General features: G+C 44.3%; 1 protein-coding gene across 2 annotated transcripts; it reads right to left on the bottom strand.

The window, feature by feature from the left end:
- Window positions 1-52215: 52215 nt before the first annotated feature.
- On the bottom strand, window positions 52216-125410 carry PALM (paralemmin). Of its 2 annotated transcripts, XM_083182022.1 has the most exons (9): window positions 125273-125410; window positions 71659-71704; window positions 70387-70467; window positions 69407-69537; window positions 66510-66630; window positions 59339-59360; window positions 59155-59199; window positions 57313-57444; window positions 52216-54675 (listed from the first exon to the last, which is right to left on the bottom strand). In XM_083182022.1, the coding sequence occupies exons 1-9, from the start codon at window positions 125275-125277 to the stop codon at window positions 54158-54160; spliced, it is 1101 nt and encodes a 366-aa protein (XP_083038148.1). In that variant the 5' UTR covers window positions 125278-125410; the 3' UTR covers window positions 52216-54157. The 2 variants fall into 2 exon arrangements, with proteins under 2 accessions (XP_083038148.1, XP_083038157.1); XM_083182031.1 differs by lacking the exon at window positions 57313-57444.
- Between the last annotated feature and the right edge of the window lie 18769 nt (window positions 125411-144179).

Genomic DNA, 144179 nt, shown 5'->3' with positions numbered 1-144179 from the left:
ACCTTGAATATGCTTTATGCGCTATTTGTGTTATTGCTATAACACATCCCTATGTGAGTTTTTATATTCTTTAAAAGTAAAACTGCTTTTTTATCAAGCTTACTACACTATTGTGCACCTCCAACTTCTTTAAACAGAAATCTTGAGGCCCTGTACAATGATATTTCTGGGGCCTCCCACCTAATCCCAAATCCACACAATGCTCTTTTGCATGAGCCTCATTTAACCTTTCGCTGCTCCAGATCCTGCTTTCAGGTGCGGACTTCTCTTGTTCTCAGTCCTGCTGGTTCGGCTCCTGGCTGCTGCTTCCTGCTGGCACCGGCTGCTGCTGGCCTGTCACTTTCACAAAAGAATGCTGAGCACTACGTGCAGGCAGGGCAGGTCTTTTGCAGAGTGCGGATATATAGTCACTGACGGTGCCAGTGACTAAGGCGACAGCACCAGCGGTGGGTAAGGCTGGGACGCAAGGGTCACTGACAGGTCAGCTAGTACAGATCTCTGGGGCCCGTCACACTTGTCCCCCTTGACCCCCCCTGTCGCCTGCCCTGCCCCCGTGCTCCACCTCTCTCTGGAAATCTCCTCCTGCAAACCTTACATTACCTTACTAGAGTCCCAAGTTGGCAACCATAGCAAGACCCACCGTCAAACTCACGTGCAGGGTCCTCTCTCCTCATGTGCCTTTCTTAGAATATATATTTCTCTGCCACCCTGATAATTGCATCAGTGTCCTGTCCAATGATGCAATTCTCTTTACTTAATATGTACTTGTCCTAAATTGACTTGTACTGAATTTTTTTTATGCATATTTGTGTATTGTTAGGTGCTGCAGAACCCTTGTGATGCCATATTAATAAATAATAATAATAAAATGGCTGCCATTCATGCACAGTACTGATTACTCACTGTAACATGGTGGGCTCCAAAGGCATTATCTACTATGGCACAGAGCAGAGCAGACTGCCTAGAGCAGGGGTGGCCAAACCTGTCCTCATGATCTACCAACAGTTAATGTATCTCAGGTAACCTGTGGATCTATAGTAGGAATGAATGCAGCAGGTTTGAATATATATAGGGGGGGGGGGGGGTAGTTCTTTTGAAAAGAGAATATTATTTGTCAGAAGCATATAGACAATTATTGCATAAAATCTTTTATATGGTGTTGACAAAAGATCCAACAAAATACTTTTTATGTGAACTCAATAAATTATTGAAAGGAGCCCTGGTCTCGGGGGTTACGTCAAAGGACGAATACAGATTTCTTTCACCCACACATCTGATCACACCCACTTTTTATTTTCTCCTTAACCCCTTCCCGACATTTGACGTATATATACGTCATGGCCGGGATGTACTTCCCGACACATGACGTATATATACGTCATGACTTCAAAGTGCCACTGCGTCTCGAGACGCAGTGACAGAGGGACGATGTCTGCTGTCCCTGACAGCAGACATGTCCCTGCATGCCCAGGGGGGGCGGCGATGCCGCCCCCCCGTCGGCGATCGCTGTGATTGGCTGTTCAATGTGAACAGCCATTCGCAGCGTTTTCCTGTGTTACCGGCGAATCAGACGCTCGGTAACACAGGTGTCAATCACCGCCGGGTGTGGTGGGGCATGAGGGGGTCATCGGTGACGACGACACCTCACCCCACCTGCCCCCAAGGCTGTGATTGGTCCGTCGGACCGACGGACCAATCACAGCCAAGGCGCGCCATTTAAACTAACGGTGACTGCGCTGCAGACGCCATTCCGGTCTGGAATTGCGTGCAGAGCGGTCACCGGCCACTCTCTCGTGATATACATACCTGAACCTTGCCTGATACTTACCTGATCACCGCTAATCACCGCTGGTAGCGTGCTGCCAGCAGTTGGATGCTTCCTGGATCTTGTGACTTCCTGTGTCCTGCTGCTGCAGTGTCATAGAGTCACAGATCGTGAGAGATAGTGACAGAGAGTGATAGAGAGTGATAGAGAGTGATAGAGAGTGATAGAGTGCTATATTTTGTGTCTGCTGCACCCCTTTTGTGCTGATCAGTATATCTGTGCTGATCAGCAACTTTTTTTTTTTTTTATATATATACCTGTCAGTTGCACCAAAGGTTGTGCTGCCTGTGCAACTGACTGCTGCCCCCCCTTTTGTGCTGATCAGTTTAAATTAATTAACTGATCAGCAACTTTTTGGGGGTCCAGGTTTTTTTTTTTTATATATACCCTAGCAGGTTGCACCCACAGTTGTCTGTCTGCTGCCCCTCACTGCTAATCAGTGTCGCATCACTGCATCACTGATCTGCAGTTTTTTTTGGGGGGGGGGGGATTGCAGTGGGGTTTTGTTTTTACACCCACGTTGCTTTTGTGGGTGCTTTTGTGGGTGTCCTGTGGCCGCTGATCAGTGACATACATCACTGAACAACATTTTTGGCACAGGGTTGATATTTTTTTTCTGCAGTTTTTTTAAATTGTTTTTATTTTGGAGAGTGCTGTGGTATTTTTTTTTTTAAATTGTTTTTACACCTGTTGCCTTTGAGCGCTGTTCAGTGACGGACGTTACTGACCAACATCTGTGCTCAATTTTTGGCGCAGGACCTTTTTTTTTTTTTTTTTTTTTAACCCCTTCAATTTTTATTTTTTTTATTGGGATCAAATTCCTGTATAAAGTATTTTTTTTTCTGCACTACATACACACTACACACTACATACCCCCCGTGTTGAAATAAAGTTTGTACCCCCCCAACACTATACACGTGTTGAAACATTACACTTACAGAAACACAAAAATAAAAATGGCATCCCAAATGTCATCCCAAATGTCATCCCAGTCATCCAGAAGAATGTATTCAGCGGAGGAGGCATATGCCATGCTTGCCTCTGACTCTGACACAGCCAGTGATGCAAGCGGGGAATTTGAAGGATTCGTCTTAAGCTCCTCTTCCTCCTCTAGTGATGAGGGACCCCCTCAAAGACGCCCCCGTAGAGCAGCTGAGACCCCCCCCCAAATGATTGATCCCGTATGGACCCCACCACCAGACAATTTTGAGCCCCAGGTTCCTGAGTTTTTGGCCATCCCAGGAATCCAATTTGATTCAACAGGTCTCAGAGAAATTGACTTTTTCAAATTATTTTTCTCTGATGATTTTATAAATTTAATGGTGGACCAAAGTAATTTATATGCCCAGCAGTTTATTGCTCAAAACCCCACGTCATCATTTGCTAGGTGGACCCCTGTAGATGCAGTAGAGATGATGACGTTTTGGGGTCTGGTGTTACATATGGGCATAGTAAAAAAGCCAGAAATTAGGCAATATTGGAGTACAGATGTTCTGTACAACACCCCACTTTACCGTATGGCCATGACTCGGACTCGTTTTGAGATAATCCTTAAATTTTTACATTACACCGATAATGCACAGTGCCCACCCAGAGATGATCCCACCTTTGACCGGCTATTCAAAGTCAGGCCGGTCATTGATCATTTCAGTGCCAAATTTGCAGAGATGTACATCCCTGAAAAATTTATTTCTATCGACGAGTCCCTTATACATTTTAAAGGAAGGGTTAAATTCCGCCAGTACCTTCCCAGTCAAGGTATGGCATAAAAATGTATAAACTGTGTGAAAGCACCTCAGGGTACACCCACAGGTTTAGGGTATATGAAGGGAAGGATTCAAGAATTGAACCGCCAGAATGCCCCCCCCTCCCTCGTAGGTGTTAGTGGAAAAATTGTCTGGGATTTAGTGCACCCCTTCCTGGATAAAGGTTATCACCTCTATGTGGATAACTTTTACACTAGCATCCCCCTGTTTAAGGCCCTTGGTTCAAGAGGTACAGCAGCTTGCGGTACTGTGCGCAAGAACCAAAGAGGCCTCCCAAAAACGCACGTTGCCCAATTACTGAGAAGGGGTGAAAGCAGGGGAATATGCACCGAAAATATGTTGTTGGTCAAATATAAGGACAAGAGGGATGTCCTTATACTGACAACAATTCATGGAGACAGTACCACCTCCATCCCTGTACGAGGTACCAGTACCCACACCTCAAAACCTAATTGTATCCTAGATTACAATAAGTACATGGGCGGAGTGGATCTTTCAGATCAGGTACTGAAGCCGTACAGTCCCCTGTGGAAAACAAAAATCTGGTACAAGAAGCTGGCCGTGTATATCATCCAGATGGCACTGTATAACGCTTACGTGCTATTCCATTCTACCAGCCAGAGGGGGACATTTATGCACTGAGGGGTGTAGTTTGCAAAATGGGGTCACTTGTGGGGGGGTTCCACTGTATTGGTGCTTTGGGGGTCTTGCTAATGCGACATAGCACCCACCAACATTCCACCAGAATCGATGCTGCAAAATCCAAATATCACTCCTTCCCTTCTGAGTCCTGCCATTTTTTGGTCACACATGAGGCATTGCCGTACTCGGGAGAAATTGGGGCACAGATTTTGGGGTGCTTTGTCTCCTTCATTCCTTGTGAAAATGAAAAATTTTGAGCCAGAACTGTATTTTTGTGTAAAAAATTAAATTTTTCATTTGCACAGCCCAGTTGTATCAAAATTGGTGAAACCCCTGGGGGTTTGAAATGTACACTATACCCCTAGATGAATTCTCTGAGGGGTGTAGTTTGCAAAATGGGGTCACTTGTGGGGGGGTTCCACTGTATTGGTGCTTCGGGGGTCTTGCTAATGCGACATAGCACCCACCAACATTCCACCAGAATCTGAGCTGCAAAATCCAAAAATCACTCCTTCCCTTCTGAGTCCTGCGATGCACCCAAATGGTATTTTTTGGTCACACATGAGGCATTGCCGTACTCGGGAGAAATTGGGGCACAGATTTTGGGGTGCTTTGTCTCCTTCATTCCTTGTGAAAATGAAAAATTTTGAGCCAGAACTGCATTTTTGTGTAAAAAATTTAATTTTTCATTTTCACTGCCCAGTTGTACCACAATTGGTGAAACCCCTGGGGGTTTGAAATGTACACTATACCCCTAGATGAATTCCCTGAGGGGTGTAGTTTGCAAAATGGGGTCACTTGTGGGGGGGTTCCACTGTATTGGTGCTTCGGGGGTCTTGCTAATGCGACATAGCACCCACCAACATTCCACCAGAATCTGAGCTGCAAAATCCAAAAATCACTCCTTCCCTTCTGAGTCCTGCCATGCACCCAAATGGTATTTTTTGGTCACATGTGAGGCATTGCCGTACTCGGGAGAAATTGGGGCACAGATTTTGGGGTGCTTTGTCTCCTTCATTCCTTGTGAAAATGAAAAATTTTGAGCCAGAACTGCATTTTTGTGTAAAAAATTTAATTTTTCATTTGCACAGCCCAGTTGTATCAAAATTGGTGAAACCCCTGGGGGTTTGAAATGTACACTATACCCCTAGATGAATTCCCTGAGGGGTGTAGTTTGCAAAATGGGGTCACTTGTGGGGGGGTTCCACTGTATTGGTGCTTCGGGGGTCTTGCTAATGCGACATAGCACCCACCAACATTCCACCAGAATCTGAGCTGCAAAATCCAAAAATCACTCCTTCCCTTCTGAGTCCTGCGATGCACCCAAATGGTATTTTTTGGTCACATGTGAGGCATTGCCGTACTCGGGAGAAATTGGGGCACAGATTTTGGGGTGCTTTGTCTCCTTCATTCCTTGTGAAAATGAAAAATTTTGAGCCAGAACTGCATTTTTGTGTAAAAAATGTAATTTTTCATTTGCACAGCCCAGTTGTATCAAAATTGGTGAAACCCCTGGGGGTTTGAAATGTACACTATACCCCTAGATGAATTCCCTGAGGGGTGTAGTTTGCAAAATGGGGTCACTTGTGGGGGGGTTCCACTGTATTGGTGCTTCGGGGGTCTTGCTAATGCGACATAGCACCCACCAACATTCCACCAGAATCTGAGCTGCAAAATCCAAAAATCACTCCTTCCCTTCTGATTCCTGCCATGCACCCAAATGGTATTTTTTGGTCACATGTGAGGCATTGCCGTACTCGGGAGAAATTGGGGCACAGATTTTGGGGTGCTTTGTCTCCTTCATTCCTTGTGAAAATGACAAATTTGGAGCCAGAACTGCATTTTTGTGTAAAAAATGTAATTTTTCATTTGCACAGCCCAGTTGTATCAAAATTGGTGAAACCCCTGGGGGTTTGAAATGTACACTATACCCCTAGATGAATTCCCTGAGGGGTGTAGTTTGCAAAATGGGGTCACTTGTGGGGGGGTTCCACTGTATTGGTGCTTCGGGGGTCTTGCTAATGCGACATAGCACCCACCAACATTCCACCAGAATCTGAGCTGCAAAATCCAAAAATCACTCCTTCCCTTCTGAGTCCTGCGATGCACCCAAATGGTATTTTTTGGTCACATGTGAGGCATTGCCGTACTCGGGAGAAATTGGGGCACAGATTTTGGGGTGCTTTGTCTCCTTCATTCCTTGTGAAAATGACAAATTTGGAGCCAGAACTGCATTTTTGTGTAAAAAAATTAATTTTTCATTTTCACTGCCCAGTTGTACCACAATTGGTGAAACCCCTGGGGGTTTGAAATGTACACTATACCCCTAGATGAATTCCCTGAGGGGTGTAGTTTGCAAAATGGGGTCACTTGTGGGGGGGTTCCTAACTTTTAGCATCTTATGGTGCCTAGAAACCTACATGGTGCCTAAAAAATAATCTCATAAAAAGGAGGCTCCAAAATCAAGTAGGTGCTCCTTCTATTATGAAGCCTGTGGTTTGGTCAACGTGCACACTAGGGCCACATATAGGATATTTATGAAAACAAAAGAATTGGGGGAATCAATTTTTAGTCACATTTCTCTAGTAAAATCTACTGTGTTCCTTAGAAAAATGTATTAAAATTGCAAATCTGCAAAAAAAATGAAATTTTGAAATTTCACCTACACTTTGTTTTAATTCCTGTGAAACACCTAAAGGGTTAACAAACTTCCAAAATGCTGTTTTGAATACTGTGAGGGGTGCAGTTTTTGAAATGGCATCATTTATGGGGGTGTCTCACATAGAAGTCCCTCAAAGTCACATCAGAACTGAACTGGTCCCTAAAAAAATCAGTGTTTGAAATTTTCTTGAAAATTTGAGAATTTGCTATTCATATTTTAAGCCTCCTAGTGTCCAAAAAAATTAAAAGGATGTTGAAATAATGATGGAAACATAAAGTAGACATATGGTCTATGTTAGTTATTAACTATTTTGAGTGGTATGATTATTTGTCTCACAAGCAGAAAATTTAACATTTTGAAAATTGATAAATTTTCCATTTTTTTACGACATTTTGGTATTTTTCACAAAAAAACACAGACTGTATCGACCCAAATTTACCACTAACTTGAAGTACAATGTGTCACGAGAAAACAATCTCAAAATCACTGGGATAAGTAAAAGACAAAAAAAGTTATCCCCACTTAAGTGATACCTGTCAGATTTGAAAAAAAGGGCTCTGTCAGGAAGGCAAAAACAGGCTGCGGCGGGAAGGGGTTAAAATCCACAAGTCACTTATAGCACCTCCTGGGCCTCCAATAGTATTCGGCATCAGTTCCCTTTACAGCCAATTTATCACAATATGTTGATTTTTATTTGCAACCCTATGTTCCGCTCCTTAAGTCCTATATAAAGGACACTACAGATTTATTAAATAAAATTCAAGCTGTTGTTTGGAAAGAAAATTACGCTTTCCTTACTTTGGATGTAAACTCCCTGTATACACACATTCCACATCAGTTGGAGTGTGATGTGATACAGAGGAGACTCCTTTTAGATGATCAGTTGGAACCGGAACATAGGGACTTTATATTAAATAGTATATCATTCATTCTCACTCACAATTATTTTATTTTTCACGGTGAATTTTATTTACAAGTGATGGGGACGGCCATGGGGACCAGATTCGCACTCAGTTATGCAAACCTATACATGGGGAGGTGGAGGAGACCCATGTGTGGGGGAGCAGCTGGGGGGCGAGTCTGGTCTTCTATGGCCGTTATATAGATGACCTTATTATTATTTGGGATGGGGACCTCACTTCAGCTTCACTATTTGTTCAGAGTTTAAATTATAATGGTTATAATTTATCATTCACTCACACATATAGCCCTACCTCTGTAGACTTTCTGGACGTGACCCTCGAGATCAGAGAGAACAAAATAATATCCTCTAATTATGTGAAACCTGTCAACACCAATCCATATATTCATTTTAGGAGCGCACACCATACCGCTTGGAAGACTAATATTTCTAAGGGCCAATTAATGCGGCTCCGTAGAAATTGTAGCGATACAAACCAATTTTTGGAACAAGCACAAACCATGATTGATTCATTTCGAGAAAGAGAATATCCTGAAGTGCTACTTCAGGATGCGCTCTCTGAAGTCCTGCTGATGGATAGAGAACTATTACTTAAAAACAAAACAAAAAAAGAGATATAACACAAGAAACAAATAGAGAAATTTCATTTATCAGTAAATATAATAGTCGCACCTCAGATATCAAGAATATTGTAACACGCAACTATAGAGTTTTACACCAGGATAAGATTCTATCTAGTATCATCCCAAAAAACCCACAATTATATATTAAAAAAACAGAACCCTAAAAACTATATTAGCTCCCAGCCATTTACAAATAAAGAATTCAAATGAACTACCCCAGAAAGTTGAGACTCATCTAACTTGGCTTCCGGCCAAACCCAAAGGTTTTTTTAAATGTGGAAAAAACAAATGTACCACATGCTTACATATTCCTAAAAACAATACCTTACTCTTGACAACCCCGTCTGATCCGCCATATCAAATCAAATCATTTATCAATTGTGATTCCACTTACATTATTTATCTGTTAAAATGTAGTTGCAATCTCCCATATATTGGGAGAACAACCAGACCACTTTGCACCCGTTTTATGGAACACAGGAGAAATATCCTGAAAGGTTTTGTAAAACACAGTGTCTCGCGACACTACAAATTAAAACATGAATCAAACCCATCATGTTTAAAAATAATAGGTTTGGAACATGTGACAGGTACCTCACGTGGAGGTGACAGATATAATTTACTATGTAAAAGAGAGATATTTTGGACCCTTAAGTTCAATTCCCTTCACCCCGATGGGTTGAACGAGACAATTGAACGGAATACAGTCTTATAATTATATTAAACATCATATGGAACCTTTTTGTCCCTATGGGGTAATGGTGTTATAGATTGTATAATAGAAATACTATCTTTATTTTGATTACAGTTCAACTACAGGAAGCTTTTGGAGATTATACCCATTGCTTTTGCAATACATCTTGAATTTTTTCCTCTCCTGTCCATTAGAATATTTCTGAATTTCGGGGACCTTTTATGTTATAATATTCTAGATACTGTATTGCCAACTTGATTGATTATTAATTATTTATATATATATAAAAAATATAGAATATATGTCTTTTGAATTCTGTCACTTATAATATTTATAACATCGATAATAGTACGATATGTCCAATTACTGAATACTCTGTCTGATTATCTACAATATGTTATATAAAATACTGATTCTTACTATGAAATATATACATTCTGTACATAATATAAATTGGTTGCCCAGGTATCCTTGTTGGGATTATCCGCCGAGTGGTATATCATATACCACAGGGGACGCTGTCTAGGTTGCCTAGTAACACTGGGGGCGTGTACTGCATGCACTATGCGTCTGCTCCGCAGAGACGTGTCCCCCTGTGGGGCTGGGCGCCGGACCGACGCCCCCTCCATCTGCTGTATGGTGCCGCCACACGTGACCTGGGGCCTTATTCTGGTTGGAGCGGCCGGGCCGTACGCGGACGTCCCGGGATTTTTAATGATCTGCGCATGCGTACATTCGCTAATGCGCAGGCGCGAACACTCCACAACGCTTACGGACGGGTCTATACGTGCGAAAAAACCTATACGCGAGTGTACGGGCATTGGGGGCGGCATAGGGGCGTGATGAGGGGAGCGGCCGAAATAATGAGGGAAAATGGGCGTAAATATGGGCGTACACGGGGGTGTGCACCAAAAATGAGCGGTGCTACTACCGCACGATCGACTACAGCACCGTTCATTTCGGACACAAAACAGGCGTCCGCCAACCGCCATCTCAAACCACCCCTACAGATACCGCATGCCAGCGTGCGCCTGGGTTTGCTAATTTACGCTGCTTACTACCAAACACATACACCTGAATGTAATAACCAATGCTGCAGTCTATTAAGTCCAAACCATGATTTCACTACCTGCAAGCCACACACATCACTCAAACACATTGGAAGCTTATCTTTCTATACTTCTCTACATTTAAAGGTTTGTTTAATTTAAGGTAAGAATCTTTTTAAGATCTGCTTATATATGCTAAGGTAGGTATTTGTTAAACAGTTATACACATTCACTACGTGCTTTCATAGACTTTACACAGTAGCACACTCAATCTACACAAGTCGACATGTGTCAACGTGTTCACTCTAATACAAACATAGGTTTTGTATTTAGGATACAATAACATAAACCACATCTAACACCTACAAAGGATGTTTCAGCAATGTTTTAAGCCCATGGCCACTATTTTGCACATTAATTAATTCAATCAATTAATTAATTTTCATAATTATAGTTGAAAGGCAAGATTTGCAGGTCCATATATGTGAAGGGTATGTCAGCGTACACGGACGTACGCTCAGTCTCACGAGCGGTGACATAAGCTGACTTTTCTATTGAAAACAATAGGGACCCGTCCGTGCAAGCTGGCGTACGCTCAGATAGCCGCAAGAAGTCGGTGGGAAGACGGACGAGAGACGTCCGTAAACGGTGGTGTACGCTCAATTGTACGCCAGTTGTCGGAGTGTAAGGGCTGGCCCGTCCATGTACGTTGGCGTACGCACATTTGTACGCCACTCCCCTTCGACGTTGTTTCTGGCCGTACGTATGCGGCTGAGTTGTGGGTGGACTTAACCCCAACGGCCGCGTACGGATAGCGTACGTTGTTTTGGAACGTACGCACGTTTGGCCGCACCGATCAGAATAAGGCCCCTGGTGTCACTGTGCGCCCGTCAGCTAGCAACGCGGCGGACGCGGTGCAGGGTACTCGTGGGGATCCCCTCGCTCTGACTGCCTATACCGGCAATCGGCGGCGGGCGGGGGCTCCCTCGGGTGCCCTAAGCTGCACTGAGGTAACTGTTCTATTTTCATGTAAAAGATCTTTGACCTAACAAATGTATACGCTATGTCATCCATTTACTTCAGGGTCATGTGACCTAACTATACGATGCAATATACATACTCTGTTTCCTATTATTATTATTTCTTCATTGTGCAAGTAATATTCTGCCAGTCCAAACTGCCTCCTGGACTGACAGATTTTGGATTTTAGTAATACTCAACGGTTCTTGATTTTTAAATAGTTGTTTGTATGTAACAGGTCCAGTCCATTCTCCCGATGACGAACCACCTCTCCTAATATCTGGACATTCCAATTTGAGATACCTGCTTTATTCCTAACCTAGCACAAAGGAGATTACTCGCCAAATAGGGAGGCTTGAGCCCTTGGAATTATAGGGCAAAGGACACTTGGGGTCACCTTCCCTGGACTAATCATCAATTCCAGGTGACAAAAGGATGGTAATATTCAAAATTCTTTCATCACTATCTTGATGGAGTCCTAGACCATTGTACACCTACTTGAAATCTTCTCAAAATTCCTGCAGCACCTAATTAATTTTATTTTATATGTGTTTATATGTTTTTTTTAAATATCTATGAACGATATAATGTGTTAATACATTTTTTATATTAGAACCATTGTGTATACCTTATTGAAACAGCTAGCGCTGGCACATTATTGTTCATATTTCCATATATCTTTTTAGGCCTGACAACCCAGTACCGGCTGCTATTGATAGCGCACCACTCAAACTCCTTTTTTCTATGTTTGAATATGTGACAGTTAGTAATGACTACAGCTGTGCACCAGTTAGGTGATCTGGAAAACGTGGACCGTTTTAGATCTCGAAGACCGGTTTGGCCACCCCTGGCCTAGAGTCTACTCCTTTGTTAAAATCTCCCTGCCCCAGCAGCCATTAGTTGCTTCAGTATGCTAATCAAAAATGGCAATTGTAACTTTGCAAGTGTCACACTCATTAACTGTTAAGACCTAGCCAGATCCAACAGCCATCAAGTAGCAACAGTGTTGCCCATAGAGTGACAGCACCAGTCACATGCCCTGGTTAACCACCTGGTTCACAGACATATTTTTCCCGTAAAACAGCTCAGAAAATGTAGTGGTTTTTTTTGTTTCATTTACTAAAGTTTAGAAAGTATTCTAATTAATTATATGCACTGCTCCAAAAAATAAAGGGAAGACTTAAAGCAGGAGACAGGCCAGTACATCAGGAGACATAGAGGAGGCCAACAACCCAGCAGCAGGACCGCTACCTCCGCCTTTGTGCAAGGAGGAACAGGAGGAGCACTGCCAGAGCCCTGCAAAATGACCTCCAGCAGGCCACATATGTACAGGTGTCTACTCAAAGTCTCAAACAGTCAGAAACAGACTCCATGAGGGTGGTATGAGGGCCCGACGTCTACAGGTGGGTGTTGTGCAACAGTCCAACACTGTGAAGGATGTTTGGCATTTTGCCAGAGAACACCAAGATTGGGAAATTCGCTACTGGCTCCATGTGCTCTTCACAGATGAAAGTAGGTTCACACAGAGCACGTGACAGACGTGACAGAGTCTGGAGACACCAAGGAGAATGTTCTGCTGCTTGCAACATCTTCTAGCATGACCGGTTTGGCAGTGGGTCAGTAATGGTGTGGGGGGGCATTTCTTTGGGGGGCGGCACAGCCCTCCATATGCTCGCCAGAGGTAGCCTGACTGCCATAAGGTACCGAGATGAGATCCTCAGATCCCTTGTGAGACAATATGCTGGTGCGGTTGGCCCTGGGTTCCTCCTAATGCTAGACCTCATGTGGCTGGAGTGTGTCAGCAGTTCCTGCAAGACTAAGGCATTGATGCTATGGACTGCCTCGCCCATTCCCCAGACCTGAATCCAATTGAGCACATCTGGGACATCATGTCTCTCTCCATCCACCAACGCCGCGTTAAACGACTTACTTCCAGGAGTTGGCGGCAATGTTCCCTCTAATTTTACGAAGGCTGTGTGCGGCAAAAGATTTTGGCTGTGCAACTTTGGTAGGAAATTTTTATTTTGTTCGTCACTTCTATATATAACTGGAAAACGACGTTCAGCATTTGTGTTAACTTTTCTTCAAAATTATATTAAACATTCAAAACAAAGCACATGATGTAGTTAATGGGTGAAACATACATTAATTCAGTCCACAACTGCAAAAAGGGGACCACTGCTGCTTTGTGCGCTCTGTTGTAATGTCTGTGCGCATGCTCGGCGAGTTGTGTGCGCATGCACACGCACACAGCTTAGAGGGAACACTGGTTGGCGGATGCTTTAGTAAAGGTGTGGGAGGAAATCCCTCAGGAGACCATCCGCCACCTCATCAGGAGCATGCCCAGGCATTGTAAGGGAGGTCATACAGGCACGTGGAGGCCACACACACTACTGAGCCTCATTTTGACTTGTTTTAAGGACATTACATCAAAGTTGGATCAGCCTGTAGTGTGTTTTTCAACTTTAATTTTGAGTGTGATTCCAAATTCAGACCTCCATGGGTTAATAAATTTGATTTCCATTGATAATTTTTGTGTGATTTTGTTGTCAGCACATTCGACTATGTAAAGAACAAAGTATTTAATAAGAATATTTCATTCATTCAGATCTAGGATGTTATGTTAGTGTTCCCTTTTTGAGCAGTGTGTATATATATATACAGTGCTATTTTTGTAGGAAAATAGGTTCAGGAACTGTGGGCGGGGGCAGAAAGTGGGTGGTGATGTGGGAGGAGCTACAAAAGGGGTGGGGCATTACATAAAAATAGAATAGAAAAAGAAAATCATAATTCCTCACTCCGTCACGCTTATTATACATATGCCACACAGAGATTTGCATTATACATATGCCCCACACCGTGATGCCCATTATACATATGCCCACACCCTGATGCCCATTATACATATGCCCCACACTGTAATGCTTATTATAAATATGCCGCACACAGAGATGCCCGTTATACATAAGGCCCACACAGATGCCCCTTATACATATGCCACTCACAGATATGCCCGTTATACATATGCCACTGACAGAGATGCCCATTATACATATGCCACTCACAGAGATGCCCATTATACATATGCCTCACACCGTCATGCCCATTATACATAAGCCCCACACCGTCATGCCCATTATACATAAGCCCCACACCGTCATGCCCATTATACATATGCCCCACTCCGTAACAGTTATTATACATATGCCACACATAGAGATGACCATTATATATAAGGCCCACACCAAGATGCCCGTTATTCATATGGCCCACACCGTGATGCCCATTATACATATGCCGCACACAGAGATGCCTGTTATACATATGCCCCACACAGAGATGCCCGTTATACATAAGCTTGCTTGCTCTCTTGTATGACTATCCTGAGTGTCAGGATGGTAACTACATCCCATTCAGTGTATATTTTTTGGTCTTGGATAAAGAACCCATAGAACATACATCTAACACCCAATACAGTTTAGACCTACAAGCCACACAGTATCAGAGCATCCAGTGATACAATCCTGTATAAATGGCTGTACAGTTTTCCACTATTAAAGTTATGATTTTGTGACTATTTCAGGGGTGCACGGATTCAGCTGTGAATCCCCATTATGGCTCTTACAATTTCTTACTTATCTTGGGATACATACATGCAGGGACAGATTGGGATACATACATGCAGGGACAGATTGGGATACATACATGCAGGGACAGATTGGGATACATACATACAGCAACATTTTGGGATACACACATGCGGCGACAGATTGGGATACACACATGCAGGGACAGATTGGGATACACACATGCAGGGACAGATTGGGATACGCACATGCAGGGACAGATTGGGATACAGACATGCAGGGACAGATTGGGATACACACATGCAGGGACAGATTGGGATACACACATGTAGGGACAGATTGGGATACACACATGCAGAGACAGATTGGGATACACACATGCAGGGACAGATTGGGATACACACATGCAGGGGCAGATTGGTATGCTGGGCAGGTCACCAACTGACCTGTCTCCTTAGTGGCTGCATAACCCCTCCAATAGGCCAGTCTACAGTGATTGGGGCAGCATTAGACCAGTAAGTCACCACTTACCACACCACCTCCAGCCCATCAGTCACCTGCGCCCTCATGCAGGCAGGCGGAGGGAGAGTGACTCCTCAGGGCGCTCCAGACAGGTGGGAGAGAGCAGCAAGAGAGGCGGGCCAGCGCCGGGCGGGACACCATGGATGCGCACTGACACCAGGCGCATCCATGGAGTAGGAGGTCAAGGGGCGGTCGCAGGAAGTACATCTTCCTTGCCGCCGCGGAAACAGAGATTGCAGACAATCTCTGTGCTGCAGCCTGCGCCCAGCTTTGAACTTCCGGAACGCCGTTCCTGGTGAGGTCATTTTTCAACTGAACTTCAGGAACGGCGTTCCGGACCGTTCCGCCACAAATATAGCCCTGTATATATATATATATATATATATATATATATATATGGAGAGGGAAATAAGCAGCACTCGGAGACTGGATAACGGTGAATCAGAAAGGATATTTAATCCTGCACATGGATTAAATATCCTTTCTGCTTCACCATTATCCAGTCTCCGAGTGCCGCTTATTTCCCTCTCCATATATTGCTGAGGCCTCACCCCCTCGTGCTAGAGGGCACCGGAGCAAGTATGCAGTGGCCTTCACCTGCAAAGACCTGAGTGCCGGTCTCGTGGAATATATATATATATATATATACACACACACACATGTTGCAACATTATTCTCATCCCCCCTTTTGAGAAAGGCGTGAGTAACGCCGAAACGGCCCGTTAAGGGATCCTCTCTGAGGCCAGTGAAGCCGGATACGTAATGTATACCTGAGAGCGCTTTCTCTAACTGTTATTGCCATGTGATGTTGGGACTTTGGCTTTTGAAAATGGATCTTTTTCATGGATTATAAAATATTTTACTTGCAAAACGTTTACTGGTGTTGGTTTGTCTGAGGACTTGTGAAGACATTACTCGGATATGGAGCTATATATATATATATGTAAAAAAAAAAAAATATATATATATATATATATATATAAATACAATATTACAATATGGCCTTCGTCTTGCGCTAAAGAGTTTTTGTAAGCTGCTACTCCGATAAGGCTCTCCTGTTAGTGAGAGTCTAACAACAAAGATACACAAAAAGATGGATTTATCGGAGAGAGCTGGACTTAGTACCACCTAGTCAATTATACAGTAATCACTGAATGATACATCAATCACACTTCATATGACAATTCTTTGTCCCCTTCCAGAATGACATGTGAGATCCGTTCAGGATAAAAGTTCTTTATTGAAACCCAACGCGTTTCGTCAGAACGAATTCATCAGGGGTGTGACTAAAAGTGGTACAGAAAAACAGGGGGCGTACTTTAAGTATTATAGTACACAGTGTACATTGCAATACAAAGACGTACAGAAGATTCACATAATATACATACCAAAAGAGTTTATTATTAGGCCTGTGTGGCAACTAATGTTTCTTTCGGACAAGATAAAATCTAAAAATATTAAAAATCCAAATATTATAATGATGAATAAATGAGAAAGAGAGCAAGCAAGAAGATGCAGTGACTGGAAGGTAACGGAATTACATACCAATAAGATGATAGATTTAGGGGAAGTCATTCTGGAAGGGGACAAGGAATTGTCATATGAAGTGTGATTGATGTATCATTCAGTGATTACTATATAATCGACTAGGTGATACTAAGTCCAGCGCTCTCCGATAAATCCATCTTTTTGTGTATATATATATATATATTGTAAGACAGTGGCAGGGAAAGTCATAGACGGCAGGTACCTTTCCCCTAGAATCCTGTCTTATGGCATATAGACTGCAGGCTATTTCAATCTGTGTGGTAAGCTCCAGCTTACAAAGGGTGTTCTGTCCTGGGCTGGTAATCAGGAGAGCACCTGATTCTTTTAAAAAGGAGTCAGCCCTTTCCATAGTGCTCTCTCTCTCCCTGGGTGTTGGAGGCAGTAAGCTGCTGCTAGAGAGAGACAAGGCTGTAAGTACTGCATTACTGGATCTATATCTGCTGTATGTGTCCAGTGTCACATAGTGTGGCCCTGGTATAGAGAGGGACGTTTATTCTGTTTAGTTAGAGCTCAGACGAGCAGGTTTTGTTTTCTGTTTTGCCTGAAGTGTAAAGGCTGTGGTTAGTTTCTTGCTCTGAGTGCTGCAATAAAACTCAGGCAAGCCCTGTTTTGGACCCAAGCCGTGATGTCACTGTCTAAGTCTGTGCCAAATCCTCACCTGTGCCTACCCGTTTGATGCTAAAACCCCACATATGGTGGAGAATGCGAGCAGGCATCTCACTTAAAGAGACATACATCGAACTATAGGACTTTTTGCTACAGCAAGCTGGAAGTTGTTGCTAAAGGCAACCAGCCACAAGTGAGTGTCTGGAGTGCACTGATACTTGCATGTCCTGGCTAAAGGCTGCTGTAACACTGCAACAGGAGACTGTTAAAATGGAGGACCTTTTAAAACACTTGGTGCAGGCAAACGCATGTCAGCAAAAGGTGCATGAGGAGGCCATGCGGGCCCAGGCTGAAACCAATGTTTTGCTGCTTGAATCCAACAGACTAGCCTTAAAGGAACAGCAGCAAATTAATCTGCAATTACAAGAGCAAATACAGAATGTGGCTAAGAGTGTGGCGCAGACTGTGCAAACACCCCAACCCTTGCTTCCAACCACACGGGCTGCAGTACAGAAATCTCTGCAAAAGATGACTCTCACGGATGATGTAGAGGCCTTTCTTGCGGTGTTTGAACGTGTAGCAGAGCGTGAACAGTTACCCGTGGATCAATGGGCAGGTGTGGTAGCACCTTTTCTAACTGGAGAACCACAAAAGGCGTATTTTGATCTGAGTGAGCAGGATGCTAACGACTACGCGAAACTCAAGGGAGAGATCCTTGCTCGCTTAGGCGTAAACATGAGTGTGCGTGCCCGGAAGGTGCATAACTGGACTTTTTCTGAACAGTTACCTGCGCGGTCCCAAATGTATGACCTGGTCCACCTGGTAAGGAAATGGCTACAGCCAGAGGAGTCTACACCAGCGCAGATCGTGGAGAGAGTCGTGCTGGACAAGTATCGATGTTCCTTACCTCCAAAGGTTCAGCGCTGGGTCGGTCAGGGCGACCCTAATGATGCCGAGGGGCTTGTCAACTTGGTTGAGAGGTACAGAGCTACTGAAAATCTACTCCAAGAAGTGCCTCCTGGACATTCCACCCTCAAGAACAGCAAAGCGGCCGGATCATCTGGTAAGACTGTTCCGTTTACTAGAGGGGTGAATAATGTTGTAAAGGGAGGTGGCCTAGATGGGGAACAAACAGTGGAGAGGCGTTCCCAAGGGACAGTGGGGTCCAAACCTGGGTCACAAAAAGACTGGGGCCGCATACAGTGTTGGCGTTGTCATGGACCTGGGCATATTGCTGCCAATTGCCCCCTTACTTCTGAGCCAATGGAGTGTGATACAGCCTGGCGAAGCTCTTTATATGCACGTTCTGTTTTCTCTGCTGAGACTGTGTCAGAAACTGGACAGCAAATATGTCATATAAAGGTGGATGGTTATCCCGGGAGGGCTCTTCTGGACTCTGGGAGTTTAGTTACTCTCATCCATGCCAGCTTGGTAGACCCTGGGACACTCACAGGACGTTACATAGGGGTCTTGTGCATACATGGGGACACCAAGGAGTATCCCACAGCTTTAGTCCAGCTAAAGAGTACTTGTGGAACTGTGTCCCATGAAGTGGGCGTGGTAGAGACCCTGATGCATAGTGTGATCCTGGGAAGAGACTTCCCATTGTTCTGGGACTTGTGGAAAAAGAATGTACACTGCACTAGAAATGATGTTAATAATGAGAATGTGTGCCCTGTGATTAGTCCTGAGCCTTTTGATCAGGATACTGAGGTTCAAACGGTAGGGGTGACCACTATTGAATCTGACAGTTTTCCCCTAGCTGTTCTTGCAGGTGAAGCTGAGGAGCAGGAAGAAGCGTGTGATATGCCTGAACTAGAGATGTCACGTGATAATTTTGGGACTGCTCAACTTAGAGATCCCACCTTATTAAGAGCTAGGGAAAATCCTAAAGTCATAAATGGTGAGCCCCAATACCCCAATGCTGACAAAGAGTTCCCATATATGGCCATTAACCAGGATCTACTGTATCGGGTAGATAAAATCTGTGGGGAGATAGTTGAGCAGCTGGCGGTGCCCCGGCCATACCGTAGAATGGTCTTAGACCTTGCTCACAAACACGCGATGGGAAGGACTGGGACTGTCTTCTGCCTTATTTGATGTTTGCGGTTCGTGAGGTGCCCCAATCATCCACAGGTTTTTCCCCTTTTGAGCTAGTATATGGCAGACATCCTCGTGGACTGCTTGATATAGCAAAGGAAACTTGGGAACAGGAGACTACACCCTACAAGAGTGTCATTGAGCATATTTCTCTTATGCAAGACAGAATTGCTGCGGTCATGCCTATAGTCAGGGAACACTTAGAGCAGTCCCAAGAAGCACAAAGTCGAGTGTATAACAGGTCAGCCAGGGTAAGAAGCTTTAACCCAGGTGATCGCGTGTTGGTATTAGTGCCCACCGTAGAAAGCAAATTTCTTGCTAAGTGGCAAGGGCCTTATGAGATCATCGAAAAAGTGGGAAGTGTAAATTATAAAGTGTATCAACCAGGTAAACGGAAGCAAGAACAGTTGTACCATGTGAACTTAATTAAACCCTGGAAAGACAGAGAGGCTCTGACAGCTGTAAGTGCCCCCTCTAGTGATAGCCCAGAGGTGCGTGTGTCAGAGACCCTGTCCAAATCCCAGAAGCAGGAAACTAAAGAGTTAGTACAAAGGAATTATGATGTGTTCTCAGAACTTCCAGGGCGCACCACAGCCATAAAACATGACATTGTCACCGAACCTGGAGTTCGGGTACGCTTAAAACCCTATAGAGTACCAGAAGCGCGTAGACAGGCCATATCTGGGGAGGTCCAGAAAATGTTAGACCTAGGGGTTATCGAGGAGTCTAAAAGTGAGTGGTCAAGCCCGATTGTATTAATTCCAAAACCAGATGGCTCTTTGCGCTTCTGTAATGACTTCCGGAAGCTGAACGAGGTATCAAAATTTGATGCCTACCCAATGCCAAGAGTTGATGAGTTAATTGAAAGACTTGGTCATGCTAGATATTTCTCTACCCTCGACTTAACTAAAGGTTACTGGCAAGTACCTCTTACCGATAGTGCCAAAGAGAAAACAGCGTTTGTCACCCCCGATGGTCTGTTTCAATATCTCTGTTTGCCTTTTGGGTTGCATGGGGCTCCAGCAACTTTTCAAAGGTTAATGGACATTGTTCTTAAACCCCATCGTCAGTATGCCTCGGCATATCTAGACGACATCATAATTTTTAGTGATGACTGGAAGAGTCATTTACCCAAAGTCCAGGCGGTCCTAAATTCCCTCAGAGAGGCGGGGTTGACAGCGAACCCACAAAAGTGTACTTTAGGCCTCGAGGAGGCACGTTACCTGGGGTATGTTATCGGGAGAGGTATAATAAAGCCTCAAATAAATAAAGTGGAGGCTATCCAAAACTGGCCTCGTCCTTCGACAAAAAAACAAGTCAGGGCTTTTTTGGGAATTCTGGGGTATTACCGTAGGTTCATTCCCCAGTTTGCAACCATGGCAGCGCCCCTAACCGATCTTACCAAAGGAGGTAAGGCAGTTATGGTCAGCTGGAACCCAGAGGCTGAAAGGGCATTCCAAGAATTAAAAGTGGCCCTTTGTAATCAACCAGTCCTGATCACTCCAGATTTTAAAAAAGAGTTTGTCGTACAGACTGATGCTTCTGATGTGGGACTAGGTGCTGTCCTCTCCCAAGAAGTTGGTGGAGAGGAACACCCGGTAACATATTTGAGCAGGAAGCTCACACCTGCGGAGAGAAACTACAGTATAGTTGAGCGGGAGTGCTTAGCAATCAAGTGGGCCCTTGAATCCCTAAAGTACTATCTCTTAGGACGCTCCTTTAGATTAATCACTGACCACTCCCCACTTATATGGATGTACCAAGCCAAAGAGAGAAATGCAAGGGTCACAAGATGGTTTCTCAATTTGCAAAATTTCAAATTTACAGTGGAACACAGAGCAGGAAGGCTTCAGGGTAATGCCGATGCCCTATCCCGAACATACTGCCAGTTGGCAGACAGTGTCCGACCCCACAGGTTCGAACAGAGGGGGAGGGTATGTAAGACAGTGGCAGGGAAAGTCATAGACGGCAGGTACCTTTCCCCTAGAATCCTGTCTTATGGCATATAGACTGCAGGCTATTTCAATCTGTGTGGTAAGCTCCAGCTTACAAAGGGTGTTCTGTCCTGGGCTGGTAATCAGGAGAGCACCTGATTCTTTTAAAAAGGAGTCAGCCCTTTCCATAGTGCTCTCTCTCTCCCTGGGTGTTGGAGGCAGTAAGCTGCTGCTAGAGAGAGACAAGGCTGTAAGTACTGCATTACTGGATCTATATCTGCTGTATGTGTCCAGTGTCACATAGTGTGGCCCTGGTATAGAGAGGGACGTTTATTCTGTTTAGTTAGAGCTCAGACGAGCAGGTTTTGTTTTCTGTTTTGCCTGAAGTGTAAAGGCTGTGGTTAGTTTCTTGCTCTGAGTGCTGCAATAAAACTCAGGCAAGCCCTGTTTTGGACCCAAGCCGTGATGTCACTGTCTAAGTCTGTGCCAAATCCTCACCTGTGCCTACCCGTTTGATGCTAAAACCCCACATAATATATATATATATATATATATATATATGTATGTAAAAAAAAAACTATTTCAACATTTATATGCTAGATTTTAGATTTAAGTAAAATTTACAATGGTTAATGTAAATATACAGTATATACATAATGCTAAATATTGTATGATATCCTTTGTACTGGCCCCTCCTGGATGGAGATTTCAGTCTGTCACTTTTGACCTTGCGCTTCCCAGTATCGATCATTTGTAGACTTGGCAAGCAGCCACTGAAAAATACTACTTTCACTTCCTCAATCACAGTGTCCTATCTCCTCTCTGTTGGAGCATTGTACCAACTTGGCAGTCTTTACTTTAGAGCCCTTTAATCTAGTTTTTCTCTACATGTAATGTAATGTTCAGTGTTCTGCACTTCCACCACCACAACCGAACTGATTACTATATGATCGTTCTATTCTGGTTAATCTTTTACATTCTGCTGTCATATTGTGATCACAGGCACACAGACAGTTCTGCTGGGCCTGTTAAAATCAAGGGTTTGTCCAATAGGGGAGGCATGGCCAGAGCTCCTCCTTCAAAAATAAAAAAGACTATGCAGTTGATGCAGCCGATAACAGTTGCCCCCCCTGCACCCTCTATAGTTATGCCACTGATTGGCTGGTTGTTTATCGCTCTTTATCACTTTTTGAAGCTTGATACATCTTGCCTTAAATCCTTATTTAAAGCATGCTTTCAATGACATAGTCAGGCTGTGTTAACAGACTACATCATTAAAGAAGGATCTTTTCAGACCCCCCTGTGTGTATGCAGTTTCTCCTCAGCTACCCCTCACACCTGAGAGCAGAGTAAGGTGTCTCACGCCACCGTGCGCCGACACGGCGGGCACAGTACACACCCGTCCGTGTCCACTGCCGGCTGGTATGTGTCTGGTGTAGTCCTCGGTCGGCTGGCGGCAGCAGGTCATGGCAGCTCAGGATGCTGGCTCTGAAAGGCTTGTTGGAGGCGAGGCACCACCATCTTGGAAAAGGGCAAAACAGTGATTGGCCAGGTCTGGGTCTTTCCCTCCTCCTCTGTCCAGTTGGCCAATGGCTGCAACCCCCTTGCCATAAAGGGGATCTGCCTAGGCTATCCTGAGTCCGTGCAAAGAGTGTCTTTAGCAGTACACAGCTCTGGGAAGATACTGACTCCTGCTAGTGCCTCTGCTCACTGTGTCCTGCCAGTCAGTAGTCCCTGCTGGCCTCTGACCTCTTCTCAGCCTCTTCCTGGTATCCGGTCCATTGATCCACAATCACGGTACCTACCTCCTGATCCGGATTCCATCTCCAATCTTCAATTATCCAATCGTCCAATCTTCAATCATCCAATCGTCTAATCTTCAATCATTCAATCGTCCAATCTTTAATCATCCTATCATCCAATCATTCAATCATCCAATTTATCTTCAAAAACCAATTCCCATATTTATGCAAAGACTTGTTTCTCAGTTCTTTCCAAGGTTATTGCAATGACTTATTATTTATGTTTTGTGACTTCTTATCAAAGAAGTATTTGATTCAGGTTCATGTCATTTATATATGAGTTCTTTCATTAAACCTGCTCATTTTAAACTTATGGGCCTCATACATCAGCAATCACAATTAATGGTTTTTCAGATCCAGTGATTTTTTCCCCAGATAAATGGTTTCTACAATCTATTTGACTTGCCCACACATTACAGATTTATTTCAGTGATCGGCAGATTTTTCCCATCTAAAGATTGCATCTTCATATCTGGAAATTGCCCATACATCACCTCAATCGATTGTCATTTCAGATGTTACGTTGTTTCATAATTTAAATAGAAGAAGAAGATGAAACGGGTATGCCCACACATATAAAAAACAACCGCAGATAATACCAGATGATTAAACATGTTTAAAAATATGATTCAGCAATCGATTGGCCATCCCGATCAATTTTTGATTGGGATCGCCAAAAGGGGGAGCCCACACATTAAAGATTAATTGTGACAATCAGATCTGAGGATTGTCACAATTAATTGCTGATGTATGGGGCCCATTACATCTTCTGGTCAATCATCCATTCCTGTGCACCACACAATACCATCTAATCGACCACCTGTGATAGTTAGGGGAGTGCATTGGACCGCCCACATTTTAAACTGTTAGTGTTTTATTTTATCCTATTGGAAAAATGGGAATAGTACAAAAGTCACATATGTGTCAGTGTGTAAGGTGACATCAAATGATAATTCATAAATAGTCAGTAAAAAAAAAATATATCCAAACAGATCAGCTGGTGTCCATTCTGGGAGAGGAATGGGCGGATGTGAGCAATGTTGCTTAGCTGGAAGCGACAGGATTGACCTAGAAATCTAATTTAATAATTATAATATAATATACAAGGTTTTGGCATAAAATGTATCAATATTGACGATCTGTGGGTAGGCAGATAATATTGGCTAGTTTTATGCCAAAAACTTTGTATATGATGTATAATTATTACCTTTATTAAAACTGTAATGGCCATATGGTGCACCTGCTCTCTTGTTTCTATGTAGGAGAAGAAGGAGGCAAGTCAGTGGCAGTGAGGAAGGATAGATGGGGAGGAGGGCTGAAGGAGAGTATTGAAAGTAGACTAGAGTACTCAGGGACTAGAGTACTGAGACGAGACTTGAACAGGGATTGTTTGTCCAACAGAGAGTGACATCGTACAAAAGACATTGGGTGACATTTAGGGGGAAATTTACTAAGATAAATTCGTGAAAAAAAATCGTATTTTCATACGAAAATACGATTTTTTGGGGGGCGTATACTTATTTTTGGCATTTACTATGCCAAAAATATGAATTTTCATATTTTTATTGATGGGACATTCCTATTTGTATTTACAAATACGAATGAATACACCATTGAATAATTATGACAGAAATCACCATTCAAAAGAATGGTGATTCCTGATAAACTAAGTGGCCGTATTGAAAATACGGCCACTAATTGGCGTTATACGCCCGCGAATACACTTTATTTTCCTGTCGAATTTGGCAGAAGCCTGCACGGATCAGTCAGATCCGTGCAGGCTTCAGTGTGTAAAAAATAGAAAAATAACTAAATAAATAAAAAAAACGGCGTGGGGTCCCCCCCACAGCCGTAACCAGCACCAAAGAAAAGAGAGTCAGTGGGCGCCTTCTGTACACTAAAAAGATTTAATCGATATACACATAGATACAATACACAAAACACAGATTACATATGACGAATAGTATGCATGCATGCAAACAGAATAAAAATGTATATTCCGTATAGAGATATTCTAAAAATTGAAAAAATAATAAAAATGATAAAAATGAAAAAATGGATATAAAAACTGAACTGCAGCAAATATTTACCAAGTCCTGATTGGATGGTGTAGGGGCCAATATTTATAGTCCCATCACGGGTTCAGACCTCTCCAGAGTTATAGTGCAGTATTCAATGCCGGTGCGAGCGGCCGGCGAGGGGGTTAAACTGCGAGGATCACAGAAAACCAGTGATCCTCGCAGTTTAACCCCCGCGCCGGCCGCTCACACTATGCAACGTTCCGGGGGAATCCTCGCAGTCACAGAACGGCGAGGATTCCCCTAAACTGCGAGAGCCGCGGCTAGTGCAGCAAACTCGCTGTAATTAGCCTCGATTCTCGCAGTTTTTGGAGGCACATTCGCAAATTCCCCCTCGCTCAAAAAACGGAGCAAGGGGGAATTTGCGAATGAGGGGGGGTCAGTTGAATACTGACAGGGTGAGTGGTGACTGCGAGCAAAAAGTCCTGCTCGCAGCCCCCTGCTCGCCCACGGCATTGAATATATGCCATTATAGGAAGAGCTGTATAATAATGTGCAGAACGAGACGGGTTAATCACCTCTTGCCGCTCACTATTTGGATGCCTGATAGTTGTTAGTGGCACCTGTGTTGTAAATAGCACTTATTCACGCAAGAGTGACACTTCAAATCTTGTGTTAGACAGGGCTGAATAGTTGTCACTACAGCATCCCCTGGTTTTACCTTCCCACTGGAAATAGGCTTGCGCCTCAGTTGTAAACCACCGGCGTCTGCCGTACCACCTCTGTTGCCGGCGTCTGCCGCGCCGCCTCTGTTGTTTGCGGTCGGCTGGGGTGATGTGTATCACAGTGAATGAAGGTACCCACTTGCGGGGATCAGGTCCTTGTAGGGCAGCGTGATTAGAGACCCGGAAACAGGCTTGCGCCTCAGTTGGTAAATTACCGGCGTCTCTCTTGCCGCTTCTATTGTCTGCGTCTGCCGCACCGCTTCTGATGTCTGCGGACGGCTGCAGTGGTCAGTGTCACAGTAGTGGAAGATACCCTCTTGCGAGGATCAGGTCCTTTATAAGTGAACGTGACTTGGAGGCCGTAGAAAGGTGAAAAAGCCACCTGAGCGCGGCGAAACTAGTTTTCTTGAGGAGTCACTTACTGAACACTGCAGCCTAGGACCCGACGGGTACATCACTGCCGCTGTGCTTTTTGACCGACACTAACCTACGGCCTCCAAGTCACGTTCACTTATAAAGGACATGATCCTCGCAAGAGGGTATCTTCCACTACTGTGACACTGACCACTGCAGCCGTCCGCAGACATTAGAAGCGGTGCGGCAGACGCCGACGATAGAAGCGGCACGATAGACGCCGGTAATTTACCAACTGAGGCGCAAGCCTGTTTCCGGGTCTCTAATCACGCTGCCCTACAAGGACCTGATCCCCGCAAGTGGGTACCTTCATCCACTGTGATACACATCACCCCAGCCGACCGCAAACAACAGAGGCGGCGCGGCAGATGCCGGCAACAGAGGTGGTACGGCAGACGCCGGTGGATTACAACTGAGGCGCAAGCCTATTTCCAGTGGGAAGGTAAAACCAGGGGATGCTGTAGTGACAACTATTCAGCCCTGTCTAACACAAGATTTGAAGTGTCACTCTTGCGTGAATAAGTGCTATTTACAACACAGGTGCTACTAACAACTATCAGGCATCCAAATAGTGAGCGGCAAGAGGTGATTAACCCGTCTCGTTCTGCACATTATTATACAGCTCTTCCTATTATAACTCTGGAGAGGTCTGAACCCGTGATGGGACTATAAATATTGGCCCCTACACCATCCAATCAGGACTTGGTAAATATTTGCTGCAGTTCAGTTTTTATATCCATTTTTTCATTTTTATTATTTTTTCAATTTTTAGAATATCTCTATACGGAATATACATTTTTATTCTGTTTGCATGCATGCATACTATTCGTCATATGTAATCTGTGTTTTGTGTATTGTATCTATGTGTATATCGATTAAATCTTTTTAGTGTACAGAAGGCGCCCACTGGCTCTCTTTTCTTTGTAAGCACTCTTGTTAGGGCGGCATCCCTATACCAGAGGGCAGCATTCTGTACCACACAGCACACGTGCCCCTAGCGCTCAAGAAAACCCCAATTGCTTTTTGTAACCAGCACCAGGCTGAAAGAGCCGGGGCTGGTATTAAAAAATCAGGAAACCAACCAAATAGGGGTTCCCCGATTTTTTAAAACCAGCCCCAGGCTCCAAGGCCTGGGCTGGTTCCCAAAATACGGGGGACAAAATGACTAGGGGTCCCCTGTATTTTAAGAACCAGCCCCAGGCCCAACCAGCCAGCAGGGTAGTGCCACAGCCGGGGGACACTTATTATATAAGGTCCCGCGGCCAAAGCATTAACCCTACCGACCAGTCAGCCTGGCCAGGGGCCCTGGGAGAGGGGGGACCCCCCCAATAAAGGGGCCCCCCCTCCAGGACTTACCTCACCAGGCTGAAGCCTGGTGCTGTCCCCAGTGACCCTGGAGCGGTGGTCACCGGGCTGATTAAGTGTAAAAAAATAAATTAAACTATTGTTTAATACTGTGGAACTATGATTCCCAGCAAGCCTCCCCCGCATGCTGGGACTTGGAGGACCACAGCCTCCCCAGCATGCGGGGCATTAAAGGGCCCACTGGCACTTGTAGTTCCACAGTAGTAAAAATAGTCAAATAAACACACTGACACACAAGAAAAATAAAGCTTTATTACATCCAAAGCCCATACATTCTGATACTTACCTATCTTGAGCCCGTAGGCAGCCTTCCGGTGCCGGTGTCCTGGTCCGTGACGACGTCCGGGTCCATGTCAGCGTCCGTGTCGGCGTCCGGGGTCCAAAGTAATCCATAGGGGACCTGTGGAAGGAAATTATACTTACAAGCATCCTATGGCGAAGATCACGTCCTCTACAATCAAGCAGTAGTCCAGGGGTCTTGGCAAAAAAATTAACCGAGTACGCAAACCAAGCCGGACTGAGCAGAGCTGCACGGTGTCTTAGTTTACATTGTGCGGCTCCGCCCCCTGAATACCGCTATTGGCCAGCTTGCAGCACCTAGCGGCCAATCAGGAGCCGCTAGGCCGCAAGCCGGCCAATAGGGGTATTCGGGGGTGGAGCCACATGATGTAAACAAACACGCGTGCGGCTCTGCTCAGTCCGGCTTGGTTCGCGTACTCGGTTAATTTTTTTGCCAAGACCCCTGGACTACTGCTTGATTGAAGAGGTGCCGACGGGGTCCCGACAGTCGGGATCCCGACATTCATTAACCCAACGTCGGGATCCCGACTGTTAAAACACCGACGGCCGGGTTCCCGACGGCCGTCGGCTATTTTCCCTCGTGGGGGTCCACCACCCCCACAGAGGGAGAATAGAATAGGTGGCTCGCTCGTGCCCGCAGCGTGGCGAGCGCAGTGAGCCCACAAGGGGCTTTGTTGCGCTGTCCACGCTGTCTGATTCCGGGCAGTCCGGATCCCGACGTCGGGATAATGACTGTCGGGATCCCGACTGTCGGAGAAACATACCACACCAGATTGAAGAGGATAGATTTTCGCCATAGGATGCTTGTAAGTATAATTTCCTTCCACAGGTCCCCTATGGATTACTTCGGACCCCGGACCCGGATGCCGACATGGATGCCGACATGGACCCGGACGCCGACACAAACCAGGACCAGGACACCGGACCAAGACCGACTGCTACCTATGGGCTCAAGATAGTAAGTATCAGTATGTATGGGCTTTGGATGTAATAAAGCTTTAAACAAGAAAAATAAAACTTTATTACATCCAAAGATGTAATAAAGCTCCGAGTACAGCACCAGGTTTTAGCTTGGTCAAGTAAGTCCTGGAGGGGGGACCCCTTTGTTGGGGGGTCCCCACTCCCCCAGGGCCACTAGCCAGGCTGACTGGTCGGTAGGGTGAATGCTTTGGCCGGGGGGACTTGTATAAAAAGTCTACCCCCGGCTGTTGCAGTACCCTGCTGGCTGGTTGGGCCTGGGGCTGGTTCTCAAAATACGGGGGGACCCCTAGTCATTTTGTCCCTCGTATTTTGGGAACCAGCCCTGACTGATCCGTGCAGACTGCCTATACGAATTCGTATAAGCGGCGGTATATACGGCATCTAATAAGAATAGTTACACCATCGGAGGGTTACAAAGCAGTCGTATTTGACTGCTTTGTAAATTCCCCTCCGGAACACGACTTTGCATACGGCTGAAACAGCCATATGCAGTCGTATTCATTCGTATTAAGAATGTGAATACGATCCCTGCAGCCCTGTCACACGGTGCTCTCCACTTCACACACACACCCAGGCCTGGTGACAGCAGAGGAGGTGGGGTTGGAATATTACTATCCCAATCCTTCACATACAAAGTTATACCACAGGTTCCATCACTCACATTCACATCATTTGAAGTACATTCCATCAGAACTTACACTCCTTTCTCGCTGCGTGTTGCAGCTACAGTATTTATCGCCCACCTGGGCAGCCAACACGATTTCTGGAAGATATTTCTGCATGGCTACCTCACTTCCTTTCCGCTGACATCTCAACCATCATCATGGGTGACTTCAACATTGCTATTGATAGCCCAAAATCTGCTGCTCATGCCTCCAAACTACTCTCTCTAACCTCCTCTCTCGGCCTCTCCCAATGGACTGACTCATCTACTCATCGGAATGGCCACTGTCTTGATCTGATATTCACTAAGCTGTGCTCAGTGTCGGAATTCACCAATTCTCCTTTCCCTCTCTCAGATCACAACCTTATCACCTGCATGCTGTCCTCTAGTACTTCTAACTCAAAAACACAGAAATCCTTTAATCCACCTCAAGCCTGCAGAAATATTAATGATATTAATTTTCAAGTACTCTCCTCCTCACTGCAACAACAGCTTGCTCTTATTTCTGCATTTACAACTCCTGAGATGGCGGTAACACACCTAAACCTAACCCTCAAAACAGCCCTGGATGAAGTGGCTCCAGTTACCCACCACACTCCACGTAGGCCTAGACGCCAACCGTGGCACTCTAAATTAACGAGACACCTACAAAATATCTCACGCAAAGCTGAGCGTAAATGGCGTAAATCTCACAGTCCAATGGATTTCTTTACATATAAGAATATCTACCAGTACTATAGTTACATTGTATGTATTATTTTAACCACACCTTCACCTTCTTACATAGCACTTATGTGCTTCTTATTTAACACCTACTAACTTTCATTTGTGTGCTGCCCTGGAGTAGTCAGCCTGTGCCGGCATATTGGGGGCCCACACCCCAGACCCATACCCAGTGTTAGGGACCCCCAGTGACAGAGATGCCTTGACGTACGGCCTGGGGGCTTAACCCTATATCTGCAGATATATGCAACCAAGATCTCTGTATTATCTGATTATTATATGTATATTTCTCATTCAGTGTGCAATAGGGATACAAACTGTTTTTTTTCCTAACCAGATTTACCCCTCCCTGTTGGCACCTGAATGACAGACCTCTGATTGAGCAGCTTGCCAATAAAAGTGTTGTGCAGTTGAGAGAGGCACAGATGGGTCAGCATTAGGAGGGATTGCTGACACCTGAGTGCCATTGGAGAAGCCAGGGGTATCTCCAGGTAAGCTGGCTCTCAGATGTTGTAAGCCATTATCATGTGGCCTTACACTGGGCTATTAGACCCATAAATTTGTTATTGTGCATGGGATGGGTTTGGGAGTGTGATTCCCTCTTTGTTGGTATGGCTGGTCTGCTCCAGGTTGACACACCCTAACACTTTATTAACATTTATGTTTTTCCCTATCACATTGTATGTATTATTTTAACCACACCTTCACCTCCTTACATAGCACTTATGTGCTTCTTATTTAACACCTACTAACTTTAATTTGTGTGCTGCCCTGGAAAAGTCAGCCTGTGCCGGCATATTGGGGGCCCACACCCCAGACCCATACCCAGTGTTAGGGACCCCCAGTGACAGAGATGCCTTGACGTACGGCCTGGGGGCTTAACCCTATATCTGCAGATATATGCAACCAAGATCTCTGTATTATCTGATTATTATATGTATATTTCTCATTCAGTGTGCAATAGGGATACAAACTGTTTTTTTTCCTAACCAGATTTACCCCTCCCTGTTGGCACCTGAATGACAGACCTCTGATTGAGCAGCTTGCCAATAAAAGTGTTGTGAAGTGGCTCGAGTTACCCACCACACTCCACGTAGGCCTAGACGCCAACCGTGGCACTCTAAATTAACGAGACACCTACAAAATATCTCACGCAAAGCTGAGCGTAAATGGCGTAAATCTCACAGTCCAAAGGATTTCTTTACATATAAGAATATCTACCAGTACTATAGTTATGCCCTGGAAACTGCCAAACAAACATATTTCCAAACTCTCATTTCTGCTCAAGCTTCTAACCCAAAACGTCTTTTTAATACATTTAAATCCCTTCTCAACCCTCCCTCTCCCAAGCCACCAACCACTATCCATGCACAAGATCTTGCTTCCTACTTCAGGGATAAGATTGACAAGATCAGAGATGATTAGGATGCTCCAATTCAGTTGGTGATATGCTCAATTCCATACCTGAGCCCTCTGAAGCATTTGCTTCATTTGATCTCACAAATGAAGATGAAGTATCTGCACTTTTCTCTGCCTCCCACTCTACTACCTCTCCTTTTGACCCTATACCCTCGCAAATAAGTAAATCTCTGTCTCCTGTGCTCATCCCAATCTTAACTAAAATCTGTAACCTCTCTTTCTCTACTGGTGTCTTTCCTTCATTGTTCAAACAAGCAGTTATTACTCCGATTCTAAAAAAACTGAATTCTGATCCAAGCTCTCTCTCAAACTACCGTCCCATTTCTCAACTTCCATGCACCTCCAAACTACTTGAAAGACTTGCTTATACTCGCCTCACACACTTTCTTAACTCGCACAACTTAATGGACCCGCATCAGTCAGGCTTTCGTGCCCAACACTCCACAGAGACAGCACTGACTAAAGTTGTGAATGATCTGGTCACTGCTAAGTCTAAAGGCCACTACTCACTACTAATTCTTCTAGATCTCTCCTGCTGCTTTTGACACTGTTGACCACACACTTCTCATACAAACACTACAATCTATAGGTCTTAAAGACACAGTCCTCTCTTGGTTCTCATCCTACCTCTCTAACCGCTCCTTTAGTGTTCGTTTCTCTGATTCTACCTCCTCTTCGCTACCTCTTTTAGTTGGAGTACCTCAGGGTTCAGTTTTAGGCCCCCTGCGTTTCTCAATCTATACCTCATCTTTTGGCAAACTAATCAGCTCCTTTGGATTTCAGTATCATCTGTATGCGGATGATACTCAGCTCTACCTATCCTCCCCGGACCTGTCCCCATCTGTATTGAGCCGTGTCTCTGAATGCCTTTCTGCTGTTTCATCCTGGATGTCATCTCGCCACCTCAAACTTAATATCTCAAAAACAGAATTAATTATATTTCCGCCAATAAATAGTAGTTACCAACCTGATATCTCTATCGCTGTTGAGAAGATGACAATCACTCCTACTTCTCAATCTCGCTGCCTAGGTGTTATCCTTGACTCAGAACTTTCCTTTGTACCCCACATTCAATCTGTCTCAAAATCATGCCACATGCACCTAAAAAACATATTTAAAATTTGCCCTTACCTTACACAAGACACTGCAAAAACTCTAATCCATGCTCTCATCATCTCACGCATTGATTAGTGCAGTAGTCTCCTTATTGGCCTTCCCCAATACAGACTCTCACCACTACAGTCCATTATGAATGCAGCTGCAAGGCTAATCTTCCTAGCCAGACGTTCATCGTCTGCAAAGCTACTCTGTCAGTCACTTCATTGGTTACCTGTATTCTACCATATTCAATACAAAATCATACCTCCCAACTCCTCCCCGAAAAGGGGGTGTGGCCTCAAGAAAAGGGGGCGTGGCCTCACGGGGTGACGCGAAATCCGGCCACGCCCCCGTTTTTGCCGCTCGTCGTAATTTGGGCAGATGTATGAAGGGTCGTTATGGGGGAGAAGGGGTATCAGCGCACGTTATGTGCACTGATACCGCTTCTCCCCCATGTATGAAGGAGGTGAGATGCGGTAAAGGACAGGGGCGCTATGCGCCCCTGTCCATATCGGCGCTGCTATCAAAATGATAGCAGGCCGAATGTATGAACGGTTAGGTCTGGGCTGCGCTGGGGATCTCACGTGAACAGCGAGATCCCGCGCATGCCCAGTGCGGCTGGCCGGGGGACAGGAGATAGCGCATCAGTATTAACTGGTATTAAATGGGTGAAATATTAACTGGTATTAAATGGGTGAAATAGCCCTTTTTCCAAAATTTGCATATTTGATGAGATGCGGAAAACGTCAGAAAACGCAGAATTTGCTGCGAAATCGCACATTCTGAAAGTGCAATTTTTAGTTGTGCCAGAACTTGCATCCAGATGATTTCCCATTGAAAAGTATACAATTCGCATATTTAATGAGATGCGAATTCGAGATGGACCTGGTTCCAAAAATACAGGGGACAAAAAGCATAGGGGTCCCCCGTATTTCTGAAACCAGCCCCGGACTCTTGGACCTGTCCTGGTTCTAAAAATACAGGGGACAAAAACCAGCACCGGGCTCCAACAGCCTGCGGTGTCATGCCACAACCAGGGGACACTAGGTATATAAGGTCCCCCGGCCGAAACATGAGCACCCTGGCTGGTCAGCCTTAGACAGGGTACCTGGAGGAGTGGGGACCCCCCAATAAAGGAGTCCCCCCCCCCCCCCCAGGCTTCACCCGTCCAGGGCTGAAGCCCGGAGCTGTCACCAGCGTCCGTGGCCAGTGGACGCCGGCCTGATAGGGTTAAATCTCACATACCTAACATTGCTTTATGCAGGAGAACTACAATTGTGAGCAGACCTCCCCCGCATGCTGGGACTTGGAGAACCACAAGTCCCAGCATGCGGGACATTACTGGGACCGCTGGGACTTGTAGTCCACCTTAATGTAGTGATGGGTTCAATATCCACCATGGCCCTAACTGTGCGGAGTTTGTATATTCTCCCCGTGCTTGCATGGGTTTCCTCCGGGTACTCTGGTTTCCTCCCACAATCCAAAAATTTACTGTTAGGTTATTTGGCTCCTAACAAAATTAACCCTAGAATGCCTGTGTGTGTGCGTGTACATGTGGTAGGGAAAATAGATTGTAAGCTCCACTGGGACAGGGACTGATGTGAATATTCAGCTATACTCTGTAAAGTGCTGAGGAATATGAATGCTCTATATAAGAAAGTGTAAATAAATAAATAAATAAATAAATAAGAACTCCAGAACATATTCTGGCTAATTATTTTAGGGTACAAGTACCAAACCTCCCCCAGAGATTATGTAAAGAAATATTCCTTAGCATCCAATCAGCTTATTGCTATCATTTATCTTGCACAGTCTATGAAATGACAAAAGCAGAGTGGCTGCTATGGGTGACTTCTCCACTTAATCTCTCGAAGATACATTGGGCCAGATGGAACCAGAGTGACAAACCGCCAGCCAATCAGCTGCCATGTTACAGGCTGGGTTTGAAAAATGACAGGTAGGAGCTGATTGGCTGGTTGTTTATCACTCTTCACTTCATCACTTTTTGAAGCTTGATGCATCTGGCCCATTGTCCCATGTTCCTGACATTACAATAAACCAATGGTTCTCAACATCAACCCTCAAGTATCCCAGCAGGTTATTAACAATTATAATCAAATATAATAATATAATATACAGTATAATGATATAACGAATTATACTTCTGTGAACTTACCAATAGAACCAAGCTAGAAAAATGAAATTCCACCAAAAATATAAAAAAGGATTACAAAGTTGTTGACTCAAATACTGTCAGAGTTTGGAGTTTCTTACCTGCACCTGTACATTCTGCAGCTCATTCATCATCTTCTCCTTTCTGCCCATTCGCAGTATGTGGTTCAGGACATGGGGTACTGCAGATACAATACTGGCTGCGGGCACACAGGACTGAAACAGGACAATAGTCAGGGGATGCTGACAGAGGGAATGCATACCCAGGAATGTTGCTGATCACAGAGCTGCTTTGATTAGTCAGACACCAAACATGAGCTTGTGAGCAGAGTTTGTGTCAGGAAACTTCAGGATAGCAGGAGTGGATGGTAGGGGTCAGGCATAGCTTATTATAACAGCCCTAAATAAGGGATTTCAAAAAGTGGGATGGTATACCTAATTTGAATCCAAATGACATATTACAAATATACATTTTCAGTTAATTTATCCATAACTGTTATGCTTCCTAGATGCAGGCAAATCCAATCTCTAATTCATCAACTGTCCAAAGCCAGAGAGTCCTCTCTCCAAAAAATTCACCTATTCAAAGCTCCCGGTTCGCCAAAAATGGCTTGGTCATCGCCGTTGTTCGGCGATGCTTTCTTATGGAAATTTTTTTGTACCTTGACGTTTGTGTATTCAATGCAAAAATGGAGAATGCTGCTCACCTTTTTTTTTTTGGTATGTTATCCATGAATGTAACAGGGTCTTCCTACCATAAAATAAGTGGTTTTTTTTATTGTATTTTTGGTGTCTACAAGTCTATTTTTTTATTATTTGATGGATCTATATTATTTTCTTTCTTTCTTCTATTTTTTTTTTTGTGGTATTTTTTTCTCACTGATTTTTCTACCCATGATTCACCTCAGTTATTACCCATGTTTTACCTCTTCTCCCTCACTCCTTTGTTTGGACTTTGAGTAGATACACAGCTTTTTACACATCAGCTGCTTTGGAATCGTCTTTTTAGGCTAATTTGCAGTTTTCTGTATATCTCTGCAATATTTGAACACTGCCTACAAATGGAGCCATTAACTCCTCGTATGCCGCATTGGTCAATGCTCGCCATCAGGGGCGGTGAGCAGCTGACACGTTGAATAGGGGTGAGCAAGAGGCATGGCACGGACATTTTTCCCAGACTACTTCTTTTCTAGTTTCCCACTGGCCATCTTGGATTCAAAACAAAGCTGCCTCTGATCCAGAGTCTGAGGCAGAAGCAGTGGTGACTAGGGGCCTATAGAGCAGGAAAGATTTCTGGGTTTTTTTTGGGGAGCAATGTATCAAATCTTGGGGTCAGGGGTACAACAATATCTTTGTGTGCCCCATAGCAACATTCTGAAGGCATCCCATTTAGAGATACACCTCTTACCACAGTAGTTGCGCCACAGTAGTTAAGTTTATGCCCATTGTAGAATCCTAGTTTACACTATGCCCACACAGAGCCCCCAGTTCATATTGTATCTCACTATAGTTCTCCAAGTTAACAATATATTACATTGTACTGCTGCCTGTACACATTCAAAACAATGTGCTCAGTTCACATTATTAGTGGTTATTTATGGGAACCTAGTCGACAATTTAATAACCTGGGTGTCATGGTTTTAATGGTGTCAGTGTTAGTTATACCTATGGCTTCATTAACCCAGGCTGGTAATTTCCAGTTTTAGTTGCATTAAAATCACATTTTATTGGTTATTTAAACAACACCCATATTCCTGTCTGCAGGATTTTGTCACATCCACATTTCTGTCAGTTAGCTGGTATAAAGGAAGGGCCACATGCTTGTGAGGCACCTGGACTGAAAGCACATGCCAATCATTGGCGGGCTGCACCAGACCATCTGGTTTTCACAGAAACAGCACTCCTTAATCATCTCTCTAGTGCTGGAGACCAAGATGCGTTGGTGCAGTGATGCCAACCTGTCCCCTAGTGCAGTGCAGGAGTATCACACCGTTACTCATTTTGTTGCTGGTCACATAATTAAACACCCTGTTACCTCCTATGTCTTTGTATAATTGAAAAAATATTGTGTTAGATACATTTTAAATATATGTTTTTAACAGTGATGTGTGCCTCGACTTGCACATTTGCTGACTTCCCCAATGGCACTCACCAATGGCACATCTGGGATAATAATGATTCCTTATTGCAGGTAATTGTTGCAATAAGGAATCTATATTGGGGATCTGGCTGCAAATGATAATTAATGGGGGTTTAAATACAAATACAGCTTGAAGAGAGAAAAAATATTGATAAAGTACCACCCAATAAGCATCTGCCTTACAAATTGCAAGCTGTGTTTAAAAAATGACAATTAGGAGCTGATTGGTTGGTTCATTATCTCTCTCCAAGCTTTGATAACCCCCCAAAAAGTTTTATTATAATAATTAGTAGATTTCCTTAAAGCAACTTCTGCTCTCCTTTCTTTAAGACATAACAGCAGAGCAGTAGCTCATTATATAAACACTTTGATTTGTTCTCTCACGTTCCAAGACTCTTCCATTTAAGTAGGCTAAAAAGGGGGGATTGTGAAGGGTATCGTATAAGTCCCCGACAGTCAGGACGCTCACTGTTGTTTCTATGACATCAGAATCCCGACTGTCAGGAGCCTGAACGGGGGGGTGAGCCCATTCAAGCCGCTTGCAGGCTCACTGTGCTCGCCCCGCTGTGGGCTCAGTGGCAAGCTGCGCTCACCATCTATTCTATTCTCCCTCTATGGGGTCGTGGACTCCCACGAGGGAAAATAGCCCATGTAAGGCAGGATTCTTACGGTTGAGCTCCTGGCTATTGGTCACTCATCTGGCACCCATTGTGAGTCAGCAGTGACTATAACCCCTTTGACAGCTGGAGCCCGGCAGCCACTTCCGTCAATGCCTCTGGGAGTTATACCACTGGTTCTTAACCTATTTCAATCATAATTAAACAATAATAAAACATAATAATGATTAAGTGATTGGCTACATTTCTTGCTTCAAAATCAACCAATTATACAACTAATGGCAGCCATCTGTAAAACAGATTTTCAATTAAAGTATGTCTAATCAAATCTGTTATGCTATGTAAGTACATAATGTAGCACGAAGAATGTTTTATGACATCAAGCACCTTTTCTTGCATGAATGTATATGGAAAAGTGCACATCTTTAGTCAAGATAGCAATGTCTGGTTGGAAAGTTATTTATTTGCACACAATGTTTTCAGTCAGTGGCAGATTCAGGGAGGAGGGGCACCCAGGCACGTGCCCCCCCCCCCCCCCCCCCGTCATTTCTGACATAGCTCATTTTGTAGCTGAGGACCGGGGCTTTCCAACAAGCCTGGCCCCACATCGCTAGCCCCGGGAACCAGATATAAGGCCGGGCAAAGCTGGAACGTTTTCCCCATAGGATAACATTGGACCCGCTAATTCCAACCCCCACCCGGTTCCGACGGCTGCCAGTTCCCTCCCCCGACATCACAGAAACTCATGGTTGATCTTATTCGAACCCAAATCGCCTTCAATATGATACCAGGCCAGTCCATATGCAGGGGCGTAGGTAGGGTGGAGCCGGTGGAGCACAAGCTCTGGGCGCCGAGACAACTGGCGCCGGAGCCGTGCAGCCAGCTCCCCCCCAGCCCACTCCCTCACCCCCCAATCCCGCTCCTCTGCCCGGCTGTATGGGGAGCTCCTTCCATACTGCACCGACAGTGGCTTGCGGGGTCTGCAGGGAGCGCCAACAATTAACAAGGCACTGCTGCAGGGAAGGAGACCTGTGCTACTCTCCTGCTCGTCATGTGCCCACAGTGTCTGAGTAACAGTGTGATGTGATCAGGTTGCTGCGGGCTGTACTAATTCTGGAGCCCATCCCCTCTTCTCCCCCTCCTCTATTGACGCTGCTGCTGGGTGCGACGTCACAAACTAGTGACTGCCCCAGCGCATAGAAGAGGACTTTGCAGCCTGTTCGCTTACCCGCTGCTGCAGAAGGTGATGATGAAGTCGCCTTCTACTGCCAAATCTTCCAGCACGGGAACACTGCTTAGCTTAGAGGACCTGCGGCTAGATTAAGGTACTTCACAAAGCACAACTATATCATGAAAGCGGCAGGGGAGGAACAGTCTTATCTGCTCTCCTTTTTTCTCTCTTCTCCCTCGCACTGCTATACTTTTCTTTTATTCTCTCTCCCCCTCATCCCTCTCTTTATACCCCCCTTTCTCTGTATGTCTCTTCTCCCATTCTCCTTTCATTCCCCCATTCTCTCACCTTTTCTTTCTCTCATTTTCTCTCTCATCTGTATCTTTTCTCCCTCTTCACTCTCCTTTTCTTTCATTCTTTCTCCCCCTCATTCCCCCTTTGCCCCCCTTCTCTGTATCTCTCCCCTCATTCACTCTCCTTTCTTTCTCTCTATCAATTTCTTGTCTATTCCCTCTGTTTACTCTTTGCCCACCCTTTCTGTCTTTCCCCCTCCCATGATCACTCCTTTACTCTCCCCTTTCCCACTTTCCTTTTCTCTCATTAAGGGGCAGATTTATTAAGCTTGGAGAAGAGATAAACTAGAGATAAAGCGGAGAAAAGGTAAAAGGAGATAAAGCACCGGCCAATCAGCTGTGTTTCAAAAAGACAGTTGGGAGCTGATTGGCTGTGCTTTATCTCCTTTTACCTTTTCTCCGCTTTATCTCCAGTTTATCTCTTCTCCAAGCTTAATAAATCTGCCCCTAATTCTCTTTATTATTCTGTCACTCTTCTTATTTCTTTCTTTCTCTTCTTTATTTCTGCTATTTGATGGGAATCATCCGACCATAGGTAAGGTCATTACTGAGTGTGGTGTAATGAGTTTGGGGTATTACAAGGTGTGGTGGTGCCACAAACTATTTTTTTCTGGGGGGGGAGCACATTTTATAGTTACGCCACTGTGCACTGGGTACTCTGCGCTGCTGTGCAGGGATTCACCAGGCAGAAACTGCAATGTGTGCTTTGGTGGGAGGTCATATGCAAAGTGACAGGACAGCAGCAACCTATAGGAGAGCCATATAGTACAGTGGGAGTGGTGGTGCTTCTATAGCCATCCGCTGACACGTTTCCCAAAACTCCATCGCCTGTTGTGTGTTATTGCAGCAGCACATGTGCGCACAGCGCAGGCTACTAGTACACAGCAGCTGGGGACCTGCTCCTGGCACTTGGAACTTGCAGGACCGGCTCACTGACCGGTGCCCAGTGCTGGAAGGCAAGGCTAGCCACTGACAGCAGCCATGACCTCTCTGATATGGGCTTGTGTTTTGGATCACTAAAGGGACTGGCAACCTGGCACACTGTCACCTTGGCCTGATTACTGTCTCCCCGGGTTGTGCCATGCTATGCCACTGAGTGCTGACCTTTTGCTCATGCTATAATGTTTAGGCAATTTTGTGCATCCCAGGTTGCAGACTCATCTTGAATGATGCAGCAGCAGGGCGCACCATATTTAACAAACCCGGAAGCACACTCAAAAGTTCTTACATATGATAGTAAATGGGTCAGTTGGTTCCGAAGCTATAGATGGTTAAGCAATATAGCTGGTAAAAAAAAAAGGGGGGGGGGGGGGGTTCTCTCCCCCTCACACCAGAAAATGCAGGGACTAGGCTGGTGTAAAAGGGGTCAACCCGGGAATATCCCTGCATGATTCTGGGACCATATTCCTGGATAAATCCCTGCATTATCTGGTGTGAAAGGGGCATTCTTTCAAATAGCTGGGACCTGCAGTGCTCTGAATACAGCCGGGCAGCCCCCTGCTCTCCACGTGGCTGTCAATGGCTGTCACTTCTGCCCAGCGGTGGCTCTCACCCAGTTACCACGAGCATGTATTCCCCTTGGCAATGAGCATGTAATCCCACATGGCAATGAGCAAGGAAACCCCTGGCAATGAGAATGGAACCCCTGGCAGTGAGCACGTAGGTAAGCAGCACTTATGTAGCATCATTTTTAATAGGCTTTATGGTGTTTGGCATAATACTTAATGGACATTATGGTGTGTGGCTTAACATGTAATGGGCATTATGGTGCAAATTCTTAATGTGCGCCTTTGACGCGCAATGTCTGTTTATGAAGCATATCTTGAATTTTTGGCTCAATTCGTGTAGCTTTGTTACTTTTGGCTCAATTCGTGTGGCATTATGTGAATTTTGGCTTAATTCGTGTGGCATTATGTGAATTTTGGCTCAATACATGTGGCATTATGTGGATTTTGGCTCATTCCATTTGGCATCATGTGTAAGGGGCAAGTATAATGGGGTCTAGTATTTTGTTGCATAATGTGTAGAAGTGGTATATGGTGTGGTACACTACACCATATACCATGCCCCCTTTTGAGTGGCCCCACCCCTTTTTCCAGAGCATGAACAACTGCATCCTACACTTTTGAAGCCAAGGGTGGGCCTGTGTGCTTTAAACAACAGGGCCTATTTGTAATCTCATTCCCACCATCTCTCTGCTCTCCTCTCTCTCTCTCGCCGCTCTCTTACCATGTACACTGGCACCACTAACACCTCCCCATCCCAAACCCTCTCCTATCATGGTGCCCCCCTTCATTTCTCCTGGATCCGCCCCTGCTGACAGTGGCTTCATTTTATACTTACATGCACATTTCTGTAGATCTGTTACATATACAGTATCTTGCACTAAAGCTAGGTACGCTGTAGCCTATGATAATGTGAGCGACCTGTTTTTAGGTGTAGTATGTAGTCATGACTGTTTTGTCCAAATGCAGTCAAAAATGCTTGGTTTCAATTATTGAAGGGATCAGACAGATATCGTCCAAAATAAACAAGAACATGCAGTGTGTGGGCATCCTTGATAATCTGCCTTTATTGCCTACGATTTATCCTGAGAACCTCATCTTATATGTAAATTCAGTGTGGTGTGGCGGAAAATCAGGAAGTAAAACATTTATAATTGTGTGCTGCACGGATATTGGGACCTTCTCCTGACAGACAAACTTGGGATTTTATCAATCCAATCAAAAAATCCCTTGCTGGCTTGGTATCTTTAGCCAACCACTTGGCTGTACTTAAAGGTGCCCATACACTAGTACGATATGGTCCTTTTTTGCATGATTTCCACCAATCGGGTGCCATATCGTATGTGTAAGGATCGGATGCAGAGATCTTCATGGTCACCACAAGAATTTGTTGTATTCTGCAGCCATGACTAGGATCACATACGAAACATTGGATGCAAAGGAACGCAGTTGTGGCAGTTGCAACGCTCCACACGATACTTCAGTATAGTGTATGGGTGGCCATTTGTGAAGATCAACCTTGGTAAAAAGGTGGTCTTACACATGCAAGATAAATAACAATGAATACAAGTATTTTGCAAACGGAACAAGGCTAACAGAGCATGATGGCAACAGACAGTCAGTAATTGACAGTGTGATGCTGATTGTGGGCGATGACGTCCACCATGTCTTAAAATGGAGGCATTTGAGGGAAGAGGCCAGGATTTTATAAGACGATGCAGATTTAATGGCCTCTGTGTACAAAATGCGGCTGCCCAATTGTCGACCCCCATGGGTCATGAAGCTGAAAGATGATGTCGGATATGATTAGATACTGCAGGGGTGGCCAACCGGTCAGAGGTAAAGAGACGAAACATATCGGTAGTCAAGCTAAAGAACCGAAATCATGCACGCGCCGAAGGCGCATGCGCCAAAAAAGGGGCATAGTCTATTTTGACCCCTTGGGTGGGTGTGATACAAATATGCCTCCAATAGTGCAGTGCCATATATACATATGCCCTCAATAGTGCCAGATACACATATGCCCCCCACACGGTGCCAGGTATGCCCCCACAGTGCCAAAAAGCTGGTATGCCCCCAAAGTGCCACTAACTGCTATGCCCCCACAGTGCCACAAACTGCTATGCCCCCACAGTGCAAATTTCCCAGCAGTAGCACTCACCGTTGTTGCTGCTGCTGCCGGGCGGGGAGAGGACAGTCTGGCGTCCCCCTGCAGTCCTGTGATGTCACTGAGTGGAGGAGAGCACAGCACACACTGCGTCTCCTTCTCCCTCACTTCCCTGTGACTGGGCCGTCCACCAATCAAAGCTCGCTGGCCGGCTCCTGATTGGCTGCTGGCCCGCAAGCTCTAATTGGCAGACGGCCCAGTCACAAGGATGCACAGTAAGGGGTAGGAGAGATGCGCAATGCGCACTCTCCTCCCCTCAGAAGGAGAATGAATTCAGGGAACCGTCAGCAGGGGGGACTGGGACGGACGGTGGGCGGCGGGCAGCAGTGGGAGCAGGAGCCTCACTTTACAAGGGGGAGAGCCGCATGAGGCTCAAGAGCCACGGGTTGGCCACCACTGAGATACTGCATCCTAGGATGCAACTCAGATCAGTAAAGCATGCAGAAGGTGCGACACCTCCTGCTGCAATACCATATCAGATCACTGCTGCTTCTATGTAAGCAGCAGAGGTAGCAGCTCCATCCACATCTGAATAAAGGCCAATGTGTGCTGGGTTATCTTCAGTAAATAACTATATTATATAGATTTATGATTTTACAATCTCAATTCATAGAGTATGTTCTGTTTCTATCACACTACACTTCAAAGTACAAATTAGTTTATCATTTAGACTTTGCAGCAGTCTTTTCTTCTTACATCACACCCATCATCAGCTTTATTGCATGTGTTTATACTCATTCACTCTGGACCATCAATATTGGAGTGTGTCTGTCAAATTCTGTCTGTAATTCAAGATACATGTAGGATTCAAATTGGCGAACACTGGATTACAGCCGTGAGGACTTTTGGGATTATTCTAATTTAATCTGTCCCCCATGCTTTTGCAAGGGGGACCGATTTTTTGGATCTGCGCATGTGCGGGTGCATTTCTACACATGTGCAGCATTGTGTGTGGACCAGAATAAGTTCCTTTGTGCAATCAGCAGCAAAATGAATTAGCAAAGAGGCCAGTTCAGAACCATTCGGTCGGGTCCGAGTTCAGCCCCGTTTATGATGGTGGGGGGGTCTGCTCATGCACGAATATGCGCATGTGTATACCCACTGTTCTGATGCCTTCGGTGATTATCACACTCGCCAAGGTGTTCGCCCTGGCAGGGGAGGGGAGTGGGCAAAGGAACACCCAGTGTTTTAAGGAAACACTGGCGTGGCGATGACTGCATAGGGTGGGTGGCTGACATCACATGACAATAGCGGCCGCCCCAAATTTAGCCATCTCTGGCCAGGATAAAAGTCAGTTCTGACTGACTTTTAACTGCGAACAGAGAAAAAATGTATTATATGGTCATCGGCTATCGAATGATTTTTCTCCCGGGCGGCCGCATGCTGAGTGTGTGCAGCCTAGCAAACAGGTCTGAATCAGGCACAAAGTAGTTGCATCTTTTCACTGAGTCTAACAAATTTGCATCAGTAAAGGAGTAAAAATATCTGCTACCCTCCTGGATCCTGTGGAAGCCAAACAGTTTTTCAGGTAGTGCCGCACCACTACAAGAGGGGACACCCCTCCAGCTAATGTGGACTCTGTGATCTGGCAGAGGGGGTGGGTGATGATGCAAACACCGTCCAACTTAGTTATATTCCTTGTGAGGGGGCAGGACCTAATGATGCAATTAGCCCAGCCCCCATCGCTGCCCACCTGATATTCCTCTCCAGGCATCTCCTGCAAAGCATTAAAGTAGGAAAGCACCTGCAGCTTACTACTTTAGGGTCATCGCTATATAATCCACTTTCTCCACACAACCAAGTATGCGTTTATTGCAGTGCGTCTTAAAGCAGACTTGACATAAGTAGTACCTCAGTCAATTTGATTTAGCCCTCTGTACCATACTTACTGACTTACCCATGGCCAGGACCCTAGGTTTTTAAGTATTTCGGGCCCCAGTCTTTCACCCCACAGCACGTGTGCTTATGCCATTATTTATACTTTCCATGTTCACACCACAGACACCAGTATCCAATTGAAATAAAGTCTGCTGACCTGTTTTATTTTTTTTTAAATAGTGCTCATGTGATATTGGTCTGCTGTATTCCCTTGTATCAATACAAATCTACCATATACCATCCCATCAGCTCCTAACTGTCATGTTACAGGCGGGTTTGAAAAAATACAGATAGAAGCTGATTGGCTGGTTATTAATCACTTGATTTTATCACTTTTTGAAGCCTGATACATCTGGCCCTAGGGGTGTACCTTGCTGTGGAAAGAGTGCACCTTTAACCATTTGAGTCCTAAGGCACAGGTAACAGTGCTCAAATGAATTGATAGGGAACTAGTACCTACAGGGCCCCTAGGCATCAGCCCAGTCAGCCTTATATGCCCCTAATCACAGGGCGCGACATTATCAACCAGGTCAGCTGAACAAGGTGAACGAAGAGGCTGTCCAGCTTCATGAAACTATGCAAGCATGGATAACATCCATGCAGAATCGCCCCCCCCCCCCCCTGTTGTATTTCGGTGGACTTATTATTATATTACTAATCAAGATGATATTTGTATCGTTAGAAGACAATTTTCTATTTATGTTGTGGTTTTCAAAAAGGACATCAGGACGCTGATAACTGATACTTTTGTTTTATAACATTGCCACTATATCACGTTCATTGATAGGGGCCTCCACCATTTTATTGCATAGGGGCCCCCACAGAACTAATCCGGCCTTGTTTGGGCCCCATTAATTTACGCCATCCTAAGATTACTTTTACAGGTTGAGTATCCCTTATACAAAATGCTAGAGGAATTCTGGATAGCGGGTTATTCTGCAGTTTCAATTATGTATCTTGAGGTATCTTGCATTTATGTTGTACAAATACATCAAACACATGAAATACACACAAATATATTTTATTTCTGCATAAAACAAGGTTTCAAAACATGAACCAAAGTTTGTGTACTATCTCAGGCACTGAATTTACATGCCAAGCAATCCTTGTCTTTTTATTTGGTACGATTTAGTACTAGTTACATATCATGTCCTCAATAGTGCTGTTATAGATGTCCCCAGTAGTGCTGTTATAGATGTCCCCAGTAGTGCTGTTATAGATGTCCCCAGTAGTGCTGTTATAGATGTCCCCAGTAGTGCTTTTAGCAAAAAAATAGATATTTTTTTCACTTTCTGGAATGTATGGTTTTTGGAATAATTTGTATAAGGGATACTCAACCTATATGGCTCGAAGCCTATGGATGCTTTACTCACAGGAGATGGATCTTCTGATCCAATTCCGGTTACCTCTAGGCCGCTCCGGAAACTGGCGCAGTGCACATGCAGCGTCAGATTCACCACGGGTTAGTAGATGGCAGGAAGGACGGATATCACTAATTATTAATGTGTAGACAAGATTAAATACCATTTATGGAGCTCTGAACAAGCATCAATTGTTCTCAAATTTTATTAGCCTAGACATTTCCTCTACACCAATCACATGCAAAATTCTTAAATTCCTCTTGTACTGAATACCATGCTTAGGATACCTATCCATGTTTGTGGTTTGGTCCCTCATTCCCAGCAGAAAGGACTGGTGTATGAATGTGTTTGTGTGTGGCAGATGCTGGCCATACACTAGACCAACTTACCTCCAACCAGACAACCAACCAACTGTACATTAGGTTTTTGTACTCTCCAGGACCATTTAATGCTGTGAAGTGCATTCAAGGCTCAACAGAACATTACAATTATATAATAAATACATTTGATGTACAATAGTAACATGTACAACTAACAGTGTTCATCTACACTCACTATAAGTGAGGAAAATGAACAATAATGATCTGTAATATTATTAATTGTATAGTAGAAAATTATGTAATAAATACATGAAGCTAAACTGAGCATTTTATCAAGAGGCAAATAGAAAAGCTTAAACTAAAGTAGGTGGTGGTCCCATGAACCTGCCATTGGGACCACCACCTGGAAATCTGGCATGTGGGTCTGCACCTTTCTATGCACAAAGCAGAAAAGGAATTGGATTTTAGGAACTGATTCAGAACTGCTTATATTTGCAGCCTATTGAACAGGTAAACACTGGTCCGCCGATCTCGCCAAAGCAGTTAGCTCCCTGGGTTTGCACGTGTGCATATTCGCACATGCACAAACCATGACAATCGGGGACGAATTAGTGACAAAGGGCCTGATTCAGACCCAGCTGCAGTTTTACTAAACTTTTGAAAACTACAACTGGCAGCGAGGGAGCCATCCAGCCCAGGGCAAAGCCGCCCCGCCTGCCAGGTCCTGCCCCATGAGTGCGCATACTAGGGAGCATTTATAAAAAGTGGTGCAAAGTAAAAAAAAAGATGGTGCCAACAAAACCAACCAGATACATGCTTTCAATTTGTAAACTGCATAATAAAAGGACAAACCCTCTGGCTGTTGTCATTAATTCACGCCCACCATTTTTAATGTTCCTTTATATATTGGCACTGCAGCCCATGTGGTGCTGTGGAGGTGCAAGGTCTCTACAGATTCCAATGGATCTAGCCATCCGTATAGAACCTGCTGCCTTGTAGGAGACATATGCCAGCTCCTGGATAGGTGGATAGGTGGTGGAGGTCCCACCAGGTAGTGAATATCATTACATGGAATTTACCGTTTTTGGGTTTTCCGTGGTCACAGCTGATTTTTACCGTGTTGATGTAAAAGGTAGCAGGCTCACTGGTAGCATGTACAGAGTATGAATGGCGGGGTCCCAATATTGACATCCGTTTCTTTGCCTGCCATATACTCGGTGGCTATCACATCAACACGGTACAAATCAGCTTTGACTGTGGGGAGTCAAATATACCGGCAGGAGAACTCACCAGCAGGCCTGTGCAAACTATATATAGCTGAAGCAGCAGCAGCAGGGGGAATCCAGAGGACTGATTTGGATACAAATTATTTTAAGTTACAACTTATATCAAGGACGGACACATTTGAACATTGTTTTAATTACAGGATATTTCTCTACTCCTAGGAGTACTTTCATCCTATACTCAGGAACTGTTTTTTAATGTTTTTCTTTTTTTTATGTATTATTATTATTATTATTTTTTTCAAGCCTATATAACTCTCCGTGGCTCATCAGAAACAGGGACCTATTTAGGTTTCAAAACTCATGTGATCACAGTGTATTTTATATGTTTTATGCGCCTGAAATACTGTAATGGGTACTTGTGGAATATCTCGGCTCCCACGATGGCCATCGTACATGAAAAAATCGCATCGCATCGCATGCGATTTTTAACAGAAAAGCATCCAAATGTATTGAAATTAGTATGAAACATGTTCAATGGCCCCCAAATGGCATTTTTGAGGCTGTACCACCCCCACTATCAACGCGAACCCGAAGCATGGCGTGGGGCGGCGGTACGCGTCCTACGACCTTTTCATACCCCCACTATCCACGTCGGCATGGAATTGAGAATAGAAAGTGTGGCGAGCGCAGCGAGCCACCGAGCCCGAAGCGTGGCGAGCGCAGCGAGCCCCGCGAGGGGACGCGGATACCTTCACAGGTATCCGCGTCCCCTCGCGGGCTTCACAGGTGTCCGCGTCCACTCGCCACGCTTCGGGCTCGGTGGCTCGCTGCGCTCGCCACACTTTCTAATCTCAACTCCACGCCGACGTGGATAGTGGGGGTATGAAAAGGTCGTAGGACGCGTACCGATGCCCCTCGCGGGCTCACTGCGCTCGCCACGCTTCGGTTTCGCGTTGATAGTGGGGGTGGTACAGCCTCAAAAATGCCATTTGGGGGCCATTTAACATGTTTCATACTAATTTCAATACTTTTGGATGCTTTTCTGTTAAAAATCGCATGCGATGCGATTGCATGCGATTTTTGAAAAATGCCTTAAAACGGCAAAAATCGTATCAAATCGCATGCCATCGCATGCCACTACATTTGGCATGCGATGGCATGCGATGGGAGCCGTGATAATCCACAAGTACCCTGTAATGTTTTTCATGACCATATAATAAACTGTTCATGAAAGTCAATGCTTGTAGTCATTTAAAAATGCCTAGCAGAGACAGGGGATGGATCCCTCTCTGCACCAATAAGAAGGAGCGGGACTACAGCGGGCATCAGTTCCCAGAATAAAAACTGTCTGCTTTCGGAGCTTGGTGAATCGCCAGCGGTCACATCGGTACTCCAAAGATGAATGTGAACGGGTCCACTACATATAAGAAAGATGGTAATGTGCATGCATATTGTCTTTTTTGCAATGTTACAGCAACTGCATTCTATTTTGTGAACTTAGAATCAGCCATAAGTGTGCTTAGTAAATAAGCTTCACACGATTATCAAAAGTCTACTTAAACAACCCTGAAAAATAATATCATTAAAAGATGACAGAAAAGGAGCAGTCTGGGGGAAAGCGAGCGTTCAGTGTATTATAGGGATGCTTTAGAAATAATAAATGATATCCAGAAAGAAATCAAATCCAAATATTTCAGATAATAGATGTAGTACCTGTATTTTGAAAACTATATTTAAAGACAAAGCCACTTAAGAATACATTATATTTGGCATTTATCATATTGTCAGAACCATAATACCCAAACAACTGATGGGCAGATGTATGACGCAGTGATAATGGAGGAGAAGTGATAAAGTGCCTGGTGCTTTATCACCGGCCAATCAGCTCCTGCCTGTTAAGTTACAATCAGGATCTGATTGGCCGGTGATAAAGCACCAGGCACTTTATCACTTCTCCTCCCTTATCACTGCTTCATACATCTACCCCCTGAGTCTGTATTGCAAAGTTATGTGATTACACTGTACATTTCAGATAACAAAGCCTGTTGATGAGGAAGTGTAGTATTCTCGATGAATCATCAACTTTAATGCTGGATACATACTAGATAACATGCAAACTATGGTGCCGATTCAGACCTGTCTCCGATGGTGGGGGTGTGCATATGTGCATAGTTTCTCATGTGCATGTGCAAACCCCCTTATTAAACTCGCCGTGGTGTTTGCAAATACGTTCAAGCTTACTTTTACATATAAAGAGACATGCAATCATTTGCTGGTGAATGAAATCCATCAAACGATTTCTCCTGCACATGCAGACACATGTGTGTGGTTGTGTAAGCATACACATCCGCTCGCATTGTAACGTGGGGATTCGGGTGGCGCGGGGGGGCATGCATTTGGTGGGGTGGAGTTTGCCTGCTTGCTAGGCAGAAAATGTATGCAGTCTAGCGAGCATGTCTGAATTACCCCCTATAAGATGTTGCTCACAATTTCCCTCGAACTCCCTGAAACTGCCAGACAAATTATATTGTGCGTACACACTGAGTGATTTTACAAACAATTCAATTATATACTCGCATTGCTCAACACTACCAAATTATTGGATTTCTGCCTAATTTAAATACAGGAAGACATATAGGGGGTTATTTTGGTTCACTCCATCTGGCAAATTCCTTCTTAGATGGACAAAACCATGTGCACTGCAGGGGGCAGATGTAAAATGTGCAGAGAGAATTAGATTTGGGTGAGTTATTTTGTTTCTGTGCAGGGAAAATACTGACTGCTTTATTTTTACACTGCACTTGAAGTAAAACCCCACCCAAATCTAATTCTCTCTGCACATGTTACATCTGCCCCACCTGCAGTGCATATTGTTTTGTCCATTTGAGAAGGAATTTGCCTAGAAGGAGTGAACCAGAATAACCCCCATTGTTTGTGGTTGATAGCGTAATGCCCCGTACACATGGGGGGAGATATATTGCTCAGCAATATATTGCTAGCAATATATTGCTGAGTGTCTCTCCTGTTCATCAGCGACCAGAGATGGTCGCTGATAATCAGGAGACTCTGCCGGGGGAAGAGGCAGGGAAATAGCTGATCGCAGGAGCAAGCTCCTGCGACCAGCGACCATCAGGGGCTGCACACGGGAGCGCGCACCCGGCGATTCATCGCCGACAGCACACACAAATCACTGGCAATATGGTCGCTCAGCGACCATATTCCCAGCGATATGTGCTGAAATTGCACCCGTGTGTACGCACCATAATAGTTAAAAAAGTGCTTAATAGTGATATACAGTAGTGCATACACACTGAGAAATTAATAGAAATGATCATAACGTATGATCGTTAACACAATTTAATTCAAAAATAGTGTGTTCCCAGCTTACGTGTTTAAGCGGTACTTGTTTCCTAGCACGGCGCCCATCGCATACCATCGCATACCTTAATTAGTGGTATGCCATGGAACCCGATTTTCAGGTCCTAAGAGCCGCACTGTACAATTTTAATATCGCATCGCATGCCATTACATTGACATGCGATTTCTAATTGTACAGGCACCCTGATGGACGATTACTATGTTAAATGCACCCCCATTGTTAACGCCACCCCCACTATCAACACCAACCCGAAGTGTGGCGAACGCAGCGAGCCCACAAGGGGCGGCGGTATGCGTCCTCCGACCTTTTCATACCCCCACTATCCATGTCGGCGTGGAGTTGATTTTATATAGTGTGGCGAGCCCGAAGCGTGGTGAGCATACTCGGAATACATGTGAAGTTATCCGTGTCCCCTCGCGGGGCTCTCTGCGCTCGCCACGCTCGCCACATTATATAACGTCAACTCCACGCCAACGTGGATAGTGGGGGTATGAAAAAGTCGGAGGACGCGTACCAGCGCCCCTCGCGGGCTCGCTACGCTTCGGGTTGGCGTTCATAGTGGTGGTGGCGTTAACAATGGGGGTGCATATAACATAGTAATCACCCATCAGGGTGCATGCACAATTAAATCATCTTTTTGATCGCATCGATCGCATGTGATCTGGTCGCATGCGATGCGATCAAAATGATGGCATAAGATTAAGATCGTGGACGTCGTGCTAGGAAACAAGTACCGTTTAAGCATTACCAGTAACAAATGGTCATATTGCTGACTCTGATAGCTGGCATCAATGTCATTGAGCAGATATGAGTTTGTCATTGTGCGTATATATACATATATATATATATATATATGTAAAGATTTCTTCAGTGTGTCACAATCACACAGTCATTCATACATAAACCAATTTGCAGGCTAGAGATTAAATGACACAATTTATTTACTTACTGAGATTTTATTCTTCTTACAATGACTTGACCTGAAATTTGGGTGAGGAAGGGAAGTTAAATGTCAGTATCAGGCAGGCAGAGCAAGAGACAGAGGCACCAATAACAATGCCCAGATTGGGGCCCACAGCCTCAGCAGCTCCCAGGTTCATGTCCTGCACTAAGGACACACAATCAGCTGGAGATGAAGGATTCACAGTCAACATACAAGGGTAATAGGCAAAAGGGTAGAAGATCGGGACTGGGTAACTTCAGCAGGACCTGCAGCAACTCTCCATGCATTATAATGCCTTGCAGAACATTACATCCTATACATCAGCTAAGTTATACAACTTAAAAGTTAAAAAGATACCTGCCCATCAGGCTTACTGAACACTTGAAATGAATGAAATCCATTTTAAATGGCTATAGCAATAACAAGGATTATTTCATTCACTGGAGCATTACAGCATTCCGTATGGCATGTGAGCTCATTATTATATGGGATAATAATATACTGCTAATGCAGGATGCACACACAAGGATATCAAATATCAGTATCTGTTGGAACTATCCAGTTTTTCACACAACCTGTAGTTATATTACAATTCGGAAATGGCTACAGTGTGGAACTACTTTAGACTTTTTTCTTCTACACAGGTTAGGACTGGCCTGACGGGGAACCGGGGTATTCCACGGTAGGCCCAGTGATTTATGACACCGCCTACTTTTTTTTAGGTGGGTGGGGCCTGATGCAAACCTTTAATTCCACCCTTGGCAGCCAGTAGCAGATGATCTTGTTATCGCCGCCGGGCAGTCATTAGCTATTCACTAACCCAGTGGTGGCTGCAGGCTGGAAACGAGAATAGGAGCCATGCAAACAGGTGGCCGGTCAGGCTGACGTTCGCTGCGTCATGACTTTACACACCGAACCTGCCCGCACATCATAATGTCACACACCAGACCCGCCCCTGTGCCTTGACATCATGCGTTGGACCTCTCGGTGGGCCATTACCCTCCCAGTCCGACACTGCTACATAAAATTGTTTCATAAAGGTGATCATGATAAATTCCTAACATAAATACGTTCTTCTGCAGGAATGGAAATTACCATAAAAATGCCATTATCCTGAAATTCATAATTACATATAGTTGGCTACAGAAGTGTGAATCATGTCATTGGTTCCTCAGCTCCAGAGGAAAGATGTCTTATAATCACTTCACACAGATTTTATCTGTAGAATCCCCTGGCCTACAAAGCATTCAATTTACCCATTTGGCTATGAGTTTTCAAGCGATAGTTTAAATGTTTGGAATTCCTCTCCGACAGTCCAGGCCCGGGTAATAACATTGAGCTTTAAAATGAAAAGTGGACCGGATAAGGGAGATTTGGGGGTCTCTTGCGGATTGTTACTGAACATCTTCACTTTTTACAAAATGGCAGTATCTTCCTTAGTAGACAGAGAGAGCTGCAGATACTTAAAATGGGAAAACAATGAGAGGTAACAGGAGAAGGGACAACACTTCTGCTCAGACGGTATGGTTAGCTGAGAAAGAATACCAGGACAGCTACTGTCATATAACTGGGGTGAGATGGATGGAAGCCTCCTTCCCAGTCTGAAAAAAACTTGTACCTCAGGATAGTGTGAGATATCTCCCATATTATTTGGGGATTAATAAATGACTGTCCTCCCAGGATTTCTAAGGAGCAATGTATGTGGTAGAAAGGAGCCCACCTTTAAAGTTTTTGGGATTATGGAGGGGACTCCCTGAAAGGCTGCGGTGAATAGAGATAGAACCTCTTCTGAAACTGAAAAGCTAAGTGGTAGTAGCTCCCCATCCAGGATTAATGGTAAAGTACAAGCTCCGATTTCTCATTTTAAGGTGTAATTGGGTGGAGGAAAGGCACACCTCATCCCTACCTTCACCTGTTTACATCACACTGCAGCACTTGCACCTCTGTTTCTTCATAGTCAGATCCTTTTCTCCATTCTTGGTCGCTGCTGTGTCATTGCTCTCTAGTTTCTCATTCTTGTTTTGAGGATCTACAGGAGCACCATTAGGGGGATGCTTTGCCTTCTCCGGTAGATCTCCATCTGCTGCTGGCTGGGGATCCCCGTCGCTAATGACGACCAGTTCAGCAGTGATGGCCTCTTCCATACCCAGAACTTTCTTGGTCTCATTCTCATCCTCCACATTTTGGTAGCCCATGAAAATCATGGTTACTGGTGGTTCAGGGCTTTGTGATGTCTGAGGAGGTCGAGCCTGCACACCAGGGATCTCTTTGCGGGGAGATGCTCTCTGGATTGGGGGTTTGTCATCTGAAGTCAGAGAGACATCACTGAGATTTGCCTCTTCTGCCTTGTGGATCAATTCCTCCACCTCGGTGGAACTGAGCTGGTGTACTGTGTCATTGGGAATGGCGACATCAGACCTCACCGCATGTACAACTGTAGGGGAATGAGAGAGATTATGAGAGGAATATACAGAAGACTTACAGAGTAAGACCAGATGACGGAGATCAAGCTAAAATAAGATTTTGAGGAGAAGAAAAAAAAGTAAAGTGTGATTTCTCTACATAATGACCACTTCAGTTTGTAAACAGCCACCCATAATATACAAAAAAAAAAGTTTAAACTGTTGCAAGGAAAGCCTTTGGGAGATATTCAATCCCGGGTCATAACTGTCATGCTGGCCTTACAGCTGTGACCCTGTCCCGTCCTCGGCCGGCTCGACTAAGAATCGACATGCAGGATTCAATGTCACACATGCCAAATGCCAAAAAGGGGGTGTGGCTGCGAGATACAGCTGTGGATCATCAAGCTATGGCTGGGAGCTCGACAATCCATGAGCGTTCTCGGCAAAACGGCCCGCCTGCTTCTAAAGTCAGGTCCGTTCTGCCGAAATCCCTGTTCAATGCTGTCGGGAAATACAGCATTAAATAGGCACCCACCGCTATTTCACCCATCGGAAATAGTGGCGGGGGAATGAATACCCCCCCTAAGTCTGAAAATGTAATTGAAGCAATATGGATAGATACTTTGAAGTATGATAGTAGAAAATTGATATGACAAATTGGCAAAAAATAAAATGACGAAGGTAGTTGGGAAATGGAATATATATAAGATACATTTACAGGACAATGCATGGCCCCATCCATTTTTGAAAACTATAGGCAAATATAGGGACCGATTCAGACCCTTTCTGATGTTTGGAGTTTATGCGGGGCCATTCGCTCCAGGAGGTGCGGGCAGGGGGCAGAAGCAGGCATGCCCATAAAAACACTGGTCGTACCCCTGCTTGGGGCGACCAGCTGTTATCACATGATATCAGCGCCCACCACGATTTCCATGCACTGGTTCCATCAAGACTGACTTTTATTAGTGAACGGGTGAAAAATAATTTGATGGGGACACATACAAGGGGATGTGTTGGAGTGCACATATGTACATATGTTTGCAGCCTAGCGAACAGGTAAATGCTGCACACTGCCTGACCGAAAGCATGGCGGGGGGCCATGCGAACCTCCACATTTGCATGTGAGGAGATATGTACGCTTACCCATCCCGTTGCATGTGTCCACATAGCGAAAAAAGTCAGTCTAGACTGATTATTATTTTGGCCGTAGATGGTGAAATTGGGGGCGGATGCTGACGTCATGTGTCGTCATCCGCCCACCCCAAGCAGGCATCGACACCCCTTGCATGTGCATGGGAATGTCCAGCGTTTTTATGGGCACACCCATAAATCGATGGGCGTTCCCCTGCTCCAGCCCCCATACCTCCCACTATAGAGTGAACGGCCCGGCAAGTGTAAAACTCGCTGAAGCCGTGGGATGCGGTCATCTATTAGAATGGACTTAGGTCTACAGTCATTAGGTCGACCCCACTAGGTCGACTGGCAGGAAGGTCGACCTGACTTAAGGTCGACATGGGCCAAGGTCGACATGACTTAAGGTCAAATTTGCATAAAGGCCGACATGAGGAAGGTCGACTGGTCATAAGGTCGACATGGGGTTTTTCACTGTTTTTTGAGCCGACATGTGCCGACAGGCGGTATTTCATGCCCTACCATCCACTAGGGCGTGGAGGAGGTTATTAAAGCTGTGGCGAGCGAAGCGAGCCACCATGCATGAAGCATTGCGAGCGAAGCGAGGGTCCGATTCTCATTGCCAACTGTGTCCATGTCGACTGTGTCGACATTTGGATCAAAAAACAGTGAAAACCCCATGTCGACCTTATGACCAGTCGACCTTCCTCATGTCGACCTTTATGCAAATTCGACCTTAAGTCATGTCGACCTTAAGTCAGGTCGAGCTTCCTGCCAGTCGACCTAGTGGGGTCGACCTAATGACTGTAGACCTAAGTTCATTCTGACAGATGTACCGATTCCGAAGCCATTCACTCCCAGGTTTTGCGCATATTCACACATGCGCAAACCCCGACCACCGGGTACGGGGCTGAACTCGGCCCATTACGAACAGGTCTGAATAGGCTCCCATGTCTGTATTGCATCCGGGCCTGGCATCACATGGCTTAATAGATAGGGAGTATGAATCTGTCCCAGTGAATATTATCACTTCTTGGTTTGGTTCTTGGTTTGGTTTGGACCAATTGGTTTGGCAGGCATCACACTACGCATCTATATAAGTGGTAATTACTCATCGGATCCATCTTCTTAATAAAATAAATGTAATTTGTAAACAATATGGCTTTAAAGGCTAATCATTTAAATATGTTGTTAACCAACAGGGTCAAGCTCCAAAAAAGGTCAACTTTACAGAGCCTGGTAAATTGGGTTATTATTGCAGTCCCCATAGAAAGATATGTGGACAACAGCTGCAGTGGATAAGAGGGGAACTGTATCTGATACTGGAGATCTCCACTGCCGGACCCCTTCTTATATAGCTTTAATACTCAATGTGATAAATATGCCCCAAGGTATTAAATTCCTCGCACATGTATGTAGCATCAGTATATTCCATAGCACTGTACAGTAATTGCATCACAGATCATCAAATATTAGTTGCTGAGATTACCATTGTGTCTTGAGGAGTAAAAACACCTGACCTACCAGAGCACCCCTACCTTTCTGTTCATCTTCATACACCTTGACCCCCTGCAGGAGGTGCTCTTGAGGGAGCAAAGTGTTGCTAGAGAGGACCTTAGTCTCCCCTGTGATTCTGTCCTTCTCTACTGTAATCTCCACAGAATACATGGCTGGGACACAAATAGGACAGTCACAGTAAATGATATCCCACAATAGCCCTCCATCCCTCCCACAGCTCTGCTGAAGGGCAGCAAGCAGGGGCAGGAAAATACAGGAGGGAAGGTGGGCGTATAGTGAGAGCAGCGAAGCAGAGAGGCTTATGGGCAAACAGCCATTTTCCTCAGGTTGCTGTATTCCTGGTATTGAATCGTGTTCATGCTGTGAGGACAACAGTGACACCAGCAGCAGTCTGACATCAGCACAGTTGGACTTCATTACACCTATTTGGTGTTATACTCTTATTTTGATTGTAATATGTTAACATGATAGGAAACGATGCTACTACCTACTGGTACATTTTTTCTTATCAAGGAAAATAATTTTAATGATAAAAATACATGATTTTGAAATGTTTATTTTATTACCACATGGCTTCTCATCATGTTAAGTAAATTAACTGGGGGTGTCACTGTTGCTGTATCTGATTATGAAGTAATTTTCTTGCTAGCTAAGACAGCTTGCAATATTAGCAGCAATGATTCTATGTACGCATTTTAAAGCATGTGGTTGGTACATCCATTGTACTGTAATGGATGTATTATTATCTTCACAGGAAAAAATGATATGTACAATTAGATATATATAATACTATGGGGCTGATTCTGAGTCACACACTACAGGGTTTACTAAAGGTTTCTAAAAATGAAAAGAGGTGATGTTGCCCATATCAACCAATCAGATTCTGTTTATCATTTTCTAGGATGCAATAGAGAACTAATAGACAGCATCTGATTGGTTGTTGTTATTATGACCAACATCATTTTTAATTTTTTAGAACCTTTAGTAAATTTACCCCCACAGGGTCCATCTCTGTTTCTTTTTCCAGTCTAGCATCTGTGACCAAGGGCGTAACTACCATAGGTGCAAGGGGTGCAGCTGCTATGGGGCCCAGGGCTGAAGGAGGCCCATCTTTGATGTCTAAGTAATATATTTTACATACATTTATCACCATCAGTTTCTAAATAGGGGACCCTGACAAACATTTGCTAAGGGGCCTATGAATATCTAGTTACGCCCCTGTCTGTGACTTTATGCCAACGCTGCTACCAGCCCTTTCACTGGTGTATAGCCATGCTTCTTAGTGTGCAATGACACACACATCCACTTTCAGCATCTTTAGACACTGTAATACTGCTTGGTGCAACTATAGGTGTGACCATCAGTCACGCCATGGAAAGTGTTACCTCCATTGTAAACAACTGGGCATCCTCAGCTTTTCGGCAACAATCCAATTATATGCACATAAAATGGACCATCTCTGTACGCATAAGTAGTAACCTCCTAGTCACCACCAAGAACGCATTTTCAATACATGTCTGAGTCTGTGCATTTCAATCGAAAGTGCAACTTTGTATGCACACGCTATTTTATGCATGGGTTTTTCATGACGTCATTGATTGTGCACTTGAAACACATCAACCGTGTGCATGAATATTGGCCTTGTGCCTGACTCAGAACCAGGCCCTGGGACAGTTAGTAATGGAGTGGCAATGTGTCTTATTTAGCATGTGTAGCTACTGTGTTACTTTTGAGGGACTCTATGGCTGTGGTTCTTGTGAGCAACTGCAACCCAGCCATGCCTTTATTGGATGCAGCCAAGCAGTGCCCAGCACCAGTGGAAATGCCGCAGAACTCGGCTGCTTAAACTGAAGTCTAATTACCTGCTCTCATCATGTCTGGACTGTCTGTTTTCTTAGCATTCTGATCTGAGGAGAGAAAGTGAAGCAACAATGTGGAAACCATGTGACCCACAGCAAAACGTCAATAAAAAAAAAAAATATTTTTTAAATGTATTATCTCTATGAGACATATTCTAATCCATAAATAGCATTAAACTGAACGTACCTCTGGCTGTATTCACTATGACCTGAAATGAAGCAGAAGAAGGTTAGTACATTTTGACATGTGTGTCACAACCTGTATTTGTCTAAATTATATATGAAATACTTTTGGATTTTCCCATAGTTTGGAATACTTGCACACCACAATGAGGATGGAACCCATTTCTAACTGAACATTTGTAGGAGAATAAATTATATATCTGTGTACATTTTACCAATTTTTAAAGTACACTCAACAAATGCATCTTGTAGAGTTGTGTGAGAACCAACTTCTTTGCTCCGATGATATGTTATATGTCGCCCAGCACGGGGGCTGAAGCTCTCCCGTACACTTATCTTTGTAGACCTATTCATAAATGAAAACTCATTTGGTAATAAGATAAATGTAGTGAGAAAAACACATTTCTGGATCAATTCCTTGATGAAGATAAAGGAAAATGTGATGTCTTCAGTCTTTTATCTTATTTCAGTGCTGTTGTCCTGCAAAACAAATTCAGTGTGTGTACTGAGAGCCTATTACAAACCTAGTCCAGGATGATTGCTCTTGCTCCCATTGGTCAGTAAAAACATCTGCTCCACTGCAGGCGCCATCCTATTGATCCCAAATCTAACGTTAACTATTATAAAGACACAACTTCAACTATGAAAGCTGCGCTGATGCCGTTTTGTGCTTTATAAATTTGACAGGAATGACTTATAATGCCAACAGTTGTTATGGCATGTAGTCTATAAACTCAAAAATCATGTGTTAATACTTGCAGTTAAATTGACTATACAGCACTTTTCACAGCCACAGTGTCTCGGAGATTTCAGAGGCAGGATTTAAATTCAATACAGGCTGCTGAAACTGCAGAAGTAAATGTAGTCAGACAAGCCATTTAACAGTGGATATACCTGAAATACACATGGGGACTAATTCTGAGTTGCACATGATTCAGAATGCAAATAGACCATGCTTGCCTACTCTTCCGTAAGAGCAAGATTTTTCGGCCAGTCCCCCCACCCCGCACTCATGACAGGCCAGATCTTCTGCATCCTGCCCAATTCATAGTGAAGTGCGCAGTATGAGGATGGAATTTGCGGTGCCATATGCAGGGGGCGGAGCTAACTGATGCATACTGGCCTAGTGTTGTGCAACCCGGGCTTGCTCCCTGCACTGAAAAGCAGTGCCTCCTCTCCAGACTGCTCTTGGCATGAATTTTTAACATGGGGTGACAAAACACCTGCAAGCCTGTGCATTACAGATCCTGTGCATGTGCTGATCGCTAATAACTGGAGATGTGCGCAGACCATCTGGTTTCCATATATGTCTGAATGAAGCTCTTGTCATTGTGCTGGCATTGTGCATTCTTACCTATAAAATAATTGAAGATAAGATGTTTACTTACTCAGCGGTGTAGCTAGGTGCCATGGTGCCCGGAGCAAGGGCATATTTCGCGCCCCCCCCTCGGAGACTGACTGACATGTTGGTAAAATAGTGTTGTTTTAATTCAACATGGTTATAGCAGTCTCCAGGAGGAGTCACCATGCTGAATTAAAACAACACTATTTTTACCATGTACTTGATGTCATCACACACCCATTACATATTATACCGCATGCCATAATGCCCATTACACATTATGCCACGCACCATAATACCTATTACACCACATGTCGTAATGCCCATTACACGCTATACCAAACACCATAATGCCCATTACATGTTATGCCAAACACCGTAATGCCCAATACACGCTATACCAAACCCCGTAATGCCCAATACACGCTATACCAAACCCCGTAATGCCCAATACACGCTATACCAAACCCCGTAATGCCCAATACACATTATACCAAACCCCGTAATGCCCATTACACATTATACCAAACCCCGTAATGCCCATTACACATTATACCAAACCCCGTAATGCCCATTACACATTATACTAATCCCCGTAATGCCCATTACACAGTATACCAAACCCCGTAATGCCCATTACACAGTATACCAAACCCCGTAATGCCCATTACACAGTATACCAAACACCGTAATGCCCATTACATGTTATACCAAACACTGTAATGCCCACTACACGCTATACCAAACACAGTAATGCCCATTACACTAAACACCGTAATGCCCATTATATAATAACACACAACGTACTGCCTATTACATATTATGCCACATAAGTGCCACTTACCTGCATGCTCGTTGCTAAGGGTTTCATGCTCGATGCCAGGGGTTTCATGCTTTGTCTGGGGTCTCTGTGACAGGCAGCCAGTGACACCTGTGTGGTGTCAGTGTCACTCAGCCTTCCCGGTGGACAACAGGCCAAATAGGAGGGCCCAGCTAGGGCAGCAGGGGCCATGGGGGCAATTTAGGGCTTCTCAGAGACAGCCACATAGTGGCTGCCACAGGACTCAAGAGGGTGGGCCCATGGCCGCCGAGAGGGGAGGGGGGCGGGTACATTTTACCTGGGCCCGGGCCTATCAGGGGGCCCGGGTCCGAGAGCACACAAAATAATTTTTTTTCCCCCAGCATCTGTGCGTTGCGCGGGCGGCGCTGCCGCGCCGATACATCAAAGGAGGAGAAGCCTTGGGGAACGGGGGCTTACTATCTCTGTCTTGCTGTGTACAGACAGTGCACGGCAGGCAGAGACATTCCACCGCTGCGGAGCTTCCGTGCTTAGACCCCCGCGAGATGATGACGTCATCATCTCGCAGGTCTTCTGACTGTGAATAAACAGACTGCAGGCCAGCAGCTGGGACCGGACTCTGCAGCCTGCCTGTGGGACACCAGGAAGGGGAAGGTGCGGTGTGGAGCTGGAGGCTGAGCTGAGCTGACACTGACAGTGACACAGAAAACTCAGACTGACCCACTCTGAAAACGCTGCTAGTAAGTGCATTTGTCTCCTCTGCCTTACTTAACATGTATGATTTATATGCATATATAAATTAATATATAATATTAATATATATAAAGTGTATATATATATATATATATATATATATATATAATGTGTGTGTGTGTGTGTAATATATATATATATATATATATATATATATATATATATATATATATATATAATTTGCAAATAAAGGAGAACTCACCAGACTTTTCTTGAAAAGAGTAAAAAAAAGTAATCTTTATCTTACGTCATCATGTCATCATAAACTGTATGTCGACGTTTCGGGCAATACAATGCCCTTCTTCAAGACAAGCCACCAGAGGCACAGGAGGCAGCAGTTTCTTGTCTTGAAGAAGGGCATTGTATTGCCCGAAACGTCGACAGTTTATGATGACATGATGACGTAAGATAAAGATTACTTTTTTTACTCTTTTCAAGAAAAGTCTGGTGAGTTCTCCTTTATTTGCAAATTCTATTGGTGGCCCAGGACTGTTGTGTATGGACTTGGAGCTTGGAATGATACCCTAGCATCTAGCTAACAAGAGGATTGGGAGTGCCATTCACCCACAAATATATCAATATATATATATATTTATGTATTTTATATATATATTATTATTACACCTCCGTGTGTGTTATTTATTTCTGCAAGTGCCGCGAGCAACGAAGTATATTATATATATATGTATATATAGTCCACACGTTGTTGTTTATCCCATTACCTTTGTAACCTCAATCACGGTGTTCAACACACGCCCCCTGGTGACCATGAGAATGCTAGCGCCTGAGCACCAATGATGTCATCAGTACCCCGCAGGGGGCATCACAGGTGATGGGTGCACGAGATTGCCTTGCAGTGTTTCTTGTACTGTATATATTTATTTACTAACAGTGTCTTATATAGCGCAGCAGATTCTCTTACAGTCTCTTATATAGCGCAGCAGATTCCGTTGGAATGGAAACAACAGCAGTGATTAAACAAACTGGGTAGATACAAATATATATATATATATCAGGGCTCAACAAACTCCGGGGTACAGTTCGACATGGTGACCAGATATTCCTCCCTGGTGACTAGATCCTGTTAGGGGTACGGCTTGTCTCCAACCGAGGAGATAGGACATAGGACGCAGCGGCAGTGTGTCTGAGCTCCTGCCTAAGGAGGCCATACATAGCGGACAATCGTGTTCCGCTCTCCGACGCCGGGGCCTGCCACATGCGGTAAAGCCGCGGCCCCAGGATTTGGAAGCCGTGGATGTGTCAGTGCAACTCTTCTCTGCTGAACCTCCAGCCACCGCCTGCAGTGATGTAGTCCTCCTGCCCCTGTCGACCCCCTCAGTGTGGCAGTTGCTGCTGCGGCACCTCCTCATTGCCTCTGGCAGAGCATGTTAACCCCATGGCAACAAGCATATTAACCCTTGGCAGAGCATGTAACTCCTGGCAGAGCATGTAACTCCTTGCAGAGCAGGTAACTCCTTGCAGAGCATGTAACTCCATAGCAACTAGCATGTTAACCTCATGGCAATGAGCATGTTAACTCCTAGCAGAGCATGTAACTCCTGGCAGAGCATGTAAACCCATGGCAATGAGCATGATAACCCCTAGCATCAAGCATGAAACCCATAGCAATGAGCATGTAGTTAAGCGGAACTTACTGTATGTGGCATAATATGTAATTATGGCGTGTGGTATTATATGTAATAGGCATTACAATGTGTATCATAATGAGTAATGGGCATTACGGCGTGTGGAATAACATGTAATGGGAATTATGGCGTGTGGTAAAATATGTGACAGGTATTTCAGTGTGTGGCATAATGTGTACTGGGCATTACCGTGTGTGGCATAACGAGTAATGGGCATTATGGCATATGGTATAATCTGTAATGGGTGTTTGACATGTGTAATAGGCATTATGGTGAAATTTGTGCACTGTCCCTATTTCCGGCTCTACACTTTCATTCTGTATCCTACATTTTAAAGAAATTTAGCGAGCCCTGGTGTATAAAAATAGAGAGTGGCAATGCAATAACTGAAACTCAGTAAGCTCCCACCGCAGACCGACGGTGGCATGGGGGAGCCAGCGCCAGTGAATTGTGCATGGAACGCCCTCCGTGGGGGCCCCGGGAAATTTTTGTACCCGGGCCCAGGATTTCTCTTGGCAGCCCTGGGTGGGCCCACAATCAATGGGCTGGAGCCTGGCCGGGCTTTGCTAGGGCAGCCTGAGCCCTTGGCAGCAGCAGAGGCCAGGGAGGAAAAAACTCCTCAAAGCCTACCAGTGCCACACGGTGGCTTTCAATAGTAAGGGAACATCGGGCAGTCACACTCACACTGACTGGCAGCCCCATCACCCGATTCTCCGGCAGCGGCGCAGCCCCAGCGTCCGTGTTGTCCTTCTGCGCATGCGCCGCGGCCAGCCTGTGCTTTACGCTGCCGCTGAGACACATCAGACTCGGCAGAGCGCTGTGTGCGTGCGCACCCTAGAGCTGTAAATCAGCCTGTGCTTTTAAGCACAGGCTGGCAGCGGCGCATGCGCAGAAGGACATCACGGACGCTGGGGCTGCACACAGCGCTGTGCCGCTGCCAGAGAATCGGGTGATGGGGCTGCGGGCTGACAGTCAGTGTGAGTGTGACTGCCCGATGTTCCCTATTAAACGCCACCTGTCGGAACATGCTGCCCGCCGTTAGTACTATTTAGTATAGTACATTTGCGGAGGGGGGGCGGGCCTACAGCGCCAGTCGTCCAATCGGCGCCCGGAGCGTGAGCTCCGGTGGCTCCGCCCTCCCTACGCCTCTGCTTACTACACTCCCTAATAATATTTTGGTGGATGTTGCTCCCTAGGAACCACAACAATTTCCTGTTACTTAGCAGGGCCCCACTTCTAGGACTGATCGGTGCTGCTCATCTCTCTGCTGGGGTGGACCCAGGCATGCAACAAAAGACAGCCTGTGTAACTAATAGTCATGTATTACTGAATATGGTATACATGACACTCTCTACACAGTAACACCACTGTAAGCAAAATGGTATAGAAAAATGAGTAATACCTCTCTCATCGTTCATATGCAAAACACTAATACATTAAGGGACAAAGGGAAGCTGTTTATATACTATAATGAGTTAATAAATCAACACTAGGCTGTATGTCTCTGATAAGGCACTGTTATATAGGAAATATAAAATCAGGGACATGTATATACATATGAAGATGCAAATGATCAGGTTTCATATAAAATTACTTGATAGATCAGTATGACATTAAGGTAAGTGACTGTGCAGCTACTATTCTAAGATAGGATATTAGAATGATGTATACCAATTGTCTGCAAGATAGGATGTTCCTGTGACCCATCCTGTAGGACATCACCTGACATATGACCCTATCCTCAGAGATCTGTTGTTAAAATAGCATTATGAGATTTAAGGCCCCAATATACTACGCTGAGGTACTGTATCACACGCAACCTCACATGTGATACCTCGGCAGCTGCCCGCAGGGGAGCCCTTGTGTGTGGGCCTTTTGCATACAATGTATCGTACGCGATCCCAGTCATGGCTGTGGGATCTGTCAAATCCTTATCCGTAGCTATGACGACCTCAGAATCCTATCCACTGTGCACAGGACCTCTCTTTGGATCGGTATCGGAGGTAAATGACGTACCATATGGCACTTTCCACTCATTTTATCACACTGATGGGTTTAAATAATGTGAAAAAGGGCCATATCGTACTAGTATGCGGGTACCTCTACATATCAATGTCTCAGTTGAGAGGGCCATTCTGAGTTACTATAGACTTACTCAGTTGATATTTCCTGATCTGCATTGATTCTGTGAATGTGTTGTGAATGTGTACGCAGTTGTGGGACTGTGCATCGGATCAGAATTGGTGGTTAAATAACATTTGATATGGCACTTTTCATAAGGGCCATATGGTACTAGTGTATGGGCACCTTCACATACCAATATTATTGTTTATGTTTAGTCATTTGTTTTTTTTCGGCACTTTTTATTTAAACATGAGAGTATACACAATGACAACATGGCAGTGGAGTCAGAAAACAAAAACAGCTGTTTTTTACACAAATACCATTGGCCATAAATAAAGGTATAATGCTCTTAAATAGTATATAAGAACACAATATAGAAAGACAAATACATGTTGAAAGAAAGGGAATTGGCTAAAAAAAGAGGGGTGGGGGGGGGGGTCATTCCATCAGCTTGTATACTAATAACACATTACCCCATTATTTGTGTGCAGAAGCCTATAGAGAACCTTACCTTGTGGCTCCTGGCCATGTCTTTGTTTTCAGGCTCTGAGTTTGCCGATTCCTCTGCCAAGCTCTCTTTGGTGGACGTGCTGGACAACCCACTCTCAAGTAGCTCAAGTTCTCTCTCCAGTCTTGGGAATCGGAGAGAAAGGGGTAGTGTTAGAAATGGGCACCATGAATGGCCTGCTAATGTTTGTCAAGGAAGCCAGTACAATTAGTAAGTGCCTATGATGCCACAGTACCACAGAAAATATGATTATAGAATAGCAGCCATAACTTGCCATCATGGTGGAGAAGATATGTTATTGTTTAGGAAGACATATTCATAGGTGCCAAGATTTTCCTGGGATTCTGCTCACTGCAGAACTTATACAGTCTCCACATGTAAAATGCTGCACATGGATATAATATAGGGCCTGATTTAGTCTGTGCATCTGCCACTGCTGCAGTGCACACAGACGGAGATTGAATTACGATTGAGGATTAATTTGCAAGTGATTGACAGGAAGCTTCAGTTTGTGGGGGGTTAAATGGGAGTGGAAGCAAAAACTGGGTGTATAGGGACCATTTCCGGGGCCGTTTATCAGCCACTGACTACAATCCTGTGTGCGGGATTATGTCTCCACTCTCAGTTGAGACTGCCATTTTGAGTTACTATAGACTTACTCAGGTAGTTGATATTTCCTGTTTTGCGCTGATTATGTGAAAGCTAAAGTGGGCATCTCCATACAAATCCCAGAGGTTGTTACATAGCATATTTAGTCAAAAATCACTTAAATGGCAGCACAAGTGTACAACTATGAATCAGGCCCATAGTGTATTACACCCGGTCAGGCGTTAAAGTGGGGGAAATGGAGTGGAACTACTGTAATTCAACCTCCACCTTGGCCCTGCACAGTAATTGTAACAGCCGGGGGTACCAAAAACCCTACCACTGGCGCTGCCTAATGGGGAGAGGGGAGGGGGGTGAACTAGGTGGCAGAGGGAAATTAGTTCCTCCACCTCTCCAGGACCACTTTAAGCTCTGCACCCGGTAACATTACACTGCTCCTGAATATGTGGAATCTACCTGGTGTACTTTAATGTTTCCATTTCAGGTTTCTGAACTTATACAGCACAGCCAGAGTGGATTAATGCTATTTATATCATTCAAACTGCAAACCTTTAACTGTTCCATAGTGAAATCAGAAATCTTTCGAGGTACATATATGAAGTACATGGGAGTGTCCCTGGGAAATAGCGACATATGGTATCTATACCAATTTATTGTCTGCTATATGATTATGTAGCCGGTGACATCCAGTATGAGGCCATCTTACCAAGCAATGGAACATAAACACAAAAAAATAGAAGAGATCTGCAGTGTGGCAATTGTGGGAACCTGTGTGAAAGAATATTTCTGTATGGGCTCATAAGGGCATATTTAAAACAACCCGCATATGTTATTTTTAAACATTTACACAAATTTACAAAGCTGCTAGTCAGGAGATGGCTCCAAGAAGACCATGCCCTGTTAAAGAGCTGGGAGCAGTGTGACAGTGTAATGCCCTAAAAAACAATGACTTCTGGCATTTTATTGTATGTTATCATTTTACCATAATCTACTTCTATGAATATAGTAAGGCCCATTAATTGTTGAATGTATGTCTGTTATTGCTAATTGTTACTGTCAGCGGTACTTATGTAGTATCTGGGCTGCCGATTTTTTGATTGTATGCCTTAAGTTAAGGCATACAATCAGATGCGATGCGATGCGATATCGCATCGCATCGCATCCGATATCGGATGCGATGACCCGATTTTTCCATAGGAATCAATGTTAAAATGATTCCTATGGAAAAATGGGTCCTTTTCATACCCCTACTATCCAAGTGGGCATGGAGTTGGATATAAACCTGTGGCGAGCGTAGCGAGCCACCGAGCCCGAAGCGTGGCGAGCGAAGCGAGCCCCGCGAGGGGACGGTATTCGTCCCCTCGCGGGGCTCGCTTCGCTCGCCACGCTTCGGGCTCGGTGGCTCGCTACGCTCGCCACAGGTTTATATCCAACTCCATGCCCACTTGGATAGTAGGGGTATGAAAAGGACCCATTTTTCCCATTGAATTCCATGTTAAAATGGACTCAGTCCATTTTAACATTGATTCCTATGGAAAAATCGGGTCATCGCATCGCATCGCATCGCATCGAATCGCATGGTCGCATGCGATGCGATGCGATCTCCCGATCCGACCCGATTTAGAAATCGGCAGCCCAGATACTACATAAGTACCCTGTCAGCAATACTATATAGACCAGTCCAGGCCACGTGTGGCTCTTTAGCTGAAAATATAGCCGAACCCAGCATGATTTACTAGCTGATAGCTGGAAGGGACTTCAAATATCACAACTGGAGAGACACAGGTTGGCCAGGCCTGATGTAGGCGCTCCTGTCTGGCTGACTGTATTACGACTCCTCTTTAGTATTGAAGCAATATTATATAACACATGTATTTTGACCCATTTGTCATTAGCTGAGACACTTTGTTACATGGCTGGTCACAGGTCCAATAATATCTACTACATTATGGTATTAAGTTTTAAGTGACACTTCCAAAAGTAAAAAATGTTTATAACAGAATCACAATATATCAAATAAACTGATTTAAATCTATTAAAATTAGTAATGATGATCAAAGAAAAAAAAAATCATGACCAACATCTTGGGATCTTGATGCCACGGTTTAGCAATGTACATGGGCATGTGAAAACAAAATGTATAAGGAAACTCTGTTGCGGTACTGACACATCGGTGTGTGCTTGCCATTACCCACATTTTGTAAATGTCAAATTTTACATTTGATTTGATTTTACATTGTAACTCAGGAGATGTTAAATCAAACATGACCGACCCAGACTTGTAATCCATATACCTCTGAACATTGTCTTCTAGTTCCCGGGTTTTCAGCTCATCTTCCTGCATCTGTCTCCTGGTTGCCTCATCTTCCTCAGGAGTGGAAGCTGGAGCTCCCTCAAGAAGCCAGCGCTCCCGAAGAGCCTTGGACTGCATAAGGAGAGAAAATATGAAATACTTTATTGCCACTTGTTGCCATATCACAATTGTCACTTAACTTTTTGATTTGCACTTGTTCCAAAGCAAGTGTCCATTTTTAGGAGAAATTGGATCGAACTGCACAATGGGTTGGGTACAAATGGTCAACAGTTATCATGTCGACATGGTTAAACTGTTGACATGCACCATGTCGATATTAATGCTGTGTCAACAATTTTAGTTGCGTGGGCTACGTTCCAAATATAAATGTGTCGTTACATGTAATATATCATAGTCAAGCCAGTCTTGGGAGTCAAATAAAAAGAGCTACTTAAAAAAAAAAGTATGTGCAAGATAAGCATTTGTCTAATCCCTTGATCAGGGATGTCAACTACATACTTTTTTAACTGACATTCCAGTATATTTTACTGACAACTCATTTTTAGTGATGCTTCGTGGTTTAGTAGGTTAACAGGATAAGTGAAAGCAAGCAGCTTTAACAGTCTTACTGCATATGCGGCTCAAACTAGAATATGGCTGCAGTGGCTACGGACTAGCCTTCAGCTTGTGACATTGACACAATGTAATATGAAAGCTAGTACGTGAGAATGTCTGTGCACAGCACTGGTTTTCATCCATTCAATACTAATTTTTTATCCTTCCAGCATGGGTTTTATATCTGTAGCGGCATCAGGAGGCTGACAGCGTAATACCCTATAGACATGAGTTTCAGCGTATGAACTAACAAAATATCGATAACTAAATAAAATATTACCACAAAATTTAAGGGATATCAAACAAATTGCAACATAATGTAGGAAAGCAATGTAACAGAACATGAAATTTCCACCCAAGACTCACCTTGAGATGCTGCAATTGTCTCCGGTCATCTTCAAGTTGGCGCCTTTTGTTTTCCGTTTCCACCTGACGTCGTCTTTTTTCCTGAGAGAAAAAGAAGAATATAGCAATAATGTGTTAGCTTAGCATGGTCATGTATATTGTTTTCACACTGTAAGTAAAATTATTAATAAAAACATGCTACAAAATCACTTATTTCTGTATTCCTACAATATGGCTCACTGTTGCCTTTTTTGGGTGCAGGCTAATATGGGGATGGCTAGAGCAACCAGGGTCCTGCGCGGGAATTGCTACTCAGGCTGCCATTATTTATTTTATAGTAAGGTATTCTGGGACATCTCTCAGTGTATATAGAAATGATGTATTTGGTTACATTTGTACAGGGCCACCTGTCAGCTTCATTATGCAGGTGCCAGGACCTGTTTGGATCTATTTGTAAAAACTGCATTGTTATTACTGTGGTCTCATGTGCTAGTTCTTTGCCATTTTGCTGCCACCTATACTAAAATTCTTGTGCCCTCTGTTATGTTAACAGAGAACAGAACACTGATCTTAGAATTAAATGTATTGTCAAATATTTTATACAGCATGTCACGTTATGCTGTGTATAGTTAACAAAGCATCATCCTATTACCTACCTCTGGGTTTTATACAAACATACATACCTACATACCTACATACATACAGTCACTTACATTCTTCATACCACCACCTCTAAATTTCCACATATAGGGATACATTTACTAACATGGGAGTTCTATTTAAGATGGGAGGTTGCAACCAATCAGATCCCATTATCTTTTACAAGCTGCTAAATAAAAAGTAGAATCTGATCCCATATTCAATAGAACTCCAATCTTAGAAAATGTACCTCATACAGGGCCTAATGCACTAAGCTTCAAAAGTGATAACATGGATAGTCATAAACAGCCAGCCAATCAGCTCCTGCCTGACATTTTTCAAACACAGTCTCTGACATGGCACACTGGAGCTGATTGGCTGGTAGTTTATCACTCTCCATTTTATAACTTTTGAAGCTTAGTGCATCTGGCCCATAGTGAGACGGGAAAAGGGTCTACAGCAGACAGAGTTTCAGACGGGAGGGGAGTAGGATAGGTTTGGGGGATGAGGAGGGATGGCAGACAGAGCAGCAGAGGGCATGGGCATCAGGCAGATCCTGGTGGGACTAGTATAGGACTGTGGTTGCATTGCAGTTAATGAACATATAATTAGCTTTGCATGTATGTGCATATAGGTGCACCCCTTTGTACTCACCGCTATGATTTGCTGTCTGTCCTGCTGAATTTGGGATTCATTTATCCTGGAAACAATAATAAATCAATATTTTAATAATGCGGTAGAGGAATATCATTATAGAAATAGCAGGTTCACAGTAAAGATACTATTGTATAAACTAGCCATACATGTATTTAGCCTATAAGAAAGTGATTTAACAAAGACATCGTTGTTTTATTGCAGCCATATAATGTGTCTCACCAGAGAATGCCCAAATGACAAGAGTAAATGCAGAGTACAGTATTGGCTTTAGTGAGTAGTAATATTGGCAATACCGTAATAATCAAGGCACATGCCTAATGCCCAGATTTATTTGTGCTTTTAGGAAAAATTAAACAACATATTATCAATGCTATAGGCATTACCAAACCCTCAACAGTGGTGCAAGTAGAATTTATTTCTTGGTGGTACTGATAACCTCCTCCAAAAATGGGCATGGCCATGTGTCATGAGGGGGCGTGGTCACACAAAGCTAGAGGAGTGACTAAACGACAATAGTAGCATGGCATCAGGAGACAGGGAATGATAAACGAGGAATGACTGGGGGTGGGTTGGCTCTTGCTTGGGGGAGAGCCGGGCAGCTTGTGCTTACAATTGTGGAGCCTGCTCTTCATGCTGTCGGCACCGCTGATGCCTGTCAGTGTGACAGGTTAAATCAGCAGTAGCCGGTAGCTACATACAGCACCAATCATAACGCTGGGTGGGCGAGCTGCGGATACATTATATTAGAACTTTAAAGAAAAATAGAATTGACAGTGGGTCAGAGGGTAAGTGGTACTACGTACCTGCAACATATTTCTTACAGGTACTCCGTACCACGCCGTACCCCCTTACTTGCAACACTGACCCTCAATAGCTTATTCAATGAAGTGATGCCAGATGTAAAACTGTTTTCCCCAATATTCTTATCCAATAAAGAATCTATTGTGCTGATGGAAAAAATCCTCCTATTCATTATGAGAAAGATTGTGACCAGAGTGGGCGGCATCAGTTATGTAGCATCATGGGTCAAGGCGGTGGCACAGCCCCTGCTGCCCAGGGGCCTCATAACCGTAGTGCCTTCCTCTACTCTTTCTGCTGGGACTTCAATAGTGTCCTTTATCATAAGCAAAGGATTTTAGGTTCTTAAGAAGGTGACAAATGGCTGATTTTTTTACATTTTAACAGTGGAAAAATGATTGTATGCAAGTGTCTTAACCCAATTAAAGTCTGTCAATATTATTTTGACGTGGAGAAAATCTTCTGAAATGTGATTTTTGATCATTTTCAGCAAGTTTCAATATACATTTATCTGCATACATACATTTTTTAAATAAATGCATTTTAATAACTCATTTCCCAAAAGACATTTTCCAAATAATTAAAACCTTTAATTTTTTTTTAACAGAAAAACACCTTTAAAGATTACATAATTATTGTCCCAATATTGCTATTTAAATGCCTCCAACTGCATCATTACTCATTGGGAGGGGTGTGCGAGGGGTGTGAGGTCCTGAGATTTTAACTTTTCATTTACTTAGGGGCTGCAAGCTAAAATCTAAATCAACTCCCATTGAGACCTTAATGTGGATTTCTAAATAAATAGGAAAAAGTTACAGCAGCATTAATGGAATGAGACTAGCGTGCTTAAATTAATTCAGGACTAAAGCGGCATACACACAGTGAGATTCTGGCTATGGCTGACTTTGACTATGCGTTTTCCCTTTGAAGTGCATGGAGTTGATTTTGACTATGTGCGATTTGGGCTGTAAATACACAGTATGCAAACAGACAAAGTCAAAATTGCTTTGCCTGTACAGTCTATTTTTACTTGCGATAAGCCCTGTACACACAAGAGTGATTGTTCGCTGAGCGAGATATCGCTGAGCAATTTATCCCAATTGAATTTAGGGGATAGACGGGCAAACAAGCACTTAAAAGGATTTCCCTCCCACAATTCCCTACAAAATGTGCAGCCACACAGCTCTCATACTTAGTTGAATATCCCACTAGGTGCTGTCAGAGGAAATAACTGTGCAACATTGTATGCATTGTACTGTAAGTGGGATAACAACACCAAGCACAGACTAAAATAGAAATCTTAAACGCTAAGTGGGAGATTTGTTAAAGTGCGGTCTAACCGAACTGCAGGTCTTCATTCTATTTGATATGTAGTTTATAAACTCTGCAATTTACTAAAGTCAAAACCACAAGATTTTAAATGGCATTTGGAGCCTGGGATCCAGCTCATCCCATTTATCAAGTGGCAAGGTGCCAAACTGTATGGTAAACTGACACTAAATGGATGTGGATGTTAGAGGTAAACTAGTTTAAATTACATTATGGTTGAGCTACCATGCCAGTAAAAGAGGGCAAAAAATGCACACTATTACAACGATGCTGATTGGGTGAATATTCCTGACCAACAGAGCTGTGCGTCCCCAGCTTGTTGTATTGTCAGCCTCCTTGCCGCTACGTACACACTGCACAAAACAATCTCAGTGTACACAGGCTTCTATGTGATGAGGAGGTCAACCCAACAGTTATTAAACAGTACATCATCGGCCCAATCTCCCGATATTGGTGATTGTGCTGACTATTGCATATACAATTTGTATAGGTGTGTACCCAGCTTTGGTATATTTGTTTAAAAATAAAATTGATGGGGTTGAATCAGTAGATTTTCCCAGGTAATCCAGGTAATCCATATTTGGTTTTCCTGTGTGTATGGCTTAAACCATAGTGGGTGACTTTCTGGCTACCACCTCTGGGAACGGGCAGCCAGATAGGGCATAGCGTGGCATATAAGATGACATGTGGGAGGGACAGGATGAGACTGGAGTGCCCCTCTGAGTGGCAGGGAGTGGCAAATATTTTGTAAACTGTATGAGTTTAAAGATTTGCAATCTGCCATACACAGGTTTTGTAAGATACAGTATTTATCCTCCAGACTTTTAAAGTATGGTACTTTTCACATCACATAATTAAGTACACTACAGTATATCACCCAAATGTGGACTTAAGCCCCCATACACAGTAAGGGATTTTACAAATGATATCACTCATTTTGGCCCTTCTGAGCTAAATTGTTTGTTGTATCGCTTAGTGCAGGCCTGTCCAACGTTGGCCCTCCAGATGTTGTGAAACTACACATCCCAGCATGCTTTGCAATAGTTTTAGCATTCTCTAATAGCAAAATTGTGGCAAAGCATGCTGGGATGTGTAGTTTCAAAACATCTGGGGGGCCAACGTTGGACAGGCCTGGCTTAGTGTGTACTCTTAATATCGTTTATGATGTCCGCTCCATTCACGATGTCAGCTCAAGGGGCTATGTGACGTCATTGAACAATTTCGGTAATGCACTCTATCGTTCACTCGGGAGTTCAAGGGAAATCGTTAAAGATATCGCTCATGGAGCGAATTGACTAGTAAACATGGGGCTTAAGGGGTATATTTGCTATAGTGCAGCTTTTTAGAAGTGAAGATGTTGCCCAACCAGATTGTAACTATTGTCTTCTAGAAAGTTCTAGATCAATTAGTAGAATATGGTTGGTTGCTATAGGAAACATCTCCACTTTTAAAAACAGGCACTTTAGTAAATGTATGGCCCTACTCTCAGGGTAGATTCAAACTACTTACAAACTCATCTCCAGGCACAGGGGGACATTTATTAAGATGGGGGTTCTATTTCACCTGGGATTTTGCTATGGGCAACCAATCAGAATCTACTTATTTATTTAGCACCTTCTAGAAGATAATAGATAGTATCTGATTGGTTGCCCATAGCAACATCTCATCTTAAATAGAACTCCCATCTTAGTATATTTACCCCACATTCCCTCCCAAAAGCTCCACTGAGCCAACAACCAGCTCTTCTTTTCACTTCACTCAGCTTTCTCTCACTCCTGACCTCAGGACTTTTCCTATGCAGCTCCTGTCCTTCTGAATGGACCATCACACATCTCCCCCATGTGTGATATTCACCTATATTATTTGCTGCCTTCAGTGCTCCAAAGAAATAAAACATATAAATACTTTAATAACATGGATCAAATATTTATTAGCCAGTAACTATAATGATTCTTGATTGATCACCTCATTATAATCTATGCAGGCTATATAGGAACACCACAATTCCATATTCCAATCCGATCTAACAACCAAATTGTGGCCATCAATGTTGATTGTCCATTGGCAAAATTTATTATGATAAAAATCAGACTTGTCGATTCCAATAATTTTTTCGGTGAATGCGGCAACCCATTTCAGATGTATGGGTCCCAATAGCTGAGGGTAAATAAAAAAGAGGGCTGCACGCAATAAAACAAAAATTATTAAACACCCCTGACTTGTATTAAACAAAACAAAGCATGTATCTTGTGTGCTCTCCTTACATACTTCTGTGATTTATGATCCACAACAGGTGTGGAATAGAGCAAGTGACGGATAGAGCCACAGCGATCTCTCCATTGCTGCCTGGCCATGATGTATGATCCACAGTAGGAGTGGGGAAAGCTGTAATATAGGGATGGTTTACAACCTTTACTTCCTATTGTAACCTGTTGCTCAATTTTGACATTTAATTAATTTTAATGTCATTTTACTTGCCTGTTACCTTCTCTCCTCTTTCATACCCCAAGCTCTCTCACTCTGTTTTCTACCACATCCTCGCAAATCTACTACAGACGCTGTCTGTCCTCCCAAATCCCTCTCTGTCTGCTTTCACTAACCTACCCTCTCACCTCTGGTCCTCATGGCTGTTAATCTCTCAACTTCACTTTCTCCAACCGCTCCTCCCCCCTCCCATACCTATCCTGACCACTCGCACCCGCACCCCCCCCCTCCCAACGACCCCCCCCCTCGATTCTGCAATCCCAAAAACCTTATCCACATAAATACACAACCCACCCCCCCTCTTTCCTGTGCACTATGGAACGCCAGATCCATCTGCAACAAACTCCCTGCCACCTCCTTGCTATCACCGAGACCTGGCTCTCCACCTCTGATTCTGTCTCTCCAGCTGCTCTCTCCCACGGTGGCCTCTCTTTCTCTCACACTCCCAGGCCTGACGGTCGCCAAGGTGGCGGCGTGGGTTTTCTCCTCTCAGCCTCATGCACCCACAGTGTCATTCACCCTGAACCCTCTCTCCTTTTCTCCTCCTTTGAGTCTCACTCTATCCGTCTATACTACCCCTACCACCTCCATGTCGCTGCAATCTACCGCCCCCCTGGCCCTATCTCCCAATTTATTGACAACTTCGCCGCCTGGCTTCCACACTTCCTCTCCTCTGACCTGCCATCTGTCATTCTTGGTGACTTTAACATCCCCTTGGATAACCCCGCTGATCCTGGCACCTCCAAACTCCTCTCTCTCTGCTCCTCTCTTGGCCTATCTCAGTGGACTACCTCTCCCACCCACATCCAAGGACACTCCCTCAATCTCGTCTTCTCTCGCTCTTCTTCCCTTACTGACTACACTATCTCGGCTTTTTCTCTTTCTGACCATCACCTCATCTCCTTCCCCCTCACCCTCCCTCCCAAGCGCATTGTCTCACGGCATAACGTCAACACACTTGATCTTGCAGCCTTCTCAAACACGCTGTGTCCTCTTCTCGCCCCAATCGCCTGCATGTCCTGCCCGAACCTCGCCGCCTCACTCTATAATGACACCCTATCTTCGGCATTGGACTCTGCCTGCCCTCCCTCCTCTATCCCCCTTCGATGCTCCAACCCCCAACCGTGGCACTCGCCTATCACCCGATTCCTTAAAAAGTGCTCTCGCACTGCTGAGCGCTTCTGGAAGAAATCAGACTCCCTCGCGCATTATCTCCATTTCAAATTCATTCTTTCCTCCTTCAGCTCTGCCCTTGCTCTGGCCAAGGAATCCTACTTTAAGTCCCTCATCCTTTCCCAATCATCCAATCCCCGCAGGCTCTTCACCACCTTCAACTCCTTGCTCTCCCCCCCTCCTCCAGCTCTTCCGTCCTCCATCGTAGCCGCTGATTTTGCTACCTACTTTTCAACCAAAATCTCCTCTCTCAGGACTGCCATCTCTGCTGCCATGACCTCACCCTCTCCCTCCTTCCCTCTCACATCTCCACTCCCCTCCTTCCAACCCCTGTCCTCATTTTACCCCACCACTGCCACTGAAGTCGACTCTATCCTTTAATCCGCTTCTCCCTCCACCTGCCCGCTCGATCCTATCCCCTCCAATATTATCAGTCGTCTCAGTCCGTCAGTCTGCTCTCACCTGGCTCACCTCTTTAATCTTTCCCTATCCTCTGGAATCTTCCCTTCCTCCTTCAAACACGTTCTTGTCTCCCCAATTCTCAAAAAAACAAATCTGGACCCCAACTCTCCATTCAACTACAGGCCCATCTTCCTCCTACCTTTTGCCTCCAAGCTCCTAGAACGTCTGACCTATAATCTTCTCCTAAGCCACCTTACTGCTAACTCCATTCTAGACCCCCTCCAATCTGGGTTCCGCCCTTTACATTCCACTGAAACTGCCCTGACCAAAGTCACTAACGATCTACTATCGGCTAAATCCAAAGGCCTCTTCTCTATCCTCATCCAGCTTGATCTGTCGGCTGCCTTTGACACTGTTGACCACCCTCTCCTGCTCAACACCCTCCGCTCCTTTGGCATCACTGGCACGGTCTTCTCCTGGTTCACCTCATACCTCTCCGATCGCTCCTTCTCCGTCTCCACTCCGAACTCCTCCTCTCCTACTACCCCGCAGCCAGTCGGTGTTCCCCAAGGGTCAGTCCTTGGCCCTCTCCTCTTCTCCCTCTACACCACCTCTCTGGGCACCCTCATCGGCTCCTATGGTTTTCATTACCACCTTTATGCTGATGATACCCTAATCTATCTCTCCTCCCCCGACCTATCCCCATCACTCCTGTCCAAGGTCTCCGAATGCCTCACGGCCATCTCAGCCTAAAACTGAACTTCTAATCTTCCATCCCCCGAACATCCCCTCTTCTCCCACTATCTCCATCAGCATTGGTGAAACAGAGATCACCTCCACCGACCAAACGTGCTGCCTCGGTGTCATCATTGACTCCTCCCTCTCTTTCACCCCCCACATTCGTGCTCTCTCACAGTCTTGCCGCTTTCACCTACACAACATCTCTCGCATCAGACCATTCCTCTCCACTGACGCGACCAAAATTCTCATTCACTCTCTTGTCATCTCCCGCCTTGACTACTGCAACATCCTTCTCTCTGGGCTACCTCTCACCCGCCTCGCACCTCTCCAATCCATTCTTAACGCTGCTGCTAGGCTCATCTTCCTTCATGCCGCTCTACCTCCGCCTCCCCCCTCTGTCTATCTCTTCACTGGCTCCCCATTCCCTTCTGAGTTCTCTTTAAACTCCTCACCACCACCTACAAGGCTCTCTCCTCCTCCACCGCTCCTTACCTCTCTTCACTGATCTCTATCCACACTCCCTCCCGTCCTCTTCGCTCCATCGCTTTCCGCCGACTGACCTCTCACCTAATCACCTCCTCCCACTCCCGTGTCCAAGACTTCTCTTGCGCTGCCCCCCTGCACTGGAACAACCTCCCACCACCCATCAGGCTTTCTGATTCCCTTACCTCCTTCAAGCGCTCCCTCAAAACCCACTTTTTTCAACTAGCCTATCCCTCCTCCTAACCTCTTTTGATCCTCCTATCCTGCCTCCGTTCCCATCCGTTCCTACTTTCCTATTGTTTTTCGTTCGTCCACCCACCTCCTTTTAGTATGTTAACTCTTATGAGTAGGGTCCTCCTTCCTCACGTACTCACCCTACCTCTTTACCTCACCTGTGCTCCTGTCCTGTTCTTCCCTTTCTCTACTTCATCCTCAGTCTCCTCGACAATTTTGACACCTTCTTCTGAACTGATGCTGATTTTAGTTCTACCAGCTATACCCCTATTTATACTGTATTTTTCAACACACCATGTACGTTACCTTGTTTTTTGTTTGCTATGTACGGCGCTGCGGACACTTTGTGGCGCCTTATAAATAAACCTACTACTACTACCCGAGGTTGAAATGCTGGGTCTCACGACCCGGGTCATTTCAACTTGGAGCGTTTCCACCTGCCTGCAATCCTGGGTTTTGCATGCCCCTGTGCAAAAACCCGGGATATTTAGGCTAGTGGAAAAAGGGTATTAGAGAAGAAAACAATTAAAGGTGAGTGAGATTAGTAAAACAGAAACTGTATAATGACATATAGACTGCTCTCCAGCACCACCACTGCCCTCTAGTGGCCGTGCTCAGTATTGCTATTATAATTCAATACAAAAAATAATCTGTACATAAAAAAGCATGTTTGTTTGTTTGTATCTTGCACAGTTCTCAAAGTGAAACTGGCAAATTTTATTTAGTATGAAAAAATGCAGCTATTACACAACACAGAGCCAACGCGACAATGCGACAGAGCTACAATTACTGAAAATATAATTTTTGTAATAAAACTGTAAAGGCTGCGTCTGTATATACATTTTTTTTTGTTAAAGTATACCTCTGGGGACTGTTATGAACTATGTAGATAAAAATAAAAAAAAAGATTAGAATTTTCTGTTTGTCAGTTTGTTCCAAAAAATACTGGTTGAATTTGATGATAAAGACCATTAAACCGACTGTAACAACATTGTATTCAGACATATAAACCTTTTGATGCTGTAACAGCTTCCACTCTTTTTGGAATACTGTCCACAAGATTTAGGAGTGTCTCCACTGGAAATTGTGCCAAATTATTCTATGCAGTATTTATGAGGTCAGGCACTGATGTTGGACAAGACAGACCTGGTTCGCAATCTTCATTCTAATTTATCCCAAAAAGCGCTTGATGGGGTTGAGGTCAGTGCTGGCATTATGTGTAAGGGGCAGTTTTGTGGGCATTATGTGTATAACCAGCACTACTACTGTGGGGCACTACTGTGGGTATGGTGTTTAAGGGGCACTGCTGTGTGGCGTAACATATGTAAGGGGTACTACTCTGTAGCATAATGTATGTAAGAGGATATCCGGTCCCTGGGTCAACAATGTCTAGATCGACAGTCACTAGGTTGATCACTAATGGTCGACAGTAACTACTGTAGGTTGACACTGACAGAAAGTCAACCCAAGCAAAATGTCAACATTAACATGGTCAACACTGAAAGTTTGACTCAAGTTTTTCATGTTTTTTTTATTAGAACGACACAGTTTATACATTATCATCCAAGTGAGCATAGAGTTTGATTATAAGAGTGTCCGAAGCATGGCGAGCACAGAGAGGGGATGTGACATAGGCATCCAAAAACTTGAAAAACCTGTGTGGACCTTTTCAGTGTTGACCATGCTAGCATCGACTTTTTCTTGAGTCAACCTTCTCTCAAAGTCAACCTAAGGTATGAAAACCATTTATAGGTGCCGACTTAGTTACTGTCAACCATCAGTGGTCAACCTAGTGACTGTCGACCTAGACATTGTCGATCAGCTATCCCATAACAATATCAACAGCACTACTGTGTGAAGTAATGTGTATGTCTCCTTCTGAATAGCCACTTCTCCTTCCCCAAGCCAGGGCCGAAACTAGGTGTTTCGGCTCCCGGGGCGGCAGTCATTTGGTCGCATTTGGGGGGGGTACACACACCAAATGACTGCCTTGGGGACAGGCAGCGGGGGTCTGGGGACTGGAGTAGGTTAACTCTGGCTCCTAGCGCTGCCTGGCGGTTGGCGGGAAGCAGATTTTGAAAAAACTTGCTGGACGCTGATTGGCTGAATTCAGCCAATCAGCGTCCGGCAAGTCTTTTCAAAATCATCAGCGCTTCCTGCCGCCAGGCAAATAGCGCTAGGAGACGGAGAGACGAGTGAGTGAAAGCTGCCACTACACCAGTCCCTGAACCACCGCTGCCAACATACCTGTGTGCAGCCAGCGGGGGTAGGCAGCGTCCAGGGGTCCAGGGACTGGTGTAGCGGCAGCCTTCACTCACTCCGTCTCCTAGCGCTATCTGCCTGGCGGCGGGAAGTGCTGATGACTTTGAAAAGACTTGCCGGACGCTGATTGGCTGAATTCAGCCAATCAGTGTCCGGCAAGTCTTTTCAAAATCTGCTTCCCGCCCACCGCCCGGCAGCGCTAGGAGCCGGAGTTAGCCCACCAGTCCCCGGACCCCCCCTGCCCGTAGCCGGGACACCGCTGCCCGTCCTCGGACCCGCTGCCAGGACCTCACACTAGCGCCCCCCCCCTCCAGCGCCCGGTGCGCGTGACCCCCCCCCCCCCCCAGTTAAGCTTCAAATGTGATAGAATGGAGAGAGAGAAAAGACCAGCCAATCAGCTCCTACCTGCCATGACACAGACTGTGTTTGAAAAATGTCAGGCAGGAGCTGATTGGCTGGTTGTTTATCACTCTCCATTTTATCACTTTTGAAGCTTAGTGCATCTGGCCCTGAATACCTTTAAGTTTTCAATACCCTCTTTTCAAAATTCCCAATTTGACCACTGTTAATCCATATATATTCACTTGCATTAGAATTACATTTGCTATCCATCCGCATTGGAAATACAACTCTGATCCAATAATAACTGAATGCCCGGATTTATCAGTGATTGGAGAGAGAGATAAAGAGGAGATAGATCAAAGGGTGTATGTACTAAGCTTAGCAGGGGCCAAATAGCTTCTGACATTTTTTTCAAATACAGCCTGCAACATGACAGTTAGGAGCTGATTAACTGGCAATGTATCTCTTCAAGCTCTGAGAAATCTGGGCTGTAGTGTTTTTATACAGTCCACATTAAGGAGGAGCTACATTCAGAGCAATATTATTAACAGTGATTAGAGGCGTCACTGGTTATGGTGACACCCATGGCGCACTCTGCATTGACACCCCCACTGCGCCGGAGGCACAGACTGCCAGGAAAGGTGGCCCAGCTTCGCAGAGTCCCCATTTCTGTCACTTCAATGTCTATCCAGCACTCGCAGAGATCCTGGGTGACCACGGAGAAGGGGATGTCTTCAGTGTTGGCAATTCAGTGTCAACCCTTTTGAGGGTGATACTTGGGTGTGGCCTTGTGATGCCACTGGCAGTGATCAGCAATTTGAGCCCACAATGTACTAGGTTATCATGTGTGTAGTACATTTTTTTTATTTTAGTTTTTCATTATATTTGTTGAAGAACAGAGAAAGCATGCCCTAAATTAAAACTTTATGAGCATTTATAGACTCCCATTAAAGCTGTATATACTGTTGTAATTCCTCCAGCAAACCTGATGCCCTTTGCAAGCATTTCTATTTGAATTAACACTGATCAATAAAGTCTATTCTGGATAGCCTTCACATAAGTCAGCCCTTCTCATGTGACATGATGATAGTCACTGCCACACGCTGGTCACAACAGCTCATTAATGGGCCTCTAAGATATAAGCGGTAGGATGGACACATTCGGAGTGTAATACTGTACGATAAAATATTGATGTAACTGCACTGATGATGATGACAGAAAAATGTAATAATGTGCTGTACGGAAATTCTTAAACTGATTGACTTTTTGTTAATCACTTGGAAGTGATGTCAAAGGAAGCTCAGACTTCTAGAAGTGGAAGGATATTTATACAGAATTCACCACTAAGGAGATTCTATTAAAGGAAACAATGCTAAAAATATACGTGACTCATAATTAGAGTAACGTATGTGTCACCTGTTTCATTGATATCTCAAAGACACCAAAAGGGCACAGATTTAGCAGAGAGAAAATAACCACAACAGTCTCTTGTTCTGCACGGACACCAACACCACATCCATGTGCCCAGCTTAATGATGGACTGCAACCTTGCATACTGGGACTCATCTTTGTAGGCCTGATTGATAAGCATCTGACTGATTTAGATAATGTGGTGGACAGGAAGATGTGCATCGTTTTATTGTAGACCGTACTTACAAAGGACTGGACCGCTCCATCTATTATATTGTAATTCACTTTATATATATCTTTTGTAAACTCCCTCTGATCCCTCACCATTATGACATAGCTTCCTCAGGTTGCTTCATTATAGCCAATGAAGCCAGAAACAGTGTACACACGCAGTCTTATCTGGCTTTGTCTGTGACTAGACCAACACATTGTACTAAGTAATGCAATTATGGCTCAGGGGTTAATGTCTCAGTCTGGGAGGTGTTAGGTCAGGCTGCACTCAGAACACATACTGGAACCTAGTGCCTCAGGCTTAGAAGGTCCATGTGATGTGATCATGCGATTCAGCAGGAGACATGGCCTGGAATAGCATTAAAATGGGCTGACTGAAGAGGATACAAGGACAGGAGCAAAGATGGTTAATAATGGATTTCAGGGAATAAAGGTACGCACTAGGGTACAGAAGGAGCAGCAAAATAAGTGTGGTGATTAAATCTATCTATCTCTGTTTTTTTACTATCTATCTTTCTTTTATTTATTATTTATTTCTGTATACACACACTGCAGTTGTGTGGTTGGTGTTGGGAGTGCGCAGGATGGATAGAACATGGAAGACAAAGAATAGAAGGAGTGGGGAAGAAGGAAACAGAGGGCAGTGGGGGATGGAAGATAAGAGGTTCCATTATCTGCATTCTGTTAAAAGCAAATTCATTGATGTGGAAGTGAAGGGCACACACAAGGATTGCACACAAGCCATTTAAAACTGGACATAGGAGGAAGACCCAGTCTCTGCGGCAGCATGAAAATCAACATGACGGCATACTGCACTCAGTCATGCAGTAGATCATCATGTCAGAATGAATACACAGCAGACAGCGGATGTATTTAACATGTGTCTGGCTAAGGTATCATTCCTAACATACAAACTTGGATTAGGATAAGCCTTTAATATTATTTAGAAGTAATTTCAGAATGTTCTAGCTGTACTTGGGAATTAGATGTAATTGTTGCTAAATCACACTGTAGGATAGATAGTCTATTATTCCAATGTGCTATATCCCTTACATATGGTGAATAAATATCACACCACTCTCACCTGAATTTCTGATTACGGTTTGCAGTGTAATAAGTATGGTGAGGATGGAGCAGGTTCCATCTCTGGTCTGTCCTTAGCTGTTGACTGATCTTGGACCACAGATGTAATTTAATAACAGTAGTACATAGGCCAATTCTATGCAAGGGCACATATTTCTGTAGCCCTTCTTCTGCTCCTGCTCATTATCATCATGGTTCTAGAGGGTCAGAGCCCCAATTTTCTTAACATACTGTCTGCATAAACTTAATATAAAAAATAAAACTAGTCTACCATTGATTATCATATTTCTATAAACTTAGACACATGTGGCCTTTCCACAAATCCAGGCATTGCATCAGATGCCAACACAAGTGACCTTTCCACAAATACAGGCATAGTATCTGGCTCTGACACAAGTGACCTTTCCACAAATACAGGCATAGTATCTGGCTCTGACACAAGTGACCTTTCCACAAATACAGGCATAGTATCTGGCTCTGACACAAGTGACCTTTCCACAAATCCAGGCATAGTATCTGGCTCTGACACAAGTGACCTTTCCACAAATACAGGCATAGTATCTGGCTCTGACACAAGTGACCTTTCCACAACTACAGGCATAGTATCTGGCTCTGACACAAGTGACCTTTCCACAAATACAGGCATAGTGTCTGGCTCTGACACAAGTGACCTTTCCACAAATACAGGCATAGTATCTGGCTCTGACACAAGTGACCTTTCCACAAATACAGGCATAGTATCTGGCTCTGACACAAGTGACCTTTCCACAAATACAGGCATAGTATCTGGCTCTGACACAAGTAGCCTTTCAACAAATCCAGGCATAGTATCAGGCTCAGACACGTGCCCTTTCCACAAATCCACAAATAGTATCCGACTCTGACACAAGTAGCCTTTCCACAAGTCCACACAGTATACCAGGCTCAGACACATGTAGCCTTTCCACAAATCCAAGTCTGGCTACAGCAAACGTAAGCCTTATGTTTGTCCTAGACCTAGACCTAGACCAAATGTTGCCTGTATGGCATAGTGGAACAAAAGCATTTGGTTGTACATATTAAAATGTTTTTAGTGAGCTGTGCAAAACAGGCAATAATGGTATACTGTAGGATAAATACATGTTTAATATATTATTTAATATATATGATTTAATATAACTAGAGATGAGTTGCTTAGATTACACTACTGGCACATTCGGATTATAAATAAAGGGAAAATGACTTTTGCCGCAAAGCTCGGATGTGGCGTGTTCTGGATCCCTTTATGGGGAAAAAGGTATTTTGCTGAGTTTGTTTTATTCCAAACTTGGGGCCTTATTTTGGTTCATTCTTTCTGACAAAATCCTTCTTAGATGGACAAAACCATGTGCACTGCAGGGGGGGGCAGATGTAACATGTGCAGAGAGAATTAGATTTGGGTGAGTAATTTTGTTTCTGTGCAGGGTAAATACTGACTGCTTTATTTTTACACTGCAATATAGATCTCACTTTGAAGTAAAACCCCACCCAAATCTAATTCTCTCTGCACATGTTACATCTGCCCCACCTGCAGTGCACATGGTTTTGCCCATCTAAGAAGGATTTTGTCAGAAAGAATGAACCAAAATAAGGCCCTTGGTGAGAAGAACCTATAAACCTAGCTCCACTGTGCTATTATTTTAGCTTTTCAATTAGTATTTCAACAAGGCTTGTATAAGCATTGCTATTTATATAGCACTTTTCCCCAATAGGACCCAGGCTTAAAATTGCCTTGTACCTTGTATTCAGAGGAAATGACAACCAAATGGCACACTAGGGGCCACATGCACTAAGCTTTGAAAAGTAATAAAATTGAGAGTGATAAACAACCATCCAATCAGCTCCTGCCTGACATTTTTCAAACACAGTCTGTGACATGGCAGGTAGGAGCTGATTGGCTGGTTGTTAATCACTCTCCTTTTTATCACTTTTCGAAGCTTAGGGCATCTGGCCCTTTATGAGCAAAACATCTGAATAAACCACAAATAATAAAGTGGAAGGTGATAACACACCAGCCAATCAGCTGTGTTTGAAAAATGACAGTTAGAAGTTGATTGGCTGGTGCTTTATCACCACTTTATAACTTGACCAGGCTTAATACATCTGCAGCATTATATCGACATAATCCTGCACAATAAATACAAAATTATTGTAGTTAGCATTAATGGCTATGACAGCGCTTTGAAAAACATATTTATAAGATGGAGCTGATGTATAAAGCAGTGGAAAGAGTGGAAAAGTGGACCTGTGGAGAAGTTGCCCATAGTAACCAATCAGAAGAAGCATGTATCTTTATCAAGAACATTTCATAAAACAATGGGTAATGCTGATTGGTTGCTCTGGGGAACTGGTCCACCTCTCCACTTTTTTTACTGTTTGATACATCACCTCCTATATTCTGTTGCACACAAAAATGCAACTTAGAATAAGTTAAAGCAAGAATCTGCTTCTCAGATATGCAAAGCATGTTGTACTTTCAAAAGGAAGTCATTAATATAGAGATAAAATACATATAAGGTTAATAATACCATGCACATAATTATAATTATCACCAATCTGTCAAAATGAATGAACAATGTAAATGTAATGATATCCTTTTATTGTATAGGATAAACCATCAACAATGGATATTGACTATATGATTTGATATTACGAGAAATATACAGGGCAGTAAATAAAATACAAAGCCCCAATATTATTAAACATGAAGATGAAATGGCATGATCACATCAAATTAGGAGTGAGCGTACCCTTCCCTGGCATGCGTAGTTAATGTTTATTCCCCCATCTCCTCAGCACCCCTGGTGGTACAGTTGTGGAACAACAGATGAGCAACATTTATATTCAAACGTCTGTTAAATGATTGTCTTGTGCTACATTTGGCTGTGAAGCTCCACATCACACAGCAGAACAAATTGAATAAGTGGAGAGAGATAAAGTGCCAATAAATTCCTGTTGTTGTTTCCAAACTCGGCCTGTAATATGTCATTTAGGAGCTGAATAACTGGTACTTTATCCCTCTGTACTTTATAACTCTGCAAGACTTATAGGGCCTAAACATGGGACTATTTCAGGGCATTTTCTAAGCGATCTCAACAGAGCGACAGCGATGCATGACCCTGAACATCACTATCGCTCAGCGATTAATAGTCAGCATGCTGGATAAATCTAGTGAGGGCCAGGGTTCTCACCGGAGAAAACTGTTCCTGACACATCGCTTAGCACATAGCGCTGACACATTGCTGTGTGCCGAGCGATCTTGGTAAGTGATCTGCATTGCTCTTATCGCTCAGCAGTGTCGCCCCATGTATTAGCCCTTTTAGTACATCTCCCCCTTAATAAGTAGAGCAGGCATTCCCAACCACGGTCCTCAAGGCTCACCAACAGTGCAGGTGTTAGTCAGGCTTCAGCACAAGTGACTTATACCTCTTTTACACCAAAATCCCAGATCCAACCTGGTATTTGGAACACGGTTCCAATCTGGATCAGATCCGGGATTTTCCGGAATATTCACTTATATTGCACACAGGTGCAAGGGGCACCCATGTGCAATGTAAACATCATCTCCAAGTGCCGGGACCGGCGATCAGTCCTGCAGTAGATCATCATGTCAGAACGGAATACACAGCAGACAGCGGATACATTAAACATGTGTCTGGCTAAAGTATCATTCCTAACATACAAACTTTGATTAGGATAAGCCTTTAAGTAATAGAACTATTACCTGAGTTTTACGATGGTGTAAAAGGGGTATTAATTAGAACCTGAGTTATTTTGATTTAAGCACCTGTGCTGAAGCCTTGATATCACTAAAACCTGCACTGTTGGCGTGCCCTGAGGACCATGGTTGGGACTGTCTGGAGCAAAGCATGAATCTACTCCATCACCTAAAAATGCATTTGGAAATATATTGATGCCATAAATCTTTAAAATGTTTGCTTTGCAAATAGATAAACCCCAGAAAGAATCTTCTTAAGTCATTGGTAGCCTGATTAAAAATGTATTATTAACCCTTTGAGTGCCAAGTGAATTTGACAAAATAGGTGTGATAATTGCCAAGCAAACAATTATATTCATCATAATGACCTGTAATATTTACCTTATATAGGAAATATCATTTTTTGTTACACATTTTTTATTTGTATTTATATAACAAGTGTGAGCGACGCTGGGATATTTAGCTTATATTTTAGAGATGTTGGCACTCAGAGGGTTAACAAAGTCTTAGCCTGTCCCACTGGTTCTCACATTTTCTTTAGTCATGGTGCCCTATAATAGGCCAAAAGGTTCCTTATTGAGAATTCAGAACATATTATTCAATTGACTAAATTCTGCTTACCTAAATACCGAAGGTTCAATTATGTGGCTGTGAACAAGGTTATGCTTCTGTTTGTGTATGTAGTAGCGAGCAAGTAAACGCAGCCCCGCCGATGGATGTCCCCCCCCCCCCCCCCCCGCAAGGCTGTGAACGGAATTCCGACTGTAGGACCCCCATACCACACCCAGCACCGTGGCGGATCAGCAAGTGCCCAATAGTACCACAGTTTGAGAACCACTGGCCTTTCCAGTATGTCACAGTTTTCTAATTATCTTCCTTTTTCTCTTATCTCAGTATGACCCTGGTCTTTATGAAATGTACTACCAATGTATGTTTTCTGCTCTCTGGAATTTTGTTACTGTTTTTCCAAGATTAATTAATTCATCCCTTTCATGGTGTTACCAATACTATTTGCACCTCAACTCCCACAGATCCTTCAAACACACTGGTGTTTTGACGGTATTTTCCATTTGTGCCAAGCTCAGAAAAGCAATGCTTTCCTGAGCTTTGACCCCATAGGTAACCTATGGGCTTCTGATTGCATTCGACCATATGGGCTTCTGATTGCATTCGGCCATAAGAGGGTGCTTGCAGCAGGCAAGAGATGATTTTACATACAGTATTACAAGCTTCAGGTTATCACTTCACAGCTGAACTGTTGTTACTCATAGACACGGATTAATGTGAGGGGAACAGGGTGGATCCACTCACTTCTAATGATAGAGGGAGCTAATTTCCCCCTCTACCACAGCACTGAACAGTAATTAGAACAGAAAAGCCTGTCCCAGTGGCTTCTTCTCCTAGGAAAGCATATGTGATGTCATGCCATCACCACCGCTGTGAAGAAGAGCCACTAATACCATGGTCTCATTGCCGCACCTGCAGGTTTTATGGATGATACAGGCAGACAGTATTTTTGATATGTTGTAGTACACTGTCGAATCCTTGACAGTGCCAGTAACTTGCTTCCTTATTTCCTCCTCCCCTCTCACATCCAGCAGCTCCAGCACCTCCTCATCTCTTCACATGTCACCTGATCTTACTCCCCAATCAGCTTGCTTTTTCACATCCTGTGTGAAAAACCCAGGTCGCGTATGTTCACACTGGTAGACACCCGTGTAATTCCCAGGAATAACCCTGCAAAAAACCCATGTGCAATTACAGGGCATTACACCCCAGAATTTCACTCACACCCATTCACACTGAGACAAGACGTGGGAAATTACTGCTTGCCCTGGTTTTTGCGGCAGTGAGATCGGGTTATAAGAGGTGCAGGATCTGTGCTTGCTGAAGACAGGGTGAGAGGGGGCTGGAGTAACTCACAGGTGGGGAGCTGCTAGGAGGGCAAAGGCCATGGAGCTGCTGAGGGACATGGACAATGAGCTGCTGGATCTGTATAATCAGCACAACTGTGGATATTATGTGTATAAGGGGCACTACTGTGTGACTGAATATGAATCAAGGGCACTACATGTGGTGTAATGTGTATATGATTGTGCTCCTCTGTGTTGTCATTTTAATTGGAGTTACTATTGTGTGACCACACCCCTTCCTTGTGGGACCATTGTCCCTTTATGGGAGGTACGGCACAAATTCCCAGGCACTGGTCTAAGCTCTGCCTAATGAGAAGGGGGTTGGGGTTGGTGTTAGGGGAAAGGAGTTCCACCACCACCCATCCAGGACCACTTTAAGCCCTGCTCATAGACATTACCATTGTACAGTAACAGCACTTGTTGACGATATCAGCTTTAGCAGGACTAAAGGCCCCATACACTAGGGCGATTGGCTTTTTTCATGCAATTGCGGTAATCAATCGCAAGAAAAGAGTCCAAATTCCATGTGATATACAGCATGACCCTGCGAGTCGCGGCAGCTGCAGAAGCAATCTGTTGGACTGCTTCCAAGACAGGCAGGCTTGGCTAGGATCGTATGCGATATATCGCATGCAACAGGACTGCATGCTATACGTCGCATGTCATCCTGCCATCCGGGAAGGTCCGTTGCAGCTCAAGGGCGATCACGGGTGATTTCTCAGAGGGGAGAATTCACCCAAGTGTATGCCCAACTTTACATTTGGGGCCCAAGACAGTATCATGTTGATATCCACTGATCTTTTCAGTGTGGCCCATTTGACTGTGGTTTGCTATGTAGATTGCTTAGCTGTGGTTTTATATAGGGTCTGACTCAGAAAAAAAAGTAAAAAGTTAATAAAAAATAAATAAAGTTCACCTTAGCAAACCGTGCTGAACTGGGGTGGGGCCAGATTTATAATATGCAGAGATTTAGAATTGGGAACATTGGGAACATTGTGTCCTAGCTTAATTCACGTTTCAGTATAAAAACAAAGCTGTCCAATATTTATTTATTTTCAAACATATTTTTATGTTAAAAAAAAACATCAACAAGAAATGTAAACCACATTCAGGTAACGTAATGGTAAAGTACTACAGGGAAACTGCAGATAAAAACGACATTGAATTAAACATTAAACCATTACAAATAACAGCTGCCCAGTATTTGTTCAAGAACTCATTGGGTGGTATCCAATTAGCGTTATTTACTGCAGCTAATGGATAGCCAATTAGCCCTGGTACCCAACATTTATCGGGGATTATGACTTGGCTGCCTCAGGCACCTGAAGCATGATGTACGACAAGGAGCCCTCGGCGCAATGAAAACACATGGGATCGAGAGATTATCCTGGATCCCAGGAGTAAGTTTTCAAAATGGACTATTATTGGATAGCATTAAAAAAGATTGCGATAATAGCCGGTTTTGTTTCCGATGAAAAACTATTGCATCTAATCGGATACCCTCCAAACTTTTGCTAATATTAACATATATGTTTTACTAGTTAAACGCCCAAAATGATGGCTCCTGCACTGTACTTTCACTTTGAGTTGTGACAGTTTTGACTTTAACTTTGAGCTGTGAGAGTTTTTAGCCCACAAACTTTCCACCCCACCCCCAGTCCCTATCTGCTCCTACCTCCAATTTCTGTATTCACAGCTCCCTCTATCCATATCCAGCTAGTTTGAAACAGATCAATGTCCCTGCAAACGTTGCTTTCACTTTTTGTTATGACAACTTTTAGCACGCAGAGTAATTTGGTCAGTCGAGAGGCCTCTAGTGGTCACTTGCGGTACTTCCCCTCATAGAGGTGAGGAGTAGTTAGTATCTTATATATATAGATGACTATATATCACTTGTAACAACCTTATTTTAATATACTACTTCCATGACTTTTATCAATTAATAAAAATCTCTTTGTAGTATATGTAGTGCAATGACCATTTTAAGACACATCAATATTGCATTGTTTTATCGGTCAATGCTGGAGCTATAAATTTATATCAGTGAACATTGGCCCTTATTCAGATCTGATCGCAGTACAAATTTGTTCTCAAAATGGGCAAAACCATGTGCACTGCAGGTGGGGCAGATGTAACATGTGCAGAGAGAGTTAGATTTGGGTGGGGTGTGTTGAAACTGAAATCTAAATTGCAGTGTAAAAATAGTGCAGCCCGTATTTTCCCTGCACAGAAACAAAAAAATTCACACAAATCTAACTCTCTCTATACATGTTACATCTGCCCCACCTGCAGTGCACATGGTTTTGCCCATTTTGAGAACAAATTTGTACTGCGATCAGATCTGAATAAGGGCCATTGACTGTTAACATTCATTACGTAGACAGTAATAAAATGTCGACATTATACAGTGTTGGTTAACCAGCAGTGACTTACATGCTTCCGATAGCTTCAGCAGTGTCTTCCATGCCCTGCCTGTCATGTTACTTTTAGCGGTTTGCCATACCTCTGTCCCTAGTCGCCCCACCGGCTGACTACATGTAAACACGCACCCCATCTTTATAGCGGTTTGCTATAAACGTTTTAAAATACAGGGTCAAATCCATTTTTACATTCTGAAAGCAGCACATGGCTCCTCGTCTTCACGTTGTTTGTGCAACTGAACACGTGCATGGGGCGGAGATTCCAGCGCTATAAACCAATCACACAGTTTTCTCTGCACGCGTGCGACACGACGGAATCTTCATTCGGGAGGAATACGTAAACGTAAACCGCAAAATACACATTATTTTCATTTCATTTCAACCACAGTTTATTGTTGTTATGATAAATGCTGTATTGATGTATTTGTTGTGTGTATCATGAAAGTAATGTCCATTTTTTTTTTTTTGAACAGACATTTAGAAAATGGCAGAGAAGAATGTGGAATTTATGAAGGAGTTCAATGAGGCCTACTCCAGTAACTCCAGAGATTATTCCAGTAGGCAGAAGAGAGCTGTAGCGCTGGAGGAGCTGGTTAAGGTCAGCCTCCCTTACTACCCCACGGCAAGCATTGAATGGGTGCGGGGAAGGATTGCCAACATGAGGACAGTTTTCAAAAAGGAGCTGAACAAGAGGGAAGCATCCAAGAAATCAGGGGCCAGTACAGACCAAGTGTATGTGCCCAGGCTCTGGTACTTTGATCTGCTGGCATTTACAGTGGACCAAGAGCTGCCGAGGGAGTCCATTGGCAATCTGTCTGCAGCCCAGGCTGCCCCATGCCTCACACCCCTGAACTTGCGGAGTGTACCCTCTCTGGACAGTAAGTACACAGATTACACATTTTTGAAATATTTATTTAAAATGAAGATAAAAGTACAAATAAAGTACAGTGGAAAGCATAGCAATTCAGCAGCTCATGTCATCCTGACAATCCACTGCGCCTACACCATTAATGTACTGCAAGTACTCTTCTCTGGTCAATTTTGCACGCATAGTAGCATTTCTTGTATTTAGATTGGTCTCCAAGCATGTTAATCCGACGGCCTCCTCAACTATTTCACTGTCATCCATGCCAGAAACATTGGGGTGCGTGGATTGTGTTTTTCTGCGTAGATAGTTGTTGATTTTTTCTAGCCGCAGATTTATGGCATTATGGAAAATCCTAAACTTATTGCTTAGTATGCCAAATGCATTTTCAACCACTCGCCTAGCTCGAGACAGCCGGTAATTGAAAATTCTGCGTTCTCGATTAAGCGACCTTTGTGGGTAGGGTTTTACAACATTGGCGTGCAAGGCAAACGCCTCGTCAGCCACAAATACAAAGTTTAAACCATGCACATTCTGTGTCCGCTCTGGTAATTGAAGTCCATTGTTTTTAAGTTTGTCGTGAAACATGGTCTTTTCCAAAGCCCCACCTTCAGACACTCTGCCAATTTTTCCAATTTCCACAAAGATGAATTCATATTTGGCATTGGCAATAGCCATTAAAATAAAATGCTAAAGAAGCCCTTATAATTATAGAAAAAAGAGCCACTATTAGCTGGGTGCATGATGTGGATATGTTTTCCGTTGATGGCACCACCGCAATTAAGGAAATTCCAAAGATCCTTAAAATCTTGGGCAATAGCCTGCCACTATTTGGGAACTGAAATATAGAAGTAAAGAGGTTTTAAAAAAACAAATCACTGATTTGGTTGTTACATAATGTTTTACAGCCTTCTCTATTCGTGGAAGAGGAGTGTTCACAGACACTGGATGTGCCGTCACAGCTACCTTCACCGTCCTCTGCTCTACACCCACACCCAGCACTCAGCAAGCCACGCAGCAGTGGCCTGAAGCTCAATCAAGGGGAGGCCGTAAAAGGCCACATCAGACTGCGGATACGTCTGAGGTCATGACTCGCCAGATTCTGGGGTCTGCCAATCGACTGATGGCATTGGACAAGTTTGAGAAGTACCATGTGGGGAATGCAATTTCGAAAAAACTAGATCCTGCAACAAGGGCAGAGGCTGAGCGGATCATCAGTGACACCCTGTACCGGGCCAGTGTCGGGACCCTTACCCGACAAACTCGGCTTACAGATGACCCCCCTATTTCACGGGTTGAATTCCAACCCATCAGCCCTGCCCCAGTCCCACAACACCAAATGTATCACCCAGGTCATTATCCCCACTATGCCCAGTATGATATGCGCACATATCACACTTCTGCGCAACCACGGCAGCAACAAACTGGAGTACCGTCACCATTGACCATAGCACCAGGTTCAGCCAGTGGTGAAACACCATCTCCCTCCCAAACAGCGATGGAAACAGAGCCTTATCCTCTTGATACCATCCATTATTATAACCTTTAAAAAAATTCTAGTTGTTTTTTCTATATTTATTATGAAGTTTTTATATTTATATTCTAAAAGTTTACAAGTTTGTCAAGTTAATAATAAAACATTTTACTTTTAAAATATTATTTGGCATATATTTATTTACCTTCATGTATTGTTCCTGTAGAACTTGGATGGTGGCATTACAGGTCTCAGGCATTATGAGTCCCAGAGCTTGAGAGTATAAAGCGGTGCTGTACTTCAGATCCGCAAGGGTCCTCCCAGTAGCCAGGAAACGTAGCGTTGCCACCAGTCTCTGCTCAGCTGAAATAGGCCTCCTGAAATAGGTGTCCTCTTTTTGGATTAAAGGGGTAACTAGTGTCAGAAACTCCATGAAGGTAGGGTCATCAATACAAAGATAATTTCTGAAGTCATCAGGGTTATTCTCCCGTATCTCCTGTACCAATGGTATATGGGAGAAGGTGTCTCGCCTCAGAAGCCAGTCTCTGGTTCAGCAGCTGCGATTCTTGCTCCTCTGTTTTTTTATAGACTGCAATGTTGTGGCCATAGCAGCAAAAATGCAAGCATGAACCTTTCTTTTCCTCAAGCTCATGATGGAAGTGATAGAAAACAAACGGAACGAATGAAAGAACATATGTGCGTGTTCTCTGCACAGCCAGCACTGATGTAAAAAAGAAATAGCTTTTGTTTAGGTTCTGTACTCGTCTTGATAAAGTTCAGATTGCGGGAACGAAACGCGTTGACGTCATCCAATTCTGTGTACTGGGTCTACGCCCTGCTGCGTCTCAGAACGCTAACTATCAGCCAGATCGCAGCCTCTCCCGAACCCCGCGGCTGTAACTGCTGTCTGCCGGCTATTCCGACATATGCGTTGGACCTGAGCAGTGATTTCCACTCCAAGTTTACGTGGATCCCCCAGGCGCACAATCATTCCTGGCACCTGAACCCTTCTACAAACAGCCTGGACCCACGGCTGAGATTTGGGTGAGCTAATAAATCGATCATTTGGTCACACGCTTTTTGATCGGGAAATTTACAACATACTGAGGGTGTGATTCTACATTAGAATTGTGATTGCTGCACACCAGAGCCTCCAACAACAAAAGTGCGTGTTTGGCATACATGCTAATGACTGGCTCCATTACTAACACCTGATTTATTAACCCCACATGCCATGGAAAGCTACTAACTACATGCTGACAGCTTCTTGATCCCTAAAAAATCTATACAATCTGAGCTATACCATTTGGTACTACAAAAGTCGGAGCCCCAGTAAAAATCAAGTATCTCTATTGATACAATTATTTCCTATATATATATCGATACCTCATATGTTATATTTTATACATTTTTTATTTTTATTTTATTTTTTTGTCTAGGAATATTTATGACATGTATTATGGTCAAATGTTAACTTATATATTTAAAATTCATATAAAAGAATTTTATTTGCTAAAGCAGTGTGTCCTCATTTATTTTGATCAAGCGGGCAACCAGGGCATTGATACATGTCCAGCAGCGCACTGCGCCTCACTTTGTTGTCTTTTTCTTCTGTACTCACGCCTCTTTGTTTTGGTATGCCCTTAACCCAGCCCATTATGATAATATAATTTATATATATCGTGTCAATAGCCCGAATCGAGAGTGTGTACGGTGGTACAATTTTTTTCTTGAGATTGTTTGGATGGGAGTAGATCGGACGTCGCAAGTAAAATTGTATAGGTGTGTACGCGCGTATCGACTGGTGTTTGTGGACGGTCAATTGCGTGGTGGATCGAACGCTCGAAAGAAAACAGGGATTGTATAGATGTGTACCCGGCTTAACTCTCCCATCCTACAGTCTAACCATAATGTCTACATTGTGAATTTTTATGTGATCAATTGTATTCCCCCCTAGTGTAATACTAGAGTAAAGGGGATATTCAATCCTCCCGCAGCCATTCCCGAAGGGGGAGATGTCTTGGGTGCCCTATTCAATGCTGTCTTCCCCGACAGCTTTGAACAGGGGATCTCGACAGAACGAGCCCGACGTCACAAGCAGTCGGGCTCGTTCTGCCAAGAACGGACGGTAATTGACGGCAGATTGAGAACGGGACAGGGTCACAATTGTCGGGCCAGCCCGACAGCCGTGACCCAACATTGAATACATCCCTTAATGATATATATTTTTATAAAAATAATTATATTTTTGCTAATTGAAAAAAAGTAAATAATGGCAGTATATTCACAGGTGTACTGAAATGTAAATAACAATGACTCTTCCTTCAGCACTGTTTATTGTATCAAGCCACACATACCTCATTATTATTATTTTGCATTCATTTGTAGAAAGAAATGTTATAATGGAAAGTGCACACAGTTACATTCCACTGTATTTTCCAGGATTTATTAGTGGAAGTGCAGAGAGATACATTCCACTAACTTTTCCAGGATGCCCTGTAACTTGTCCCCTTGTACATACTGTAAGCACTGCTAATCTGATTCTCTGGGTAAGGGGCCAACCAGAGGCATAAATCCTAAGGGAAAGGGTGGGTGCAGTATGAGCTCATCCTATAATAACAAGGGAAGTAGACACCCGCCTATCCTCCTATTACAATACTGGTGAAAACAGAGTTGATGTTGAGTGAGTTATGTCTATTTAGCAATGGAAAGGTGCACAGAGAGGTAAGACAAGATACATGGCTCCTTTCTCAGATTGGATGCAGAATTTCACATATCTTTCTGCTGTAGTTCATACACTGGTCTGTGTAAGAAGCATACAGTGTGGGGGTCCTTAACTTGTCACATTCATACAACCGCTACAACAGAACTAATCAGTGCTTTTCTGCACTAATAAAGCTGCCCACACAGGGCCATGTCAGGTTATGTCAGTGAGTGGGTGTGGACTGTGGGGGACTAATTTGAACTGTTCTCTATTAGGTCACACAATATAATAATGTGGTGTATACAATGCATTTGGCTGATAAACATGAGCTGTGTATCTGAATGTATCTGATTAGCTTTTAAAAGGCAGAACAATCTTTTTTGGCCCACTTACAGAATAAATACATAAGGGTGTATTCATTGCTTTCTGCGAGCTGTGACGGTGAGCAGTGCTGACTGCTCGCTGTCACAGCTCGCAGGGGCCCTTATTCTGATCTGTGCGGAAATTCCCGCATTCTTACGGAGCGGTCCGCACGCCACGGTGTTTTTCCGCATGCGGCCATCGTCCGTAGAAACGCCCACGTGTCCTCCGCATTCGGACGGACTCACTCTTTAAGAACAGGGCGTGTTTACGGACGACATACAAACCATGCGTGTGCGGGAGAAACACTCCGATTCGGCACGGTATTACAGAGTATTACAGAGTATGCTCGGGAATACCGCATCCGAACGGGAGCCAAGCGGTGCTACCGCACGTAAGCGGAGGATTTCCGCCAAACAACCCACTATGAAGTATCTTCTGCAATACATCACATGACCCACTTATTCAATTACCTACCCTCATAAAAAACAGCTTATTTGGAATTGGAATCAATTAGATTCCAATATATCCTTACAAGCATGCCTAACACATGCATAGCACACATTAACCCTTACAGCAATGTAAGTGCAATGGTTTCAATTAAAGCACTGACAAGCGGCCTATTAGTGAGTAATGAGTAAAGGAGTAGATTCTATTGGGTTCAGGTGTTAATGGTTGTAGTCATTAGGCGTACGTTCGCCTACCGCATGAACGAGTGGTGTCCGCAAAGCAATAGTACACTTGTGGACACCGCACATTTCTGCCCTTTTTGATCGCGTGCATTCGGAGTGGTTTCCGAATGTACGCCCCCCAACATAAGTGTACTCCCCCGTGTCCGCCCATGTTTCCGCCCCGTTTTGCCCACTTTGAAACTACGCCCATGTGTCATTCCGCATGACGCCCATAATACGCCCCTATTTCCCGAATGATAGCGGTGAACAGTTCTGGACGGTCTTTGTCCGAACTGGTACCGAGTCAAGGCGTGGCACATGCGCGTAGCGTTCTCCACGCATGCGCAGACGCCGTAAAGACGCAATCCGTAAGAACGCGGTAAAGTCCGCATCAATCAGAATAAGGGCCAGGGTCAGGATTCAAAGGCGTGTGCTGCCGCTAAAACAGCGAGGCTCTGTGTGTAGGGCCCATAAGATGAAAGTTATATTGAAGATGGGATGCTGCCCACAGATTCGACCTCTTATTTATTTAGAACCTTCTAGAATATAGTAGATAGGATGTTGCTATGGTCAACCAATCAGATTCTATCTGAAATAGACCGCACATCTTAGTAAATAAACCCCTGTGACTTAGGGGGTTATTCTGGTTGATGTGGGCGGACCGCCGTACATACGGTCCATACGAGCAAATTCCGCAATCTTTCGGGCGAGCGTGATTCCACCCACAACACATCCGCACACGGACGGAGTCAGCACCCGACAATGGGGACAATGGGCATATGAGCGTACGCTCCCGTGCACGGATGGTCCACAGCCTCATCGATCGGAGACAGAACGCAGCTCCGATCAGAGGCGGTGGCGTACGCCTGAGCACTGGAGCGTACGCGACACTTGTCTGGACCAGCAATTGGTCTGCTAATGTGAAAATTGGTAGAATCCAACTTCAAAGGGAAACAGAGCTGTGTAAATACATTTTTTGAATTGTATGTTTGTGTTGCAGTGAAAAAGTTGTATGCAATTTACTTGTAATTGGCGTTAATTAGCAGACCAGGGCGGCCGCACTCACTTATAGAGCACTCTTTGGCGTCCGACTGTTTTTGACCCAAAATGCACAGTGCGCTCGCCGAGCGAGGCGGTTGTCCCTCCGTGCAGTTTGAGTGCACACCCCCATGTACGCCCAGGTATACGCCCAGTTTTCTGGCCTCTCCCCTAAAAACGCCCACATCACGCCCACTGTCACCGTGCGATTACGTATAGGATTTTTTGCTCAGGACAGTCGGTTCGTCAGCGGTATGCTGGCGCCGCACATGCGCATATCGAATGGTACACATGCGCAGTAGAAAAACTGAATAACCCCCTTAGTGCAAATGTTACTCTGAGGCGCAGTGTTCAGAAACATACCTTATATCTCTTACATAGATCTATAATGTATGTTGTACTGCATTGATTTTTCAACTTTCATATTTAATTTCAAATGTTCTATACAGTGTCAACTCATTTGGGGAGATTAATAGAAGAATCTTAGGCATCCTATAATATAAACCATGAAGATGACATTTCTAAATGATGATGCTGTACACGACACATCTTTTTTCCAATCTTTAGTGATGGTAGAGCAGCATAATACATTACACCCTACTCTCCCCTTTACATGTTTCCTTTTGCTCAAATTCTTCTCGTATATATTGTGGGACTTCTTAAATATACATATCACTTATACCACTGAACCCCCAATCAACGAAGGCCCTTCCATTCTTTCTATGTACACAGTTGGACAAATTCGTTTTCCTCTGCCTGTGTTATACCAAGTCACCTACAAAGTCCTCCCATCGTGTTCCAGACAGGCCCTGAGGGAGAAAGGGGATGTGTGGGATTAATGGCTAACACTGCAGGGAGGCGGGCGCCGTGGCAACATCACCATGGAAACCAGGAAGAGAAGGCATCAGGGACCAGAGAGATGCACTAGAGGCAGTGGACAGTGTGTATGTGTCATAGATACTCTATTAATGCACTTCACACATAAAAATGTGTAAAATGTAAAAAAGTGAAGATAATTCCAAGTACACAGGCAAAAAAAAATAAGATGTAAGCTTATTAAAATTAATAGAAATAATTCACACAAAATGCATACAGCATTAACAGGATGACCATTGAATATACTTAGATAAATACAATTGGTTGATGTTTTTCATTGCACAAATTGACCAGGATGTGCTGTGTCAGTGAGGAGAGGGAGTATAGTCTGAGTGCAGTAGGAAAGAGGATGCAGACTAGCCTGAGTGCTAGGAGGAGGCACTGAGTGAGTACTAGCAGTCTGGGTAGGGGGCTCCTGTATATTTAATGACATTTGAAAATAAGAGGCACTCAAACCCCAGTTGGATTACTGACTCCCCCATAACTTTAAAAGCACTAAGGTACTTAGGGAGATAAAGAGATGATTCTATAAGAAACTGAAGCACTTATCTTCAGGCATCCATCAAAGAGAAGACATCTACACCCTGCAAAATTATATGCGTGTATAGTAATGTTCACATGGGGGTTAATCAATCCATAAATACACGACTCTTGTTGTACACACTGCATTCTCCTGATGTTTCACATTCCCTCCCTGTTTTAAAAGACACATTATACAGATGGTGTTTAAATACAGTTACGCACAACTTAAGGCTGTACTGACTAATCTAACACCCTGATATATTGCCTGCAACGTGTTTCCTTATAACACAGCGGGTGGGTCATGGCAGGGTGCATTTGTGACAGCTGGTGTAAAAAAAAATGACAAATGTTGTTAATCTAATAGCAAACCAATCATTTGCTTTTATTTAAATGTAGTAGAAGAAAATGGCAGATGACAGGGGATATGGTCATTAGGTCTACAGTAACTAGGTCGACAAGCATTGGGTCGACACCACTAGGTCGGTATGCAGCAAGGTCGACATGGGTTAAGGTCAACATGGATCAAGGTCGACATGGATCTAGGTCGACATGGGACATTGACTGTCAAAAGGTCGACATGGGGTTTTTCACAGTTTTTTGAGCCGTCATGGTATTTCATGCCCTACCATCCACTAGGGAGTGGTGGGAGAATAAAATAGTGCCCAAAGCACAGCGAGCGGATGCGTTGCACGTCAAACTGTGCCCATGTCGACTGTGTCGACATTTGGGTAAAAAAAAAACTGTGAAAAACCCCATGTCGACCTTTTGACTGTAGATCTAGCCCATGTTGACCTAACGCTAGTGTCGACCTAATGTCATGTCGACCTAGACCCATGTCGACCTTGACCGATGTCGACCTTGCTGCATGTCGAACTAGTGGTGTCGACCCAATCCTTATCGACCTAGTTATGGTCGACTAAACGATCCCAACCCAATGACAGCATATTCTATAAAATAAAGAAGAACCTGTAACTACATTTTCCTTAAGTAATTCATTATTATTATATTAAGTCGTTCCTTATTTTTCTATTGATGTTGATTGTTAGTATTGTGATGTTTTACATTGTCATATTTGTTATATAGTTTATTGTAAACTATTGTTTTCACATGTAAGCCATATTCTTTATAATCTGTGTAAAAAAAAGAAGACTGGTTCAAGAAACTGATGGGCATAGGAAATACACTTCCCTTATGTACAAAGCTTTTTTTCTTTCTTTCTTTTATTTCTTTGGTACTCTTTACTTAGAAGGGCGCCCACGATTTTGATCGTGGGCATCGTTAGTAAAAAATCTCGGGCATCTCGGGCATTGAATGCACTAAAAAATCGGGTGCGATCAACCGACGAGATGCCCGAGATTTCCCATAGGGAACAATGTTAAATGTCTCAATTGACCCAATTTTCCTGTTCAATGCCTCAATTGACCCGATTTTTCCATAGGAAACAATGTTAAATGGGCCACAGAGGCCAAATAGGCACCCTGAAGTGTATAATGGCCACCCGAATTGTTAACGCCACCCCACGATCAACGTCAACCCGATGCGTGGCGAGCGCAGCGAGCCGGCGAGGGGCGGCGGTACGCGTCCTACGACCTTTTCATACCCCCACTATCCACGTCGGCGTGGAGTTGAGAATAGAAAGTGTGGCGAGCGCAGCGAGCCACCGAGCCCGAAGCGTGGCGAGCGCAGCGAGCCCCGCGAGGGTACGCGGACAGCTGTGAAGCCCGCGAGGGGACGCGGATACCTGTGAAGGTATCCGCGTCCCCTCGCGGGGCTCGCTGCGCTCGCCACGCTTCGGGCTCGGTGGCTCGCCACACTTTCTATTCTCAACTCCACGCCGACGTGGATAGTGGGGGTATGAAAAGGTCGTAGGACGCGTACCGCCGCCCCTCGCGGGCTCGCTGCGCTCGCCACGCTTTGGGTTGACGTTGATCGTGGGGTGGCGTTAACAATTCGGGTGGCCATTATTCACTTCAGGGTGCCTATTTGGCCTCTGTGGCCCATTTAACATTGTTTCCTATGGAAAAATTGGGTCAATTGAGGCATTGAACAGGAAAATCGGGTCAATTGAGACATTTAACATTGTTCCCTATGGGAAATCTCGGGCATCTCGTCTGTCGCATCGCACCTGATTTTTTAGTGCATTCAATGCCCGAGATGGCCGAGATGGGCGCCCTTCTAAGTAAAGAGTACCATTTCTTTATAGCTAATTGAAAATAAATGAAAACAGCTTGCTAATAAGGATATATCATATATGTAACTTATTTTTCTCTCCCAAACTACTTGACTACAGTATTAAAAAAGCTTAATCTGTCTCTGAAATTCAGCATACAATTTTCTTGGGATGAGTTACACCAGATGCAAGTGAAAATAAAAATGGCAGGACAGTGTTTGTATAAGATATAAGGCACGGAACATAGGAACATCATTATCAGTCCTGAGATTTTAGTGTCTCACAAAGAGATCATAATAACAAACATAATATTTGTGTATGACACACAACCAGTCAAAATAGTGCACATGGTACCTAGTGCCATCTTAACAGCATTATGGGCCCCTGGGCAAAGCAGTGGAGAGATTTTTTTGCCACTGCACATGTGCTGTGATGGTCTTGTAAAGTATTTTTTTGGACAAAGTGAATGAAAGTAATGGACCATATGTGAGAGCTAAGGGGAAGGGGGGTGATGGCCAATCAAACAGCTTGTAATGGTTATCTCAAACACAGTAACAATGGCCCTAGCATCTTAATTCTAGCAGCCAGGCTGCATGACTATAGGGTTACTCAAAAAGTCGAGCATTGGCCAATGTGCATTTGATGGTGCATCTTTGTACTTAAGTTCACTGACGGCTACAGTGGGTAAGACAAATCCAGGTGGCTGCAACATTTGAATATTTTTGCACAGCTGCTGGTGGGTGATCGTAGCATTGACATCCATGAATCAGGCCCATTGTTGGTGAATTTGCTCCCACTTGATTGAGAGGCGGATGAAGTATTGCACACAGCAACATCTACTGCTATTGAATTATGCGTAAATGCAGCAAAAACTCTTTCCCCTTTGTACATCTGTGCCTTTGAATGTGCAAGGCCTGAGATGCCCACTAACAGTGACTGTATGGTGTGCCCTGTAGCGGATGCCATATTTCGCCGTATTTCTGAGTCTAACTGGAATCTCCTATGTGTTTGTGAACACAACTGCTTTCACTGACACACCCGCAACCCTCCCATAACATGCCACATGACTGGACCACTTTTTCTTGCAACTAAAGCCAGCGCCAGTAACAATTGGGATACTGCATGATTACAACATCACCTTTGTGCGCATCCTGTGTAACGTATGTGTTGTAGCAGTTTTTAGGGAATTTTGCACAAGTTGCAAACATAGCTCTGTGGACATTGGCTCTGCGTCGTGGACCACTGTGATTTAGTTGGCTTATGCACCTTTGCCACACCTCCCATATGTACCCATTTATGTAGGATTATATGCTGCCAGTCATTATGTTCAATCACTTACCATGATACACAGTACCAATGTTTTAGGGAAGAGAGAGGGTTTAGCAATGACCTAACTTAAAACACTCGGCACATCTAGGGATGCCAATCCCGGGGCATTTTTTCAATCCCGGGATTGAAAAATGCTCAATCCCGGGATTCCCGGGATCCCGGGATTGGCATCCCTACCTGTGCTGCATATTTGTGGATACCCACCCCCACACCGGCCGACCCGCACATTTACTTACATTAGCGGGCGGCCGGCCGGGAGTGGGTTCGGAGGTGCACGGTGCCTCCAGGCTCGTGCACCTCCTTCTTAGCAGGCAGGGCAGGCCGGAACGAAGAGGCAGGGCAGGCCGGAAAGGAGGCGGGCGGGCGCGCGTGCGGAGGAGACGAGAGGGGGCGGGCACAGGAGAAGGCTGCGCAGCGTGACCTCTACTGTCACGCTACGCTGGCCACACGCAGAGGTCAGGATACGGGAGCCGGGCAGCATCTGAGCGAGTGCTCAGACGCTGCCCGGCATTAGACTGCGCATGCGCAGTCTAATCCCGAAATCCCGGGATTGGATATTCCAATCCCGGGATTGAAATCCCGCACTTTTTGAGGCCAAATCCCGGGATCCCACCGATCCCGGGATTGGCCACCCTAGGCACATCCCTTGGTGACTTTAAACATCCTCAACATTGCATGACATGCTCCCACTGTGGTGTGACCATGTTACCAACCTGGAATGACCACACCCATATTTTACATGTGCCGCCACTGATTGCCTCTGGGACAATGTTGGAAGCATTTATACCGTATTTCAGTTTATTTATGCTAAAGGACTTCCTTGTAATCAATAGGTTGTCAAGAAATTGATAATGCCAATTATAACTAACTAATTTTGGTACTTCCTCATCTTTGTTGCCACCGCAACTAAAGTTGTGGCAAGCGAAGCAGAGCGCAGTGAGCGACCGAGCCCGAAGCATGGCGAGCTACCTAAGTTTTGTAGCGTAAGCGGTGACCGCAAAGATGAAGAAGTATCCTAATTTGTTTGCCTTCAAAGTGCCAGAACAATATAACAGTAATGTCAGCAGATGTGTGTGCCTTAATGGACCAAGACTTAAATTGCTTTGTCGAGCACCATCTAGAGGCCACTGGTGTGCAAAACACTTGAATCCCCCTTATAAAGGTGAGGAGATGTGTTAGGCCTTTATTAAATAGGACAGAGGTTCCCAAACTGTGTGCTGTGGAACCCTGGGGTGCCTTGGGTTGGTTGTCCTGGACCAATTCAAATAATTTATGATCAATGTAATATGGTCAATGAAATGGTGGAGGTAGCTACCAATCATAAAATATCTTCTCCCTCATCATATAAAATTAACCTATAGGTGGCCATTAATTTCACTTCATTTTTTTCGCAGCGATGCATGGCCAATCAATCCCCTTTAAGCTGGTCATTTTGCATGTAATGTATGGCATGCAATCATACTCCCCGCTGCCAAGAAAGGGGTCGATTTGGAGGCAGGGTATGCAGCAGGACCAACGTCCGACTCTGGTTCGATGCACACAGGACCATGCATTGGGTGTTAAACATATCAGATTTGGCCACTTTTCACCCGATTTCTCATCCGGATCCGGCAGAATCTGGTGAAAGGTGGCAAAATTGGACTAGTGTATGGGGCCTTAAGCATACCTCCCAACTGTCCCAATCACAGCCGGACAGTCCCTTTATTCGCAGACTGTCCCGCTGTCCATCCCGCGGGTGGCAATGTCCAGCGGGAAGTTGGGCAGAGTGAACATAAAAAAATGCTTAAAACGGGGGTCACTACACTAAACCACGCCCCATTTACACAACACCACGCCCACTGACACTACGCTTCGTCCCTTTTTCGGGATGGCCACGCTTTCAGCACGGCAGGTCCTGATTTAGGGTTTTCGAAAGTTGGGAGGTATGACATATAAACCCAATTTACTTCATATAATATGTATTCTAAAGTTCTCAATAAGAAACATTTGGCCTAGGGGTGCCGCAAAAGAACATTCTGATACTCTAGGGTGCAGTGATTCCTAAAAGTTTGTGAACCACTGATATAGGATAAATGTCAGGGCACAATATGTGACACAATAACTAAATACTAGAATTTTTGGAATTGTTTCAGATTCTATGATATTTGGCCAGTAGAAAGGCCTAAGACTTGACAGTGCAGGGAGTTCAGCTGTGTGTGGCCTGCTTTATATATTGCCTGCCTAAGATCCCTTTATTACTCTCTTCTCATATTGCACTTTCCCATACAATGATAGTTAGGGTTCTTACACAGGGATACCTTGTCTGCATCCATGCTCCGTTGATCAGAGGTGAGTTCAGGTAGAGCAAAAGCTTCTCTAAATAGGACACGTTTTCCTCTATGTAGATTACCTGGTATGTACTTTTAATGGTTAGTAATAGTTTATATCTGAAACATCTTGATGCAAATGAACTGAACCCGAACTGACAGAACATGGGCGCAAACAAAGCACTCAGGGTAAGAACCCCACGCTGACAGCTTCATGCTGTGACTAAGCATGTCAGGGAGTTAAGGAAATGTTTTACTTTCACAGACTCTGGTTTTTATCATTATAACCAATTTACTTTTCTATGGTTAAGGTATGCTAGGTCGACCATGTCTAGGTCAACATTCATTAGGTTGACACCCAATGGCCGACAGTGAGTAGGTCGATACCTTTGAATAGTCGACATACCCATGGTCGACAGGGTCTAAAGGTCGACATGAGTTTTTCGACATGGACACTAAAAAAGTGCACGCGTCTCCAATATATTGCTCAGTGTCTCCTTTTCATCAGCGACCAGAGATGCTCGCTGATGAGAAGGAACCTCTGCCGGCGGTGCCGCAGAGGTAATCAGCTGGTCACAGGAGCAAGCTTCTGCGACCAGCGATTAGAACGGGGCTGAAAACGGGAGCACGCACCCGGCGATTTTTCGCCGAGGCACACTCCAATCACTGGCAATATGGTCGCCAGCGACCATATTTCCAGCGATTTTAGCCCCTATCGCCCCCGTGTGTACACAGCTTTAGTGTTGGGAATATAAATACTGAAAAAACAAATATAACAAAGCCCCACAATACATGGACACTTCCTTCTGTTGCATGATTTAAACATAAAATAGAGTTCCAGGCTGGTTCCTCATAACTGAAAAAAAAATCAAACTGGATTACGTAAAGGGTCAAGGGCCTGGATGACCCCCTGCCAGCACACATGTGTAAAACGTTATATTATGGGGAAAACTGTGTAACATCTGCCTAACCGGTAAAGTGTTTTCTTGTGTAACAGCTATTTCAGAGCAATAAATATCACTACAGTTTAAGATCATGCTGTGTTCTTGTGAGATGCATACACCTGCTGTATTCCTGTGACCTACAGATAACAGCTAACACAATAATCCATCCTCTAGCTGTCCCCCGTACAGAGCTGGACCACCTGTTACACTGAGTGTACAGCCACATATAGCACCACACTGTGGAGCACTCTGCCGCTGCCTCCGCCATCATGACTGCTAGCTGACTGATGCCACCTCCTGAGATACTACCCGCAGAGGGACAGTGACTGTGGGTTACGGTGATTGTGGGGGTGGAAAAGGAAGGCACAGGGACGAGGAAGGCACAGGGACTTTGCTGGTGTCATCTTGCTGCAAGCACACCCACTAATTCCTTGTCTCCCCTGCCTTCACTGTGATTAAGACTTACTTCCTATTGGAAGGTCTGCCTGCCAGTCACCCACAGGACAGGCAGTCCCATTGGGAGGTGTTTCTTGCTGCTAGCACACCCACTGCGTGACAGGGATGTGATTAGCAGAGAGAGGGTTTCCTGCGAGAAACCACTCCCTGTCTGATTATCAGTCCAATAAGGCATTTATGGACTGCAGCCGATGCAGTCCATAGAAACTAGGTTTTTGCACATGCTTACTCAAGTCGTCACTTGTGCGCCTGTCCAGGCTCCTGATAAATCCACTGTGCAGGAGTTGAGATCAAGTGAACGGGTACCTGGCTGACATGGGCCAGCACTCTCTTCTCCGGCATCCTCCCGACCCAGAAACAAAAGGAAACATCACTGGTTGGAAAGAGCCAAAAAGGAAAAACAATAACACCCAGGAGCAGTTCCATTTGTGTGGCAGTGGCAGTGACTAGCATACTACAATGTATTTATTTATTCCCAGTTATTTATATAGCACACACATATTTGAACATTCACATCGGTCCCTTCCCCAGCAGATTATTGGTGTCATTCCAGTCCCTTTGGAACGGGGCGAATTCAGCCCTGTTCTGATGGTTGGGGGATTGCACATGCACATCATCTTTAATGCGCATGTGCAGATCCTCTTTGCGAACGGCTTTGGCGACTTGCAAACGCATGTCGACCTTGTGTCTGTCGATCACGTTCCCGTTGACCTAACACTTGTGTCTAACTTTTGTTACTGTCGATCTAGATCAGGGCTGGGCAACACCGGCCCTCCAGATGTTGATGAACTACACATCCCAGCATGCCTTGCATCAGTTTCAGCATGGCCACATAGCAAATCTAATGCAAAGCATCCTGGGATGTGTAGTTCATTAACATCTGGAGGGCCGGTGTTGCCCAGCCCTGATCTAGATACTGTCGACCATCTTTAGTCATCTAACTAGAGGTGTTTCACTAAGCGTATTTGACCATAACATGGTCGATCTAGACACCATTAATCCATCTACCGAATACGATGTTAATATGGGCCTAATTCAGAGCTGTATAAAATTGAAATGTTCACAATTTTTGGCTAATGTGTGTACACAAAAATCCCCAGAAATTCCTACAGCACATGCATACACAGATTGGGATGCCCAGCAACAGAAATGTCTTCTGTCTGGGCATTAGAAGGTGGCTACACAGACACAATATGATGATCAGTTTTATGGGCGTGTTATGGGAGTGTGTGTCTTGGGTATGTCACTGCAGTGCACACAGACACTGAATTATCCACTTAGGAGGCCATATGTACCTGCCATTGGGCTGATGCAAGTATCAATGGCGCGACTGCAGTATCCATCACATTAGGCATTATTAGAGAACCTACAGATGCTGACATTGGGCTTTTCAGAACTTACATAATCATACGCATGGACAGAGGCGTAACTCTGGGAGGCAATGGAGTCACCTGCCACCGGGCTCTGTTCTCAAGGGGGCACCTCTCCTCCCCTTTGAGTTTAAATAAGTTAATTGAAAGCTGTCAATATCACTTCTGTGACTCCCCCTCCTAGCAGGCCATGTTGGTGTGTGTGTTTTTGTGTGTGTGTGTGTGTGTGGTAGGGGGGTGCCAATATTTATCTTGCCTCCGGGCAACTGGAATGAACTTCTGCATGATGTACTCCAAGAAAATAATTTTTTAGCGACATCTGCATAAAGTCGCAAACATGTAACCGCCAAAAGATGAGATATCTTTTGAACTGGCCCCACCAACACAATCCTAGTGAAAAAACATCAAGCAACTTGCTAGTATAAATCTCTTTTACCTGTCCCATTTTTTACACCCTGCAGTCATTTAATTTGAATATCCCAAGCAAGGGTGACTCAGTGGTGCAAAGGAAACCTAATAGATATAGTTTACACAAATTATATTAAAAAGTGGAAATCCATTAATTTAATCTGGACTTCCCATTAAAATATCTATAGGCACACCCCCATTGGTCCTAGTAAATATCAATATTAGCTTCCATTACAAAAGGAGTTAGAAACTAAAAAACATAAATAAATAATGGTGCAAACAAGTCAAGTAGATTCGTGAAAACAAGTGCTTTCTCCAATGCTCTTGTGGTATACCATTTAATGGTTTTAAAATAACAAGATATTAACTCAGATCCAATGTTGTCCATAAAATTAAATGACCACGACCAATTGAATTCAATATCCATTTTGATAAACTGACTACAGGCATAAAACATGGTCCACTCTAGCACTTTAAGAGTTAACTAGAGATACAGAATCAGACTGACCAAAGCTATTCCTGACATCTGGTTCCCAGATGTAACCTTTAGAGTGGGGTCTTCCTGCACTGAGCCCCCCTACCTCTGAGACTTCCTATGGAATTCCATTGATGTGCAGGGTCACGTTACCTGGAGGGTAAACAAATTTTCTAGGCATGTGAAATGCATGTAAATACCCTTTACACCACTGAAATATTGCACTCTAGGAACATATTCACATGACAGTAGCACAGCAACAATGGAGGTCATTCTAATCTCTTCGGAGCGATGTTTCCCTACTGCGCATGCGCATAATATTGCCGGATCAACCCGGGTCACTGTGCGGTATTAAGGGGCCTTATGGAACATCCTGGGTTCAGCAACCCGACATTCAGACCCGGGTTAAAAGAATGATTTCACCCAGCCACTGCCTCCCCGATGACGCTCCGCTGCTCCGCCCTGCCTTCCCAATGACATCAGCAACCTGGATTCACTTTAGCTAATGCTGTGTTGCTTCCAGGATGGACCCATGTCCAAATCCCAAGTGTGACCCGCCATCTGCGATGAGAATGGGGTATAATAATAATTTTATTTTTCTAGCACTCCAACCATTGCTACTACTGCTGTTGTGTGAACATATTCTTGCAGTGTTAATTAATTCTTGTTACTGTGCTGATACTGGGGCTGAGCTAAGAGATGGGTGCCCATTTTTCTGATAAAACAACAATAAACATTCTGGTTAGGAAACACAGGGAAGGGCAGTGGAGCCACGATTATACAATGTACTGCGAATAACCCACTGTAGAAATGGAGAAGATCTGAGAAATGGTCCACTCACTCGGTAATACAGAAAAATCCCCCAGCTTGATAGAGATATATATATATATATATATATATAGATATGCATAATGCTAATAATGTATTTCTATTAGATCAATTGCAAGTAGATACTACTGGTTTCTGGTCCTAACTATTGCATACTTCAATCTGTGAAAGCTTGAAGCAGTTGCTTGGAAAAGCAGTGCACCCAATATGGAAATGGCTACACGTGTGGGATGTTGCTCTTTCTGTTATTGTGGTATTTGATCTCAGAATGCATGCAAGAGAATGTGACCTATATCACCCTTGACCCTTTATAACACAACCAGTATGGTCGGACAGCTGCCTCTTCCTACCTCTTGGTTTCCAGCTACAGCCATGCAGTAAACAGCCAAGCTGTTACAGCCTATACATGGCTTCTAGAATCATGATTGGTGGATGACTGAAGCTATCTACCAATCATGGGGCTAGAAGCATACAGTGAGAGACCAAAGTAATGGTGAGTAATTTTATTGGCGTTTCCCATAGATCTGACGTGTCCATTAGCCACATATAAATTAAAGACCTTGCATAGATCAGTATACCAACACACACACACACACACACACACACACACACACACACATATGTAATTTATATTAGACACAGATGGTTTATCAATTTCAATTAATATGATTACAAGCACACTACGCATGAATCATCTAAATCAAATATTGCTAACATACATTTTAATCAATTGTCAAATGCACCTCTAATCACACTAAATGATTAAAAGGCAGTCGTATGTCCATCTACAATCACGCCTATCAAACACACTTCATTCACATATGTCATTAAACACACAAAGGAGGAGATTTATCAAAGCCTGGAGAGAGATAGTATTCTAATCAAAAAGCTGCAAATGGCAGGGGCTAATTGGTTGGTACTTCATTTCCATGGGCCAGATGCACTAGGCTTCAAAAAGTGCTAAAATGATGAGTGATAAACAATCAACCAATCAGCTCCTGACTGATATTTTTCAAACACAGCCTGTGACATGGCATATAGGAGCTGAATGGCTGGTTGTTTCTCACTCTCCACTTTCTCACTTTCTGAAGCTTAGTGCATCTGGCCTGGCCCCATATGTGAACAATACTGCCCACTACTGATGCTCCATTAATAGAACCCATGACAAGTAAAAACACTTGTGAGCAGTTTGAAGATATTGGGGCAGATGTATCAACTAGTGTTAAGTGAATATCTGCACTTAACACTAGTTAATTTGAGGGATTACATGTTTTATAACTAACGTGCGCTAGGGACAGGCCGCTGACTAATGATGTCCCTTGCCGGGGCAATGTATTAACAGCCTTCAAGGCGTTAAATCGCCACGGTCGCTTTGACAGCCCAGGGCTAGCGTTGTCCTATCCCCACTGCAGGGACAACGCTAGCCCTGCTGCTGAGCTTAGGGCTGCGTTGAAGATCTCGCGATAATAGCAAGATCTCGTGCATGCCCAGAGAGCCGGCCAGGGGAGAGAGGGAGCTGCCAGGGCTGCCAGGAAGCTGATAAGGAGAGCGGTAAAGGCAGAACATAACAGCTCTCCTTATCGGCAAGGGGGGCTGTAACGGGTGCCCGCTTCTTAATATGCAGGAGAAGTGGGATCTGATATTTCTAAAACATTATGGGCATGATAATACATCTGCCCCTATAATTGTTAACTTGAAATAAACTGTGGGTGAGATCCTGAACTGGAATCAAATTTGTAAAATGTTATGGAGAAACTGTGGGGAAATCCTGGGCTGGTTTATTTCAGGTGGTCAGAGGTTGAGATTTTTTTAATTAGGTGAAGGGGGAGGTTCAGATCTGAAACCTGATTTTTAAAGATGGCAGGGTGTATATTTGGAGTAGGACTTTATAGAAGCTGTGGTACTCATATTTGGAACATGTTTGATAAAGCAGACGAGGGGTCAAATCTAGGGTCAGGTTTCGGGTCTGATTTTGGTACTTGTGTAGTTTCACGGCGCCAGCATGGCGACGTGTGTATGTGTCCAGCTGCGGGGCTGTAAACTCGATGCCAATGTGTATAGTTCATACCCCCAATATCCACGTTGGCATGGACTTGAATTTAGCCTGTAGCGTGGGCGAGCGCAGTGAGCCCCGCAAAGGGACACAGAAGTACACAAGTACCCCGAGGGGTGATCTGGGGGACAGATTTCATTATACTTGTAACAAAATAAAACAGTTTGGACTAATAATGTATGACATCTGCAGCCTTGGAGGGATATACACATGAGAACAGTGGAGGCGATACATTTGATTATGTGAACGTGATTTCAGACAGTCTCTCCCGGATTATGTAAACATTGCACAATTCCAATACCAAATTTAAATTTCATTCTAAGAATTCATTGAGGACCTATATTTGCTCTTCTGAATTGTACACAGTTTGACCAAACTCATGTTTGATACAGCCATTGAGTCTCAGCCCTGATGAAGTCTTGTAGACGAAACGCGTCGGGTTTTTTGATGACTGTTGTGAACTATATTAATTGAGTACATGGAATGAAATGTGGTGTGAAAAATATTTTATTGTTGTGATTTTATAAAAAAAAAAAAAGATTTTTATTAAATTTGTTAACATTTTTTCCAGCTGATTGTCACTTATTCGTGTCCATTTAGCTGGTGGTGGCACATTGTTCTTGGCACACTTTATATACTTCCGTATATACATACATATATCTCTTATATATTTAGCCAGATCTGTCACTCATCCCCTGTGTATATAACCCTGGGCGGGGTTACAAGAGTGATTGACAGCGTTAAACACACATAGATCTTTATTCTAGTTCACTCTTTCTGAAAAAATCCTTCTTAGATGGACAAAACCATGTGCATTGCAGGTGGGGCAGATGTTACTTGTGCAAAGAGAATTAGATTTGGGTGGGGTTTTACTTCAAAGTAAGATCTATATTGCAGTGTAAAAATAAAGCAGTCAGTATTTACCCTGCACAGAAACAAAAAAACTCACCCAAATCTAATTCTCTCTGCACATTTTACATCTGCCCCCCTGCAGTGCACATGGTTTTCTCCATCTTAGAAGGATTTTGGCAGAAAGAGTGAACTAGAATAAAGCCCATAGTTTCTGCCTTAGGCAACCCCCCTGCCCAGCGTTATACACAAACCCGCCCCCCCCCCCCCCCTAGGGATAGACCAGCGTTAAACACACCCCCACCCCCTTTGAAAACACTGCCCCCACCCACAGCCAGGGCTACAACACATGCCCACCATCCACCATTATACACCACAGCCAACTGGTGTAGGTGAGCAGCGGGCCTGACCGCACCCAGCCCCCACGAGTGGAAACAATTAGTAAATTACTATCCAAAGCCATGTGAATGGAAAGCTACAATAATGGTGGTCCAATTGATTCTACTGTATAAAGGGCCTGATTCACATCTATAGGACAAAGATGTCCCCTGCCAACATCTGCTACTCGAGTGCTGTGTTAAAATAAGCAGCATAAGATCAACATTACATTGGTCGAAAACCTTGGCCAGTGTGCCTAAACTCATGCTTACTTAGACTAGTCATTGGACCCCATCTGCCAGGTCCAGGAAGTCTGCATCCGATGACATAGACCTTGTGCTAGGGATGGCCATCGGTGCAGTTGTCATCAATGGTTGCCATCAATGGTGATAGTGTAACCGGCCAGCAATGGTAACAGACTTTGTTACAGATGACGTCTATGGTTTTACCTATCGAAGGTCATCCATTTTCTTTGATTTACTGGACCGCATACCAATCAGAACCAGGAGCTGGGGCTTCATTGGTGTCAGGGGCGGAGCTATGCTCAGTGTCCCGGCCCCTTGGGGGGGGGGGAATAATATTCCATTCTCTTGTGACATCGATGGAGAGAAACCATCTGGTTCCCCCATGATGGCAATTCCTACCTTGTGCTCAACATGCCTACAAAACATAATCTATTTTGTAGAACAGACCCAGTCATTATCCCCGCTCTGCCCCCCAAATGCTGAATCATTTTGTGGCTATCACACACGTGCAGCTGCCCCACTTTCAGATTTGTACATAAACCATCAGGTTTGCATACAAATCTGAATCCGGCCCATAGTTCCCTACAATGCTCCTTGTATTGTAATGGTCATCTGAATGCTCCCTGAATAAGCATATTCGGGGTCCAGAGGAGCCCCAAGTGACATAATTAGAAAGATGGCACTGTACAGTTGAAGTGCTGTGCCTAATCCTTTTCCTTGTAAGAGCCACCTTCCTGAATATCACTGGAAAGATGGCATCGCCGAGGAAGGGGTACCCTCTTACTGGCACAAGGTAGTATGTGAAGTGGGTTCGACAGGTCATTAGTTCGACAATGTCTATGTCAACAGTCAAAAGGTCGACATGGGGGTTTTCACTGTTTTTTTACCTGAATTTCAGTGAAAAACAGTGAAAAACCTTTTGACTGTCGACCTAGACATTGTCAAACTAATGACCTGTCGAACTAAGGACCTGTCGAACTAAGGACCTGTCGAACTAACTTTCGACCTAGAACCATGTCAACCTTTTCCTATATCGACCTAGACCCATGTCGACCTTTTCCCATGTCGACCTAATGGTGTCGACCATCATGCTGTAGACCAAATGACTGCATCCCCTCAGAGGAAGCGCCCCGTCTTGTGTATTAATACTCTCCTCGCTCCTTGTATTGTATAATGGTCACTAGAATACATACTGCATAGTATTTCAGTCACTAGAATACTTCCTGTATGCTATATTGGTCACTAGAATGCTTCTTGCATTGTATATTGGTCGCTAGAATGCTTCCTGCATTGTATATTGGTCACTAGAATGCATCCTGCTTTGTATTCCTAGAAGGGGCAGTATGGATGGTGTAATGGTTAGCATTACTGCCTCACAGTACTGAGGTCATGGTTTTGATTCTCACCATGGCTCTAACTGCGGAGTTTGTATATTCTCCCCGTAACTGCGTGGGTTTCCTCAGTGTACTCCTACATTTCAAAAATATACTGGTAGGTTATTTGGCTGGTAACAAAAATTAACCCTAGAATGAACGAGTGTGCATGTACATGTGGTAGGTAATATAGATTGTATGCTCCATTGGGGCAGGGACTGAATGTTCAAATAGGTACTTATGTAGTATCTGGGCTGCCGATTTCTAAATCGGGTCGGATCGGGAGATCGCATCGCATCGCATGCGACCATGCGATTCGATGCGATGCGATGCGATGACCCGATTTTTCCATAGGAATCAATGTTAAAATGATTCCTATGGAAAAAGGGGTCCTTTTCATACCCCTACTATCCAAGTGGGCATGGAGTTGGATATAAACCTGTGGCGAGCGTAGCGAGCCACCGAGCCCGAAGCGTGGCGAGCGAAGCGAGCCCCGCGAGGGGACGAATACCGTCCCCTCGCGGGGCTCGCTTCGCTCGCCACGCTTCGGGCTCGGTGGCTCGCTACGCTCGCCACAGGTTTATATCCAACTCCATGCCCACTTGGATAGTAGGGGTATGAAAAGGACCCCTTTTTCCATAGGAATCATTTTAACATTGATTCCTATGAAAAAATCGGGTCATCGCATCCGATATCGGATGCGATGCGATATCGCATCGCATCGCATCTGATTGTATGCCTTAACTTAAGGCATACAATCAAAAAATCGGCAGCCCAGATACTACATAAGTACCTTCAAATATTCTCTGTAAAGCGCTGCGGAATATGAGTAAGCTATAAGAAACTGTTAATAAATAAATATTTTGGTAACTAGAATGCTTTCTTTATTATATATAAGTCACTAGAATGCATCCTGCGTTGTATTTCAGCCACTATAAAAGTATCCAACATTGTATTATATATTGGTCACTAGAAGGCTTCCTGTATTGTATATTTGTATATTGGTCACTAGAATGCTTCCTGCATTGTATATTGGTCACTAGAACAGTGTTCACACTAGGCTGTTTTACCAGCCTGCCAATCGACTCCACCGATACACTCTGAAGAAGCCCAGCACCATTGCAGATGCCAGGCCTACCGCCCTAATGCTGGCGGGCCCGGCCTACCCCCAACAGTGACGTTGGCGGGCCCACTTCAACAGTGATATTGGTGCGCCAGGCATGCCCCCAACAGTGACGTCGGCGGGCCCGGCCAGCCCTCCTCATGCTGCCCCCATACCTCAGCATCCTGCACTGCCCCAATCCTAGAAGTATTATTACTAGAATGCTGCCTTTATTGTATATTGGTCACTAGAATGCATCCTGCATTGCGCATGTGTCCAGCAATTATTCTACAAACACATTCTGTTTCAATACAATCCCATTTTGATTGTCAGGAAGCCAGCGTTTAGGGTAGGAAACATGGCATTTTGTAGGTGTATTTGTCCAAAAGCAGACGTGCCAAAGGCATTTTATGGGTGGGTCTTTGACGATAGCGATGACCACTTCCAGCATGTAGCTTTAACATAATTGTGGATGCCCTTGGATGTCAATGTTCAACTATCTCTGTAAAGCGCTGCAGAATATGTATGCGCTGTATAAGAAACTGTTAAGAAATAAATAATGGCACTGATGTGAAGAACTCTTCAATGTCTCGGTTTTTGTAAATGCATCGCGCTTTAACGTTTTGAACGCCATTTCTGCAATGGGCGGTTTTTTCTTTGTGGACGGCAACTATTTGATTGCAGCAAGTGCTTTTCTTAACTTAGCGATCCATGCTGAATTAGGCCCATAGTTCACTGCTATGCTATGAATTGAACAGAGATCACTAGAATAGTATCTGCTTTGTCGGATGGGGCTGGTATGTGTTGTATTTGTTTAACACCCTTTGACAAAACTGTTTTTTCTATATTTCTCTGTATAATTAAATCACATGCATTTAGACAAACCGCTCCTGTTTACTATCCCAGTCTGCTGGTACATAAACCTGGGTCTCTTGCTTGTGTTTGCCCCAAGGCTGAACTTACCAGCCAGCCCTTGGGATAGCCTGACAGATAATGGCTATTTTTATGGGACTTCACTTGTTGCATAGAGGATATATAATGTGTATATGATTAGTGGTAGAGTAATATCATTTGTAAGTTATATTTTTAAATATTCACTTAAATATGAGAAAAAAGGCTTAACGCGATTAACTCTAATAGGACATGACGACATAAAACTTTGTGTTTGACAAGGCATATCACACAGCACATGCTGATCCATTACAGCTGCTTAAAAATAAGTCCCAGAGGACATTAGCGTGTACAGTATATGCATCTCAGGGTCTTTTATGTTTAAGCATAAACACATTTTGACAAAGTCACCCCTTACTTCCTTTTCAGTGACAAAATGAGGACAAATCATTGTTTTGAATTCAAAATAAAAGCCCTTTAAAATTACACATAAAATATTTATTTACAGTTATTTACATAGGGCACACATATTCCACAGCGCTTTACAGAGAATATTTGAACATTCACATCAGTCCCTGCCCCAGTGAAGCTTACAATCTATAAGCTGCAATCTATAACAGGGGTGGCCAACTCACAGCTCGCGGCAGGGATCGGGCAGCAGTGATCAGGCAGCCCCCCCGCCCCCAACCAACACACACACACAGTGAGCGGCTGAATGTCCGGTGGCACCCCCTCTCTGCACAGTGGATAGCCAGCTGTACCCTCCTCCCCACTCAGCAGATGGCCCGCAACAACTCCTTCCCCGCACCGCACGTTGCCCACCCCTAGTTGCAAAGTGGGCGGCCCGTGGGAACCCCACACACATACATAGTGGCCAGCCCACAGTAACACCCTCCCTGCAAAGCCGGAGGCCCCAGGCAACCTTCTACCTGCAAAGGTACATAAGTAAGGTAAGTAGGGTCAAGGTCTGTCTGTGTGTCAACATCTGTCTTTGTGTTTGTGTCCGTGCCCTACTGTCTGCATCAGTATTTCAATGACTGACTGTGTATCAGCATCCATGTGTCTGTGTCTGCCAGTGTGTCAGCATTAGTGTGTCAGCATCCATGTGTCAACATCTGTCTGTGCATCAGCATCTATGTGTCGTGTCTGCCAGTGTGTCAGTGTCAATGTCTGTGTATCAACATCCTCTTCCCTTTCCAAACTCCACAACAATACCAGCCAGTGGCAGAACTTTTGAGTGGTTGGGCCCCCTCCTCCACCTTATTCCAATATGCAACTCACTGCAGCATGTCGTTAATGAGTACCTTCCTCATCCAGACATCTTGGATGATGGCAAGTGTGTACACACTAAGCAATACTGTCCACAATATTGCTCAGAAAAGCCCTGTGAACAATATTGCCTAGTGTGTATGGGGCTCTAGCAAATGCATTGCAGGCGGGCTAATAAATCACAAATCATGTTAGACACATCCTTAATTACACATATAAACAATAACATCACTACATGCTATGCCTCCTCTTGTCTTCCTATGCCTGATGCCAGCAGTGGTGCCCTGCTCATGTAGTCACATGCTAAATCAACAGTAAAATATGACCTCCTTTAATTATTTAGTGGGTATAAAAGTACAAAATAAGTCCACATTACTTAATATGCTGTAAGTATGTACATGCATCCAGCTTCCTTCTATGCCTTTAACCGTGCATTATATAATATGGAGGAGTTATTTATACCTGGTTGTTACTTATGGAAATCTTCTTGCATCTATGTATCTATTCTCTGTTCTATGAAATTGCCAGGAACTGCCGCATCTTGAATAGCATTCAATGCCTTCTAAAGTAAAGGTTATCTCTCCCTGGCACTTAGTGCGCAGCTTCACAACCAAAATTTACTTTGATCTCTCCCTGATTAACTTATCTTCCTCAATCACCCATTAGTGGCATGGTCTAGTGCTGATACTACAGTTTGATAACAATCTCCTCCTCCAAGAAAATGCACCAAATCCATACACTGAGAAATGATAAATAATATATCTCCAGTGTCATATGGCTGCTGGAACAGAATTAACTTTTGGGTAGTAGTTGGTGTCCTTTCCCTGAGAATCCCAATTTTGCTGATATAATCGCCTCAGGCACACCCCAGCTAATTGTGCAAGCTATACTATTAGAGGTCAAGGGATATTATCACAGTAAGAGATTGATGTTCTGCTTTTACTGAGAATTATTGTCAAGTTGTAATTTGCTATGCCATGTTAAATTTGCATGATTAAAAAAAAAGAACAAAAAAAGAATAAATATAATACAAAAGGTTGATACTACTTTTTTTTTGTTATAGTGTCCTCATTTGTCATGATGTTAGATTGTATCTTTTATTAGCCTGCAGGTTTGTTTTGGCATTGTACAGCCGTCTATGACGACAGTTCTTTACTGACTTAAAGCTCTCCATAGCAACCCACTAACGAGAAGATGCATAGTAATTACACCATTAATACAATAAAAACGATCTATTTTTAATAAGAAATTCGCACAATACACAAATAAAAAAGACATTTTGAATAGTGTCATCCTTTAAGGTATAGCTGATACCTATATTAGGATAATCATTTTAAAGTTATTTAAATACCAAATCAAAATGTTAGTATATAGAGCAAAAAGGTCAAATAATGTGATTTATTAATCATGCTTCTCCACTACCACTTAATTTACAATGCTTCATTTTATATCCTTACCCAATAACAATCTCAATAGCCAATCCCACAACTTTAACACAGTATGAAGTTGTTCTGGCATTAGGACAAAAAGCTGAAATAATAAAGCTGATTAACCTGTTACACCATAATTTTGAATAATTAAGTATCACTTCCAATCTGTTGCCTGTAGAGAGCAATTATGCTTTTGAAGAAACTATGTAGAAATCACATGTGTAACTTTCAACAACCACACAGTTATTACAGTCCTGGTCTTTAGCACCATTTAGGGCAGGCATTCCCAACCACGGTCCTCAAGGCACACCAACAGTGCAGGTTTTGTAGATATCCAGGCTTGAGCACAGGTGACTTAATTAGTATCTGAGGGATTCTGATTAAACTATCTGTGCTGAAGCCTGGATATCACTAAAACCTGCACTGTTGGTGTGTCTTGAGGACCGTGGTTGGGAATGCCTGATTTAGGGGGACAGCCTATTATCCCTGAAGCTGATTTGTGCAAAAAACGGGTGCATATCATTGTATGGTCATTATTGCATTATGTAGTGGCTATTTTTATTTTTGACTGACGGAGATTGGACGAAAGCACATGTGATTGGGGATAAGTCCCAGATCCGATATGTTACCACAGCTCCAGGCAGCTGCTTATAGGATAGCCCTGGCCAAACCAACACCATTGGCAGCTGTGAATCACCACTGCTAATAGGATATTCCCCTTATTCTCTTAGTGAATTAACCCACCACTGAGCCAGTTAAATGAAAACACATATGTTAGGACTCCATTCCCAAATGTACCAAAGGGGGACCGCAGCAGGAAACTCCGATCCCTGCTGCGATCCCCCTGCATAGGTTTCTATGGGGGATGCGAAGCTGCCCGATGTATCAACATCAGGCAGCCCGGCTTCGCATCCCTGGACTATTGACATTCTGAGATGGCGATAGCCCATTGTAGCCTTTGGGCTACGGGATTGCACTGCTGCCGGGCCAGTGCGGCTAGCAGGGTCGGCGCTAACCGCGCATGTGCAGACCCCCCGGCTTCCAGCTGAGCCCTTTCCCTGCACTTGAGGGATGATACATCCCAGCACTAATATCGCATTTTTAAATGCAATAGTGGGAGGTAATATTCCGCCCAGATCGCATTGTAAATGCGATAATTCATAAATGGGCCCCTTATGCTGTGTACACACGGGGGAGATATATTGCTCAGTTTCTCCTGTTCATCAGCAACCAGAGATGGTCGCTGATGAAAAAGAAACTGCCGGGGGGAGCCCGTCAGTGGTAATCAGCTGGTCGCAGGAGCATGTTCCTGCGACCAGCGATCACCACAGGGGCAAAAACGGGAGCGCGCACCCGGCGATATATAGCCGGTGCACACTCCCATTGCGGGCAAAATGGTCGCTCAGCGACCATATTTCCCGCGATTTTGCACAGAATCGCCCCTGTGTGTACGCACCTTTAGAGATATACATACTTAAGGAATGATGGTTAAACAAAAATAGCCTAGGTACTATAATAGTCACCTGTGCTCAAGTATGGCTATCCTTGGCTGGGAACCCTTGTTCTGACTCATTAGTCAGATTTGTTTAAACAGTAATGCACTTGATTTGATATAGATTAGTACCCAAATTTGTTTTAATTGCTCTGTAAAGGTGCGTAAACACGGGTGCAATTATGTATGAAATCGCTGGCAAAATGGTCGCTCAGCGACCATATTGCCAGTGATTTCATGTGCAGCCGGCGATAGATGGCTGGGAGCGCGCTCCCGCGGCCAGCCCTTCATGGTCGCTGGTCGCAGAAGCATGCTCCTGCGACCAGCGGCTTCCCCCAGCGATCGCCGGGCAGGAGGTCAGCGCAGGAGAAATCAGCGCTGTTCTCCCATGCCCTGCGACGCTGCTCCCTCCCTCCTCCCGTCACCTGCTGCTGCGCTCCGCCTCCGCCCCGTAGCAGTGTCTCCTTTACATCGCTGATGAAAAGGAGACACTAGCAATATGATTGCTGGGGATATATTGCTAGCAATATATCCCCAGCAATCATATAGACCCGTGTGTACACAGCATTAGGGTTTATGCACACAAACATCATCCCCATCAGTGATATCAGTGATGGAGCCTAGGGTGCTCTTATTTGGATTTTACATCATAAGATCACCTCTATGTAATGCACAGTGGGAAGAATTATGAAATTGCTAGAAATTCTAGTGAATTGCATATTACAGAATTTGTCTTGTGTTCTTACTGGTAATATAACCCTAACTGATTGGCTGCAGCAGCACAGTGGCTGTCTATTGGCTAACACTCAGCTAGCTACAGTATACACGTCATCTATACAGGAGGATACATAGAATTACTGTGCCTAAAATTTAAGAGCAAGATAAACCTGGCCAGACCTTTACTGAGCTAAAATTCAAGTGTATTTATACAATACCAAATGGTTGTCAGCTGTAAAAGTTGCTATTCCTTCTGGCAATTGTCAAGCTTGAAGAATCTTTACTTTGAAAACATGTTCAATTCATATTTTTTTGCCATTGGAGGAATGACATAAATGTCTGGAGTACACATGCGGCCAATGGCAGAGCAGTTTGGAATATACAATTTTATTATGGCTATTTTGTCTTGTAGAGATAAGCAGTCATTTAACGAAGTTAAACAGCCACTCTAATAATAAAACTTCACTGCAGCTGAAAAAGCTTAGATTTCTTTCGCTGTAGGCTACTTTTATTATTGCATTTATATGCCATTAAATAGCTGTTATTATAGCATCAAATATGTTATTATATAATTCTGTTTGTTGGTGATTAAATCCCTATGTATTATTGTATGGCTCTGCATGACAAAGTGCCACTTGACAAGCATAAGCTATTACTGCATTCTCTATGTTATGCTAACATGATGTAGTGTTACATTTCATTTCATGTTGTTAGATCCCACTATGATATTTGATTGTAGGAGTATTTTGCTCGGAAGTGAACTGTTGGCTGTGTTAGGAATTTGTACCTTGTTTTGGAATGTGGCTCTTGTTCCCTACTGAGGCCACTCACTCCCTGTTCCCTTTCCTGCTCATTGTGATGTCGCCCTCCTTCTTCTCTCCCCCACAGCCTCTGTTTTCTGCATGCTTTCATCTACCTCTCTGCCTGGTGCCTCGCTACAGTATTCCTGGGCACCCTGCAGCTCTACATTCTGCAACAGCCACCAATCACAGAGCAGCTCAGGTGTGATTCCAGGTGTTACAGGTACTGACAGGCATCACACAACAGCAAGGACAACAGGTGGCAAAAAGTCAGATGGTAGCAAAGGATCAGAGAGACCTCAGCTACCTGTACATGCTGCAGATGTTATGACAGGAACCTAGGACCAGAGGGAGACTCCCTATCTGTGCTGGCAGAAATCTCTCACCAAGGACACCAACAGCAGTACATATAATATCTATAAGTGCAACACAGGAGATACAGTAATCAGAAAAAGATGGAGGCAGCGAATTTCAGGACTAGCAAATGGATAGAACTATTGACATAATATCAGCAGGAGGATGTAGAGGACAATCAGAGGGAGGAGTGGCCGGGCAGCAGCAGCAGGGATGCAGGGAGTAGATGTGATTACAGGAAGATCAGGAATTTGAGAAACCAGAACAGGGTTCAAAAATGCAGGAAGATATGGGGAGGTGGGGGTGGTGCATACAGATGGGAGACACAAGCAGAGATGCACAGGGGCCTAGGTGCAGCCAGAAGAAGAATGCATAAGGAAGACTGGTGTTAACCAGGAATACACATGGGGCACATGAGGGTGTGTACTGGATAGGGGTAGGAGTATGGGGAAAGTGTGTAGGCTGTAAGGATAAACGCAAAGAAAATCTATGGGAGCATGACAATGTTGAAGGATGGTGACGCTTGGATGTAGGTACTCAGTTATAGTAATGTAGGTGCTAAGAAGAGCAACACATAATAAGAATAAATCTGCAGAAAACAAGTGCAGAAGCTGGAAGGAGGAATGATGGTCAGATAGGTGTACGAAAGGCAGGACAGACAGACAGGGTAGGATGCACTGTGACATGTAGGTGGGTGCGGGAGATGCAGGGAGAGTGTAAGGGATACAGGAGGTGCGCTGGATGCACAGCATGCACTAAGACTAAGCAGAAGTGATTAGGGAATGGGCAGGGTGTAACATTGCGAGGTCTCTTGTACTCACTCCATGGTGCAAGCTCCTGCTACAGCTCGGGGTGATGTGCAGGCGGACAGCCTGGTCTGGCCCTGAGAGTGTATGTGTGTTGGTGTGAATGTGAAAGGAGGGAGGCACCAGCAGGGCAGTAGCTACACTGTATTATCAATATGTATTCAGCGCCCTCTGATGGACATAAAAGAAACCGCAACTTGTATAGAGCCCGAATCACAGCGCCTTCTACAAGTGAAACGTCATATATGTGTATGCATTTGGCTTCTAATAAGGGTGCCCACACACTAGAAAGATCTGTGATCATAACATTTATCTTAAGATTTTCCTTTTTTTCCAGTCCTGGACAAAGATTTTGTGCAAAGAGTACATTTTTACAAACATTTAGCTTAAGACTCCAGAACATTTTTATCCCCTTCGGTAGTATGCAAGGACATTTTCCAGCCAGAGCTGTGCTGCCGGCATAGGCTCCTCCAGAAAATTTCCTGGTACTTATGTAGTATCTGGGCTGCCGATTTTTTGATTGTATGCCTTAAGTTAAGGCATACAATCAGATGCGATGCGATATCGCATCGCATACGATGCGATGCGATGCGATGACCCGATTTTTCCATAGGATTCAATGTTAAAATGGACTGAGTCCATTTTAACATGGAATTCAATGGGAAAAAGGGGTCCTTTTCATACCCCTACTATCCAAGTGGGCATGGAGTTGGATATAAACCTGTGGCGAGCGTAGCGAGCCACCGAGCCCGAAGCGTGGCGAGCGAAGCGAGCCCCGCGAGGGGACGGTATTCTGTGTCCCCTCGCGGGGCTCGCTACGCTCGCCACGCTTTGGGCTCGGTGGCTCGCTACGCTCGCCACAGGTTTATATCCAACTCCATGCCCACTTGGATAGTAGGGGTATGAAAAGGACCCCTTTTTCCCATTGAATTCCATGTTAAAATGGACTCAGTCCATTTTAACATTGAATCCTATGGAAAAATCGGGTCCATCGCATCGCATCGCATCGCATCGCATGCGATTTGGTCGGGTGCGATGCGATGCGATGGACCCGATTTCAAAATCGGCAGCCCAGTTACTACATAAGTACCAATTTCCTTGCATGGCCATGTAGGTGCGCGCGTATTTTCAGTCCCACACACACACCCACATCCCCCTTTGCTCACCCCCATCGACCGCACACCGCTGCTCCCCCCTCCGATCGCCCGAATGCGCACGAGTGCCCAAACACGCCCAAACCTCTGAATACCCGAGTGCCCAAACACCTGAGAGCACAAACATGCCCTGACACCCGGGTCTCACAGATCTTTAGCTGCATCTTCTGATCTTCCATGCAGCATGGAAGATCAGAAGATGCAGCGAAGGATCCACAGGACTGCGCATAAACATTGGTAAAAATTATCTGATCGGTTGGAAATCCTGTGATCAGTAAAAAAAAAAAATTCGCTGTAGTGCAGTGGTGTCAAGCTCATGACCCTCCAGCTGTTGTGGAACTACACACTCCAGAATGCCCAGCCACAGATTTTATATAGTGGATAGCTAAAACTGTGGCAGGGCATGCTGGGATGTGTAGTTCCACAACATCTGGAGGGCCATGAGTTTGACACCACATCTAGTGTGTGGGCACTTTAACTGCTGCCCCTGCTTTGAACATTAATAGTGCTGGTTCTTTCCCCTTCCACATTTACTTAATCCTGTTATATCACTGCAGCACCAATTCACTGGCTTCCCAAAGTGTCACTGTGACTTAAATCATTTCTATAATGTTATAATAATATAACAATCACATGTTCAACATAATAATTATAATGACTGAGAATAGACATGGATCTTCCCAAAAAATGCATGTACACAGTATGGGCCTACAGGTGCCAGAATCCTAAATTCAATTAGGATCCCGGGTAATACCTATGATTATCTTTATTAAAATGAGGAAACCATTTAAAGCCAGTGACTGCATCCTATGAAGTGTTAAAAACGCCAGCCATCGTGAGGATGACTGACACCCACACAGATATTTCAAAGTTGCATCTTTGCACAAGGCACCTCCTGCAGCATTTGCATATTTCCTCACAACAGCTGTGTCCAAGGATGTAGCTGCTGTATGAACTGCGCCCATCTCTTATGGGAGCCAATTGGAAATAGAAGCAGTGATGAAGAACTATGAGGCCGATTCAGACCCGTTTGTTCTGGTCCGAATTCGGCCTCTTGTCCGATGATGGGGGGTTTGCACATGTGCATGTACGAATATGCGCTTGTGCAAATGCCGGGAGGGAGCGGCTTTGTTTGGCGAGTTTAACTCCGGACAAAGAGGTTCGGGGGCGGCTGCAGGGGAACAACCAGTGTTTTATGGGTGTCCCCATGAAATCACTGGGCGTTCCCCTGGAAACGCAGGCCTGTCACATGATGTCAGCACATGTAAGACAGCCTATTTTACATGTAGCACAATTACATTTATATAGTATAATTGAAAATATTTTAATTCCCCACCAAAAAATTTCTTCAGCCCATGGCATTTTAACCACTTTTCCTTAACCTTTTGAGTCCCAACAGCTCTGAGAGATGCACAAAATATCCGTTAAGAATTCCGGCGTCACTCACATTTGTTATATAAATTCAAATGTAGTATATATTTCTATGTTTCTAGTTCATGTGATGTTTTGTACTTTAGAGCGTACCTCCAAATGACATGGTGCAGGAAGGGAAGGACAAGTCAAGATCTTTTAGATCAGGCATGTCCAACGTTGGCCTTCCAGATGTTGTGAAACTACACATCCCAGCATGCTTTGCCACAGTTTTGCTATTAGAGAATTCTAAAACTATTGCAAAGCATGCTGGGATGTGTAGTTTCAAAACATCTGGAGGGCCAACATTGGACATGCCTGTTTTAGATGAAAATACAGTAAAGGAAAAACCATACACAGGAACTCCTTGGACCAAAAATAGTAGTCATTCTCTAATAATTAAAAGCAGGACAAACCAAGCAGAACTATTTAAACAATGCTTATAGGGCTAAGCATATCCTGTTCAGTGGTGCACGCAGGAGTCTAAGGGCCCTAGCTACTGAAAGCTGAGGGTCCCCTCTTTCCAAGGGTACAAGAATTTTAAAAATCGGCCCTTGGTAACTGATGATATCTGACTTCAAAGCAGTGGTCCCCATCCAAGCCTGTTAATTGCTCTTCCCAGTCAGATATTTCAGGTTCTGTCTGACTTAAGGTGCGTACACACGGGGGCGATTTTGTGTAAAATCGCGGGAAATATGGTCGCTGCGACCATATTGCCCACGATGGGAGTGTGCACCGGCGATATATTGCCGGGTGCGCGCTCACGTTTTTACCCCTGTAGTGATCGCTGGTCGCAGGAACATGCGACCAGCTGATTTCCAGCTGATTTTCTTTTTCATCAGCGACCATCTCTGGTCGCTGATGAACAGGAGACACAGAGCAATATATTGTTCATCAATATATTGCTAGCAATGTATTATTGCTGAGCAATATATCTCCCCCGTGTGTATGCACCTATAGAGTTTTTCTAAGGATATATTCCAAAAGCTGGGACTCCCCCCCCTTTGATGGACACTAGTAGCTTGTCTTTACTTTTCACAGAACCAGAGATATCAGCCTTCCAGCAGCTGATTACTGCTCCAGCTCCACACACCTGGTATGTAGTTTTATATCCTCGACCTCGTTGGCAGATTGCTCTGCCTCCTGAACTCTGATCCCCTAGTCCCCAATACCATTTGGTAGGTGGGATTCTCTAGTTTTTAATTCCATTACAATCTAAGAAATCTATTTTTGGGAACTGGAGATATCTGCAGTCAAGCAAGCTGTCCTCCCACCAGAAAATTATGAATAATAAGCCCACTCCACTATACACCCCTTCTCTGCATATTAAACATCCTCTACCACCCTGGAAGTTATGTATCAGGGCCCCTTCATTCAGCCCAATGCCCCCTTCTCCCACCCCATCTCCCGCCATCTGTGCAGTAAAGGGGCAATTAGTGGAAATTACTGATCCAGGCCCTACATGCTGAGCGGTTGATATAATACCCCCTACCACCCGGGGGACATCAAAGCTTCCCCCACCCCTACCGCTGGAGGATCGGTAGGGGCCCCAATACATTGCTATGCTCAGGGGTCTTATGTATGTGTGTGTGTATAAGGGATGTGCAGTCAGGGGAGGCAGGGGAGGCAGTGCTTCCCCTGTCAATTTGTTTTAAAATAATACAAAGAATATACCTATGACACATGTTCTGTGTCATAAGTATTTTCTTTATATTATTTTACTAGTTTGAATGATTTAACCTAGTTTGGGAGGCACGATAAGCGTGCCTCCCAAACAGAACTGCAAGGAGACGAAGCTTGGGGCGGGGCTTGGGGCAGGGCTAAGCAGTGGTCTGAAAAATCCATTAAAAATAACACTAAAAGCGGCACTTCTAGAAGTGCCTAATTGACAGGGGCTGCTGTGATTGGACAGCAGATCCAGCTGCTGTCCAATCACAGCAGCCCCTGTCATGTAAACCGACAGTGCCGCGCTTGCTCCCTATGCTGTGACCTGTGCCACTGCCGGCTCCCGAGTCCCGGTTCCCTGCCTGTGTGGCTGCTGCTCCCCTCTCCCCTGCCCCCTGCCCAGTGAGTATCATTTTTCTTCGGGGGGACGGGGGTACAGCGGGCGGTACAGCGGGCGGGGACGTAGGTTTGCGGCAGGGGACGGGTGCTGGCTGCTGCTGGAGGAGGGGGGCAGCGGGTGTCGGCGGCAGCCAGGAGGGGGGGTGCGGTGGTGGCTTTGACAGTGCCTCTCCGTTCACAGCCACCACCGCACGTCACTGGTGTGTATATATTTATATTGTTAATGGCGATTAAATATGACCAGAGAGACAATAAATGAAAAGCGCTGGTTACGTAATAAGTCCGCAACCAACGTACCCTTTATACCTAACTACGTGCGAACAAAGCGTAGCGCAGCGTAGTGTACCTTTTATTGTATTATGTACACAGAGAACCAGTACCTTAATCAGAGATTCCTTCGCAGTACTTTGTCTCTAATCTGCGAATATACCTTATCGGACAGTGTCCGTAATATACCTTGTCGCTATTATGCGAATAAACAGACACGACCACTGTATAGAAATAAGGAGATAAGAACTCCGTAAAAAGGTTGTATTTAAGTCCCTAATGGACAAAAGGGGGTTACAGAAATAAGAATAAACAGGTATAACAAGTGATACAATATACTAACAATGAATACTAAACAGGCTCAGCTAGGGGGAGAAAATAACAGATACAAGACACAATCAGCCAATCAATACAATAAGAATAAATACCGTTAATGCAACCGTTACCCGTCTCATCAAATATGCGAAGCGCAGTCCGGTCAGAGCTCACTATCGTTCAGGGCTGAACTATAGTCCGGTAGACAGTCAAGGAAAGGTAGATGTGCCGAAGTGACCGAGCCTGCTCCGGGTCGCCTATCTTATAGGGTCAGAAAGGGGAGGTCAAAGGCCATTCTCATTGGTCAGAGATCATATGTCAGGTCCACTGTGATTGGGGGTTAGACGCTGCACCTGGTCTGAATAGGTGCAGGGGAGTGAACTTTAAGAGTCCTTTGTTTGATGGTTTCGGCGTCAGCAGGGATAAGAACTGGTTTCATCTAGTTTCCTTTGTTACCTACTTTCAACAGAAACTGTCTCTGGAATATGGATTATGTCCATAACTATCGGGCAGTGTATATTGCGAAATATTCGCAATGACCGGAATACTTCGCATAATGAACTAAACGGAACGGTACTAAACATGATACAGACAGATGTATGCAGGGCTAACTAAGCTATGTGGGGCGTTCTAAACCTTTAACTACATTTTACTTAGTGTCAGTATGTATTTATGAATTTATGTGTGATAGTATGGCTACTCTTCTGGTCCACTTTGTCACACATACTCGGGTATGGAAACTTTATTTGCGCAACTCTGCGAACCAAAATGGCGGCCATACTATCCTAAAATGGCGTGTGTGTAACTCGACTTCCATAGTCCACCCTTTAACAGTAAATATAAAACTGTTACAATACAAAAACATTTCACACGATGATACAGAAATTCATAATCCTAACAAAGAAATTGGGATCCATGAATTAAACATATAAGGGGAGTAAACCATCTGCTCTTGGCCGATCCGGGATCACGGATAAACGATGGGCCGCATTTATCGAACAATCTACTCAGGGTCACGAAGGATAATGTACAATTTTGGGATAAAAATAAAAACAAGGGAGGTTACAACATATACACGTTCACAAATATGGTTTCTTCAAAGGGAGGTGGTTTCGATTCTAGGGTCATATACCAAACCCTGGTCTTCCTCTGTATCTCTCGTTCTTACACTCATGATTTCGGTACGTTTTGTCTTTCCCCGGGTCACCACCTTTAAACATTTGAACAATAACACAAAGACTAGGATGGCACCACCGATACAGAGAAGGAGTTTTCCTATGCTAGCTATGATCCCTTGCGCCCATTCTCCTAAACCAGAGAACCAGTGCATTGGATTCAACCAGGAGGTCCATTCACTAACTTTGTTACCTATTTCTGCCAGACTGATATTATGTTCCCTTCTAAATTCCCATTTAAGCTGAAGAATCTCATCCATCCGATGATCGATGATTTCTTCTGGGTCTTCAGTATTGTTGGTGATATATGTACAACATTTCACCCCAAACTGTGTAGAGAGGGTGACACAATATCCTCCTGTCATAGCTGTCAGATAGTTCAGCACCATCCGATGTTGGACTAGCTCTCTTTTATATGCTTGCAACTCCTTCCCAGTGTATCTAAAGGTGTCATCATAAATCTCAGTGATGTTATCTACCAAGCTGGCTAATGCTTGTATATATTTAAAATTTATGACTCCTCTGGCGGTATGGGTGATATCTAATGCAATGAGAAGTTGGATACCGAATGACTCGTGTATCATTTCAGAAGCTAGGGGTTCTTTCCTGATTGTTAAATCCCTTTTATGGATTTGATCATAATGGGTATGAGTGTAAGGAGGAGGTATGCCTCTGTGTATGCTCACCATCTCATCATGTGTGAGGGTCATCACTTCAGGTAACACTCTGCCTAGATAACAAATACCAACGTAGTTCATGGAGAGCCATTTGTACGCCCTCCTACCACAAATATAATAAACATCGTCAGGGAGAAAATAAGGGACAGAGTATTTCATGATCTTGTCACACATTATCCATAAGAACATTCCCGTCCCCTGCTCCCTGACTTGTTCCTCACAAGTTTCTGGCTGTAGGGTCATATTACAGTAGCCGGCTGATACTCTGCCGGCCATCATTTTACTTTTCTTCACCGTGTAGACATATTTATAGTGTCTCCCACTGGTTCGGATTTTTAACAACAATTCTTTATCAATAGGCTCTCCATCTGGACGCTGGGAGTAAGTTATTGTCTGGTTATGCCATGTCACTTCCCAAGTACCAATCGCTCTGGAACTCGAGAAGTTCATACATACCAGGGATTTATCCACTTGGTATGGGTGTAATCTAAGACTAGGGGACCTGGTATACAGGTATCTCTTATCCAATGGCCTCCCCTTATTTAATACGCTTATCTCTGAAATATTAAGCGGGTATGGGACTAGGCCTACACTACTCCTTTTATGTAACACTTGTGAACACACCCAGCATTCTGTTTGGTTTAAGACCTTACCCACTAGTGAGTGGTAATCACTCAAAGGATGTCGGCCTGTAGTTGCCTTACTTGTCGACTGACATCGCTGGATGCATTCTTCTTCCATTTTAGGTTGACAATATCTACAGACACAGTACTCACCAGACAATAACTCATCACATAGCCCTTGAACTACGTTTCCCTCATATCTTTTACCTTCTCCTGTCATGGGCAAAGTGTCAAGCTGGTTTAGGGATTCTACCTCACCCATATCTGGGTCCATTATTACACTGTCAGAACTCCGCTCCGATCGCTCTAGAATGTGGCAGCCACCGAGTATCTTTGGATGAAGAAATGAACACAGAAAGAAAACAAAGACATATATGCATAACTGTGAACCTTTTGCTTGGAGTCCTTCCATCATCTCTACCAGGGGACTTTTATTTTGCTCTGCTCTTAGACCTTTGTTCGCTCAGGTTGCTCGACCTTGGCTGCTTCTCAGTGTTCCCGAAACAATGCTTCTAGCGACACTTCTTCTCTCTCGCTCTTTGCACACTGGGATTCTGGGTTACTGGCTTTCTTGCAGTGGGACGAATGTATCCAAGTCTCTCTCTCTGCGACTTTAATTGATGTAGTGCTGGTCAACAAAACTTGGTACGGTCCTTCCCAACGGTCTATCAAACAACCTGAGCGTAAAAAATTTCGGATCATAACAAAGTCTCCTGGTTTAAGATTATGACAATTCTCTGTAGGCATATCAGGGTTCAGTAACTTCAGCTGCTTTTGTTGCTCCCTTAGCTGTTTGTTTAGCTTTAGGATATACTGTACAGTTAGCTCATTGTTACATTTGAGATCATCCTGTGGGTCTATCATGATGTGTGGCTGCCGACCAAACAATATCTCGAAGGGGGACAAGTTGAGCGGAGTCCTGGGAGTGGTCCTAATGCTATACAGCACAATAGGCAATGCCTCTGGCCATAACAACCCTGTTTCAGCCATAACTTTACCCAATTTGTTCTTAATAGTACCATTCATTCTCTCAACTTTGGCGCTCGCCTGGGGACGATATGGAGTATGAAGTTTACTATTAATCCCCAGGAGTTTACACATGATTTGGAAGACCTCTCCTGTGAAATGAGTGCCTCTGTCACTCTCAATGACCTTTGGGATACCATACCTACAGACAAACTCCTGACATATTTTCTTTGCTGTAAAGGTAGCAGTGTTGGAGGCAGCGGGGAAAGCCTCCACCCAGCTGGAAAACATGTCAACACAAACTAATACATATTTCAAATTTCTACAGGGTGGTAACTTTATGAAGTCGATTTGTATTACCTGGAAAGGGCCTTCTGTAGGAGGGATGTGGGATGGCTCTGTTGGGATGGCTTTTCCAACGTTCTTCCTCAAACAGGTGAGGCATGACATTGCCACTCTACCTGCTTGAGAAGCGAACCCTGGTGCACACCAGTAGGCCTTTACCAACTTGCACATACCTTCCTTCCCAAGATGTGTCAGCCCATGGGCCGCCTCGGCTAGACTAGGAAGGTATGCCTTGGGGGCCACTGGTTTCCCGTGTCCATCTCTCCAAAGTCCGGTGGACTCTTGGCCACATCCCTTCGACTTCCATACTGCTCTTTCCTGTGGGGAACACAAATTCTGCATGTCTATCAGTTTGGATGTGGATACCATGTTCAGTGTACAAAGGTTGGTGGGATAGGTGAAAATATTTAAAGGGCATGCGGCCCTTTTCGCTGCCTCATCAGCGCGGCTGTTACCAAGTGACACCGGGTCCTTCTCTGATGTGTGAGCTTTGCACTTGATAACAGCCACTCTGTCTGGAAGCTGAATAGCTCCCAGAAGTCTCCTAATATATGTCGCATGCGCCACTGGTGTGCCAGCCGCCGTCATGAAATTTTGGAGGCGCCATAGGGCTCCAAAATCATGGACTACTCCGAAAGCATATCTGGAGTCGGTATATATGTTGACTGCTTTTCCTTGGGCCAGTTCACATGCTCTGGTCAGTGCCACCAGTTCCGCTACTTGTGCTGAGTGAGGTGGTCCCAAGGGTTCAGCTTCCACAATACCTTCTCCATCTACTACTGCGTAGCCTGTGCACAGCTCTCCCGTGTCCGTCTGTCTATGACAGCTACCATCTGTGAATAAGGTTATGTCTACCTCACTTAATGGGCTGTCGCTTATGTCAGGACGTGCTGTGAAGGTCTGATTCAGGTAGGACATGCAATCATGTTTGTCCTCACCCTCACTAAACTCTGCTTTACCATATTCAGCAACATTCCCATCACCCTCCACCCTTTGTGCCTTGGAAGGCACATGAGGAAGGAATGTGGCTGGGTTTAGTGTGTTGCATCTTTTGATGGTAATATTTACTGGGGCCATCAGCGCCAGTTCCCACTTAGTGAACCGTGCTGAGGACACATGACGTGTTTGGGCAGAATTTAGGAGGGCAGAGACAGCATGGGGAGCATGAACAGTTAAATCGTGTCCCAACACTACGTCCTCACTCTTACTTACTAGTTGTGCTATTGCAGCCACACTTCGTAAGCAAGTTGGGAGTGAGCGTGCTACTGTGTCCAGCTGGCCACTGTAGTACGCTATTGGTCGGTTGGCATCACCATGTTTTTGTACAAGTACTCCTGCCGCACACCCACCTGATTCAGTTCCGTACAGTTCAAAGGGTTTCCCATAATCTGGCATTCCCAGTGCTGGGGCCTTTGTTAGGCTCACCTTTAGTTCCTCGAAAGCCAGTTCAGATTCCTCAGTATGAGAGACCCGTTCTGGCTTAGTTGAGGAAACCATCTCTTGTAGTGGTAATGCCAGAATAGAGAATCCTGGGATCCAATTGCGACAGTATCCACACATGCCTAGGAACGTACGGATCTGATGCTGGGTCTGTGGCAGTACCATGTTCTGAATCGCTTGGATTCTGTCGTCGGTGAGGTGTCTCAGCCCTTGGGTAAGGCAGTGGCCCAGATACTTAACCCTGGTCTGGCATAATTGTAGCTTATCCTTTGATACTTTATGTCCCGTCTCTGAGAGATGCATCAGTAGCTGTCTAGTGTCATCCACTGATGACTCCAGTGACTCAGAACACAACAATAAGTCGTCGACATATTGTATCAGTATCGAACCACTCATGGGTTGAAAGGATTGCAAACAATCATGCAAGGCCTGGGAGAAGATGCTGGGGCTGTCTATGAACCCCTGGGGGAGTCGTGTCCAGGTATACTGTACTCCTCTGTAAGTAAAGGCGAACAGATACTGGCTGTCAGGATGCAAAGGGACGGAGAAGAATGCTGAACACAAATCAATGACTGTGAAATGAGTACAGTGAGGTGGGATTTGCATTAGGATGACAGCTGGGTTTGGCACTACGGGGAATTGGCTCTCAACTACTTTGTTTACCCCTCTCAAATCCTGCACTAGTCTGTAGCCCCTCCCCCCGCTCTTTTTCACAGGAAAGATGGGACTATTGGCCGTGCTGGAAGTTCTAACTAGGATTTCCTGTTGGAGCAATCGTTGGATCACTGGGAATACTCCTAGCTCAACTTCAGGTTTTAAAGGGTACTGCGGTATTTTTGGGGCTATCCTGCCTTCTTTTAAGCGGATTTCTACTGGAGCTACATTTGCCATTAGCCCAGCGTCCTGTCCATCTTTAGTCCAAAGGGAACTCGGTATTTGTGCTGTAATTTCAGCTACCCTAGATGGATTTGATTCTACAACAGTGGAATACAACATTAGCCTCTGAGGACTGTCCAGCATATCTTGCACTTCTTGTGTAAGATTTTTAGGAGTGTCTAGGAATACCCCATCGGGAGTGCAATAGATGACACATCCCATTTTACATAGTAAATCTCTACCTAGGAGGTTAGTCGGGGCCGCTGCAGCCAACAGGAAAGAGTGTTTGGTATGCAGAGGCCCGATTGTAACCTCCGCTGGTTTCGTCAGTGGGTAATGTTGTATTTTTCCTGTTACCCCAATTGCTGCTACTGATTGGTTAGTGAAACCCAAGTGAAGAGAAGTGTTGAGAACAGATCTGGCCGCCCCTGTATCAACCAAAAAGGTTTGCCTTACTCCAGCTATATCAACCTTCACCTGAGGTTCCTCTCTAAGGTGTTGTGTTAGTCTAACTGGCTGTAGGATACAGGTATGACCTGTTTCCTATTGTCTGACCTGGGTTGCCCTTAGCACAGTGTCAGCCATCAGATGGGGAGGAGGCATGTTGCGTGACCTGTCTGTCTCCTCCCATTGTCTAGGGGCTGGGTATCTCCGTGTCTCACCTTTGTGAGATTCCCATTCTCGCTTATGTGTCTGATAACTCCTGGGGTTTCCTAACCTACAATGAGCTGAGTAGTGACCCTCCCCATTGCAGTTGTAGCAGATAATTGGCTTTCTACCTGTGTCCCTGGTGTTTCGTTGGTATGCAGCTTTGTTTGGGGCATTAGTAAGGGCTTGGATGCTAACCATCATCAGTTTGTCAGTTTGCAGTTCCCTGTGCTTCTTAATGTTGCGGTCGTGGTCCACAGCAGATTCCCGTAGGGCATCCACTGTCATTCCACGCCAGTTTGGGAAAGAAGTTTGGACTCTGGCTCTCAGGTTTTCCCTAAGCCCTTCCACCAGCACAGAGACAATCATCTCCCTCAGGTGGGGGTCGTCCTTAGGCTCGGAGACACCAGTGTACTTTGATACCTCCAGTAAGGCCTTTGTAAAATAATCAGCAGCAGTTTCGCCATCTTTCTGTTTGATGGTGAAAATCTTGCTATATTCTACTGCCGCAGGAAAATATACTCCCAATTGTAAGTTAATCAGGCGTATATTCTCCTGGTTTATCTCATCATTTATCTCCTTGTCCACTTTCAATCCACTATCCTGAATGAATTTCGGGATGTCAATGTGAGTGGGGAGACAGGCCCTCAACATGATTCTCCAATCCTTGTTGGTGGGCTCATCAGAGTTTCCTAGATCCCTTACAAATTTCCGGCACAATGCCAGATCTTTCCTTGGGTCAGGGAAATCTGTAATGATGGACCGCAGCTCTAACCGTGTCCATGGGTTTAGCATGGTCATCTTTCTGGTAGGTATCACACCCTCTCTGTCTGCCTTACCATAGGGAACCTCCAGTGTGCGCATAGGATATGTTTGTACCACATTCGCATTACTGGGACCTGCTTGGGAGTCGTCTGTGTCTGTGCTGTGTGGTGCATCATTACCTGAGTCCAATACTATGCTGTTGGCATCAGCCGTCTCCTCCTCCTGTGCTGGGGCCTCAACAGCGGGTTGAGCTTTTCCCTCAATCATATTAATTGCATGAGAGACGGCCAGTGCCAACAGCTGCTCGTTTTCCTCTCGGGTTTCCTTATAAGGGGATAAAACAGGGTACAAGTTAGCAACTGATACGTTCTTACTTATGTCTTTCTTATAAGTCATTAACCCCTTCGGCACATATGGGGGTGGGGGAGCTGATTCTATTTTGGCAACGGTTGCATTTTTATTGTGGCTGATTGTGTCCAGTATTGCCAGATCTCTGGTTCCCCATTGTTCCTGTCCTTCCTTCTGCCACAATTTAAGAATATCTATATGCTTCACTCTTTCCTTACGACTGGAGAGTAGGCATATTTCATCTTTTACTGCCGATAAGATTTCTGGATCGAAGCTACCAACACTGGGAAATTCTAACTTGCTGCCTTGTGTCATTTTTATCCATTTATTTTGGTAAACAACTGCGAGTTCACCGTGCTTCCTGCACATAATAAAAGCCGCCGATCCTTTTGGCCGGCTTGCTTCCTCCCTAACATGCACGTTATCACAGCGTGACCCGTTATTACCCATAATTACAGGAATAAACGTTCACAGCTTAATAGATATCGGTGGGTTATTACTTATCTGAGAGCTCCCCAAACACTCACTTCTACAGCTTCCTAGAACATCCCACAGTCAAGCAGGTGCGAAGGATACGAGGTACGATACTCAATCACCAAGTCTTTCAACTAGCAGCGAACTTCTAGCCAACTTGCTTGGTGCGGCACAATTTTTCCAGGGTATAACAAACTTGTTTTCCTATACCCCCAAAAATTGGATTTCTAAAGTAGCTAATCGGAAACAAGTGCGTTCCGATGTATCTTCTTGTACCCTCCTAGCGGAATCAATTCCACTGAAGGGGCAGTTCCTATGGGCACGTCGTCAAGTGAACCCGGTCCTAACTGGACTGTCCTACACTGGACTACACTGCGCTTGAGTCGTGCCGTCACACACCCGTTCGCCTCAGTTATTTTTCACACTGGGCGCTAGTTACACCTTGGTCTTATGCTTATTTTTGAAATATTTCTGTACAGAAAATCTTCCCAGGCCGGTAGCTTTTCACTAGATACTTATGCAGGTATAAATCCCTTATAATACGCTATAGGAATCTATTAAAATAATGCTTGAGTTGCTTGCTTATGAGAAAATGAACAAAAGAAAAAAACTTATTTTTCTCTTTATTAAATCACCGCCCCATCCACAGTATATTACTATACTGTTTTAAATAAGGCTAGTGGTTTAATACTGTTCACCTTTGAGTTCCTATGTGTGCTGCATGTGCAGTACCAATGAACAGCCACGTGTGTACATGCGTTGTTCACAGGCCGCCGATGAATCGGCCACCCACGTGTTCTATAGTGTATTTGCAAGGTTGCACTCGGGTTTCGCTATACGCAGTAATTGCGCCTAAATGTGGAATAAATCCCTTAACTCCGTCCGAAAGTTACGTATCAAGATGCGAAATAAATCCCGCACTTAATCCGTAAATCACGTACAAAGATGCGAAAATTTCCCGATATGGGCACGTGCGCGCGCACCTTGCGTAATATACAATAGACGCTTTACGTTACTGCAAAAGGCCCAGGGCTTGTCGCCACGTGGCGGAGTCTCTGGTTTTGCAGTAACTAACAATAAAAGTTATAGTTTTGCACAGAGGGGATCCTCTATGTACTATAATAAACACAGACTCCACGTGTGCGAACCTTATCGCACGTGGTACATATACTGTAATAAACAAGCAACCCAAGACACTATACCCCGTTAAACTACTTGTGACAGGCAGAAGTACAGTTTACTAAACACTTAGGTATGATATACTTTAAAACACGTGGATTTCACTTATTGTACTCCGGGTTCAGCGCTAGCACTTCCCGAACCCCGCACCGCCGCGGACTCGGCCTATCCAGCAATGGAAACAAATAAATACTTCCACCCTTTTGCTGGTATAGGTCGAGTCGCACGCCTGGTACTGAGTTCTGGAATGTGGAGCGGACGGACGAGCCCTCAATTGTTAATGGCGATTAAATATGACCAGAGAGACAATAAATGAAAAGCGCTGGTTACGTAATAAGTCCGCAACCAACGTACCCTTTATACCTAACTACGTGCGAACAAAGCGTAGCGCAGCGTAGTGTACCTTTTATTGTATTATGTACACAGAGAACCAGTACCTTAATCAGAGATTCCTTCGCAGTACTTTGTCTCTAATCTGCGAATATACCTTATCGGACAGTGTCCGTAATATACCTTGTCGCTATTATGCGAATAAACAGACACGACCACTGTATAGAAATAAGGAGATAAGAACTCCGTAAAAAGGTTGTATTTAAGTCCCTAATGGACAAAAGGGGGTTACAGAAATAAGAATAAACAGGTATAACAAGTGATACAATATACTAACAATGAATACTAAACAGGCTCAGCTAGGGGGAGAAAATAACAGATACAAGACACAATCAGCCAATCAATACAATAAGAATAAATACCGTTAATGCAACCGTTACCCGTCTCATCAAATATGCGAAGCGCAGTCCGGTCAGAGCTCACTATCGTTCAGGGCTGAACTATAGTCCGGTAGACAGTCAAGGAAAGGTAGATGTGCCGAAGTGACCGAGCCTGCTCCGGGTCGCCTATCTTATAGGGTCAGAAAGGGGAGGTCAAAGGCCATTCTCATTGGTCAGAGATCATATGTCAGGTCCACTGTGATTGGGGGTTAGACGCTGCACCTGGTCTGAATAGGTGCAGGGGAGTGAACTTTAAGAGTCCTTTGTTTGATGGTTTCGGCGTCAGCAGGGATAAGAACTGGTTTCATCTAGTTTCCTTTGTTACCTACTTTCAACAGAAACTGTCTCTGGAATATGGATTATGTCCATAACTATCGGGCAGTGTATATTGCGAAATATTCGCAATGACCGGAATACTTCGCATAATGAACTGAACGGAACGGTACTAAACATGATACAGACAGATGTATGCAGGGCTAACTAAGCTATGTGGGGCGTTCTAAACCTTTAACTACATTTTACTTAGTGTCAGTATGTATTTATGAATTTATGTGTGATAGTATGGCTACTCTTCTGGTCCACTTTGTCACACATACTCGGGTATGGAAACTTTATTTGCGCAACTCTGCGAACCAAAATGGCGGCCATACTATCCTAAAATGGCGTGTGTGTAACTCGACTTCCATAATATATATATATATATTGGCACCCTGATGAAAAATGTTGAAATAACATTTGAAACGTTGGAACACAGACCGTGACTATTGTCTTTATTTGCTGGAGTGCCACCCGCTGCACCCCTCGATATATTGGAGTGAGTCCCTGTCTCACTTCCCCTGGGAGGGCACCCGTCGTTGATACTGCTGCTATTTGGAGTGCCGGCCATCCTTGGAAAAACTGCTATATATATATATATATATATATATATAGTTCCAAGGTGGGACCGCACTCTCACTCCAAGTATTCAACGTTGTGGGGTGCCAGACAAGAAGTATATGCTCAGTGCATAACCTCTAATGTAATCCAGGGGGTATCCAACACTACTTCAGTGGTAGAATGTCAGGCACTCGCCTTTTATAACAGAACAGGCAATCCATGTTATAAAATACAATCTTTAGGCTTTATTACATCCAGTATTTTGGTTCAACATGAGAAATAATTAGATTTCCATATGTGCCCCGACGTTTCGGTCCATACATAGAGGACCTTTATCAAGGAGCTTGTTAGAGTCAAGGTAACAGCAATCAGCGTTGTCAAAGGAAAAAAACCCATGGTGAGGGGAGCAGCAGCTGCTGCTCCCCTCACCATGGTTTTTTTTCCTTTGACAACGCTGATTGCTGTTACCTTGGGGCAGATGTATTAAGCTTGGCGAAGAGATAAACTGGAAATAAAGTGAAGAAAAAGTGGAAGGAGATAACACACCAGCCAATCAACTCTCAAGTGTCATATTTCAAACACAGCTGATTGGCTGGCACGTTATCTCCTTCTACTTTATCTCCAGTTTATCTCTTTGCCAGGCTAAATACATCTGCCCCCTCGACTCTAACAAGCTCCTAGATAAAGGTCTTCTATGTATGGACCGAAACGTCGGGGCACATATGGAAATCTAATTATTTCTCATGTTGAACCAAAATACTGGATGTAATATATATATATATATATATATCATACTTGCCTACCCGACCCTCTCCATGCGGGAGAAAATGCTCTGTTCCTGGACTTCCCTGGTAATGTATGATTGCCATCACCTGTGGTGAAACACCTTTATCTAGCTCCTCACAGGTGATGGTAATCATACATTACCAGGGAAGTCCAGGAACAGAGCATTTTCTCCTGCATGGAGAGGGTCAGGTAGGCAAGTATGATATATATATATATATATATTTTTTTTTTGTTATTATTATTATTATTATTATTATTATTTATATACATTTGGTCTATCTATAATAGTTTACCTGACCCAGCATATACTAGGTCACCTAAGTGTCCATCTCCGTGCTTTGCTCTGCCCCTCTGGAAACCCCCTTCTGAAAATCCTGCGTTTGCCCCTGCTGTTAAAATGGGTTGGGATCATTTGGTCTACAGCATGATGGTCGACAGTCATTAGGTCGACACCATTAGGTCGACATGGTAAAAAATGTCGACATGGGAAAAGATCAACATGGTTATATGGCGAAAGGTCATTAGTTCAAAAGGTCGTTAGTTCGACAGGTCATTAGTTCGACAATGTCTAGGTCGACAGTAAAAAGGTCGACATGGGGTTTTAAAGTGCACTGCATCCCCTCGCATCGCTCGATGCACTCACAATGCGTCGGGCACGGTGCCTCGCTGTGCTTGGCACACTATTTTATTCTCCCACCACGCCCTAGTGGATGGTAGAGCATGAAATACTGCCTGTCGGCACATGTTGGTTTAAAAAACTGTGAAAAACCTCATGTCAACCTTTTGACTGTCGACCTAGACACTGTCGAACTAATGACCTGTCGAACTAACGACCTGTCAAACATGACCTTTTCGACCTAGAACCATGTTGACCTTTTCCCGTGTCTACCTTTTCCCATGTTGACCAAAGTGTGTCAACCTAATAACTGTCGACCATCATGCTGTTGACCAAATGACCGCATCCCGTTAAGATACACACCTTTTTAGTAACATGGAATGGGTCTTTATAACTTTGTAAATCACATGAAAGGTAAAGCATCAATGTTAAAATACAAAGTGCCTGTAATAAACAGTGCCATAATAGTCATTATATATCTTGTTCCATGTTGCTTAAAATTAGAGATGAGCGGTCCGGATTCTCCGGAGTCCGAACCGCACCGAACATAGCCGCCCCGACGTCCCACAATCGCAAGTTTTCAGCTTTGATCGGAAACCCGAACATGGGAATCTGGCGTCAGATTCTCGCAAGACGCAGAGTCTATAAAAGCTTGGCGTCCTGAGAATTCAGCGCCATTTCATAGTCACACTTCCAGGCTGCTCACAGCTCTGCAGTGGGGTCTGGGCGTTGTGCAGACTGCAGAGAGGTGTAAGGGCCTTATTCTGCTTCACTCTCAGAGGCAAATTCCTTCTCAAATGGACAAAACCATGTGCACAGTGCACTGCAGGTGGGGCAGGTATAACATGTGCAGATAGAATTAGATTTGGGTGGGGTTTTCTTCAAAGTGAGATCTATATTGCAGTGTAGAAGTAAAGCAGTCTCTATTTTCCCTGCACAGAAACAAAATAACTCACCCAAATCTAACTCTCTCTGCACATGTTACACCTGCCCCACCTGCAGTGCACATGGTTTTGTCCATTTGAGAAGGAGTTTGCCTTTGAGATTGAACCAGAATAAGGCCCTCAGTGCACACAGGGATGTTGTGCAGAGGGGTGTTGTGCAGAGGGGTGCTGTGCAGTGCAGACAGACAGAGGGGTGTTGTGCTT

The sequence above is a fragment of the Crinia signifera genome, chromosome 1, assembly GCF_055691185.1.
Source record: "Crinia signifera chromosome 1, ASM5569118v1, whole genome shotgun sequence".
NCBI classification, from domain to species: Eukaryota; Metazoa; Chordata; class Amphibia; order Anura; family Myobatrachidae; genus Crinia; species Crinia signifera.
The sequence above is the reverse complement of the archived record's forward strand: the minus strand, read 5'-3'. Positions and strand labels throughout refer to the sequence as shown.

Coding starts and splice junctions, on each gene's coding strand:
- PALM (XM_083182022.1), bottom strand. Junction 66,631..69,406: donor CTAGAAGACAATGTTCAGAG/GTATATGGATTA, acceptor CCGATTCCCAAG/ACTGGAGAGAGAACTTGAGC. Junction 59,361..66,509: donor ACATGGCCAGGAGCCACAAG/GTAAGGTTCTCT, acceptor GCTTCATTTCAG/GTCATAGTGAATACAGCCAG.